This window comes from Carcharodon carcharias, chromosome 2, assembly GCF_017639515.1.
Source record: "Carcharodon carcharias isolate sCarCar2 chromosome 2, sCarCar2.pri, whole genome shotgun sequence".
In the NCBI taxonomy this organism is placed as follows: Eukaryota; Metazoa; Chordata; class Chondrichthyes; order Lamniformes; family Lamnidae; genus Carcharodon; species Carcharodon carcharias.
In genome coordinates this window covers 183,018,139-183,162,317 of record NC_054468.1, presented here as the reverse complement: position 1 = coordinate 183,162,317, position 144,179 = coordinate 183,018,139, and the positions used below count along the sequence as shown (strand labels likewise).

The window sequence follows — 144,179 nt, the reverse complement described above, 5'->3', positions numbered from 1 at the left end:
TTCCATGGCATTACCATTGCTGAATACCCCACCATCAACTTCCTAGGGGCTACCATTGACCAGAGACATAATTGGATCAGCTGAATAAATACTGTGGCTACAAGAGCAGGTTTAAGGCTGGGAATTCTGCAGTAAGTAATTCACCTTCTGATTCCCTAAAAGCCTGTCCACCGTTTACGAGGCATAAGTCAGGAGTGTGATGGAATAATTCTCCACTTGCCTGAAAGGTGCAGCTTCAATAGCAATCAAGAAGCTCGACACCATCCACCCTGCTTAAATGGCACTGCATTCACCATTTAAACATTCACTTCCTCCACCACTGGCACACAGTACCAGCAGTGTGGACTATCTACAAGATGCACTACAGCAACCTGCCAAAGCTCCTTTGACAGCACTTTCCAAACCTGCAACATCACTTAGAAGGGCAAGAACAACAGAGGCATTGGAAGACCATCACCTGCAAGTTCTGCTCCAAGCAACATACCATTCTGATGGACTGTAGCAGTTCAAGAAGGTAGCTCACCACCATCTTCTCAATTACAATTAAGGATGGGCAACAAATTCTGGCATTGCCAGTGATGCTCACATCCCAGGAATTAATAAAAAAAATCACAGTCTAGTAGGCTAGAATACAAGCGTGTTGAATTTATACTGCAGCTATACAAAGCCCTGTTTAGACTACATGTGGAGTACATTGTGCAGTCCCAGGCACCATATCTTGGGAAGAATGTATTAGCCCTGGAGGCCAGTGTAGATTTACCAGAATGATATCTGGAGTGAAAGTGCTAAATTGAGAAGAGATTACACAAATTAGGGTTGTATTCTCTGGAATTTAGAAGGGTAAGGGATGATTTGATTGAAATGCTCCCCTTAATATTGTGAAAAGATAGGATTGTAACTATTTCTGCTGGTTCAGAAGTCTAGCATGAGGGAGCATAGCCTAAAAGTTAAAGCCAGATCTCTTAGGAGTGAAATTAGGAAACACTTCTAGGATAAAAGCAAAGGGTTGTCGAAGTTTGGAACTTTCTACTGTAAAAGGCAATTTAGATGCTAGATCAATTGTTAATTTTAAATCTGGAATCAGGTCACAGATCAGCCATGATTTCATTGAAGGGTGGAATAGACTTGAACAGCTAAACAGCCCACTCCTATTCCTATGCTCATGCACACACATTTATTCTTGGCAGGTGAGTAAAAACTAATTATCTGATTTTGCATTGTTGGATGTTATGGGAACAAATTATCTTAATTTCAATCTTTTGTTAATTGAAATAGGTAAAGGTATATTTTAATTTCATTTATTAAATCTTGAATAATTGTTAGTATCATGGAATAAATGCAAACATTACTCAAAACTCAATGCAATAAACAATATTTTTACAATAAATACCAACTTATAAGCAGAACCAAGCTGCTGGAAAGGTAATTGGGAAGAATTAAAACAATTTGAAAAACAGTGTTGGAACATTATAGACAAGAATATCTGATACTCACTAACTTGAACACAAGCTTCAGTCAAACAGCTTTATTTGTCTTGAAATAAACAGAATATAAGATTTAAAGAAATAATTATCAGCCAGACACCATTAGAATTTACATCCTAATTTTATCCAGACCTTGAAAATCTACCATAACTTATAAAATCCTTTCGCACCTGCCTGTCCTACCCATATTATCAAAAAGATATTCACTATTAAAGAAGTCTACCATATTCCTTCATAAGACAAAAACCTTCACTTGCCTTCCTTTTATCCCAATTCCCAAAAGCTGAAAGCATCCACATAAATGAGCTTAGCAATCTATGTACTCAACTGATTTTTACTTCACACAAGATATTTTTCAAAAATCTCAATCATCTATTGACAACAACTTTTTAACACAATAACTTCTGGGCCACGGTGGCGTCATAATTGGGGGAGTATCCCAAAGATGCATTGGGGAAGCCCCCCCCCGTCCCCCTCTGGAAGTCCCCTGGTAAGGATTGCATGGCAATTTCCTGGGAAGTTCAATCTTCCATTGGGTAATTGCCCTGCAATTGGAACCATCCAAAAATACAATTTAAATCACAAGCTTTGGATGGTTCCAATTGTTTTACTAGAATAGGTAGGAAATGTTGGAAGAATTAAAACCACTTTTAACTCCTAGGTGACTATAGGACTGACCTGAAACCCCATGGGATTGCCCCACCCCAACCACCTGACCCCCAACCCTGACTGACCACCCAACCCCCACCCCCTGACCACCCAACTCACCCCACTGACCACCTGACCCCACCCGAATGCCCGACTCCCCTGACCATCCAACCCCCCCTGACTGACCCACCCCGACTAACCCGACCCCGTTGACCAGCCAACCGACCCCCACTATGACCACTTGACTCCCCCAACCAACCTTTCCAACTGACCTCCTCCTGACTGACCACCCAACTCCCACTCCTTCCTCACCACCTGACCTGCACACTCTCTGACCAACTGACCTCCCGTGACCACTCCCCCTGAACACCCGACATTTCCACAAACCCCCAATGCTACTCATGTAGCTTACAAACCTACTTTTTCCCAGTCTTCAGAAAGTGGCTGGAACTTTAATCTAACTTGCTTTACAGCAGTTAGAGTCAGAAGGTCGGGCGAGAAAGGAGCGCTGATTTCCAGGTAAGAAACTAAGAGCAGAGTGGCAATCTGACTCTGCCACTCCACGGAAGTTCAGGCCCCATATCTACCCTTTGTGCTAGCTACTTGTTTGTGGCTCAGATCTGCTACCTCTATAAAGTGCTGTCTCAGTGTTGAGAGATAGGTGACTAGGATGTTCCCACTAGATGTATCAGCTTTTGACAGCCCTTCTTTTGCATTAGTATGAGATTCTGGGCACATGTCTGAATCTCCCTAATGTGGAGACATTGGAAGGGGCCCAAGGGAAGGATATTCAGGGCCACTTACTAGAGAAACATTGATATTTGCATGCACACCCCACTGGCACAGGGCACAGGTTTAGTGATGCGACTGGTCAGTGTCAGTACCGGCCAGATCATCTCCATCAGGGCTTGGAGCCAACAACAACTTACATTTACATAGCACTTTTAACATAGTAAGAAAGAACAAGGTGCTAAACATGAGTGTTATTAAATATTTTTGACACCAAGCCATAGATAGAGATATCAGAACAGATGGCCAAAGTCTTGGAGGTAGGTTTTGGAAGCATTATAAAGGAGGAGACAGAGGTAGAAAGGTTTAGGGATGGAATTCTAGAATCACAGAATCACAGTGCAGAAGAGGCCCTTCAGCCCATCGAGTCTGCATCAACATGTGAGAAACACTTGACCTACCAACCTAATCCCATTTACCAGCACTTGGCCCATAGCCTTGAATGTTATGACATGCCAAGTGCTCATCCAGGTACTTTTTAAAGGATGTGAGGCAACCCGCCTCCACCACCCTCCCAGGCAGTGCATTCCAGACCATCACCCCACCCTCTGGGTAAAAAGATTTTCCTCATATCCCCCCTAAACCTCCTGCTCCTCACCTTGAACTTATGTCCCCTTGTGACTGACCCTTCAACTAAGGGGAAGAGCTGTTCCCTGTCCATGCCCCTCATTACCTTGTACACCTTGATCAGGTCACCCCTCAGTCTTCTCTGCTCCAACGAAAACAACCCAAGTCTATCCAACTGTTTTCATAACTTAAATGTTTCATCCCTGGCAACATCCTGGTGAATCTCCTCTGCATCCTCTCCAGTGCAACCGCATCCTTCCTTTGGTGTAGAGTTTAGGAGCAAGGCAGCTAACCCTTAACCCACCTAGTTAAGCAGTGGTATCTGTAACACCTGAACCTGCAATACCTGAAGTCACCTATGTCCTTAGCAGCTGTCCTTTGATGCTGCAGAAATTTCCAGGCTGTCATGGGTGCCGAAACTTTTCACTTGATGGGGGAAGGGCACAGTTCCATTTTTTTCTCACTCAATGGGCCAATGAGCAACGTTAAGAACATAATAACATAAGAACTAGGAGCAGGAGTAGGCAATTCAGCCTCTTGAGCCTGTCCCGCTATTCAATACGATCATGGCTGATCTCATTGCGGCCTCAACTCCAATTTTCTGCCCTCTCTTCATAACCTTTCAACCCGTTACTAATGAAAAATCTGTCTATCTCCTCCTTAAATTTATTCAGCGTCCTGGCATCCACTGCACTCTGAGGTAGTGAATTCCACAGATTCACGACCCTTTGAGAAAAGTAATTCCTCCTCATCTCTGATTTAAATCTACCACCCCTTAGCCTAAAACTATGACCTCTCATTCTAGGATGCCCCACAAGGGGAAACATCTGCTCCATGTCTACTTTGTCTATTTCCTTTAGCATCTTATATACCTCAATTAGATCTCCTCTCATTCTTCTAAACTCTAGTGAGTATAGGCCTAAACTGCTCAATCTCTCCTCATAAGACAAGCCCTGCATCCCTGGAATCAATCTAGTGAACCTCCTCTGAACAGCCTCCAATGCAACTACATCCTTCCTCAAGTAAGGGGACCAAAACTGTGCACAGTACTCCAGGTGTGGTCTTACCAATGCCTTGAACAGTTGCAACAACACTTCCCTATTTTTGTACTCTATTCCTTTAGTAATAAATGCCAAAATTCCATTTGCCTTCCTTATTACCTGCTGTACCTGCATACTAGCTTTCAGCGATTCATGTACGAGGACTCCCAGATCCCTCTGCACTGAAGCATTCTGAAGTTTCTCTCTATTTAAATAATAAATCGCCTTTTTATTCTTCCAACCAAAATGGATAACCTCACACATATCCACGTTAAACTCCATCTGCCAACTTTTGACCCATTCACCTAACCTGTCCATATCCATTTGTAAGTTTCTTATTTCTTCATTGTAACTTACTTTCCCACCTATTTTGGTGTCATCTGAAAATTTAGCTATAGTACTTTCTATCCCTGAATCCAAGTCATTAATATAGATTGTAAATAGTTGGGGCCCAAGGACCGAACCCTGTGGCACCCCAATAGTTACAGCTTGCCATCCAGAAAAAGACCCATTTATCCTGACTCTCTGCTTTCTGTTGGTTAGCCAATCCTTTATCCAAGCTAATATATTACCCCTAACTCCATGTGATCTTATCTTGTGTATTAATCCTTTGTGCGGCACCTTATCAAAGGCTTTCTGGAAGTCCAGATATACTACGTCTACAGGATCCCCATTATCCACTTGCTTGTCACATCTTCAAAGAACTCTAGCAAATTAGTCAAACATGATTTACTCTTCATAAAACCATGCTGACTCTAATGGATTGCATTTTGACTTTCCAAATGCCCCTTGCTACTTCCTTAATAATGGATTCCAACAATTTCCCAACTACAGACGTTAAACTAACTGGTCTATAGTTTCCTACTTTCTGCCTCCCCCCCTTTTTGAACAAGGGCATTATATTAGCATTTTTCCAATCCACTGGAACCTTTCCAGAATCCAGGGAATTTTGGAATATTATAGCCAATGCATCCACTACCTCCGCTGTCACTTCCTTTAAGACCCTGGGATGTAGGCCATCAGGTCCTGGGGACTTGTCACCCTTTAATTCCAATGGTTTGCTCAGTACTTTTTTACTAGTGATGATGATTGTTCTAAGTTCCTCCTTCTCTATACCCTCTGCACTACCTGTTACTATTGGGATGGTACTAGTGTCCTTCACCATGAAAATTGAGGCAAAATATTGATTAAACATCTCTGCCATTTCTGTGTTCCCCACTATTAACTCCCCAGCCTCATCCTCCTAGGGACCAACATTCACTTTAGCTACTCCCTTTCCTTTTATATACTTGTAGAAGCTTTTGCTATCAGCTTTTACATTTTGCACCAGTTTTCTTTCATAATTTACCTTTGCTCTTTTTATTTTTTTTAGTAACCCTTTGTTGATCTTTAAAAGTTTCCTAATCTTCCAGCCTGCCACTGACCTCTGCAATTTGTAATGCCTTAGTTTTTGCCTTTATGTTATCTTCAACTTCCTTGCTTAGCCATGGATGCTTTTTCCCCCTCTTATCATCTTTCTTCCTCTTTGAAATATATTTTACTTGGAAAGAATTGAATATCTCCTATATATCTGCCACTGTTCATCAACTGTCCTACATTGTAGTATTCCTGCCCAGCCCACTAGGGACAAATCTGCCCTCATGCCTATGTAGTTACCTTTGTTTAACTCCAGAACACTAGTGTGGGACTCAAGTTTCTCACTCTCAAGCTGAACTTGAAATTCTAGCATGCTATGATCACTCTTCCCTAGAGGATCCTTTACTTTGAGATTGTTAATTAATCCCATCTCACAACACAAAACCAAATCCAGAATAGCCTGCTCCCTGGTTGGTTCCACAACATATTGCTCCAAGAAACAATCTCTAATACATTCTATGACCTCCCCCTTGAGGCTACCCTTGCCAATTTGATTAGTCCAGTCTATATGCATATTAAAATCACCCATGATTATTGAAGTGCCTTTCTTACATGCTCCCAGTATTTCCTGGTTTATACTGTGCCCTACTGCTGAACTACTCTTTGGGGACCTATAGATTACTCCCACCAGGGACTTCTTTCCCTTACTATTTTTACCCAGACTGACTCTACGTCTTGCTCTTCAGTGCCTATATCGTTCCTCACTAAAGCACTGATCTCTTCCTTTACTAACAAAGCTACATCACCTCCTTTTCCTTCCTGCCTATCCTTTCGAAACACTGAGTACCCTTGGATATTCAACTCCCAAACCTGTTCTCCCTGTAACCACCTCTCAGTAATCGCCAGCGAATCATGCCTATTTATTTTTATTTACGCTGTGAACTCATTAGTTTTATTCTGAATGCTACGCACATTCAGATACAAAGCCTTTAAGTTTGCCCTATTGTCAATTTTCCCTACTCTTATATGATTCTTTGGTGCAATATGGTGTTCACTTTGTCCCTTCCTTTCACTTTTTGGTAACAATCAGCCTCATCACTAACCTGCACTCTTACGTTAAGCATAATTTTCAAAATAAAGTTGAGGTACAAAGAAAAGAAACAACGTGCTGAGCAAAAATAAAGCAATGCCAAACCACAAATTGATAATTTTAAAAAAATGATGTTTTAGGGTGGCTGAGTTGTACCATTAATGATAGAGCTAATCTGCAGCCACTTCTTGGGTGGAAATTTAACTTTATTTACAATATATTCAGCAGCAAGTATACATGTGCTTTCAACTCTAACTCTAACTCTACACTTACTGCTGATGTAGCCCACGCTACTCTCCTATTGGTTCATACAGAACATGTGATCTCCCTTAAAGATACATTGCACACTAAATAAAACCATAATTACTACATTCCTTCCTCCCTCAACTCGGCTATACATATTATATTTACAAGTACATATTTTTCAGGACAACATAATATTTACACTGGTTAAGGAATTTACAAGTTCAGTCTTTCAGGTGATTTCCTGGTACGTGTGGAATGTCGCAGCTCCACAACTTCAGATTCTTTGTCAGGAACCTCCTTTTCCGGAGTTGCTTGAACATCAGGTGCTTTGGTGGGCGCTTGCAGTACTATATCCTCAACTCTTACAGGAACATCAAACATGTCAGTCCTGAGTTGAGTTTCCTCAACAGGGAATGCAGACCCGGTCATGGTCACTGGTGGAACCAAATCTTGTTGATTTGTCTCTCTCTTCCTTAAATGGCCGACATGCTTACGGATGATTTGGCCTTTCACCTCCAGGTGGTAAGATAGCGGTCCAGTCATTGCACTCATTTCACCCAGTAACCACTTTGACCCTTTCCCGAAGTTCTTTACGTATACCGGCTCTCCCATGGTAAATTTCCTCTTGCGACTATGTCAGTCATGTCTAGTTTTCTGGCTTCCTTGATGCTTTTCCACCTCCCCCTCTAAATTCAGCATTATTAAGCTCAATGTCATCCTGAGACAGCGTTTCAACAATAGCTCCACAGGTGTTGTCAGAGGGGTAGTGCTATAATGAATAAGCGTGCTAGCTTGGTCACCAAGGAATCACCAGTTAGCTTTTTCATGCCTGCCTTAAATGTTTGAACTATCCTTTTGGAGAGTCTGTTTGAGGAAGGGTGGTACGGTACAGTTTTCATATGAGTGGTACCATTGAGGTTGATAAACAGTTAAAACTCAGCACTCCTAAATGTCATGCCGTTATCAGGAATGATTACTTCTGGTATTCCGTGAATGGCAAAACTCTGATGTAGTTTCTCAATTGTAGCAGCCGGCATTGGTGACTTCACCTCATATACGTCCAACCATTTTGAATGGATATCGGCAATGAGCAGAAACATTGTGCCCAGGAAAGGTCCAACATAGTCAATCTGTAACTGCACCCAAGATCTACCTGCCCAGGCCCATTGGTGTAATGGAGCTGTCACTGGCAACTTTTGCAGTTGCTGACATTGCACACAGTGCTTCACTAAACTCTCTATTTTGCCATCCATCCAGGCCACCATAGATAGCTGTGTGCTATGGTCTTCATTTGGGAAATTCCTGGGTGGGCACTGTGAAGTTCGATTAAAAGTGGCTCCCTTCCCTTTGGAGAAAGTATCACTCGTGCTCCCTACAATAAAATGCCACCCTGGCTGGGTATTTCATGTCTTCTGTTGAAGTACAGTTTCACTTAGTCAGATATGGGCTCCTGTGACCAACCATGTAGCATTTGCTCTTCTACTTGAAATAGGACTGGATCCCGACTTGTCCTGTTTCTGATCTGTCGAGCACATACTGGCGAGGAATCTGAGAAATTTAACAGTAAAACAAGTTCTTGTGGAACTGGGACATGCTCATCATTTTCTAGTAAAGGCAAATGACTAAGGGCATCAGTGTTTGCAATTTGATTGCCAGGCCTGTGTACAAAATTGTATTTGTATGCTGCCAGAATTAAGGCCCATCATTGTATTCTTGCTGAGGCTATGGGTGGTATAGCCTTGTCCTCATTAAATAATCCTAGCAATGGTTTGTGGTCTGAGGTGATTGTAAAATGGCAGCCATGAACATACTGGTGAAATTTCTTGCCATGAAAGATGGTGGACAGACCTTTTTCTATCTGCGTGTATCCCTTCCCACTGTGGTGAGCGTTCTCGATACATAACGTTTTGGCCGTCCAGTGCCGTCGTCCATCCGATGAGAGAGCACTGCTCCCACTCTGTAGGGAGATACGTCACATGTCAGCACCATTTCTTTTGTCTGGTCATAATGCACTAATAGATTGGATGAATGCAACAATTGTTTCACCTTTATGAAAGCTTCTTTCTGGGGCACCTCCTAAGACCAACATTGGTTCTTTTTGAGTAGAGAATGCAGGGGGGCCAGCACTGTAGACAACTTGAGTAAGAACTGCCCATAATAGTTGATCATTCCTAGGAACGATTTGAGTTCTGCGTTCTTTGGCACAGGAGCCTCTCTTATTGCTCTCACTTTCTCCTTAATTGGATGGAGGCCTTGTGAATCTACTCGGTGACCCAAATAGATTGCTTCCCTTGTTGGAATGTGCACTTTTCTTTTTTCTAGCGCAGACTTTAATCTCAATCTTCTTTTTGACTTCACTGTTGACCAGACTTCTCTCAAGTCTGTTCAGTTCAATGTCAACTTTTTCTCACAGGGCACATGGCACTGGCCTTGCCTTCATGAAGCAAGGGGTTGCTTCCGGATCCACGTGAAGGCCTTGGATTTTCCCTAGTTTGTCTTTGAAGATGGTGGTGTAATTTCTAAGTCGCACTGGTAGCCCACTTACTCTCAACTGGAAAATTTCAGCCCATTCTGACTTAATCTCCTTTAACCAATTTTGCCCCAGGAGGCTTGGCCCTTCACCTGCTACCACTATCAAGGGTAGCTTTGCTGTTTGGCTTCCATAATGGACAGTTACTCTGCTTATGCCTTTTACTTGAACATCTTCAACCGTATATGTTTTTAGTTTGTTGTCTGTTTCTTCTAAACTTAATGATGTTCACCATTATTCAAATATCTGAAGGTATGTTCCCCAATTACTGTAGTGGAAGCTCCTGTGTCCACTTCATTCTAACAGGTTTGCCATTTACTTTCACTGTGATAAATATTGGTTCTGTCTTTCCAGCTTTCAGTTTAAACAATGAGTAAATGTCTGAATTTGTTGTTTCAGTTTCTTCTACATTGTAGATTTCATTGGGCTTCTTCTTCTGTTTACAAGCCTGATTGAATCTTTCCTTGCACTGCCTCATTATATGTCCATTTCTATGACAAAAGCAGTGTTCGATTTTTTTAAACTGCCAATCGCTAAAAGATTGATTGATTCCATCTCTATTAAAATTATTCTTCGATTTCACTGCTAAGTTCTTTTTCTTTATTCTTCGGCTAGTGGGGGCTGTTCCCTGCTTCTCGGCAGAGTCTCACTTTTTCGTGTTACTTTCGTCTGAGGTTTCCCGCCCGATGTGGAGGACTGTGCCACTTTGTGCACCCTGCATTGCTTTTGAATGGCTTACTGTGCTTTCTTTGACCAGCGCTATCTCTAGCGCCTTCTTGAAATCTAGATTCATTTCGGACAATCATCTTTTCTGAATAGAGTCCTCTTTCACAATAAACAATCTCTGAGCAAGTCATTGAGAATCATACCGTACTCATAATATTCCATTAGCTGCTTCAAATTTGCCACGTAGCATGCAATTGTCTAACCCAGTGCTCTATTTCATGAATTAAACCTGAACTTCTGCATCATGACTGAAGGCTTTGATTGAACATGACTCTTCACGAGGTCCACCAATTCATCGAAATTTTTCGAATCTGGGGCACTGAGAAACTTTGAATCAAACCATAGATTTTGCTCACACAAGTACTCAAGAGGATCGCTCACCTCTTCTCTTCCCCATAATTTCGTTCACTTGAAAAAAGAATGTGAGGTGTTCTATGTATTGAGACCAATCATCTGTCGTGGTTCAAAAGAATGAGTTCTCCCAAATTGTGGCATTTTAAGATGGGTTAACTTGTTTGATTCTAACAGAGCTTACTACTTACCATCACTGGGTGAGGTACAGTGCTGATTTCTTTTTAACTTGATTTCTTCTGTTCAATCCTGTTCTATCCTCATCACCAGTTTGTTGTAGGGTGGCAGAGTTATACTATTAGTGATAGAGTTGATCTGCACACATTTCTTGGGTGGTAACTTTAATTTATTTACAATATACTCAGCAGCAACTATACGTGTGCTTTCAACTCCAACTCTATATCAACTCTGACTGCTGGGGTAGTGCGCACTACTCTTCCATTGGTTACTACAGATCATGTGATCTTCCTTAACAAGTACTATTCTTAAAGGTACATTGCACACTAAATAAAACCATAATTACCACCATTTGAATGTGTGGGGACAGAAACTGTTTGTCTGGCTCACTCCCAATCTCTTGATGCTCATTTGCCCTCACCGATGGTGTGAGTGGGTGTGATTGTGTGTTGGTGTGTAGGGGTGAGGGTGAGTCGGAACCCTGGGACTCTGAGTGAGCCAGACACACTAATCCTCCCATGCTCATTCACTCTTTCTCTCTCCTGACACACTCAATCTCTCCCACATTCATGCATTCTCTCTCTCTCTCTCTCACTTACTCTCTGTCCCACACTCACTCACTCTCACTCTCCACGCTTGCTCCTCCTTTCTCTCTCCCTCATTCACTCACTCTCTCTCCCCCACACTGATGCACTCCCTCTCTTACCCATGCCATTGGGCAGCAAATCTCTTCACCCTCACCGTTCCTGCTTGAATTACTGCATCCAACCTCTTCTAGCCCAGCAGCTAGTTCCTCCTCCACCCAGCCAAGCCTGGCCCAGCCGAGGCAGGGGGTGATGGCAAAGTGGAATTGTCACTGGACTAGTAATCCAGAGATCCAGGGTAATGCTCTGGGGACCTAGGTTTGAATCCCACCTTGGCAGATGATGGAATTTGAATTCAATAAAATTCTGGAATGGAAAGTCTAATGATGACCATGAAACCATTGTCAATTGTTGTAAAACCCTATCTGGTTCACTAATGCCCATTAGGGAAGGAAATCTGCTGTCCTTACCTGGTCTGACCAACATGTGAGTCCAGACCCACAGCATTGTGGTTGACTCTTAAATATCCTCTCTAAACTTGGGCAAATAGGGATGGGTAATAAATGCTGGCCTGGCTAGTGACACCCACATCCCATGAATGAATAAAAACAAAAAGCCCAGCAGTATCTTTGCTCCCCCTGGAACCCAGCCAGGCCTAGGCCCAGCCCAGTCCAGCAGAGTCTTCCTCCCCAGTCTGACCCAGCAGCATCTTCCTCCCCAGTCTGGCCCAGCAGTTTCTTCCTTTTCCACCCGGCCTGGCCCAGCCAGGCCTGGCAGCATCTTCCTCCCCCACCTAGCCCTGCAGCCTCTCTCTTTCTCTCTCCCGCCAATACCTCTTTTCCGGAGCATACTCACTGTCATCATTGTTGCTGCTCCTCCAATCACAGACTGCTTCTCTCTCACATTAGCTGCTTTTTAAAATTCATTCATGGGATGTGGATGCTGCTGGATGGTCAGCATTTATTGCCCATCTCTAACTGCCCTTGAGAAGGTGGTGGTGAGCTGTCTTCTTGAACCGCTCCAGTCCATGTAGTGTAAGTACACTCACAGTGCTTATAGTGAGGGAGTTCCAGGATTTTGACCCAGCGACAGTGAATGAATCAAGTCAGGATGGTGAGTGGCTTGGAGGGGAACTTCCAGGCAGTGGTGTTCCCATCTGTATGCTGCCCTTGTTCTTCCAGATAGTAGCGGTCATGGGTTTGGAAGGTGCTGTCTAAGGAGCCTTGGTGAGTTCCTGCAATGCATCTTGTAGATGGTACACACTGTTGCCACTTGTAAGTGTATCAGCAGCAAACACAGGAGAGGAATGGCCTGTCATTGGAGGAGCAGTTTCTTTCAGAACATTCCACTTACTGGCATTTTGAAAACTGACTCCAGGGGCCACACTGGGGATCTTCACTGGCCACATTCGGATTGCAGGTGGTGCGGTGGACAAGGCTGTTCCAGGGTGTTGTTTTGGTTGTGGGATGTTTTCGGCAATGTGTTGCAGATATGAGTTGTGGGCGCTCTCCATTTGTTCATTTCTTCAACAATATGTCTACACCATCTCCACATGTGATCAATGTTTCCTAACAATCCAATATTCAATTTTTCAATTCAGTTCAATACACTTTATTGTCTTTATGGACATTTACTGTGGGTAAAATGCATAACCAGCAGAAAAGGAAGAAAGTTATATAGCAATATAACAACCTTATAACACTAAAGTGCAGCACTAACATCACGGCCAAAGAGAATGTAAAAGATTAAGATAGAAGAAAGAGTCTTAGGTCTTCATGCTCCCTCCCAGCGCAGGTATATTCGATAACTATGCCTAAATTAGTGACAACAAATGTATAATAACCCAGCTTTTGGGAATCTGAAATAAAAACTGAAAATGTTCTTTCAAAGGCTCGGTCCGCTGGCTCCTCAGACAAGGTTGATCATTTCTCCACCTTCTGTGCAGGACTGATACTCTGTCTTTCTTCCACATCCTAGTCTTTGTTCTCACTAGTGCTCCGTTCACTGATAGCACTTCTAATTCAGGAGCTACTTTTCCCCAAGTGGCTGCCTTTGTACTGGTGCATGAACAATTGGGTGGCTAGATGCAGTTGGTGAGGAAGTGGTAATTATGCTTCAGGCAGCTAATTGTTCAGAGGAACAGTTGGGCTGGTCAGGAGCCTGGCTATTGTCATCCACTCCTCAATCACGAGTCAAGAATATGTTTGTGTGGATACTTGCTGACAGGCGCTGGTATTCGCTGTCGAGATTTACATGTGAAGAGTAGACATTTGGAAGAGGTATTTGGGACAATCCCGTTACATGAGTCTCTGCCTTCAAGAAAAGGAAAGGTGAAAAGTAGAAGAGCAAAAATGAAATTAATTTCAAAACTTAATCTCCATTCAAATTGTGATGTTATTTAGGTAAGGATAAACTCTTCACCCAATGTGTATGTCTTTATCATATCATTATACATACATTATTTATAAATGTGAAATTGACAATCATACCATTGGCCAAACCAAATAATACAGAGGTAAATAACCAACTAGTTTGCTTCTCTTCAAGTTTTCATGAATTTCTCATGAGATGCCTTTGAAATACAACAAATCCATTAACCAGATTCTATTAATATCAATCAATGAAATTTTCTGAAATGAATAAAAATTTGAGTCTACAGTGTGATTTAAATAATATCAGAATAACTGTTTATTCTGTGCATTATTTGTATTTTCACTCAATTAAGTTTTACTCTTCTACATTCATATGCATATCTAAAATCAGAGTACCATATTTACACTTCAAACACCAAAGGAAAGATTCCTGATCTTATTAATAGCTAATATCAGTAAAACTCATGTAGCTGGCAGGATTGTCAAGCTCTTCAAGCAGTCTTTTAAAATTAGTTTTGCTTGAATTATAGAAAAATAGAATTGTAGAACAATATAGAAACAATGGATTCCTTCTAGTCCATTATGCCTGTGCCAGGTGTTTGAAAAAACTAACAAGCTGGTCTCACCTCCCTGTTGTTCCCCCATTGCCTTGCATTGTTTTCCTTTCCAATATCATTTCATTCCCTTTTTAAAGTTATTAATAAACCTGCTTTCAGACAGTATATCCCAGATCATCATAACTCATTGCATAATTTCTTTGTCTTTGTGTTGCCTCTGATTTCTTTTCTAATTAACTTAAAATGGTATCCTCCGGTTACCAACCTTTCTGTGACTGGAAACAGTTTCTCCTTACTTACTCCTTTATTTCATGATTGTGAACACCTCTGTTAAACCTCCTCTTAACCCTTTCTACTTTAGGAAACAAACCCATTTCTCCCAGTAATGGGAGTCTTTCATTCCTGGTACCATTCAAGTTGGTCTCCCCTGTACCCTCTCCAAGTCTTTGACATCCTTTTAAAAGCATGGTGCCCAGATTTGGCCACAATACCCCAGTTTGTGCCTAACTATTATTTTATAAAGGTTTAGCAGAATTTCCTTGCTTTTGTACCCTATGCCTTTAATTATAAAGTCAAGAATCCCATATGTTCTTAACAGTCTTAACAAATTGTATTGCTACTTTCAAAGACTTATGTACTTACATTTCCGTGTCCCTTTTTTCTGCACTCCCTTTTAAAACTGTACTATTTAGTTTACAGGGCTTCTGCTCATTCTTCTTATCAAAATTAATCACTTCACTTTTCTCTGTGTCAAATTTCAATTACCATGTGTTTGGCCATTAATTTCACCAGTCTGTCAATATTGTCATGAAGTCTGTTATTATCTTCCTTGCTATTTACGATATATTTTCCAGTTTTGTGTCATCTGCAAACTTTGAAAATATGCCCTAAATACCCAAATCCAGGTTATTAATATTTGTTAAAAGAGCAATGGCTTGAACATCAAATCATGGAGAACAAAGGAGTATTGATTCATCAGCTGGCAGAGGGTAGAATGTGATAATCAGTAGGATATTTCCTTCCCCAGGTTTGACCTGATGCCATGAGACTCCATTGGGTCCAGGGTCACTGTTGAGGACTCCCAGGAAACTCCCTTCCAACTGTGCACCACTGTGCTGCTGCCACCTCTAGTTGTGTGGCGATGAAGGAGTCTGGGACATTGGTTGTAGGTAGAATTCTGTTATTATGGCAAGGTCAGGCTGTTGCCTAGTCTGTTGGACAGTTGTCCCAATTTTGGCACAAGTCCCCAGATGTTAGTGAAAAGGTCTTTGCAGGGTCAACTGGGCAGGGTGTGGCTTTGTTCTTTCTAGTGCCTAAGTTGATGCTGGGTGGTCTGACTGTTTTCACTCTTATTCGACTTTTGTGTAGTGGTTTGATGCAACTAAGTGGCTTGCTAAGCCATTTCAGAGGGCAGTTAGGAGTCAACCACATCATTGTGGCTCTGGTGTCACACGTAGGCCAGATTGGGTTTAGACAGCAGACTTTTTCAACAATCTGGTATCTTCATGATCATCACTCTGTGTTTATCTTTTATTCCAGATTTATTAATTAATTGAATTTAAATTCCCCCAACTGCCATGGTGAGATTTGAACTTGCATCTCTGCAGCATTAGTCCAGGTTTCTGGATTACTAGTACATTAACCTTACCACTATGCTATCTTCCTATGTATTCTCATAAAAGAGTACTTCATCCAGTTCTAAACAAGCAGTTCAAATTGCATTAAGAACAGTTACTGAACGTTTATTTATCACAGTTGTCTTCAATGGTTGAGCTCGAAAAGGTAAAGAATTCTAATGTATCTTTAAGAGAGAATTGTTTAGATCACTAAGTTTTCTTTAATGTACTTTCAGAAAACAACATATCAGTGAACAATGTCCATCGCTTCCTGGTTTAAATGGAGCGAGCCTTATCAAAGTTACTCCCAAAGGAACCCCACAGATGTGATCATTGAAACCCTCATGATGGAACTTAGCTGGCAGTTGAAACAAGCTGAGAAAATGCAGAGAGCGCGAGAAGACGAGTACAGGAAGATGAAAACAGGTGTAGACTACAACTGGCTCATCAGTCATCCCAAACATAGTTATGAAGTGTCCCCAGGGGAGAGGCTAGAACTTGAGGAAGCATGTTCCAAAATCCACCCTTCTTACTGTGGACCTGTGGTACTCAGGTAATGTGATGCAATCTTATATTTGGCTGGTGTCTGGATGACATGGATATTTCTAACTATCAACAAATTTGCACAAACTAAACTAATTAAGGGATCTTAAAAGAAGAACTAACATTTGGATAATTGGGCTCCATGGAAAGACGATATTGTCAATCACTCAATATTTCTTGTATATGAAGCTTCAATTGATACTATTGGCTCATAGGATGCATGGTGCACTGTAATGTTTTGTAGCTTGGAGCTCCAACAACATCTTTCTGTTCAATACTGAGCTGCCATTATCTTTATTGTTATGCCTTATGGATTCCCTCTCCTAAGTTTCAAGGGCCTTTTTGACAATGAACTTTGCTAATTTCCAGCTTTACACTTACAAGCTGTGAGTATAGTGTCCAGCACTCATAATGAACCGTAACAGCTCAGGTGAGAAGCTGCTGTCTCTAGTCGCTTTTAGCAATATGCAGCATTGCTGTTAAGAGGCAGCATCTTGGAGTATGTGCAAATGCAACCTGATGGACTAAAACATCCACAGCTGCAAGGATGCCCACCATAGCTGTCAGGATCCTTCTTTACATATGCATATCGTGACATCAGCAGAATCAGACTGAGCAGGGAAGCTGCTGAAGCTTTCCCGCTAGTTTAAAGATATCCAGAACTTATCAGAATGAGGGGGTTGAGAAATATAAGGTTTCTGTGGCTAGAAAGAGCAGGAGTGCTCATTCAGGCTCTGCAAGGAAAGCTGAGGCCTCCACTGTCCTGTGTTCTTCCCCCATCCCCACTTCAGAAATGTGAGATCACTGTGAAATGCCCTTTGAATTCAGTCCCATCAGCTACCTTACATCTGTAGATGACCTTGGGCTGCATAATTTTATATTGCTTCCCACTGATCTTCCACCTGTTCTGGGCAAGAAGTCAGCTAGCAGAATTTAAACATAGCCTGAGTATTATTATAATCCCATTTCTGGAAAATTAATTGAGTTTTCACATCTTTTTGCTACTCATTTACTCAAACCCTGCCCAGGATTAAGATTGTGACAAATTCAGTCATGTACCGGTACTTCATTATTTCACCCACCACCTGTGCCCCCCACCCCTCCTTGCCTCACCCTCTTACAACTATGGGTTGCTTGTGCTAACAACCACAGGCCCTCAAGCTTACTTTCCCATGTTTCCCTCCATGCTTGGACCTTGGACTCTGGCTATCCATTTATCTTTGACAATAATTTTTCCACCCTTGAGCTACTATCCCTGTATCCAACTGTCAATTCCATCTTCATGCCCAATTGATTGCTATCCCTAACCCTCTATTTGTAGCCTCCAGTCTTCATGTTACTTCTTCAGTGATGGCAATACATAGGAACTGGCAATTTGCTTCTTAATACCCTTTTAACGCTATGGTCTGTTTATTGTGCTTATGGGTTTCCTAGTTATGAAGGGAAACAACTGATACCGGTTTGATGGAGTTGGAAAGAGGCAGAAGGAATGTATTAGGATAATTCCTTTATCCTTTTTTTAATAACAGTTTTGAAAAGATGAGTCAGTAAAATGCCTGACAATTAACTTAATTTATTATTGTTTCAAAACATTTATCTTAAGATTACACAAAGTTCTAGACCTAGGATAGCATGTAGTACTCTGGATGTAAAGAATTTCCTGGAAATTGTGGATGATGTTTATCCAAAGCTGTTCATTGTACTTTATCTTGAAGGGGGCCAGAATTCCAACTGAGCTTTGTATCTCTTATGCCATTTAAAGAAAATAAACATTTATTGTCTAATTCTTGCTAAGATTATCTTTGTTTGGAGTTTTATCACCCTTTGATCATTGGACATACTATCATATGGTAACAATTGCTCCTTACGGACAAATTTTTGCATGGTGTAAACATAAAATCATCTTACTCAAAATGAACAGGTCGCATTCTCAGAAATGCAGCATATGGTATTTTGCAAAATATAGCATTATGATAGAATCGTGAAGCACAGTTTTCCATACTGCTGCAAAACACAATACTTATCTTGAGTATCATCACCATCCCTGAAGGCTCAAAGCATTTGAATGACTAACATGAGAAGTAACAAGTAAAAAAGCTTTAATTTAGTACGTAATTGGTGCAAATGGCTTATCTGATGGCTCTACATAATCAGAGCTATTGAATCACACCTACAAAGGATTATAATGGCTTGAAAGTTTAGGAACAATTCTGTTGCATCTTTATTATGCATTCATCCATACTTCATTGTGTATTTGACAGGGTGAAACAGAATGTTTGTTGCCATAGGAGCTACAGCAATGACAATGGATTAATTGTTCTAGCTACAAATATAGGCATTTCTCTTCAACAGCTGTATCTATGAAACCACAAGCAATTTGTTTTCCAAAAGCATTTATGATTAAGTGTAACTTTTTAAAAATACAGGCAGACCTTTCATGGTGTTACCCACAGAGGATAGTGATGTGTCATGTGTTAAACTCACCCAATAACTCATAGCACAACCAGGCAGAAAGAGTTGTTCAGCGGTGCTATTTCAAGGGCTCATCCACTACAGACAGGTTGGTTTGACAATGACATCTGCTATCAAACTTCTGGGTATTTCTTGGACTGTTTTCTGATGGTGGAAACTTAATTCTGACTGCTGACAAGAAGGTTTTGTGTGCCTTTAAAGCAATTTTACTGGAGTCATGGGTAGTCTGGCATAACTGACTTTGGGGCTGGAGGGAGAAGGGAAGCAGTGATTGAGAGAGAATGAACAGTTGGGAAAAGGGGGGAGGATGAGTGCATTGTGTTGGAAGCCATATCCACAGCATGTATTCAGGAAGCACTTCTCCTATCTCAACTTCTCATGCAAGCCATGCTTGAGACCTCTATGCTTCATGAAGGAGACTGTCACTGAGCTATGCCACCTACTGCAGCCACAACTTTAGCCTCAAATCAGGACATGGACACAATTAACTGGCTGTCAAGATTACTGTAGCACTTAGTCTTTACGCAACAGGCTCCTTCACGCCTGCAGCAATTGATATCAGCAATATCTCACAGGTTATAGCCTACCCTTGTAACAGAGAAAATGTTGAGGCTCTCTGATCAAGGAGAAGGTAAATGCTTATAAACTCCATTCTGGATCATGTGGGGTATCAAGGGCCAGAGTGCAATCATGACATTTAAATGGAAGCAGCAAGTGCCTGCTTCAATATGGATGCACCTTGATCAGAGCATAAGTTGTAGAGTAGGTTTGGAGTGTGTCTGTGGTGCCACTCCTGGAAGACAGGTGGATTAGCCCTCCTCATAGGAAGGCCAATCTGAGAAGTCCTTTAAAGTACTTCTGGTGTTAAGCAGGCAAATAAATCTTTTTTTATTCATTCGCGGGATGTGGGCTTTGCTGGCTGGGCCAGTATTTATTGCCCATTCCTAGTTGTCCTCGAGAAGGTGGTGGTGAGCTGCCATCTTGAACTGCTGTAGTCCATGTGATGTAGGTACACCCAAAGTGCTGTTGGGAAGGGAGTTCCAGCATTTTCACCCAGTGACAGTGAAGGAATGGCAATATATTTCCAAGTCAGGATGGTGAGTGACTTGGAGGGGAACTTTCAGGTGGTAGTGTTCCCATCTATCTGCTGCCCTTGTCCTTCTAGATGGTAGTGGCCATGGGTTTGGAAGGTGCTGTCTAAGGAGCCTTAGTGATTTCCTGCAGTGCATCTTGTAGATGGTACACATTGCTGCTACTGTGTGTCAGTGGTGGAGGGAGTGAATGTTTGTGGATGTGGTGCCAATCAAGTCGGCTGCTTTGTTCCGGATGGTGTCAAGCTTTGTGAGTGTTGTGGGAGCTGCACTCATCCAGGCAAGTGGAGAGTATTCCATCACACTCCTTGCTTGTGCCTTGCAGATGGTGGGTAGGCTTTGGTGAGTCAGGAGATGAGTTACTCATCGCAGGATTCCTAGCCTCTGACTTGCTTTTGTAACCACAGTATTTATATGGAGCATGGTTCCTACTGAATGTGTGGGATCACTTAATTATACATTTTAATTAAGATTTCCATTTGATATCCAGGTTTCGCCAGATGATCGCTGAATATGAGCCAGAGGTGCAGGAAGTGTCACAATTATTCCGATCTGTTCTACAGGATGCTTCGGAGCAAATGAAGGAAGATCAAGATACAAAAAAGCTGACCAGGCAATGGAACAAGAAACGGACATTGAGTCTCTCCATGATGATATTTAAATCACGAGTAAGGATCTATCCTTTCAGCAGTAATATTAAGACCGTCTCAGAGAACGTGGAACAAGGCTTCGTGTCAGCCAGACGAGTATGGAGTATGCCAGAGTTTAAAACTGCTAAAGAGTTCTGATGGAATGCACAATTTATAATTTTCTAATAGAAATGATTGTATAGAGGTGATTAGATATCTTTAATTATTGAATTTTAGATTGATATTTACCTTTCAGCAATGTGACTGTTGTGAATGTGCATGGCCTGCCTACGAATGTCATTAACATTTGCAATTGTGAACGCTCAGATGAGAATTTGAGTGGCCTATTCTTGACACAGTGCGGATGAAATTAGTTTCGCGCTAAAGTGTGAAACGGACGATTGTGAGTTAGCTGTCTGTTTTACACTGCGACAAATTTTCTTCACTATCGAATGCCAGCTGCACTCCCATTGAACCCAACTGTAGATAATTGTGATTTATTAGAATATGGTATTGGTATACCATGGGAGATTTGTTTTTGAGGATTAGAAAAATCCATTAGCACTGTAAGTGTTCTCGCAGCAATCCTTTTCACAGCTGAATCTCTATACTGCACAATCAAGTGAAAAATCCAGAATCAAATACTGTTCATTTTCAAATGTATTTTGCATTGCATCACACACTGTAGCTCATTAACTAATTTGAACAGTTAGGAATCCGTTTTATTTTCACTGCTGTCAGATATCATGAAGTAATAATATTCCAGTGTCAGCAATTATGTGACTCCTACACAGAAGGTACCTCTGCCTTTCCTCATTCATCATAAGGCATTGTAAGAGAAGCAGTAAAGCCAGCACTTCTCCTAGTGTTAACATGTTTATTAGTATCGCTAACCACTTAATGAATAGAACTTTTAAAAAGTAATCTAAATTATCTCTTCATTCACAAAACATGTTCTTGAAATGTAATCACCAGAAAAGTCTTCAAATAGGCGAGAAGGTAGGATAGGGAAGATAAGCCAATTCAATATGTAACAGGCTCAATGGTCATGGCTTGAATGATGGATTTGACATATGCAAGAGATTTTATCATAAAGATATTTTTGGATGTGGGCTCATAGCTTTAATTTTCCCAATCTTGGCTGCACTGAAGAGAAGTCAGGTGCCAAGTGTGTGTCAGACATCCCTCCACCTCCCAGAAGGAGAAAAAGCATCCAGGAAAGCTACCCTCGACCGCACTCATGCATCTTGTGGCCTGTTGAATGGTGTTGATGATGAAGTGGTACAACACATCACAAAGAATCAGATACAGCAAGAAAATAAAGAATCTAAGTGGGATTGCCAGTGCAGGGCTAAACAAACATGACACATGTTGCCGATCATGTTGTTTTGTGAGCTCAATATATAATTTGGAACTATAACCAGCAGATCTTGGGACATTGCTCACAGTGAATTGGGACATATGCTGTTTTATAACAGTAGGAGAGTTATCAATCAAGTGTGATGGGAAGGTCATCGGAAAGAATGAGTATGATACAGGAAGTATGCTATATGTTATATATAAGTGTAAAGTTTCTAAAAAGCTCAACAAAATTCATAACCTTCCCTTCAATCTCCTAAATAAGACCTAATGGCTGGAAAGCCTAAATTCCTAATGTTTGTTATATTTTTAAAATTTCCTAGCTTTTATTTTTAATGAACAACTTTACTTTTATTGGGTTTTATTGGTAAAGACAAATTAGGAGCGAGGAGATTTTAATTAAGTGTTGCATTCCTTTTCAGGAGATCAAAAACTAATGGAACTGTTTGTACTCTATAGAAGCGTACTTCCTGAATCAGTGATCTTTACATGTAATCTAAGAACATAACCCATCTTTCTCTCCTGATCTGATAAGGCAGTTGAGACTGAAAATGGGGGAAAGATGGGAGTTAAATTCACCTAAATTTTTTTTCAGTGTCAAGTATTTTCTCATCTTTTATTATGGCATTTTTCTTTGCCATGCATCACTTCCCCTCAATAGGTTAGCCATGCAATCAGCTCTCATGCCCCTGTTGATGATGTTCTACAAATGGGAAACTAGTCGTAGGAGAGTAGCCCAATGTAGCTGTCCATCAAAATGTTTTCCCCTCCTTTTGGTAAAAATCTGGTATCTGCTCAGTGCAGCCAAGGAAGTGTAGACATGAACCCGGTAAGACATGATATTGGGGATGTTGACGTGCTTTCTCACTGTGCAACACATGTATTTTGTTAATAAAGTACCTTGTGCCTATTGTGTACATCAAGTTTGTTGATATGTCTCTATAATCAAGCTGTCAGCTTTCTTTTAGTCTTGGTGTCTTTCTCTATGTAATCGATTATTTTCCATTTTCATTATGGACATCATATCATTCAAATCCTTTTTCTCCAATCATATTCTGCCAAAAAATGTCACACAAATCACATTCCAAGAGATACAGCTCTTGTGATAGCTACTCTCCCGCCCTGTATTCCTATAAACATAAAATATCACAGAAAAATGGAAACTTACTCACATACTTGGATTCGATAAACATTTGTGTGTCTGCTTAGAAGAAGTTTGAGAAACCATTTTAGCCACCAAACCCCACTCCAAGTATGTGCATGGCCTGACCTGTTGGAGTTTTTTTTTTGTATGCTTATTGCCCTGAAGCCCAGTTCAATAAAATTCCAAGGAATATTCCCCAGAAACAACAACAGGTTGCTCCCAATCATTATGTGCTTTTCCGATCGTCAGCTGCCCCCTGCAAAAGTTGCTGGAAATAGCAAGGAAAATATGTTGTAGAAATAAATGGGAAGTAAAACAGAGAGAATAAGGGGAAGTTAAAGTGAATGAGGTAAGAGGTGAGTGGGCAGAGAAGGACAAGCCAGCCAAAAAAACTGACCTGTACATGCCCAAGGAGCCAATCTTCAGTGAACTAAGTCCAGAATTTATTTTTTCAGCAGCTAAGGAATGGAGAGAAAAAAACAAAGGTGTTGTTCAGGTAGGGAGAGTGAGATCAGTCTTGAAGCTGGAAGAAGGGAAATGCACAGAGACACCTTGGCCAGAATCTTGTGCTCTCACTGATGGTGAACTTAGAGGTGGGAAGGACATTTACTTAGGTGGGCCAGTGGTGTACCAGAACCCTGCTGTCTCCGCCCTGTCAGCCAGAATTAAGTTCTGGCAGGAAGGCCCATGAATGACCTTCCTAACCCACCACCAATTGAGGCCCTTCAGTAGCCAATTAATGACCACTTAAGGACCTCATCCACCACTGCTGGTATTAAGCCACCTGCAGTTGGGCTTGTCGCTATGCTCTGCTATGGAGGTTACCATTGACCAGAAACTGAACTGGACTAGCCATATAAATACTATTGTTACAAGAGCAGGTCAGAGGCTAGAGGAACCCTACGACGGGTAACTTACCTGCAGGCTCCCCAAAGCCTACCCACCAATTATAAGGCACAAGTCAGGAGCGTGATGGAATACTCCCCACTTGCCTGGATGAATGCAGCTCCTACAACACTCAAGAAGCTTGACCTCATTCTGGACAAAGCAGCCCGCTTGATTGGCATCACATCCACAAACATTCACTCCCTCCACCACCGACGCACTGTAGCAGCAGCGTATACCATCTACAAGATACACTGCAGGAATTCATCAAGGCTCCTTAGACAACACCTTCCAAACCCACAGCCACTACCATCCAGAAGGACCACATGGGAACACTGCCACATGGAAGTTCCCCTCCAAGCCACACACCATCCTGAATTAGAAATATATTGCCATTCCTTCACTGTCGCTGGGTCAAAATCCTGGAACTCCCTTCCAAACAGCACTGTGGGTGTACCTACACCATATGGATTGCAGCGGTTCAAGAAGGCAGCTCACCACCGCCTTCTCAAGGGCAACTAGGGATGGGGAATAAATGCTGGTCCAGTCAGCAAAGCCCACGTCCTGTGAATGAACAAAAAAAAATGCATGACAGGTAATATTGTGAGGCCAGCTTATCACCTGTGGGTTGGGGGGCACTCAGTGCTTGGACATCAGGAAATGGGGAGCCCGCTGAGAGCCACCCCCTACTGTCCTTGCTGCTGAATCTTGCAGCCTTCTCCCTGCTACCCTCAGCCCACGAAACCCTCCATTCCACATTGCTTACCTGTGGCCTGGGTGTCTCTGCAATCCTGGGACTCTGGTGCCTATCCTTCCAGCAGCAGCCACAGCCTCCCCAGTGGCGCTGCTGAGCACAAGAGCTACCGGCTTCTGATTTGCTGGCAGCTCTCGATAAATTGGACTTCTTACCCCTGGGGTCTTGATTCCAGGGGAAGGCCCACTGCTGACATCGCCAGTGCCTGATTGGTGTGTGGTTTGGTGGGCCTTCCCAAAAAGAGGCAGCATGCGCCTCTTGCTGGTTCTCTAGCCAGCAGGCGAGACTCCCAATATCTCAACAAGATCCTTTCCCAAATTTGGGATCAAGAATTGTACAAAAGGTCAGATTTTGAGGTTCATGGGGATTTTTGTTTACTGGAATATTTCATGACTCCCTATTTCATGAATGGGATTTGGAAAAGTGGGATAAATATCCTTTCTGGGACCTGGAGTCTCATACTTTAAGTGAATGTGGAAATCTCCAGGGCTTTTCAAAGTAGAAGGCACAGACACCATTTGGTCCACATTATACAATATTGTATCCTCCAAATGTGCAACACTAAACACAACTCTAACATAAAACAGAATTCTGGCAACCTACAAAATTAACTCAGGCTGGTAAACTGTATTTAATAAAATAACTTTGAAGTTGGCTGACAAATAGAAATGTAATTTCTTCAAGCATACAATTTGAGACAACAGGATATAACACAAAAACTGATTTTGTATCGTGCCTAGGTTGAATGAAATTTTTGGAATTTGATTCCATTGTAAAACAGCAAACTTTGCAATTTCCTTGTATTGAAGACAATGGATTATTTCCGTAATTTGTGTTACCTCAGCCAATAGAAACTTCCTTTACGTTCTCAGGAAGTTCCTGTTTTTGAAAAGTAAACAGGATCAGTTTATATTTTACTTTGAAAAGTGAACATTACAGCTAAAGCCTGAAATGGGTAATTACGAACTATTCTAGTTCAGAAACATCCACGTGAATCTAAGCAAACGCTAACCTCTTGTACTAAACAAGATGTACCATTAGTTGAAATTTTAGAAGTGAATGTAATATAGCCTGAAAAGGCTGCCAGAAGATATCATATAGAACACTAAGGTCACTCTGCACATTCCATAAAGTTTTATTTGTAAATATACAGTTCAATGTCTTATACAGCAATCCAACATCATCCATGAATAAGTAATTCTTCCACAACTACACATAATGATTCATCCACTTCACAAACACAATTTATTTTTATAAATGGGACTGTTATCATGTTTGAGGAGGAGGTGGGGAAAAATAACAGTATGTACACTACTTGTAGTATAACATGTAATCCAATATTCAAGCACAACAAAGTAAACAAAATAAGATTCTTCTAAACAGCTTGAAACTAATAAAGTAGCTCAAGAGCACAGGTGGAAAACATGAGAAACACCCTTCATAACTACCCCATTAATCCTCTCTTTTGAGGATTTAGGCAATACAAAGCAAAGAAAGAACTTGCATTAACAAGGCACCTAACATGCCTTGAGGTTTTCTAAAGCACGTCATAGTTGATGAAATGCTTTTGAAGTCTTGTAGCTGTTTTTAATGTATGCAAATGCAGCAGCCAATTTGTGCACAGCAAGATCTCATGAACAGCAACAATATAGATGACCAATAATCTGCTTTAGCTACGGTGGTTGAAAGCTAAATATTAACCAGGGCACTGGGATAACTCACCTGCACTTGCATGAAATGTGCAGATGGGACTTGGTATAATGCTTCATATAAAAGACAACACCTCCAACAGTACAGCACTCCCTTAGTACTGCACTGAAGTGTCAGTGTAGATTATAAATGCTGAAGTCTCTGCATTGGAATGTGAAACCATAGCTTTTGAACTCAGAGGTCAGAGTGCTTATTGAGTATAAGCTGACAACCATAATGTATTTGATATTATACAAACTTGCTTAAACCATCTGTACAAGGACATTATGTTTTTAAAACCATGTTTTCAAGTTAAAACATGTTTTCAAGTTCACTGGGCAATGAGCCAAGTAAGTTGACTTGTTTGTCCATCCTTTTCTATGCAGCTTTGGATATTATCAGTTAGATCTCTGTGAAAATAAGCTTACAAAAAACACCCTGTCCAGAGAAACTAAGTTTACTTCAAACACTTCCTGTAGCTTATTATGCCATCCAAGTTGTCCATATTACACCATAAGTCTATTATTGTCCTACTGATTAGTGACCTGTCAGTACACATTATATTTTCAGAGGATATATAGATTATTTCATTCATTATTTACTTGAAAATGCTGTATACATAATCCAATTAACATTGCAAGGGCCATATTCCAGTCTGAGATGCTTTTATTACTTTGATTCAATACAAACTACTAGGTCGAGTGGAAAAGGCTGAAAATGTACTTACATGATACTCATTATATTGAAAATCTAAAATAAAGTGAAAAGAGCAAACAATAATGTTAATCAGAAAATAATGATCAAGTGCCTCAAGCTTGGATTTCAAAAGACTATCTATTCCAAGAAGATGAAAAGACTGAGGGAGGTAATGAGTTTCAATTTTAAAGTACTGGGAAAGAATTATAGTCAGAGACTGTGCTGTGAGCATTCTTTGTAGCAGAGGGAATGTAGGGAGTAAGAATTGTGTGCAGGGTGGTGCAAGGGTTTCTGCCACCCGAGGCGAACCTTCAGCCTGGTTACTCCCCACCAACCCCCCCAACAAAAATACTTCAAAATGGTTCCACTCACAACTGCTAAAAATTAAAATGCTTGAATTCACGTGTAGTTCTGCAGCCTGCCCTGCCCTCAGCCCAGTCTCAGCAGCCTCCAGTCTGACTGCTCAGTACTCAGACTGCTTCCCTCAGATTTGTGCGCTCTGAAGCCTGTTCCCGCATTTCTTGTGAGGTCGCCTCACCCATCACGAGATCACCCACCCAGGAACTTGCCTAGTCTCTGAAGATAACTTTCACTTCACAATTCGCAGAACTCTCAGGTTAGGTTGCTAACAATGTTTTTTTTAACTGCGGCACCATTCCTGGCACATGATGCCAGATGATTGGGGATGAAATTAATTGTGTCTCTTTGTATTATTGTGCATGTAAAAATTCTCCAGTAAGACCCATGCCCATTTGCAACTGTCAGAAAACAATTGTCAAACAACTAACTCATGGCGGCTAGTTGAGTTATCCATGGGCCAGCATTTTTGGCAACAGCCCTCATAGTAATCCAAAAGTGTAGCACCGTCCACCATGATGTTCCCTTGGCTTGGCACTCCTTAGATTTGTGTGCTTTGCTCCCGCACCTCTTGCGAGACCTGAACCAGCAACATGAGATCATGATACACAGCCAGGAGGTTGGAGCTGGGTGTCATCCATTCCCTAGGCATCACCCTTCCCTATACATGCTGGGTAGAAATTAACTGTATTAATTGTTTCAATCTGCATTAGAGTATGGATGAGTATGAAGAATAAATATTCACATTCTGGTCTCAATTGTTCTACACAACTTTTACGTTTCAGTCAGGGTATTACAACAATGCACATACGTTAATGTATAATCTTATATGGATGGTTCACATGACATGACACAGTTTTCCTGGCAAGTTGGTCAAGATTTAGAAATTAACTTTCTGTGTTTTCAATTTAGCAAATGTAGAAACAAATTCCTTCAGGTCACTGCTTTGTGCAATTTCATGTCCTATTGACAGGATAGCCCAACCAGTCTTGCATCATTGAGGAACGAATGTATGTATTGATCAACTTAAGCTTTGAGAAGTTTTTCTCACCACTGACCACAGAAACAGGGAGGGACAAGAGGATGTGGAGAGCAATAAATGTGTTGCGGACACTATATCTCAGCTTATTTTTTGCATACAAAGTTCATTGCACACTTTGGAACTCATCTTGCACTGGCTCACACTTCATTGCATAATTCTGAAGCGTCAATATCTTTGGTATCTTCATGTTTTAAAGCTTGCTCTAGCTTCAAACAATATTCCATAATCTGCTTTGATGTGCTATTCTGCAAATTGTGAACATCAGAGAAGAAGTCAAACACACTAATCTCATGCGTCTGTGTGAATGTTTCTTCAACTGATTGTATTGCTGTGTCAAGGACTGCAAAATAAAAGTTCACTTTGAATTTTTACTTGGGGTTCTGAATAGGCTCATCATCTGCTACTTATGTGAACTGCTTTCTCTTTCTTCTATTGCTGACTGGATCTGGTTCAAAATGTGCCAGTGACTCCAAATCCTTAGCAAATTCATATGCATCCATCACTGTTTTCCCAAACCCGTCATCATTCTTTCAGTCTACAAGAAACCTATTTGTTCTCTGTTTCTTAAAGGCATCATGTATGTCAAATTCCTTCACCTGAAATTGTTTGCTAGTCATATTGATCTCAAAGAGGATGTCATACCACACAAGAGAAACCACAAACTTGAAAGTAGAAATGCCTTTTGCAAGGGCTTGTGTATCTACTTGCCAGATGATCCTGTTTCAATTAATGCATCATAGGTATCACCTAGCTGATAGTGAAGTAGTTTCAAGGCATTAACTCGACTTTCCCATCTTGTTTCACTCAATAGCTTCACTGTAAGATTAGGTACATGGTGCATTAGAACTTCCCAACAACGTGCTGAAATTGAGAAATACACATAAACACATTTTATTAAGTCAAAAAAAGCCATTGCCTTCAGGTGACACTTAGCATCATCATTAACAACCAAATTCAAAGAATGTGTTCTGTAAGGAACAAACAAGACTCATGGATTAACATCCAGAATTCGTTGTTGCACAACATTTTCCTTCCCCTACATATTGCTTCCATTATCATAGCCTTGCCCATGTAAGTTTTATAATCGGTAAAGGATAGTGTCTGTACTAGCACTAGTTGTATCCTTTAGGGGCACAAATCCCAAGAAATGTTCCTTTATGCATACAGGCTCACAATTATCAGTGTCTGAAGCTATGTCCACAAAGTGATTGATCATGGTCATTTGTTCAAAGTGGCCTACATCTGGTGTACAATCTAGAATGATTGAAAAGTACTTGACAGCATGAGCAGATGTTACAATTTTTTCTTTGATGGCATTGGATAAGAGCTGAATCATTTAATTCTGTATATCTTTCCCAGGGTAGTACATGTGTTTCATTGTCTTTTATCTTACAAAGATGCTGATCCATAAGTGGGTTGAACAAAGCTAGTCATTCCTCAAATTTTGATAAGTTTCCATTACCAGAAGTGTGCAGTTTTTCATTCGATCCCTGAAAGGCCAGATTTTGCATACCAAGAAGTCTCACTAAACCAATTAGTCATTCTAAGATTTGCTGCTAATACTTTTTTTCTTGTATAATGAGGCACAGGATGTCATCAATAGTTTTCTTATTTTTCAATCGCGGTTCAAGTTCTTTCCACTTTTGAAAATTCTCCAAATGTTCACTGCTTCTGTTGTGTGCTGCTAGAATTGCAGACATGTTTTTCAAATCTTTCAGACTTTTATCAGAAAAAAGATGACACGCCACAGGTAAACTGCTTGCAACAGAAGCAAAACACAAAGTCCTTTGAGATGGTATGGTGTAGCTACCGATGCCAAGTGTCCTTTTGTATTTATTGAGAATTTTCTTTAATTTTGATCTCTAGGGAAATTGAACTGATCTTGTTCTGGCCCATGTTCCACCAAGATCTGGCATACACGATCATCACATTTAGGCCAAGTAACCGTATCACCATATTTAAAACTGGTCACACTGGTGGCAGCCTAAATCCTTTCAAATCTTGATCCTCCTCTTTGTACACTTCTTCATTTGGTTCATCTTCCTCTACATTCAGATGTTCCTCAAACTCTACTTCAACTTGTGAGACTGTAGGCAAAGCTGGCGTCCCAGCTTCAGTCCCAGGTTGATCCTTTAAGCTACAACTGCCTTCATCTTCTCAATGTTGTGGACAAAGATACTTCAGAAAGGAACCTTCTTGCTTCACTTGTTCTTTATCCTTTTCAGCCTTTCATTTACGATATTGTGCCGCAGACGACTTTTTTCTATCTTTATCTGACATGATGCCAAATCACACATGACCTTCAGTTTTCCCTGGATTTAGTTTGACTACTAGAGGAAGCTGAAGATCTCTAATTTAAAGGTTGTTGTTACCGGTTGTGTTGATTTTGATTTGAGTCCAATTGAGCTGCCTGCAGGGCAGAGGATTGTGAGGTCCTCCTGCTACAACCTGCAATCACTTGAGTTTTTTTTTTCATTCATGAGGTGTGGGCATCATTGGCTAAGCCAGGATTTATTGTCCATCCCTAATTGCCCTTGAGAAGCTGGTGGTGAGCTGCCTTCTTTAACCACTGCAGTCCATGTGGTGTAGGAACACCCACAGTGCTGTTAGGGAGGGAATTCCAGAATTTTGGCCCAGTGACAGTGAAGGAACAGCAATATATTTCCATGTCAGGACGATGAGTGACTTGGCAGGGAACTTCCAGTTGTTGGTGCTTCCATGTGTCTGCTGCCCTTGTCCCTTTAGATGGTAGTAGTTGTGGGTTTGGAGATGCTCTCGAAGGAGCCTTAATGAGTTCCTGCAGTCCATCTTGTAGATGGTACACACTGCTGTTAGTGTGCGTTAGTGCTGGAGGGAGTGAATGTTTGTGGATGGGGTACCAATCAAGTAGGCTGCTTTGTCCTGGATAGTGTCAAGCTTCTTGAGTATTGTTGGAGCTGCACTCATCCAGGCAAATGGAGAGTATTCCATCACACTCCTGACTTGTGCCTTGCAGATGGTGGACAGGCTTTGGGGAGTCAGGAGCTGCGTTACCCACTGCAGGATTTCCAGCTTCTGACCTGTTCGTGTAGCCACAATATTTATATGGCTAGTCCAGTTCAGTTTCTGGTCAATAGTAATCCCTAGGATATTGATGGTGGAGGATTCAGTGATGGTAATGCCATTGAGTGTCAAGGGGCGATGGTTAGATTCTCTCTTGTTGGAGATAATCATCGCCTGGTACTAATTTGTGGCATAAATGTTACTTGCCACTTGTCAGCCCAAGCCCGGATATTGAACAGGTCTTGCTGCATTTGGACATGGACAGCTTCAGTATCTGAGGAGCCATGAATGGTGCTGACCATTGTGCAATCATCAGTGAACTTCCCCACTTCTGACATTATGATGGAAGGAAGGTCATTGATGAAACAGCTGAAAATGGTTGGGCCTAGGATACTAGGAGACCCTGAGGAACTCCTGCAGTGATGTCCTGGAATTGAGATGATTGACCTCTAACAACCACAACCATCTACCTTTTGCTAGGTATGACACCAACCAGCGGAATATTTTCCCCCTGATTCCCATTGACTCCAGTTTTGCTTGGTGCCACAATGGGCCAAATGCTGCCTTGATGTCAAGGGCAGTCACTCTCACCTCAGCTCGGGAGTTCAGCTCTTTTCTCCATGTTTGAACTAAGGCTGTATTGAAGTCAGGAGCTGAGTTTCCCAAACTGGGTGTCAGTGAGCAGATTATTGCTAAGCAAGTGCTGCTTGATAGCACTGTTGATGACCCCTTCCATCACTTTACTGATGATCGAGAGTAGACTGATGGGGTGGTAATTGGCTGGGTTGGATTTGTCCCACTTTCTGTGTACAGGACATACCTAGGCAACTTTACACATGCCTGTGTTGTAACTGTACTGGAACAGCTAGGCTAGGGGTGCGGCAAGTTCTGGAGCACAAGTCTTCAATACTATTGCCTGAATATTGTCAGGGCCCATAGCCTTTGCAGTATCCAGTGTCTTCAGCCTTTTGTTGATAACATGTGGAGTGAATCAAATTGGCTGATGGTCGGCATCTGTAATGCTGGGGACCTCCGGAGGAGGCTGAGATCGATCATCCACGCAACACTTCTGGCTGAAGATTTTTGCAAATGCTTCAACCTTATCTTTTGCACTGATGTGCTGGGCTCTCTCAGCATTGAGGATGGGGATGTTCGTGGAGCCTCGTCCTCCGGTGAGTTGTTTAATTGTCCACCACCATTCATGACTGGATGTGGCAGGTTTGCAGATCTTAGGTCTGATCCGTTGGTTGTGGAATCACTTAGCTCTGCCTATTGCTTGCTGCTTATGCTGTTTGGCATGCAAGTAGTCCTGTGTTATAGCTTCACCAGGTTGACACCTCATTTTTAGGTGTGCCTGATGCTGCTCCTGGCATGCCCTCTTGCACTCTTCATTGAACCAGGTTTGATTCCCTGGCTTGATGGTAATGGTATAGTGGGGGATATGCCAGGCTATGAGGTTGCAGAATGTGTCCGTGTACAATTCTGCTGCTGCTGATGGCCCACAGCACCTCATGGATGCCCAGTCTTGAGTTGCTAGGTCTGTTCAAAATCTATTCCATTTAGCATGGTAGTACTACACATGATGGAGGGTATCCTCAATGTGAAGACAGGACTTCCTCTCCGCAAAGTCTGTGTGATGGTCTCTCCTACCAATATGATCATGGACAGACACATCTGTGGCAGGCAGGTTAGCAAGGGTGAAATCAAGCACGTTTTTCCCTCTTTTTGGTTCCCACAGACCAAGTCTAGCAGCTATGTCCTTCAGGACTCTGCCAGCTCAATCAGTAGTGGTGCTACCAAGCCGCTCTTGGTGATGGACATTGAAGTCCCCACCCAGAGTCTGTGCCTTTGCCACCCTCAGTGCTTCCTCCAAGTGGTGTTCAACGTGGAAGAGTACTGATTCACCAGTCTGGGGGCAGGGGGAGGGGGGCACATGGTAATCAGCAAGAGGGTTCCTTGCCCCCGTTTGACCTGATGCCATGAGTCATCATGGGGTCCAGAGTTGATGTTGAAAACTCCCAGGGAAACTCCCTCTGACTGTATACCACTGTGCTGCCACCTCTGCTAGATATGTCCAGCCTGCGGTGCAGGGCATACCCAGGGATGGTGATGTTAGTAAGGAGGACTTTGCAGGGCCAACAGAGCGGAGTTTGCCATTGCTGATTCCGGTGCCTAGGTCAATATTGGGTGGTCCGTCCAGCTTCCATCTTTTCTGACCTTCTAGCAGTATGATACAGCTGAGTGGCTGGTTAGACCATTTCATAAGAACATAAAATATAAGAAATAGGAGCAGGAGTAGGCCTTTCTGCCCCTCAAGCCTGCCCCGCCATTCAATAAGATCATGGTTGATCTGCCCCAGGCCTCAACTCCTCTTTTCTGCCAGCTCCTCATAGCCATCAAATCCCCAATATTTCAAAAATCTATCTACCTCCTCTTTAAATACTTTCAATGATCTAGTCTCCACAACTGTCTGGAGTAGAGAATTCCAGACATTCACTATCTCAGAGAGAAGAAATTACTTTGCATTTCAGTTTTAAATGAGTGTCCCTTATTCTGTAACTATGCCCTGTAGTTCGAGATTCCCCCAAAAATGGAAACATCATTTCAGAGAGCATTTAAGAGTCAATCACATTGTGGTGGGTCTGGAGTCACAGGTAGAGATGGCAGATTTCCTTCCCTAAAGGTCATTAGTGAACCACATGGGTTATTTTTTTAATGACAATGATTTCATGGTCATCATTAGACTTTTAATTCCAGATTTTCATTGGATTCAAATTTCACCATCTGCTGTGGTGGGATTTGAAGCCGACTTCCCAAAGCATTACTCTCCGTCTCTGTATTACTAGCCCAGTGACAATGCCACTGCACTGCCTCCTCATGAGGGCGGCTTATTAGGCTATCTAGGATGGGGTGGCCAAGAGGCACAAGCAGTTGAGAGTTTAGACTCACAGTCAGACTCAGTCAACTGACACATGATGGCTTTTTAAAGCATCATGCTCGGCGCAGAGGGCAGACTAGTCAGCTCACGGGAGGAATGCACACTGCAGCACTCAACAGGTGAAGGTGGCGGCTGAAGAGTAGTGAGCAGCTGAGTCAAAGTCAGATGTCAAAACAAACAAGTCGCAGGATTGGATTATGGAAGGGAGGAAACAATTGGATAGGACAACCAAGTACACATGTCATGATGTGAGGGAAATGGGCGGGGAGGCTGCGAGCATGCACAGGGGAGGTGGGTGGGCAGTGCCAGGAGCGAATTGTGCCTGCTCTCTGCTGCTGTTCACTGTTGCCTGTTTATGGCCAGCAGGAGGTACTGTCAGCAGAGAGGAGGGAGGATCAGACTTGGAGGGAGGAGGAAACTGCATAATGCCTGGCCTCCTGGCATTTGGTTACGGGCCAGCTGAGCTGCTCATAAAGTCTCAGGTTTAAATTCAATTTTTTTGCCAGCTGCACCAGTGTTCAGCAGCTGCCCCTGCTGCCAATCCCCTACCCAATTCCTGCCACCTTCGGCGACCGTCTAGTTTGCCGAATGGACACGCTAGCCCTAAATGCATGAAACTGTTTTACTAGAGCTTGGATGAGAGGGAAAGGTTCAGCAGAACACTGCTCATGTTAGCATTAACAAAATAGAGACGGAGAAGAAAGGCTGAAGGCTAGAAACAGCTTTGCCAATCATATGACAAACCTTTTCTTGTATCCTGTGCAGCACTGCAAGAGTAATGTAACAGCCATTCACAAAGCTAAAGTGTTGTATATACTAGCCTCAGAAGGAGGCCATTCAGCCAGTTGAGTCCATGCTGGTTCTCTGCAGGAGCAATTTAGCTCGCTCTCCTCCTCCACTCTTTCCTCTCAGCTCTGTATTTTCTCTTCTGGTGGTTATCCAATTCTCTTTTGAAAGCCATGATTTAATTGCCCCCCACCACGCTCTGAAGCGGTGCAGTCCAGATCCTAATCACTCACTGGGTAAAAAAGATTTTCTTTTGGTTCTTTACCTTAAATTTGTTGACACTTTTGCCAATGGGACCAATGTCTCTATCTATTCTATCTGGACCCTCACGATTTAAACACCTCCATCAAATCTCCTCTAAACTGTCTTTTCTGTTAAGAACAACCTCAACTTCTCCAAGCTATCAAAGTAACTGAAGTCCCTCATCCCTGGAACCATTCTGATAAAGCTTTCCTGCCTCTCTAAGCCTTCACATCTTTCCTGAAGTGCGGTGCTCAGAATTGGACATAATACTGCAGTTGACCAATGTTTCATAAATGTTCATCATAACCTTACTTTTGAGGCTCATGCTTCTACTTAAAAAAATCCAGGATCCCACATGCCTTTTTAATCACTTTCTCAACCTGCCCTGCCACCTTCAACAGTTTTGCAAATCTAGTCCCAGGTTTTTATATTCCTGCATCCCTTTTAAAATTTTACTCTTTATTTTATACTGGGCTGTAACTTCTGAGCTCCAGGGCGTTTTATTTGGGGTACCCCAAAGATGCACTGGGGAATTTCCAGGGGTTGCCCTGCACTGGGAACCATCCAAAAATGCGATTTAAATCACAAACTTTGGAGGTTCGAACTGTGTTACATCAATAGTTATCCAGAAACAGTTAGAAGAATTAAAACTAGTTCTAGCTTCTGGGTAACTATTGTACAGACCCGCAGCTCCCATCGCTCAGCCCCTGACTGCCTCCCCCATGGGATTCCCCCACTCCCGACAATTCCCCCCGCCATAGGGCTCCCATACCCCTGACTAGCCCCACCAACAGGACTCCCACCCCCCCAATGGCTTCCCCCACCCCCCTGACAAGAACTCTCCAACCCACGAGATTCCCCTCACCCCCACAGGGCTCTCCCTAGTCAGGCCCAGTTCCACCACCTTCCTGCTGTTGCCTGTAGGCCCAACTCTGACCTCCATACCCAAGGCCAGATCCGACACAACCCGTCCACCCACCCCCAGGCCCAAGCCATCCCGTTTTCCCACCCATGGCCCAACCAGATCCTGCATCTTCCCTCCAATGGCTCGACCAGGCATCCCCCTCCTCAATGCCCAACCCAACCACCTCTCCTGTCCCAACCTGACACCCCACTGCTCTAAGGCCTGACCCAACCCAACCCGACACCACCCATCCCCTCCACCATAGACCCAACCTGACCCTACACCACACACACCCTCCCCCAACCTACCCACTTACTTTATATACTTACCTTCTCTCTAGCTTATCAAGGACCTTTAACCTTACTGGACTTTTAAACTTACCTGGTTTACGGCAACTGGTGCCATAAAAAAGGGCTTCCTTACCTGCAACTCTAAAGCCCTTGACACTTCGTCCCAGGGATGCAATGCACTATTCAGATCTCGCATGGCCTGAGTTGGAAGGTTGGGAGAGACAGGATCGCCTGGATTTCAAGGTAAGAACTTTTGAGCAGAGTAGCAATCCGAATCAACTGCCTCTGCATTGGAAACTATGGTCCATTGTTTCTCCTTGTTCTTCCTAATAAGGAGTGAGGAGGTTTGAGTTGACTCCCTTTCTATTCAGCCCCTTTGCTTGGTCACAAGAAAGATTTTAAGATTCTTTTTCCCCATAAATGCCTTTTCCAATCCAAATGTATTTTTATGTTAATAAGGAGCCAATTAAACCAGGTTTTTTGCGTTAAAGAGTAAGCTTATTAGCTACTAAGCCTGAGAAAAAAATTAAGAGGAATTGACGACAGACACACACACACACATATCAGAAGAAAGTTACAATCCAACAAAAAGTTTAAAAAATATACAATTAAGCCCTTTGCTTGTCTTTGAGGCATAGATTATTGAACATTGTGTTGACTTTGTTCAGGTCTGCACTCTTTTGAAGACATCCTTTTAGCTCAGAGAGAGAGAGAACAAGAGAGAGAGAGAGGGTGAGAGAGAGCACGCGAGAGAGATTTTTCCTGCTCTTTTCCAGGAGTGCTTTTAGATGACTGTCATGTTTCTTTCTCCTCCAACTTGTTCTTAGCTTCTGTCTGTATATTCCCAGAAGGGGAGTTGATTACCACGTCTCACATTCATTGTTGTAGACCACATAATCCCATTTTTAATCTTTGCATCTCCTAAATTTTTGACACATTTCACGATATATATCAACAGATATGGGGGCATTTCGTCCTCCACAGGGGTTTTGAATGCCTGATGAGTATCTGATCAAAGTCTGGCACTTTGCATCTTTAATGCCTTCTTTTCAAGAGTGTCTCTGTTTGAAGTGAGCCTTGATATCCTCAGGTGTGAAATTCCATGTAACAGATCTGCAGTGTCATTCATATAGAAACTTTCCAGAAAAGTGATCAACTTTACAGTATAAGCTATCAGGTGACTTGTGGCAGCTATTTTTGATCTTTTCTTTTTTTAAAAACAAGTCTTCTTTAAACAGTTCAATGTGTCTGTGGTTAGCTGCTAAAGTTATAAGTAGCTCTCATCAGTCAAGTGACGAAACGTATCACTTTACACTTCTCTGCATTAAATTTCGTGTGCATTATGTCTGCTCATTCTACCAGCCTGTTTATATTCTTTTGAAATCTATCACTATCCTCACAGTTTAGAATACCAGGTTTTGTGCCACTTGTAAATTTTGAAGTTGTACCTGGGCACCCAAGTCTACGTCATTAATATATATCAAGAAAAGCAGTGGTCCTAACTTCACTGCATATCTTCCTCCAGTCTGAAAAACAACTGTTCACCACTACCCTGTCTCCTGACACTCAGCCAACTTCTTAACATTGCTGTCAATGTCCCATTCATTCCTTGGGCTTCAACTTAACAGGCAAGCCAATTATGTGGCACTTTATCAAATGCTTTTTCAAAATCCACACAGACCACATCAACTGTATCACCTGCATCAACTTCTATGTCACTTCGTTAAAAAACTCAATCAAGTTGATTAAACAAGATTTGCATTTAACAAATCCATGTTGGCTTTCCATAATTAATCTACACTTTTCCAAATGCCACAACCCCAGAAAAAATAAGAATCTTCAGGTAGGCTTCACATTTTCTGCTTTACAACTGACAAAATAACTACACTCTAAATTGGTTTCCTTTGCTGAATTTGTACAATTCAGTTCTCCAAAAGCCCAGCTTCATATTCATTTTGGGAATCAGGGCAGGACCAAGTCTTTCTGCACAAAAGTAGCTTTCTCACAAATGTTATAATTTGCAAGGAATGAAGCATCTCTGAGGTCAACATTTGGCCTTTTACAAGGCCAAAATAGCACCTCAAGGTATATTTTGTGCATTTGTTTTATATATCTTTAAAATAGTTAATCCCATCAAGCAGAAATAAATGCATTGATGTAGTTGCTGCGAAACTGAACAAAGAAATAAAAGGCCGCATATTCAGAATAATTCAAGTGTTTGCTCATACATTTATTACAAGGGAAAACTGGCATTATGTCAGACAACACTGAGATCTTCAGTGCAAGAACAAATGCACTCTAGCACAAAAGTGAAGCATCATAATTGCGATAGAAAACTGGGACTTAAAAGCTGGGATTTATTCTCCAGTCACCCTTCAAAACTCACTTAAGATCTTTGTAATTATTTTGTGTCAATTTGAGAGAACCTACTATCATCATGAACTTTCCCTTGCTCCCAGACAGTACAACACATAACTGCTTTCCTACCCAGGATGGATTTCACCAACAGGAAAAAGTGCTGTGGAAAACTGCAATTCTCAGTAGTAGAGATTCCATTTACAAAATGCTCAAATCTCAATCTAGTAAAAGAGAAATAATTTGGACTGTGCGCAACTGTGCCATAATAAAAACTAGACACTAACAAGTTAAAAAAATACTTCTGGGTGGAAGCATTTAACAATGATACCACTTGTCCATTCCCTCATCATGGCACAGTATAATGGACTAATATAACACTGTGTGCTGGGTGCAGCCTGATGATGATCAAACAACTGAAATGTAGAGGTGTGCTTTTGCTTAAAAGGAGAATAATTTCTTCTGGCCTAAATATACATTGATGTCTCATCAATTTTAGTGCTAATTTTCATTTCTTTCCTGATGGGGTATGGTTACTTAGGCACTAGGTGCCCTTTGGCATTTCACCAAAATGGCTATTCTTGATTTGTGAACCTGGACAGTAAATGTTGGCAGGCAACTTGCCCTTCAATGGCACAACAATTAAACTCAATTCTGATTTCACTCAACATCCACACATACATGCCAGTAAAGGTCACTAGATGGTAGCCAGGAGTGGAAATGCTGGCCAATTTATCCACTGCACCAACAGTTTTACAATCATGATTGTGAGATTGAAAGCTGTCATACAACTTGTCTAGATGCCTCCTTTATTTCAAAATTATCCTGACTGGAATGGCTAATTACTGGAGATAATGAAGGAGCAGGTTATCAAGGATATCGGATGAGCTGCAGTATCATTCTCACCTTCGTGCTATTGTTGGCTGAGGGAAAGTTGCTAAGTTTTGCTTGTTGTACCATTTCTGTTGTTAGATTAAAATAAGCCTGTGTCCCTTTGTGCAATATCAGCCAAGGCATCATTTACCATATTATAATAGCATGACATCTCTAATAGCTGTATGTTTCTTTCCTATTTCTGCTGCTTAATAGCTTTAATGTTTCTGAGGCACTTTCTCCATTTATTTTTCTTGTCACAGGTATAGCCAGAGATCAAGACAGTGCTTACGGCTAAAAAAGGAAGGTGTCTGCAGCCAAAGGAGTTGGCCCTTTTAGATTTTTCAAGGGCTGCCGATGGCAGAGCCTGTGCTTGCTATGAAAATACCTGTAGATAGAGAGAAAGTAGACTAGGGAAGAAAGTGGAAAGACACAGATGGAGAGGAGAAGGAACTAGGAACAGAACTTGAGGTGGTGAAGGGAGAATGGAGAAAGTGGGAGTGGCACTTTAGGGTGAGAATGGAAGGATAATATCAGTCCTAACCAAGGAATTGAGGAAGAACTGTGAGGTAAAACATATGAGCTTGAGCTCTTGGGATTGGGGGAGGGGGAGTAAAACAGCAGCCTGAACAGAAGAGAGTGGAAGAGTGGTAGCAAATTAACTAGGCTGGGGGTTGGGGGGGGGGGGGGGGGGGGGGTGAAGATTATAGGTTGGAGAGGCAAAAGTGTACAAATCTGAAGGGGGAGAGTTGGAGAAGAGAGTGTCTCATTGATAGGGTGGAGAGTGGATGAGATACAAGAATTGGGCCTGGAATGGTTAAGACTGCCTTTGTGAACTAAGGTGGTTGTGGCAAATGTAGGAAGAGTGCCATATAAAATTTATTTGGTGTTATCGAACGATGATTTGTTTATTACATTATGTTTTCCCCTCTTAATTTAAAGCACACAGGTCTTTTTATATTTGGGCACCATAAAAATCACTGTTTTACTTCTTGGCTTTTGCACAAGAACAAAGGAAATAGGAGCTGGAGTAGACCATATAGCCTTTTCAGCCTGCTCCGCCATTCAATACGATTATGGCTGATCTTGGGCTTCAACTCTATTTTCCTGCCTGCTCCCTGCATCCCTTAATTCCCCGAGCCAAAAAATCTGTCTACCCCAGCCTTAAATGTATTCCATGATGGAGCATACCCTGGGGTAGAGAATTGCAAAGACTCATAACCCTTTAAGTCAAGTAATTTCTCATCTCAGTCCTAAATGATTGACCCCTTATCTTAAGACTGTGTCCCCCTGTTTTTGACTCTCCAGCCGGTAGAAGCAATCTCTCAGCATCTATCCCATCCTCCTCAGCTGGTTGCTTTCAAATATTACCTGTTTCATAAATTTTTGGAAAATCTAAATACAGCCAGACAATATATATTAAGCTTGTATGTCACACATTCCTTATTTGGGTATAAATGTAAAATACTGCGGCTGCTGGAAATCTGAAACAAAAACAGAAAATGCTGGAAAAACTCAGGTCTGACAGCATCTGTGGAGAGGGAAACAGAGTTAGCGTTTCGAGTCTGTATGACCCCTCTTCAGAGCTACAGAGAAGTAGAAATGTGATTAAATTTATACTGTTTAACAGGGGGCTGGAGCAGGTGAAGCTGGATAGGAGGCCAGTGATAGGTGGGGGCAAAAAAGAGCTTGACAAAGATGTCATGAACAAAAGGAGTGTTAATGGTAGTGGTAAGGGCTAAAAAAAAATGCATTAAGTGGCATTAAGGTAAGAAAGCAGAATGTGCTAATAGCAGGACAAGGATGAGCACTCTGAAAAGAACAACATGAACAAGTAACAGATGGACCTTGTGGGGGTGCGGGGAGGTTGGGGTGGTGGGGGAAAAAAGGGATCGAAAATGCGATAAGAAGGGGAGATAAAACAATGAATAAATGAATGAAAATAAAAATTAATAAAAATAAGTGAATCAGAAATAAAAATGAATTTTGAAAAACAGGATTAAAAGGGGCATAGAAAGAGGAGGGTGTTCATGGTCTGAAGTTGTTGAACTCAACATTTCACTGCTCCTCTCACCCACTTTAACCTGTCTCAGTACTTAGCAGAGGACTCAGTTTAATACCCTTACGCCCTCACCTCAAATGAATTTTGGGCTCAGCACAATGCTGAACTCTTCTTCCGCCGCCTTTGTCTCCGTGATCACTTTGATCAGGAGTCCTCCTCCTCCCCCCCACCCTCCCCCCATCCCATGGATCCTTGCACCCAGCTCCAGTAATCTCCGTCTCTCTGACCTCTTACCTGCTCTTGATCTTTTCATTGAGAACGGTCGGCATGACATCGGCTGTCTCAATTTCTCTGCTCCTTTCACCCACTCTAACCTGTCTCATAATATTAAGTTCAACAACTTGGGACCGTGAACTCTCTCCTCTATCTACACCCCATTTTTATCCTTTTTTTCAAAATTCATTTTTATTTTTGATCCACTTATTTTCATACATTCATTTATTCATTATTTTATCCCCCTTTTTATCCCCTTATCCCATTTTCGATCCTTTTCCCCCTACCACCGCCCCTCCCCCCACTCACCCCCACAAGGGCCATCTGTTACTTGTACATGTTATTTTCAGATTGCTCACCCTTGTTCTGCTATTATCACATTCTGTTTTCTTACCTTTTTTATTTTTAGCTCTGACCACTACCCTCCCTTTGTCCTTTTGTTCATGACATCTATATCAATTTCTCTTTTGCTCCCACCTATCGCTGGCCTTCTATCCAGCTTCACCTGCTCCACCCCTCTTAAACAGTATAAATTTCATCACATTTCTACTTCTCCGTAGCTCTGATGGAGGGTCATACAGACTCGAAATGTCAACTCTGTTTCTCTCTCCACAGATGCTTTCAGGCCTGCTGAGTTTTTCCAGCATTTTCTGTTTTTGTTCTTTCCTCACTATGACACAGTGACTCCCATGACTGCACACTTCTACCATTAGATAGAGCTCCATAAGCAAAATTCCATACTTAAAACCTCAGAATCGGGAATGATCCGCTTTAACTCTGGTTCGAGATGGCTGGTAAGGCTAATGCAGGATCTGCAGACTCTGCCACATATGGGTCAGGCGGTGATCGATGGGTCAGGCAGATGAGTTGTTGGGAGGTTTGTGCACTCTCTCCAATGTCTCGACTTCATCTCTGTATGTTTGAGGAAATCCCTCGATGTGTTCGGTGCCTTCCTGAATGAACCTTCTCTATTTTGGTCTATCACATGCCAGGGATTCTCCACGAGTCAACTGTAATGCTTGAACTCTTCAGGGATTCTGTGAAGACATTCATAAAGAATTTGCATTGATCTCCTAGGACTTTCTGGGCATGACAAAGTTCCACAGAGAATAGTTGCCTCGGGAATCTGGTATCAGGCATACAAATGACATGTGCTGCCTAGCGTTGATGAGTGATTAGCATCTCGATGCTGGGCATATTGGCTTAGGAGAGGACACTGCTGTTGGACCACCTTTCTTGCCACTGGATTTAGAGAATCTTGCAAAGGTATTGCTGATGGTAATTTTCCAGAGCTTGGAGGTACCTACTGTAGTTGTCCAAGTCTCCAAAAAGCACATATGAGCGCAGGGATCACTGCTGCCCGGTAAACCATGACCTTGGTCTTGGGTTGAGATCCTGGTCCTCAAATACTCTTTTCTTCAGTAGGCCGATGGCTGAGCTGATACACTGGAGGCGAAGATGAATTCTGTCATCCATGTCTATCTTCTCCAAGATATGGTAAATGGTTTATATTTTCCAGGGTCTCGCCATTGATCTAAATTGATGGGGGGAATGTTGTGCTGTGGGGGTTGGTTAGAAGAGACTTTAGTGTCCTGGGTAAAACCTACAGCAGCGCTAATGCACTGAAGAAAATTTGCTTTCTCTTGACTTTGTGGGCAATGCCACAGGAGATCCGCTAGTTTGCTTTATCTCATTAAGCAACAGCACCCACAAACATGCTGCCACAACATCTATGTTATACTCTTACGGTTCACTTGACAATCAAAAGTCAACAATGAGTCAACTATTTTTATTTTTACATATCTTGTATTCATAGAATCATAGAATTGTTACAGCACAGAAGGATCTCATTCAGCTCATCATATCTGTACTGGACTTCTGAGGGACCAATTCACCTGGTGTCACTCTCTCACCTCATCAGAGCAAATTAATTTTGGCTTCAAATGCTTAAATTCAGCGAACTTCAGAATGTTGGAAGTCGTCGTGAGGATCCTTCCATCTGAGTAAGATGATAGACAGACAGCAAATCCATTGGGATGGGGTAGCTTCATATGGTACACTTTCATTGATGGGTGAAGCAACCTGGGGGAGGCAGGTTCTGCCATAAGTGCCACATATGAAGTGGCTATCAGGTGGCACTGTGGGTCTTGTTTTCACTGTTGGCACCTATTACCAAGCTGCTGCAGCCACTGATTATCATAGTGGCGCATGCCAGCTCACAGGTAATGTCACCATTTTCCTCTGTCATCAGCTAGTGTCTCCCAGGTGCAAAAATCAACGTTTAGGGCCTTCATGTCATGCTTGCAGGCATCCTTGGGCATCTTACTGGTCTTCTGGCTCCCTCGCCATAAGAAAACCTTAGATATACGACAATCTTCCATCCTGTGAATGTGCCTGAGCCAGTGAAATCTCCTTTGCCTCATGAGTGCCGACATACTTTGGAGATTTGCCTTTGAGGACATGCCAGGGACCCAAGTCAGCATTCATGATCTTGTCCTCTCATCAGATCCACAGAATGCGCTGCAAACAATGAAGATGAAAGTTGATGAGCTTCCTTTCTTGCAGGCTGCGAGTTGTCCAAGTTTCATTGTCATACAAGACGCTGAGAACACAGGCCTCACAAACAAGCATCTTGGTCCTAAGAGTCAGTTTGATTTTCTTTCACGCACACTTCTTGACTCAGCTGAAGGTGGTAGCTGCTTCATCTGTGTGTGTATCGAGTTCTGCATCAAGTGACAGATTGTCTGTCACTGTGGAGTCAAGGTAGCAGATTTTGCTAACCACTTCCAACAGGGTGTTATTTAGTGGAAGTGTGGAAGGTTGTAGGTGTGACACCCTGTCCCATAACCACAGTTTTCTTGATGCTATCTTAAGGCAAAACAAGTTACAGACATGGGGCTGTCTTTGTAGCTGAGTTTCTGTACGAGTGCATTATCAGCTTAAAGGAGTTCTCCAATCATTTTCAGTTGTACTAATGAGTTCTCAGCTTTTTTTGAAGCTTGCTTTGTTAAGCCTTTCAAGATTTGTAGGGTGGCATGTACGGATTTGTGTCACTCAGATCCTGTTTTCATCAACCTTTCATAGCATAAAATGCACATAAAGTGAAATAACCGAGCTTGATCCACTTAATGGATGAAGAAAGTAAAAGTACAGATTCAAAGTATAATTAAACATAATTCTGATGAGCATGTACATAAAAACACAGGGCATGAGAGCTGCACGTCTGAAGGATGGATTTAGTGCATTGCTTGCACTGGCTTATATAGTGTTATTTTCTTATATGTGACTGCCATATTAATTAGTACATATAGGGAAAAACTTTTAGCTTAGCAGGCGGGTGCGTGCCCGACCTGACCAAACGTAAAATGACACGCGATATTTTGGCTGGCGGGCGCGCACCGGAGTCGGCTGCATGCCTGACTAAACTTAAAAGGCCTATGAAGGCCATTAAAAAGTTAATTAAAATAAATTTTTTGCTACCTGGCCAACCTGACAATTGGTGGGTAGACGAAAAGGTCAAGTGGCCTTTGCACTTTTTTGTGGAAACCTCATCCATGGGCAGGTTGAGGTTTCCAAAAGCAAAATAAAATAAAAATTTTAAAATTTAACTAATAACACATCCCTGCTCATGTGAGTCACATGAGGGACATGTTTTATAACACTTATAAAATCTTTATTTTTCCTCTAAATTTGTTCATCTGCCCAAGGCAGCTGTGTCTCAGGGAGATTTGCAAGCGTATACTCGTTCACCCTCCTCCCCACGCCCACACAGGCAGCACTGAGGGCTGAAGCTTGCATTTCATGTCGGGCGGGCCTTAATTAACCCGCCAGCGTGAAATCGCCTTCCGGCCCTGTTTGCGCAAGGTTGTTGGCTTCCTGACCTCCCCCGCCCGATGGGTGAAATTCTGCCCATAATTTCCCTCCACCATTCTTCCTTCAGTATACAGTATTCAAATGATCAAAAACCAAAGGCATTCATTTCAGTTAGGCACTGGCTCCATATTTTTCCAGAAGATTTTAATATACAGATTGAATGCAGTAGGTTTATGTACTGTTGTAAAATAGTTTTGTTTGTAAACAGGAAGAGGTTAATACATTTACTTTCTTAATCTTTGCAATTTTTGTGCTGGCAATTCTTAACTTATAACGCTAATCACTAGTTATGGAGGGTTTCTCAGAGACACTTCATTGCAGCATTTTAAACTCTACAGCCAGATGGCATATTTGCAAATGAAGCAAAATCCTATGCCTCTATTACAGTGAAACCACGAAGAGTCAAACTCTGATGACTTGAAATTCTGCGTGTATCAAAGTTGCCAACCATTCCTGCTGACAGGATAGCAAAAGCAATAGAACAATGCCTGTGCTTACCCAAAATTCCACAACGGTTGATCCTTGTTAGCAGATCTTTGGCAAGAGAAATAGCACTGAAATTAGGGGTCTTGTGACTGCGTCGACCAGAGCAGAGTAGTTAGACCTAAGTGCACTCAAATTTCTCTGTGGAGCAACTTGCAAAGAATGGGAGTATGGTGAAACCTGTGAGAAAGTTAAAAGTGTTGTCAATTGGAGAGAAGGTGAAGTTAATGGAGCAAGTGGGAAAGCATGGCATGAAGCGGAAATCACAAAAGAGTGGGAGATTCCACCATCAAGCTTGTTCACTCTTCTGAAAGCCAAAGAGAACACCTTGGAACAGTTTAACAAACAGGCATTCTCTCCAGCAAGGAAGAGGATGAGAACAGCCACCTAACCCTATGTCGAAGAAGCTTGATTCAAAGCACCCCCAAGCAGAGAATGTGTCCATTTGCAGCCCAAACCTGCAGGAAAGGGAAGTCACCATGAAGAAGATGGGATACATGGAGTTCACCTGCAGCGATGGATGGCTGGACCAATTCAAGACAAGGCATGTCATCGTCTTTCGGTTGGTAAGTGATGAGGATTGTGCCGGTTATGACAGCAATGACAGATGATTAGATCCAAAATAGTGTCATCCAAGTTTTGAACAAGTATGCACAGAGACATTTTTAACGCGGATAAAACCAGACTGTTTTACCATCTGTTGCCAGGTGCTCTTTGATGTTTAAGTATGTTGTGTAATGGGGGATGTATAATGTTGGAAAGCAGAGCATAGAATGCGTCACTGCTTTGGTCTTTGCCAGCATGGATGGCATGAAAAAGTTGCTGCTTCTCATGATAGAAGTTTAAGAAGCCACGGTGCTTTGCCAAAGTCAAGGCACTACCTATACAGTACAAGACAAATAAAACTGCCTACTCCTGCTCCTAATTCGTGTGTTCGTCCATATGTATCAACAAAAGAAAAAGACTGCCATCATCATAGACAATAGCCCCACACACCCCAACATCGCTGGTCTGAAGAATGTCTAGCTAGCTTTCTTGCCTCAACTCCACAGCCAAACTCCATCCAATGGATAGGGAATGATTAGGAACTTGAAAACTCACTACCGATAGCAGCTAATCTCTCAGCTTATCAAGGCCATTGATAAGCAGGACTACAGGCCCACTGTACTAGAGGCCATGTTGATTATGAAAAAGGCTTGGAAAATGGTGAAGGAAGCCACGATTGCAAACTGATTCAGCCATGCTGAGTTCAAACAGGTTACAGCTGCACAAGACAATGAGAATGAAGATGAGGTGGGTGATGCCAACCAACCCAATGACAAGTTACTTTTTGCTCATCTGCGGGAGGCCGGTATGGAAATTCTGGCAGAGGCAACAATGGAAACTTATGCAGAGGTGGACGATGCAGCACGATGCATGACAGAATTAAAAGATGCTGCCTTTGTAGATGCACTACATTCTGCAGCTGAGGAGGTCAAGGAGGCCGATGACCCTGAAGATTCTGATGAATGCTCACCCACTAGCCTGCCTGTTTCCCTGGCCGATGGCATGAAGACCTTAAGAGATGTTCTTGGATTTTGCACTGCAGCATGAAAACAGGTTTGACTACATTGAGGGCATGGCGGATTGTATCGTGCACGTCCGGAAACAGTACATTAAGCAGAGAAAGATTACGGAGTTTTTCCAGTGCTAAATCTCAGTCTTTCTCAAGGCCAATACAATGTAAACTATGAACAAATTGAATAAAGATTTTTTTAACTCCTTAACTGTGGGTTCTTTATTTGGCATTTGAATCTGAAAAACGGTAAGTAATAAGTGTTAGAAGCATTTGTAGGCATATCGGGTTACATAGAGGTGCATTCAAGTAGCAAAGTGGGCCTCCTCAGCTAATAGAAAGATCTGTTTTACCCGAGTTTGAAGGTGCTCCTCTGGGATGACTCATCAAGTGTTAAACTGTATTACCATTATAATTATTGTTAAAATTACATGTTCTCAGAACCTTGAAATATATACATTTTTGTAAATATTGCCTGAACTAGAAATTCTACCTAACATGACAGTTTTCTGAGTGATGAAACAATCTGAGCTATTATGAACACATTTTCCAAAGGCTGCTTTGGTAAAACATTGAGAAATATCCTGAAGGATGCCAGTCTTGTTTCTGTTATTTAATGCAAACTCATACAGTCATATTTCAACACAACTTTTACATCTGTAACAGGAAAGTCTCTGGCATTCACTTTTGCAGAGGTGTTCCCTGAGCTATAAACCGAACACATTAGTCTTCAGTGACAAAGCTCATGCTGTTAACAGACTCCTGTATTTCATGGTTTAGAAATCCCATTGACACGCCTCTTCCTTACATTGCGGCATTCAGGAACTGAAGGAGTTCAGCTCGATTTCGGTCTCTCTGTGGGATTGAAGAAGAGTTTATGGGTTCAATAGAGTGAATGCATGTCATAACAGAAAAAAGGTATAGTCTACATTGTTCATTTAACTGATTGGAGAACCTTGTGCATTGGGTGCCTGAGTTTCTGATGCACTTTCCCAGTCAAAAGGTGAAGTTTCATTCCTACACTATATGTAAAAATGCAACAGACATAATTAAAATAAACCTCAAATGCTAAAAATCCAGAAAGAAATGACTAAAGGTTGGTAGAATTGAACAGCAGATTGAGAAAGAATATTTGAAGATGACATCTGAAATGTTAACCTAACTTTCTCTTTCAGAGGCAGACCAACCTGCTGTGTATTTTCAATTTTTGGTTGCCATTTTCTCAGAGATGCAATGCGCTTTTGGTATATTCTACATTTTTCAATGATTCAAAAAATTCAGTTTTCCTTCAGTCTATTCCCAATTTTTAAGTCAAAAAATTAACAGAGTTTGAACAGCCTTGGACATAATATAAACATAAAGAATATTACACAAAACTTCAGTAACTAAAGCTGTCTGCTTAACAATCCAAGTCTTTTGCTGACAATATAGAATATGATGGCATCACCAACCATTAATAATTGAACAGTAGACCAGTAACTTCAAGGTTTATTTTTTTAACAATCTTTTCGATTGTACTGTACCATTCCTTGTCACAACTTAGGTGGTAGGGAAAGACGAGAAAAGCTGTGTACTCTATTAGGCATATTACAAATTGTCAAATTTAACTGCAGCATGGGCAAGGGCAGGGGGTAAAAGTCAATCAAAGCTCCTTCTCTCGATCACTGCTGAAAATGTGGACGTGAAGCCATCAGATGAGAACAAGGTTGAACTCAGCTATGATTGCCCTCCTGATAGAATTGTCTTCAGATAAAGCATAGGTTTACACATAAAGGATGCTACTTATTGTGGCCCCAGAGGGCTACAGGCATCTTTGAACCTAATCCTAGCAAAAACCTCACCTTTAGAAGAAGTGCTGAAAAACTTTACATTAAAAACTAGTGAAATGGAAGGAACAGCAATCTGGTAGAAAGCCAACAGTTTAAAACTTTGCAACAACCATTACAGGAGACAGAAACTATTTCAAGTTAGGGGATAGTAAAAATTTCAAAAATGGGTCCAATTGTGCAATTTCTAAAGCTATGGCAGATGAAAGTGGAGTATGATTTGGCACCTAAAATGCTAGACTTCCTCAGGACTGAGGTGTAAAGCATGATTTCTCAGTTGGTACTTCTTTACTTTTAAATTTTATACATATCAGCAAACATGAAAATACACTTACATTACTGTTCTCCTTTCAGTTAATCGGCGCTTAAGAGGAAAACAAGTTTACGTACCTCTTTATCATCTTTGGTCTTTTTAACTTTCATTTTTATTTTCTTTCCTGAAACCACGCTGTATTTATCATTTTTGTCCCTTTCTTTCAGAAACTGTAATGAGAACCACTATTTTGTAAACACAAATCAATAGACAGTAAAAATCAATACATTGATCACCACCTTGTGCTCAAAGGTGGAATTGCTACATGTAGAATTCTTTCTTTTGAATGAGACACCGAATAACTTTGAGATTTACTAGCTGGAAGGAAAAGGAATCCCTGAACTTCTGAAATAACTTCAAAAGGACATGCAGTGATGAGAAAAATCTAAATTTTTGTGACAATAGCGAAATATTTATCACCGCCCACAATGTCACATGACTTGGTCCTGAAGTTGTGGACGAGCAAAAACTATTTAGCATTCTATGCACTGAACTATTGTTGGAACATTTGTTTCATGGTACGTAGGTGTTGCCGGGCTTTCATGGCAACACCCAACATCTTCAGGAAGATTTTAATTTGCCAGAACATACATTTTAAGAGAAAAGCTTAACAGGAATGTGTATGGTTTTTTTTTGAAATACTACACTAAATCCTACAAGTTTTGAAAAACAGGAAGCATTAATTAGTTAAACCATGCAGGAATGTCATTAATTGTTACTGTACAACTTGAATTTTATTAAAGTAATGAAAAACTTACGTACTAACAAGTCCAAATTAGCTGATAGCCGAGCTCTTGATGCTTCTCGCTAATTCCAATTTGAGCTACGAACCTCAATCATTTAGATATAGTGTAAAACTAATACTCTGCCTTCTGCTAGTTTACCCTTCTAGATAACAAAGTATCTGAGCAAATGACTTGCCTGTAAAAACGGTGATTCCCTGATAGCTCTGCTTCCTGTGCCCTTATAGATCAAGAAAACCCCATGAAGCCAATCCTTAGTGCACCATCCTCTTTTCTGTTACAATAAAGGTATTTCCTGACATACTCTCAGCAGATCAGGAACACTTCTACAAAAGACAAGAGCAAAGTGGCCTCACCTCTGGTGGATCAAATATTGATGCTCAACATGCTTATAGACTAGACAAGAATATAATTGCCTGCTCTACGCGGCTTATGTTAGTCTTAAGAACGTAAGAAATAAGAGAAGTAGGCCATATGGCCCTTCGAGCCTGCATGTCATTCAATCAGATCATGTCTAATCTTGTATATCAACCTCCACCCACCTCCCCATCTATCCCTCAATTTCCTTAGCATCCAAAAACCTAGCAATCTCAGCCTTGAATATACTCAACAGCTGAGCATCCAAAGGCCTCTGGAATAGAGAATTCCAAAGATTCATAAACCCTTTGACTGATGAAATTAATCCTCATCTCAGTAATACATATCTAATTCCTTGTCTGGAAGTGCTAGGGGTCTTTTCACGGGGATGGGAGAGCTTGGGGTGCTGAGGGGAAGTACTTGTCTTTCTCCTGGTCACCAGCAGTACGGCAATGACTTTTCACCTCGAAGTTGCTCACCTCCCTTCAGCTGGGAAGCACTGTTAAAATGCAACACAGGCTGATTAAGAGGCTTCCTGCCTCATTGAGATATCTAAATTGTCAACACCCTTCCTGGGAGCGGGTAGCCTTGTTCCCCTCTGTTAAACCTGGAAGTGGGTGGTTTGGGATTGGGAACTCACCAAGGCTCCTTAGACAGCACCTTCCAAACCCATGACTGCTACCATCGAGAAGGACAAGGGTAGTAGGCACATGAGAACAACACCACCTGGAAGCTCCTCTCCAAGCCAATCACCATCCTGACTTGGAAATCATTGTTTCTTCATTGTCACTGGGTCAAATTCCTTGCGCTCCCTCCCTAACAGCACTGTGGGTGTACCTAAACCACATGGACTGCAGCAGTTCAAGAAGGCAGCTCACCACCACCTTCTCAATGACAATTAGGGATGGGCAATAAATGTTGGCCTAGCCAGTGAGCCCACACCCCATGAATGAATTGTAAAAAATTCAGATTTTTAACATTTCAACGTCTCACCTGGTCCTAACCCACCTGTTTGTGGGTGTTAAAATTTAGCTTAAAGGGACTACAAGTTTTTTGTACTACCATTAGTTATAAGATATAAGACATAGGAGCAGAAATTAGGCTATTCGGCCCATCGAGTCTGCTCCGCCATTCAATCATGGCTGATAAGTTTCTCAACCCCATTCTCCCGCCTTCTCCTTGTAACCTTTGATCCCCTTACCAATCAAGAACCTATCAATCTCGGTCTTAAATACATTCAATGACCTGGCCTCCACAGCCTTCTGTGGCAATAAATTCCATAGATTCACCACTCTCTGGCTAAAGAAGTTTCTCCTCATCTCTCTTCTAAAAGGTCTTCCCTTTACTCTGAGGCTGTGCCCTCGGGTCCTAGTCTCTAATGAGGAGAGTCTGACTCTTACCACTATCACTATTAATTATCACTACAATTTCAGTGATTTATTAGTTACTGGAGAAATCAAACTTCCTCCACTTCTGATTTTCTTGCCTTAAAATCCCTCCATTCTTCCTGGTGCTCAGTTTCCCCTTTTCACTTGTTTATAGTTGGCCTCATGGTTCGCCTAATTTCTAGAACAGTTTCTGAAGTGAAATCATGAGCAAAGACACTCAATTAATAGGGAGCAGACATTTATAAAGTAAATGCATTAATATTTGTAGACATCACATGGTCAAACCTCCAGGGATGTAAAGTTAACATTGGGTAAGAAGAAGGCTAAAGTTTTTGCTGTGTTGTGCGACAGGCAGGTTAGTGGAGCATGCTTATTAATGCAGTAGCAGTCTATGCCAGCCATTAGGCAGCAAGGTTAAAGCGAATTGTGTTAATGTTAGTCCGAGTGGCATTTACAATGAATGGCAATGGCTTTTGAAATATCCTCGAGGGCCGAAGTTCACACTTAAGACACAAAAAGGGAAGGCAAGTTCCCTTTTTCTATGGGTTTCTAAGAGTCCAGAAAATAAGCTAGCCTCAGTTCAAGTTCCCATTGTAATCACACCACAATGCTTCTTTCAACTTTGGCACAACTAACATCAGTTTAGCAATTCCACTTCGATGATCCATAAATGTAAACATTGAAGGGACCGTCTAGGATCAAGATAGAGAAGCATGATCACTAAACATCACATAACAGGCCAAAATTTCAGTGTGGCCTTTGCTCAATCAGCTCTTCACATGAGGAAATATGTCTGACATTCTTATACTAATTATTATTATATAACAGTTGATTTAACCATATATCCCAAAAAGACAATTTTTAATATTAATTGCAAAATTTAGCAGAGAAAGATGCAGGCCTATTGAGAGAATTGGAAAGTGAGATTCGTTTTGGATTGTGCTAGCATGGACATGATGTGCCTCCTTCTAAAGTGTGAACTTCTACGGTTCAAAATTACTGAATGTGGACTCATAAGCAGACAATAAATCCCAGGCCTTGAAAATGTTCACGAGAGAATTAAGTTTGTTATTTTGAAGGGCGTTTACTCTCCCTGTAGATAATTGCACTCTCCAGTCTGGTAATGAGGCAGAGGGTCAGAAAGATCCCAAGTTCAGTTTCTCATCTGTACTGAGATAGCCAATCTCAGCTGACGTAGCACCCAAATTGAGGCAATAACCCAGTGTCGCTGGGCTTGAAAAGAGGCGAAAAAAATACTTCCAACCAGTTGGTAATTTTAAGAATAATAAATGGGGAGCTCACATTGGGGATCCAGGCTCCGGGTGCTACCTGACCCCCAATGGAAATATGACACTTTTCCCTATACTTTTTAAAACCTGTGTGTTATGTCAAAAATAGAGGAAAGGAGCTTTTTGGAAAGGAAGAGGATGGTAACCTAAGGGAGGAGATTGGTGAGAACACTAGAATAAAAGTATTGTATCTTATAGAAGCGAAAGAAGATAATCTTATACACAATAGATGGAGATGGAGGGAGTAACGAAGCACAATCCAAGAGAAGGGAAAAGATAGTAATCTAGTAAATTCACAAATCCTAGCCTGAATGAAAAGTGAGACATGATCTGTCATTAGTATTGTTACGTACGTAACTTAACACCATGCTTTTTGTTTTTAAATTAAAATTTAAAAATGAGTGAACAACTTAGCCCTGATTTTACCTAACCCATCCAGTTACACGAAGTGCGAAATCAGACAGGGTGAATAATGGGCGTCTAACATCAACTTGTCGTATTGCCTCTGTGAAGAGTTAGGTTAAAATAACAGCTTATAATCAAACAATGCAAAGCATGGCACAACCTCCTATCTGAAAATGCTCAAAAATGCATACTGTTAAAAACTGAAATTTACCAAGTGGGAGAAACAGCACAGACCATAGCCCTACAGGACCCCTTCTTACCCTGCCCTCAGAAAATTTCTGTGATTTTTACCCCCGCTAGCCCCTCTAGAAATTTATAAATCTGCCCCTGCTGCAAAACAAAATTGTGCAAAATATGAGCATTACTACTTGCTTCAACACGCCACATACTGATATTTAGGGTTATTTTTGAGTTGTCAGCTTCTCTGGGGCTGTGCCAGTTTGAAGTGGTTCATCTGCTTTTTCTAGTTTACTGAGTTGGCACGACTACATTTGTCTTGCACCTACCTCTCTGGAAATGTTACCTCAAGGCCATTAAAGTAAATCACCCGCCTTAAATCTCATGTAAATGGCTTGAAATGAGACCTCTAACCATTCATATTAAAATTATATATTCAATGGTTTGACATCCTGAACATATAGGCCAGGATTTTACATTGGTTGGGCAGGTTCGGCGGGAGTGGTCATGGAACTGACCGCCGCTCGTGAGCGGCTCGGCATGGCAATTTCACACAGATGGGCCAATTAAGGCCCGCCCAGTGTGGATCGCGAGCAGTAGTGCTGAGCGCTGAGCAGCTGACTCCGGTGCGTGCCCACCAAACAAAATATCGTGTTACAGTGCAATGGCATCAGGAGCCACGTCCAACATTATCACGCGTCACTTTATGTTCTAGCGTGTCGGGCCTGCCTCCACATGCCGAATGTAAAATTCTGCCCATCATCTTCAATTTTATTGACAAAGGCACAGGGTTCACCCCAGCTCTTACTTGTCTGTTTTATTGACTGACACCGAAACTGTACGAACCGAGTTCCTCTTCTATTAAACTTAAGCAAGAAATTGTTAGCACCCATTTTTTTTAGGTGAATGCCCCAAGAGCTCAAAATTGTTATGTGCAACCCACGCACAAACTTGTTGGATAAACTGTACTTGGCATCATATTGGGGGGTGAGTTTGCATGTGTGCAGTGAACAGTCATGAAAAGTAGATCACAACATCTATCAGAGTGCAAAGTCCACAGTGCCATTTTGGAATGCAATGCTCCAGCTAATGTTTTTGTTTTGCATTTTATTGCAAATGCTTCATTTAAAGCATTACATGGCCAATGTGCCATAATAATTCTCATAAAGTGCAGAATTACAGTTTTTACCTGAATCTAACCAAACCCTCAAATGTCACCCTTCCTGTTACAACAGTAATGTGGATATTCTTTCAGGTATCAATTACTTTGATGCAATAGCTGGTAATTCTGAACACCTTGTAGATGGCAGGCTGTTCTTCAAAGAAAACAAATCTTTCCAGTTTTCTATACAAAGCTATTAAAAGAGGATTTGAAATCTCCATTTTATGATGCATTAACTCAGGTGGATCAAAGTAACTTATTTTTCTCCTCACTCCATAACACAGTAAAAAGGAGTAAAATGCAGCAGCCTCAAGGGTATAGCTCTATTTATATGAAAAAAGCCCATGGGTACTTCCATTAGTAAAATGGTCAGAATACTGTATGCAGTTTGAGAAATGCAAAGCTTTTTAAATAACTTGAGCACTCTGCAAAAAGCATGAGAAAGATGCCCAATGCTCTAATCATTTTCCAGTATCTGCATAGTGATGTGTCAACATAGTACAGTCTTTTCTTCAAGCAACTGCACTGGAGACTTAAAAGCACTTAAGGTATGATGTTAAAGCCAGCTTTGACAGTGTGCAAATCAAAGAAATAGAATATCAGAAAGTTTATTTCCCCCACCCGCCAGTGCGAATATTACATCAATACTAACCAGGGAAAAGGGAAATTTTAAAAAGTCAGCTTAAATCTATTATTCCATTGCTTGTAAATATTTAGGACAAAATGAAGTTTGGCAGAGGTGTTACTAGGAATCCAAACTATTGTAAACAATCCTGAGTTTAACCAAAAGCAAAGCAGCATAGAGCAAGCTTTCATAAAAATACTGATAAACAGGTATAATATAGTATATACACATGCATTACCATTGTGCATGAATTGGGATGCAAGGTGACAAAGAGGGCAAAACAAAACATGCAATCGTCAAAATTCACTAACAGCTGCTGAATCCATTCAACATCTCTTAGCGCACAGATGAAAACTAGAGCACATGGCCAATCTCTTCCCATATTTATAGACATTCTAGAAACGAACACAAAAAACCCTCCAGTTTTTCTGGGATCTGTCCTGTATAAACTAATTGGTGGAAATAAAAATAGGAAGCTAGTCCAGATGAATGCATGGCTGGAGAGATGGTGCAGGAGAGAGGGCTTTAGATTTCTGGGACATTGAGACCGTTTTGGGGGACAGTGGGACCTGTACAAGGCGGATGGGTTGCACCTGAACTGGAAAGGGACCAACATTCTTGCAGGGAGGTTTGCTAGTGCTGCTGGGAAGGTTTAAGCTAAGTTGGCAGGGGGATGGGATCCTGAGAGGGTCAGCAGGGGGAGATGCACAGCCAAAATTAGAAGAGAGAGCAAGTGAGTCTGGAAGGCATAGAAATTATAGGCCAGTTAAGGCACAGGGAGTTTGTCAAGGTTGGATGGTATTTATTTTAATGCAAGGAGTCTGGCGAATAAGGCTGATGAGTTGAGGGCACAAATTAACACATGGAAGTATGATGTTGTTGCTGTCACAGAGACATGGCTGAGAGGGGGGCAGGATTGGCAGCTCAATATTCCAGGATATAGGGTCTTCAGGTGAGACAGGGAAGGAGGTAAAAGAGGAGGGGGTATCACAATATTGATCAAGGAATCAAATACAACAGTAAGGAGGGATGACATCTTAGAAGGCTCCTTAAATGAAGCCATATGGGTAGAACTGAACTGAAAAACAAAAAAGGAGAAATCACATTGCTGGGATTATACCATAAGTTGCCAAACACTCAGAGAGAAATAGAAGAGCAGATATGTAGGCAAATTTCAGAGTAGTGTAAAAATAATAGGGTAGTAATAGTGGGGGAATTTCAACTTCCCCAAATTTACTGGGTTAGTCATAGTGTGATAGGTTTAGAGGGAGTGGAATTCTTAAAATGCATCTAAGAGAGCTTTTTAAGCCAGTACGTAGAAGGTCCTACAAGAGAGAAGGTCCTGGATTTAATTTTAGGAAAAGAAGCCAGGCAGGTGGTATAGGTATCAGTGTGGGAGCATTTTGCAGATAGTGATCATTAGATTCAAATGTTATGGAAAAGGACAAGGATGGGCCAGAAATCAGAGTTCTAAATTGGGGGAAGGCCGATTTTAATAAGATCAGATATAATTTGGCCAGAGTGGATTGGGAGCAGCTACTTTTCAGTAAATCTGCGTCAGAGCAATTGGACTCATTCAAGAAGGAAATAGGGAGAGTACAGGGCCAACATATTCCAGTAAAGACAAAGGGTGGGACCAACAAATCCAAGGAACCCTGGATGTCGAGGGATATACAGGATTGGATAAAGAGAAAAAGGGGGGCTTATGACAGTGGCTTATGGGGGCTAGAGGAGTATAGAATGTGTAGGGGGGAACTTAAAAAGAGAATAAGGAGAACATAAAGAGGGCATGAAAAAACATTGGCAAGTAAAATAAAGGAAAGTCCAAAGTTATTTTACAAGTACATTAAGAGTAAGAGGATAACTAGGGAAAGAGTAGGGCTCATTAAGGACCATTGTGGTAATTTGTGTGTGGGGCCAGATAACATAGGTAAGGTTCTAAATGAATACTTTGTGTCAGTGTTCACAAGTGAGGGAGACAATGTGGTTTTGGAAATCAGGCAGAATGACTGATATAATTTTAAAAATTAGCATAGAAAGGGAGGGGGTTCTAAGTGGTCTGGCAGGCTTAAAAGTAGATAAATCTCCAGGCCCGGATGAAATGTATCCCAGGCTGTTGAGTGAGGCAAGGGAGGAGATAGCAGGGGCTCTGGCAATAATTTTCAATACCTGTCTGGCCACAGGACAGGTGCCAGAGGACTGGAGAATCGCCGATGTGGCACCGTTCAAGAAGGGAGGAAGGGATAAACAGCGGAGCTACAGGCCAGTCAGTCTAATCACAGTGGTGGGGAAACTATTGGAAGCAATTCTGAGAGACAGAATTAATCTACACTTGGAGAGGTAAGGATTAATCAAGGACAGTCAGCATGGTTTTGTTAAAGGGAGGTCATGTCTGACCAATTTGATTGAATTTTCCGAAGAGGTGACCAGGTGTGTAGATGAGGGCAATGCATTTGACGTAGTCTACTTGGGCTTCAGCAAGGCTTTTGATAAGGTCCTGCATGGGAGACTGATAATGAAGGTAAGAGCCCATGATATCCAAGGCAATTTGGCAAATTGGATCCAGAATTGGCTCAGTGGCAGGAAGCAGAGGGTGATGGTCGAGGGGTGTTTTTGTGACTGGATGCCTGTGTCCAGTGGGGTTCCACAGGGATTGGTGTTGGATCCCTTGCTGTTTGTGGTATATATAAACAATTTAGACTTGAATGTAGGAGGGTTGATTAGTAAGTTCGCGGATGATACGAAAATTGATGGGGTGGTAAATAGTGAGGAGGATAGCCTTAGATTACAGGAGGATATAGACGGGTCAATCAGATGGGCTGATCAGTAGCAAATAGAATTTAATCTGGTTAAGTGTGAGGTAATGCACTTGGGCAGGACAAATAAGGCACGGGAGTACACGATGAAAGGTAGGACCTTGGGAAATACCGAGGATCAGAGGGACCTTGGTGTGCATGTCCACTAGTCCCTTGAGGTAGCAGGACAGGTAGATAAGGTGATTGAGAAGGCATATGGGATACTTGCCTTGATTAGCCGAGGTATAGAATATAAGAGCAGAGAGGTTATGCTGGAACTGTAGAAAACACTGGTTAGGCCACAGCTAGAGTATTGCGCACAGTTCTGGAATCCACATTATAGGAAGGATGTGATGCACTAGAGAGAGTGCAGAAGAGATTTAACAGGATGCTGCCTGGGCTGGAGAGTTTTAGTTATGAGGAGAGATTGGAAAGACTGGGGTTATTTTCTCTGGAGCAGAGGAGATTGAGGGGGGACATGATTGAGGCGTATAAAATTATGAGGGGCATCGATAGGGTAGAAAGGAAGGAACTTTTCCCCTTGGTGGAGGGATCAATAACCGGGGGCATAGGTTTAAGGTAAGGGACAGGAGGTTTAAAGGGGATGTGAGGAAGAAGTTTTCACCCAGAGTGTGGTGGGAATCTGGAACTCACTGCCTGAAAGGGTGGTAGAGGCAGAAACCCTCATAACATTTAAGAAGTATTTAGATATGCACTTGCGATGCCACGGCATACAAGGCTATGGGCCTAATGTTGGAAAATGGGATTAGAATAGTTAGGTACTTGTTTGACCGGCGCAGACTCAACTAACCGGCGCCCTTTTTCTGTGCTGTAGACCTCTATGACTCTAATGTGTTCTCTTAATATTTGGACAACTGAGCATGCTCAATAGCAGGAAGGATCCTTCATTAGCACCATTTAAAGGGATCATCAACTATTTACAAGTTAATTACATTTTTCTGACAATTGCTTCAATTCTACAGTGTTTGATGCCTTCTACAATGGTTTAAAGTCTAGAAGGGGTGGTATGGCACATGTTGATGGACTTTTTGCTGTCTTCACAAGCCAGTTGTTACCAGACAGGGGTGAACTAATAGCCATTCCTCTTGGAATACACATGCCTTGGAGAATGAACAGAGGCCATGCAGATCAGGACAAAATGGGAGAAGGGCTTTCAAAAGGAAGCCATATCCATCTAGGGTGTTCAAAAAACAATTCTCCTACCTGAATCTCAGTAAGGAACAATGTGCGAGATGTCTATGCTTCGCTAAGAATACATGCTTCCCCATGATGCACGGTGTCATTATTTGCACACGGGTTACTTTGCAAGTGTCACATGCTGCAACTGAAAAGAATTGCACTCTCTTAACGTCTAACTAGTGTGTGAACATAGGGAGCAAATCATACAGGTCAAGATGTGGGTATCCTCTCAGCAGCCTGGATGCCTTCATTCTTTGGCAGTCCATTGTGCCAAATGCATTGAGCCATTACAGCAAACCAGAGGGTGGCTACTGGATGACAAGGACAATGCACGACGTGGGTATCAATGGCGGTAATGGCTGCTGACTGCAGCGCACAACCCATGCACACTGTACAGCAGGCATATAATGAAAGCCAAGCTGCCATGTGAAATGCGATGGACCAGACTATTGACATGCTGAAACAACGCTTCTGTTACCTGGACCACGGTGGAGATGCCCTGTAGTACTCAGCAGAATATTTGTCCATGTTTATGAAGGTTTGTTGCATGCTCCACAACTTCACCTTTGTGTAGGCAAAGCCCTTGTAACCAGATGTACAATGAGCAGCAGCAGGAGCATGAGATACAGGAGCATAAGGAGGAGAAAAAAAAGGAGGAAACCTAGACAGAACCTTTGTCTGTGATATCCGTGAAGAACTTTCCTGTGAGCGATATCAGTAACTGCAACCCCAAATCTCCATTCAATAACAGTCTCACAGATTACTTTTCTTGTCACTAACCATTACAGCATCTGCTTGATCACAATGCAAAGATAAAAGCCATCTCAAAATAACAATTTCCAACCAAATTTATAAATGAATTCATGCCATATTGCATACAAAAGTCAACTAATCAACATTATGCATTCCTTTAGTGTCTGTCTTGTGTACCTTGGCTTGTCCTACTGCTCCTACTCAGTGCTATCCCAGTGAAGGCAGCATGGCTGGTAGAAAGCTGTTTACTTTCAGAAGGCACCACAGGTTGGTACAGAGGATGACCTCGAACAGTTCTGGGCTTAGAAAGCTTGCCTGCAGACAGCTCCATATCAGCATGGATGGCATCAGTCTGAGCTGGCTAGCAGGCAACAGCAAGGGCTCTGGTGGAGTGGCAGGGATAGGAGCGTGAAAGCTGTCTTCCCAAGAGATGACATTAAGTTTGTGCTCCATGAAGTCACTGCAACTACCCCTGGGGTGGCACTTCAGCAATCCTAGTAATCTGTTAGGGAAAGATTGCTAGGCACCATGACGCTCTGCAGCCCTTTTTGCATAATGCAATTAATAGCCATGATGGCAGCAGTCTATGCTTGAATCTACAAATCTGCGAAAGGAGTAAGCCACCATTCCACATTAGAAAGGATGGGCTCCAAAGTTCTGTACAAAGCCCTGTACCAAGTTGGTGATGATCTCCTCCATGCTCCTTAGCACTGACCACAGGCTTTCCGGCAGGCTTAAAGCAAGAAACATTTCATTGTGCATATCCATTAGCACTCTTCAGTACAATGTCCCACTGAAATCCACATCAGAGTCCTCTGCAGCAGAACCATTGTGTAACCTTGCCCTCTGGGAAGCTGCGCCCGTACTATCCTTGCCTCCCTTACCCCTCCTATGGATCACCTGTCCAGTGACATACCATATGGAGATCCTACCTTTATGCTATTCTCTAAATTAAGCACAGTATCAGTATCTGAGCTGATGGTGGCGAGTGTGACATTGAGTGGCAGTATGTTTTCATTTTCACTCCTGTTCCATTTTCTTTCTGTTCCTCCAGTGCCTAGTCAGATTGCACTTCACATGTATGTGAAAGGAGAAAGGCACAAGGGTTAGGCTTTGATGGGGTGGTGCTGTTGGAAGTAAGTAGTGCATGCTTACACCACCTGCAGCTTGTAAGTAATCAGAGGAGATTGAGGGATGAAGGGGAAGTGAGATTTGAGGAGGAAGATTAGGTATGAGTATATTATTGCTTTAAATGGTTTCAGTTCTGTCGCTGATTACAGCCTCTGCAATTGGTATGCCAATAATGGCCAGCACCATCTCTTCCATGGTCACAGGAAGGTGGCAGCTTGAGACTCAGTGCTTAAATCCAGGAATTTGGTAAGTGAAGAAATTTGGTGGTACTGTTCTGGCATTTTACAAAAAGAGATGGAGACATCGAGACCTGAGAGCTGAAGACTGAAGTTGTTAATTAGGTGTGCAGGTAGGTAACTGGTCAGTTTTAAGATTTTTTTCTCCTCTAAACTGGGGCAGTAGCTTAAACCAGTATTGGGCAGATAGATATATTATATTAAGTTTATAGTGAAATTAGTTAAACTCCATAATATAACTATGGATAATCATGGAGTGATATTCTAAACATGAAACCCAATTAGTTAAATAAATATAAAGATGGCACAGCACGGTTGTGTTCCAACTGTAGCATGTGGGCGCTGGTGGATCCCAGTGTGATTTACGGCAACCACCTCTGCTGTTAAGTGTCTGCAGCTTGAGGAACTTTGGGTCAGAGCTGATTAAGTGAAGTTCAAGCTTTGGACATTGTGATGGATCAGGGAGGGGGAAGCTACCTGGACACTTTGTTCCAGGAAGCAGTCACACCCCTTAGGCTAGATACTTCAGATTTGGTCCATGATCAGGGACAGGAGGGTGTGGCTGTAAGAGAGGCAGGTATGGGGATCAAGGAGGTAGCAATGGAGGAGTCTTAGCCCTTGCAATTGTCCAACAGGTTTGAGGTTCTTGCAGCTTGTGTGGATAAGAGCAGAGACTACAAGGGAGATGAGAAAGCTGACCAGGACAATGCGTTGCAGCAGGCCATTCAAGCAGGGGGAACAAACAGGGATGGGGTTTTAGTAGGGAACGGTATAGTACCGGGAATAGATATGGTTCTCTACAGCTGAGAATGTGAATCCCAAAGGCTGTGTTGTCTGCTGATATCAGGGTTAAGGGCATCTCCTCGGGGTTGAAAAGGAACTTGGAGTGGGAAAGGGAAGGATCCAGTTGTCGTGGCACACATGAGTACCAACAACCTAAGTAGGGGTAAGAAAGAGGTTGTGCTGAGTGAGTATAAGCATCCAGGTACTAAATTACAAAGCAGAACCACAAAGGTAATAATCTCTGGATTAACACCTGAGCCACGAGCAAATTGGCATAGAGTAAATAAGATCAGAGTGTTGAATGTGTGGCTGAAAGATTGGTGTGAAATGGGTTTCGATTCATAGGGCATTGGCACCAGTACCGGGGAAAGAAGCAGTTGTACTGTTGGCATTATCTTCATCTGAACTGCTCTGGGACCACTGTACTGGTAAATCGTATAACTAGGACCGTAGAGAGGGCTTTAAACTAAATAGTGTGGAGGAGGGTTCACTTGACGGGAGATTTAGAAAGTTAAAGAGAAAGGACAAGGCAATAGTGCATGGTAGAAATGTGAGTAACAATAACCAGAGTATTACAGGAAACAACAGAGCACATAAACATAAGAGTGCACTACGAATAAGGTCAGAGCAGGGAAAAATGGTAAAAAGACAGAATTAAAGGTTATTTATCTGTCTGAATGCAGCATTTGTGACAAGATGGAACAAATATAAATAAACGTATGATAGATATTACAGTGACCACAGCTTAGACACAAATATTCAAGGTTATTTGACATTTCTTAAGGACAGGAAAAAAGAAAAAGAAGATGGGATAGCTTTGTTAATCAAGAATGACATCATTACTATAGTGAGAAATGATCTTGGTTAGGAGGATCAAAATATAGAATCAATTTGGGTGGAGATAAGAAATAGCAAAGGAAATAAGTCACTGACGGGGCTGGTTTATAGGCTCCCTGACAGTAGCTACACTGTAGGACAGAGTATCAATCAAGACATAATGGAGGTTAGTAAAAAAGATACTGTAATAATCATGGGAGGTTCAAATCTTCATAGAGATTGGATGAATCATTTGGCAAAGGTAGCCTGGAGGACAGGTTCATAAAGTGTACTTGAGGCAGTTTCTTAGAACAATGTGTTTTGGAACCAAACACGGAACAGGCTATTTTAGACCTCGTAATGTGTAATTTTTTTTTATTCATTCATGGGATGTGGCCATTTATTGCCCAACCCTAACTGTCCTTGTTCAGAGGGCAGTTAAGAGCCAACCACATTGCCATGGGTTTGGAGTCACATGCGGGCCAGACCAGGTAAGGATGGCAGTTTTCCTTCCCTAAAGGACATTAGTGAGCCGGTTTCATGGTCATCATCAGACTTTTAATTCCAGATTTTTATTGAATTCAAATTTCACCATCTGTTGTGGTGGGATTCGAACCTGGGTCCCCAGAGCATTACCCTGGGTCTCTGGAATACCAGTCCGGTGACAATACTACTATACCACCGCCTCCCCTCGACTGGAGACAGGATTAATAAATGATCTCATAATAAAGGATCCTCTACGTAAAAATGTTCATAATATGATAGAATTCCACATTCAGTTTGAGGGCAAGAAATCTAGGTCTGAAACTAGTGTTGTAAGCTTAAACAAAGGCAATTACAAGTATATAAAAAGGAAGAGAAGTAGCGACAATGAGCACTAGTCTCTCAGAGGGTGGGATTGGGAAATTAGTAATAGGAAAGAAATTGCAGAGACTTTGAACAAGGATTTTGTATCTATTTTTACAGTAGAAGATATAAACGCATCCCAAGAATAGTAGAAAAGCAGGGGTCAAAAGGGAGAGAGGAGCTTAAAACAAACACAATCACTAAAGAAAAATACTAGGAAAACTAAAGGCTGACAAGTCCCCTGGACCTGACGGTCTACATCCTGGAGTCTTAAAGGAAGTGGCTGGAGAGATAGTGAATGCACTGGTTGCAGTTTTCCAAAATTCCCTAGGTTCTGGAAAGATTCCAGCAGATTGGAAAATATAACACCACTTTTAAAGAGAGGGAGACAGTAAACAGGAAACTAAAGGCCAGTTAGTCTAATATCTGTAATTGCCAAAATGCTAGAATCCATTATTAAGGAGATAGTAGCAGGACATTTAGAAAATCGTAATACAATCAGGCATAGTCAACATGCCATGGTTTTGTGAAAGGAAAATCATGTTTGATAAGTTTATTAGAGTTCTTTGAGAACGTAGCAAGCTGGGTGGATAAAGGGGAACCAGTAGATGTAGTGTATTTGGATTTCCAAAAGGCATTTGATAAGGTGCCTCATAAAAGGCTGCTGCACAAAGCAGAGTTCATGGTGTTGTGGGCAATATATCAGTATGGATAGAGGATTGACTAACTAGCAGGAAACAGAGAGTCAAGATAAACGGGTCATTTTCAGGTTGGCAAACTATAACTAGTGGAGTGCCACAGGGATCAGTGCTGGGGCCTCAACTATTTATGATCTTTGATGAAGGGACTGACTGTATTGAAGCCAAACTTGTTGATAATAGAAAGATAGGTAGGAAAGCAAGTTGTGAGGAGGATAAAAGAGACTGCAAAATTATATGGATAGCTTGGATTAGTGGGAAAAAAAAACTGCAATGCTGAAAATGTAAGTTTGTCCACTTTGATAGGAAGAATAGAAGAACAGCATATTATTTAAATGGAGTGAGATTGCAGAATGGTGCTGTAGAGAGAGATCTGGGTGCTTCTGTACATGAATCACAAAACGTTAGCACGCAGATACAGCAATTAATTAGGAAGACAAATGGAATGTTGAGCTTTATTACAAGGGGTATGGAGTATAGAAGTAGGGAAGTCAAATGTACAGGGCATTGGTGAGATCTCACAGAGTACTGCATACAGTTTTGGCTTCCTTACCGAAGGACGGATACTTGCACAGAAGGTTCACTAAGCTGATCCCTGGGATGAAGGGGTTGTCTTATGAGGAAAGGTTGAGCAGGTTGGGCCGATATTCATTGGAGTTTAGAAGAATGACCTTATGAAACATAAAATTCTGAGGACGCTTTACAGGGTTGATACTGAGAGGGTATATCCTCTCATGGGAGAATCTAGAATTGGGGGCACAGTTTAAAAATAAGGGGTATCCCATTTAAGACAGAGATGAGGAGGAATTTCTTCTCTCAGAAGGTCATTAGTCTTTGGAATTCTCTTCCACAGAGAGCAGTGGAGGTTGGGTCATTGAATACATTCAAAGTTGAGTTAGACAGATTTTTGATTGACAGGGCTCTTAAGGGCTATGAGGCACAGGCAGGAAAGTGGAGTTAGGGCCATAATCAGATCAGCCATGATCTTATTGAATGGGGGAGCATGTTTGAGGGCTAAATGGCTTACTCCTGCTCATATTTCTGATGATCTTGGGTTAGAACATGCAGGCTTGCTTGTCCCCCTCTGGTTAGTTTCTGTTGCCTCTGGTTATGTGCCACATGGCCTGTAAGAGAGAGGGAAGCATGTCAGTGAGCACGTGCAATCTGTTTAGGGGATATGGCTATTGGAGTTTATTAGTTGGCAGTGTGTGCAAACTGGTGATCTGTGGGTGTGTGCTTTGCAGTAGTGCTAGGTGTATGAGAATAAGAATGTCAAATAGGAATCCTGATTGACAAGAGATTGTTGACACGAGATGAGTGAAGGCAGTGCAAATTGAACAATGTCTGAGGCTAGTGGTGTAGTTGGAAAGATATGGCATTTGGAGATGCATTCACTGATTTTGACACTTGGGTGAGGTCATCAAATTACTTCCTGCACTGCATTCAGATCTTCAGGGCCAGACTGCTGGCATTGAACAGCATGGCTATCTGCTCCAGCTTTCTTAGTCTGGAGGGCCTCTTGTGGAAATAGGACATCTCTCTTCCTTTCCATCTCCTCTACAAAGTGTTCAGTGCAGCATCCGAAAAGCTTAGAACCCGCTCTCTTCCATACTGTGCAATTTTTAATTGTTTCCCAGGTCAGATTCACTTTCTGCATGACTTGCTCCAGTCACACTTGAGCAAATTTGCTGATGATACAAAGCTAAGTGAACAGGTAAGCTGTGAGGAGGACTTATAGACACTGCAAAGGGATATAGACAGATTAAGTGAGTGGGAAAGAAGGTTATAGATGATATATAGTGTGAGCAAATGTAAAATTATCCACTTTGGTTATTAAAATAGAAAACGAAAATATTCTTTAAAAGATGTGATATGAGTAAATATTGGTATTCAGAAGTCAGGCTAGCTTTAAGTGGTGCTAGTCACTCATGATATTGACCAGCTTCTAATCATGCTGTTCGCTAGCTAGAAGCTGAACTCATTGAAATGAGAAAGCAGCCCAAAGTTGGTTACCAACTCGGGTTAATCACGCATCACAATCCCTGTTTTTGGGGGCTATCAAGTTTAGCCCCTGCTTACTCTTATACTCCAATCTGGAAATAATAGCTAAAATTTGCCTTCCTGTATGTTCACATTATGAGATGTGCACAAGGACACACAATTCCTCTGAATAGCAACATTTGCTAGGTTCTCATCTTTTCAAAAATGTTTAGATTTTCTTTATATTCTTTATACCAAAGTGGATCGTTTCACATTCTCACATTATACTTCATCTGCTACCTTCTTTCCCACTCAAGTTGTCTATATTGCTTTGCAACAGTTTTGTGTCCTCCTCATAGCTTACTTTCCTATTTGGCTTTGCATCAGCAGCACACTTGTTTATGTTACACTCGGATCCCTCATCCAAGTCACTGATATGGATTGCAACTGGCTAAGGCTCTAGCACTGATCCTTGTGGCACTTATTGCAGCCTGCCAACCTGAAAATGACCCATTTACCCCTCTTCTGTTTTCCATCCATGAATTAATTTTCAATCCACGCTAATACATTACGTCCAATTCTATGAGCCCTAATCTTGTGTAACAACCTCTTGTACGACACCTTATCGAATGCCTTTTGAAAATCTCCCTTGCTAGTTACACTCTCAAAGACTAATAAATTTGTCAAAAATGATTTGTTAAAATTATAATGATTTTGTTGCCCCATTAATACGCCCATAGTGATAAATTCTAGCATTTTTCATACGAGTGTTGTCAGGATAACTGGCCTGTAGTTCCATGTTTTTTTCTCCCTCCTTTCTGGAACAGAGGTGTTACATTTGCTACCTCCATTCACTGAGACCATTCTAGAATCTAGGGTATTCTGGGAGATCAAAACTAATGCACCTACCAGCTCTGCAACCACCTCTTCTAAAACTCTAGATGTAGATCTCCAAGCAAAGGGAATTTGTTGGCTTTTAGTCCCAATAATTTTTTTATTACCGTTCCTTCACTAATATTACTTTCATCACTCTGACCAGCCTTTGTATCCCCACTAGCTTTGTGTCTTCTATTGTGAAAACAGATACAAAATATCTGTTTATTCTCTGCCATTTCCTTATTTCATCTGTCCCTGCCTCTAAGGGACCCACATTACCTTTTGCTAATTACCTTCTCTTTACATACTGTTTTTTTTAATTCATGGATGTGGGGGTCACTGGCTAGGTCAGCATTTATTGACCACCCCTAATTGCCCTCATTCAGAGGGCACTTAAGAGTCAGCCACATTGCTATGGGTCTGGAGTCACATGTAGGCCAGACCAAGTAAGGGTGGCAGATTTCCTTTCCTAAAGGACATTAGTAAACCAAATGGGTTTTTACAACAACCGACAATGGTTTCATGGTCATCATTAGACTTTTAATTCCAGATTTTTACTGAATTCAAATTCCACCATCTGCTGTGGGGGGATTTGAACCTGGGTCCCCAGAGCTTTATCCTGGGTCTCTGGATTAGCAGTCCAGTGACAACTTGTTTTTATATTTCTTGCTAGTTTACTCTCACATTCCATTTTCTCCCTCTTCATCAATGTCTTGGTCACCCTTTGCTGATTTTTAAAACCCCCAAAATCCCCAGCTCGCTACTCTTTCTGGTAACATTCTAAGCCTTTCTAAATCTAGTACTAGGCTTAACTTCTCTAGTTCACAAAGGTTGGGCCACTTTTCTTCTGGAAATGTTATTCCTCAAGGAAATACATGCTTGCTCAGAATTATGATTATTCCTTCATATGGTCACTATTGTCTATATACCATTGCTTATCTCTGGATCTAATTTTCTAACATGCCTTAGTTAACTTGTCCTCATAACTAAGTGATTGCTTTTGTTTAAATTCAAGAACACAGTTTTTTTCTTAACCATATCACTCTCAAATTCAATATAAAATTTTATCATATTGTGATCTATCTTCCCCAGAGGATCCTTTATTATAAAACTACTATTTAACTCTGAATAATTACACAATACTAGATTTTTAAAAAAATAGCCTATTTCCTAGTAGGTTCCTTGACATATTGCTTTAGAAAACGGTCTCAAATTCATTCTGTGAAACTGTCCTCCAAACTACTTTTGCCAATATGGTTTAACCAGTCTATACGAAGGTTAAAATTCCCCTTGATTATTGCCTTACCCTTGCAACATGTGCTTCTAATTTCCTGATTTATACTCTGTCCAACACAATTGTTAAGAGGCTTATAAACTCCCACCAATGGTTTCCATCTGTTTTTTTTTTTGTCCATTCATACTGACTCTACATCCTGATTTTCTGGACAAAATCTTTTACGCTACTGTCTTTACCTTTATTATCAGGCCTAGTTTTTCTAAAAATTGTGTGTCCTAGAATCTTTATTTCCCAACCTTGGCACTCTGCCATCACGTCTCAGTAATGACTACTAAATCAAAATCATTTTTCTCTATTCATACCATTAATGCATCTATTATTATAAATAGTTTGTGCATTCATATATAGCTTTAACTTTTTACTATTTTTTCCTGATGTGATTTTAGTCACTAATGCCCTATTTGTTAAATTCTTTGTCTCTCCTTGACACACAATGCTTGATTGATTTTAGCTTAATTGCTACTCAGCTCTATAGCCTTAACTTTTCTCTTCAGGCTTATAAATTTATTAAAGTCAGCATTTGATTCTATGTACAGACCTGCTCTTCGGCAAATATTCCCTTGGTGGACATACCTAATTTTGTTGGAGCAAAGTAATTCATAAGGATGACCTTATGGACACTTTCACAATATGACAATTTGATCTGTAGCTGTAAATTGCCAAAACCAATCCCAACTCGTGTGTGGCATACATTTTATATAAATTAAGATATATATATTTCTATGCTTCTGATTCCCCTCTATAAAACTGCATGTATTTTTCTATCTCCCCATCCTATACGCATCTGTGTTTGCTTTTATTTCCCTCTATCATTCTGTTTCTGTGGTTTTATGTATGTCATTCTGGCTGAAAATCCTTCTACATCGATTACATACTTTGCCCTGTACACCTCTGCTTCTCTCTCGTCCCATGTTTCCTGTCTGAACAATTCCTTCTCCCTCTCTGTCTAAATTCTGAGTCTGGAAACACCTTCCATCTCTTTGAGTGAACTTCTATCTCACCGTTGTAGTGAAAGGCTGGAGGTATTAGAATAAGATCTGGTGCAAGCTAATACTGAGAGAAGGTTTATTGGAGGTTTCTAAAAATTATGAAAGATTTTGATAGGGTGAATTGAGAAAAACTATTTTCTGTGGATGGGAATTCAGCAATGAGGGGTTCTGCCTGATCTTGGTGTCTCATCTTCACTCACTCCTGTAACTTCCTGCCTCCTGTTTGTAAATTTATTTTGAATTCAATGTTTATTTTTAACTTCCATAAATAAGATAAAAGACCACCTGCTGTCTGTCAAATTTAGTGTAACTTTGTAATTTCCATCTCTCACTGGATCCTGATGCATCCACTGGCCATTAAGTCTAGCCATCTCCACAATGGATGGTGTGCATCCACATTGATTCTGCTAACTGCCACCATACTGGCAGGGATGTGTAATTAATTAGTGTGACAAGTTTTATTATAGACACAGCTTCCAATATAAATTTATACTTTGGAATTTGCAATAGAAGTATAAAAATAAGGACAGAATGTATGATTTTAAAAGAAGGACTGCACGTCCTGGTCCAACTAATGCCTAGTCTCTTAAGATTAAACTTATTTTTGACTGTGCAATGCCTCAGGAGACAAGATTATAATATTAAAAATAAAATTCATTCGTTTACAGTTTGGACAGAATAAGGGTTGGGGCATGAAAATTGATCCCCAAAGCACCAGCAAAAAGCTAAGAATAGCATTTAATGCAAATTGAATTTAACTTATGCAGTCACTGTAAATCAGTAGCACAGATGTCCTGCATAGCACAAACATTCCTATGGCTACAAAGCAATGTGTCCTCTGACCATCATTAGTAACACCATGGGACAAACAGTGGTATATTTTAAAAATGTATTTGTATGGTTTTTAATCATGTTAATGCTAGATGCAATGTGGTTAGTTAGTGAAAGTTAATTAAGATTACCAGCATTCCTCTTTTTTAAAAAAGCGAACTGGTTATGTGTTTTGGCTTCAACATTTTTAAACTCATCAATTGAATGTTAAATTACCTTAGAAATCTGAACAGGCCCAGAGCACCCGGTCTTTTTCTTCTTTTGCTTTTTCTTTTTCTCTTTTTTCCCTCTCTAAAAGGATGCAAATTTTATAAAGATGTTCAGTAACAATAGAGGAAACGTTTTCACTGGACTGAATAGCAAACTGTCAGTAGCTTTGTTTCAAAATGTTTTATTTTGTATACACAATATTTTTACAATATAGTACAATGAGAAGAAATTTCAAATATCCCAAGTACACAGAAGAAATCTCACCTTTTTGTGTTGTTTTTCTTTCTTCCTTTTCTTTATTTTTGACCGTTTCTGGGAGTCTGCCAAAATAACTACAGGATCAGCTTCGCTCATGAAACCCCCTGTAGGATTCTCTTAATTTTCTAACGTGCCAAACTCAAGAAAAATTGAATCAAATAACAACAGCTCCCTATTTATTGCTAAAGAATAATTGTCAACTTTTAATTGTTTTCCCATATTTCTTTAATTTTCTCTCCCAATACAGAAACCATGAGAAAAACTGATCGATAACACACCCTCAATGTTTCTTAAGAAAAAGTTTATTGATATAAAAATTGACAGATAATAAAATTCTGCACAGAACACACTCATTTCTAATCTAAAGCATAATAGACAATTTATGCTTACATGCTGTTGGGACCTAGATGGAAAGCAAATAGTTAGTTAAAGTGTAGATAGATGGTGTGGCGCTTTGCTAAATCATACTTGGGGATTCATGGTTAAATGCTGCAAAACGCTCTCTCGGGATATGTGAGTAGAGCTCTAGATATAATAGTGTGACTGTTCCATGAAAGAAGCAGGTTTTATGGGTGCTCCTTTTCTATGCTATTTTTCTGAGAGATAATCTACTCCTATGGTTCTCAAAACTTTTCTTCAGACTCAGTTTCATATTTCAAGTTTTTTTTGTGATAACCTCCAAAGTAAGTTCAGTCAAAAAAAAGACGTTACTTTATCTAAAGTGACAGTGTTACAGGTGTGCACAAGAAGTCTCCACTTCTTCAGTTTTGTTTATCTTCCCTTGCATTTTTCTCTCTTGCTCTCTGTGCTCCTTTACTTCCATCTCTCTATTTCATTTCCTTTTTCTCCTCCATTTACATCTCTTCTGTTGGATCTACAACAACTGTCCATATGGTCTGTATCATGTACTGTCTTATTGATAGGCAGAGACGAAGTATGAGGGGTGAGCTATTGGGCTACAGGACTGAGGTGATACAGAGTGGGGCCATTTGTCAGGAATCATTGCAGTTGTTACTAGTATAATTCAGGTATGTTAAAGATAATAAATATCAATTAGACCATTTCTAAGCCTCTCTCTGTAATCCACTGGCACTGTGTTTGTGTCCCATTGTTTGGGATTTACTGGTCAATGAACAGTACTTGGAACCACAAAACAGTGGTAGTAATTAAGCACTTCAACAAATATATTTTATCACATAGGAAAAGGATTCCTACAATGCTCTGATGGAGGAAGGAGTACACATACTAGCCCAAAATAAAATAACAGGTCATATGCACCATCATAATTCAATTCTGATCAGGTCTCTGTTTTTAACATTAGTGTATGGAGCCCACATGTTTGAATGAATAAAAAAATTAAGTGCAAGGTGCAGCAGCTTCAGAAGTACCATGCAAGTGCAACAGAGGTTGCAAATTGTAGTTTACAATCTGAACTTCTAAGTGCAAAAAATGGGGCAACTTTATTCTTTACCATCTTCCTTTCCATGAAAAGGACAGAATACTTTTGCTGAACAATGAAGACCTTTAACTCCAATATTTGTTAAATAGTACTACATCTCCCCCCTTTTCAAGGATAAAACTTATGTAACTCAACGAACAAGTAACTTAGTCAATTTGATAAGTTTAAGAACTTCATCCTCCTAATTCAGAGCAAGTTTCAACTACACACGGCACTTTGTGCACTTACCTCTACTACTTGATCTGCTACTACTTCTTGAGGATGACGACAAACTCGAAGATAATGAACTTGATGATGATGATGATGATGTCATGGAAGAGGACCTACTTCTGCTTCGTTTCCTTTCTCTTTTTGTTTGTCCTTTAGAAAATAATATTTGCATATTTGGAACAATGGATAACAGGTTATCTACAAAGTTAATCAATTTTCTTCTACGTACCATCATACTGCTGAAAGTTAGAAACTGAACGACTTATGTTCTCTTTTAGTGCTGCCACAAATTTTATTTTAAAACTTTCACAAATTCTTAACTAGATAGTGGCACCAACTACATAACCATCTAACCAACAACTGACTACCTGAGACTACTCAAGATGTGCTGGCATATATGGCTCAATATCCCACCACACAAAATACAGCTGCTCATTAGGCCACTGGATGACTAGCCCAAGTTGACTGAAGTAAATATTTTGCAGTGTTTTGTGCAGTTATTTTGCTGAAATAATACTTGCACTTATATAGTCCTTCTAAAGTAATAAAGCTTCTCAAGGTGCTCCACAGGAAAGTTATCAAACACGTGAACCACCTCAAGAGATATTAGGGCAGATGACCAAACGCTTGGTCAAAAAGATAATTTTTGAAAGAGCACTTTAAAGGGAGGGGAGAGAGAGATAGAGAGTAGCGAGGATCTTCCAGAGCTTTAGGCCGGAGGCAGTGGAAGGCACAACTGCCAACAGCTGAATGTTAAAAATCAGGGATGCACAACAGACCAGGATTGGAGAAGCACGGAGACTTGAGAGGTTTGTAGGGCAGGAGAAGGACACAGACCATAAGATGTAGGAGCAGAAGTAGGCCATTCAGCCAATAGAGTCTGCTCCGCAGTTCAATGAGATCATGGCTGATCTGATAATCCTCAACTCCACTCTCCTGCCTTGTCCCCATAGCCCTTGATTCTCTTACTGATTAAAAATCTGTATATCTCAGCCTTGAATATACTTAATGACCCAGCCTCTACAGCCCTCCGTGGTAAAGAATTCCACAGATTGACTACCCTCTGAGAGAACAAATTCCACCTCATCTCTGTCTTATATGGGTGCCCCCTTACTCTGGTATGCCCTCTGGTCCTAGACTCTCCCACAATGGGAAACAACCTTCAGCATCTACCCTGTTAAGACCTCTAAGAATCTTACATGTTTCAATAAGGTTGCCTCTCATTCTTCTAAACTCCAATGAGTACAGGCCCAACCTACTCAACCTCTCCTCATAATAAAATCCCTCCATACCCGGGATCAACCTAGTGAACCTTCTCTGGACTGCCTCCAATGCCAGTATATCTTTCCTTAGATAAGGGGACCAAAATTGTTCACAGTATTCCAGGTGTGGTCAAACACTGCCTTGTATAGTTTTAGCAAGACTTGCCTATTTTTATACTCCATTCCCTTTGAAATAAAGGCCAACATTCCATTTGCCTTCCCTATTACCTGCTGAACTTGTATGTTAGCATTTTGGGATTCATGCACAAGGACTCCCAAATCTCTCTGTGCTGCAGCCTTCTGCAGTCTTTATCCATTTAAATAATATTCAGCTCCTCGATTCTTCCTGCCAAAGTGCATAACCTAATATTTTCCCACATTATGTTCCATCAGCCAAGCTTTTGCCGACTCACTTAACCTGTCTATATCTCTCAGTAGACTCCTTGTGTCATCCTCACCACTTGGCTTCCCATCTATTTTTATGTCATCTGCAAACTTGGTGATAGTACGTTAATTTCCCTCATCTAAGTTATTAATATATATTGTAAATAATTGAGGCCCCAGCACTTATCCTTGTGGCACTACACTAGTTACAGGTTGCCATCCTGAAAATGCCCCCCTTATCCCAACTCTCTGTCTTCTATTAGTTAGCCAATTCTCTATGCATACTAATATACTACCCTCAACACCATGGGCTCTTATCTTATTAAGTAGCCTTATGTATGGTATCTTATCGAACGCCTTTTGGAAATCCAAATACATTACATCCACTGGTTCCCCTTTATCTATCCTGCCTGTTACCACCTCAAAGAATTTAAATAAATTTGTTCGGCATGATTTCCCCTTCATAAAACCTTGCTGACTCTGCTTGATTAGATTATGCATTTCTAAATGCTCTATTACATCCTTTTTAATAGACTCCAACATTTTCCCAATGACAGAGGTTAAGCTAACTGGCCTATAGTTACCTGTTTTTGTCTCCCTCCCTTTTTGAATAAGGGGGCTACATTGGCCATTCTCCAGTCCTCTGGAACTTATCCAGAATTTAAGGATTCTTGGAGGATTACTACCGATGCATCCACTATCTCTGCAGTTACTTTCTTTAATATCCTAGGATGCAACCCATCAGGTCCAGGGGACTTATTGGCCTTTAGCCCCATTGGTTTCCCTAATATTTTTTCTCTAGTGATGGTTATTATATTTCCTCCCCTCCTTTCGGCCCTTGATTATTTAGTATTTTTGGAATGCTATTAGTATCTTCTACCGTGAAGACTGAAGCAAAGTATTTATTCAACTCCTATGCCATTTCCTGGTTCCCCATTATTATTTCCCCAGCCGCATTTTCAAAGAGGCCTATGTTCATTTTGGCCTCTCTCTTTCTTTTTATATATTTAAAGAAGCTTTTACTGTCCATTTTTATATTCGTTGCTAGTCTACCCTCAATGTTTATTTTCTCCCTCTATTATGTTTTTGGTCGTCTTTTGTTGGTTTTTAAAACTTTCCCAATCCTCTGGCTTACCACTAATCTTTGCCACACTGTATGTTTTTTCTTTCAATTTGATACTCTCCTTAAATTCCTTGGTTAACCATGGTTGGTTTATCCCCTTCCTTGAATCCTTCTTTCTCATAGGGATTTTTCCTGGTTTTCAGCCATGAACTATTTTCTTTAAGGTCTGCCATTATTCATCAACCATCTTTTCTGCTAAACTCCTTTCCCAGTCCACTCCAGCCAACACTGTCCTCATTCTATTGTAATTACCTTTATTTAAGTTTGGTACAGTTGTTTCCGACCCAAGTTTCTCACTCTCAAACTGAATGCTAGATTCTACCATATTAGGGTCACTGTTTCTGAAGGGATCCTTTACTCTGAGATCATTTATTAAACCTGCCTCATTACACATTACCAGATACAAAATAGCCTGATCCCTGGTTGGATTCACAACATATTGTTCTAGGAAACTGTCCCAAATACACTCTATGAATTCTTGCTCATGTCTACCTCTGCCAATTTGATTTTCCCAATCTACAAGAAGACTAAAGTCACCCATGATTAATGTACTGCCTTTTTTACATGCCCTCATTATCTTCTGATTTATTCTCTGTCTTACAGTATAGCTACTGTCAGGGGGCCTATAGACTCCTCCCACCAGTGTCTTCTTCCCCTTGTTATTTCTTACCTCCACACATATGGATTCTACATTTTCCAATCCAAAGTCCTTTCTTGCTATCGTACTTATTCCATCTCATACGAACAAAGCTACCCCACCACCCTTTCCTTCCTGCCTGTCCTTTTGAAAAGTCACATACCCCTGAATATTTAGTTCCCAGCTTTGATCTCCTTCTAAACATGTCTCCGTAATGGCTGTAAGATCATACCCATTAACCTCTATTTCTGCCGTTAATTCATTTATTTTGTTCCGAATACTACATGCATTTAAGGGCCATTAATATTGCCTTTTTAGCATTCCACCCCCCCACCTCCCCCCCCCCCCCCCCCCCCCCCCCCCCACCCCCCCACCCCGACCCTATTTGCTGCTGTTTTTTTATGTTTGTACACTCTGTCCCTTCCTGTCATACTCTGGGTATCATTACCTATTTAGTTACCTGCAAGGCTGCCATATCCTTTTGCTTTGTAAGGCTACGTATCTCCTTTCCAGAACCACCTCTGCCCCAATTTAGTTTAAAGCCCTCTCTACAGCCTTAGTTATTCGGTTTGCCAGGATACTGGTCCCAGAAGGGTTCAAGTGAAGACTGTCCCACCGGAACAACTTCCTTCTACCCCAGTACTGGTGCCAGTGCCCCATAAACTGAAACCCATTCCTCCCACAACAATCTCTGAGCCACACATTTAACTCCTTGACTTTATTTACCCTATGCCAGTTTGCCTGTGGCTCAGGTAGCAATCCTGGGATTATTAGCTTGGAGGTTCTGCTTTTTAATTTAGCTCCTAACTGTTCAAATTCTTTCAGCAGAACCTCCTTTCTATACCTATCAATGTCGTTAGTACCAACATGGACGACAAGTGGATCCCTCCCCTCCCGCTCCAAGTTCCTCTCTAGCCCTGAGGACATGTTCTTAACTCTGGCACTGGGCAGGCAACATAGCCTTCGGGACTCATGCTCACGGCTGCAGAAAACAGTATCTACCCCACTAATTATACTGTCCCCTACCACTACTATGCTCCCATTTCCTCCCCCCACTTGAATGGCTCCTTGTACCACGGTGCCGTGGTCAGTTCGTTCATCCTTCCTGCAGTCCCCGCTCTCATCTACACAGCTTGCAAGAACCTTGTAACTGTTGGACAGTTGCAGGGGCCGAGGCTCCTCGAATGCTACCCTCTGGGCACCCATACCTGCTGGGTTAGGATGGGAAGAGGCCTTGGTGGGATTTGAAACAAGGCTGTGAATTTTAAAGTAAAATCATTGCTTGACCGGAGGTAAGAGGCTGGTCAAGAGAGCATTGGAATAGTCAAGACTATCCTCACAGTGTAAAACTTTACTGGTTTATGCAATGTTTTGTGGTAGGAATTGCAGGGCTGTATGCAGTTCTCTTTTAAAACAGTTTTATTAAGTAATTTTAATTACTTTTCTCTTCTTACAGTTTCACACTTTGGTATTCTATTCTAACATCTATATCCAGCCAGGTGTCAGCCTCCAATAATTAAAAAAGATGATTAGAATGTTGGCCTTTCTCTCAAGGGGGCTGAAATGAAAAGGGGAAGAAATTATGTTACAACTGTAGAGTTCTGGTTAGAGCCCATCTGGCCTCCTGCATTCAGTTCTGGGCAGCGTGCCTCAAAAAAGGATAAACCTACCTTGGAAAGGGTACAGCGCAGGTTCACCAGACTGATAGGATGGCAAGCTGCATAGACTCAGCTTGAATTTCCTTGATTACAGAAGTTTCAGGGGTGTTCTAATTGAGGTGCTTAAGATGATTAAAGGATTTGATAAGGCAGAGAAAGAAACTATTTCATTTGATGAGAGCATTCAGAACAAAGGCGGGGTAGGGGGTGGAATAAGTTTAAAATTAGAGTTAGGCTATTCTGGGCTGATTTTGTAAAACACTCCTTCACACAAAGCATTTTGAAAATCTATCTATCCCACCCTCAAAAAGCGAGTTAGGCTAGGTCAACCGAAAAGTTCAAAATGGAGATTGGCAGAGGCTTGTTAGCCAAGGGTATTAGGGGGTTACAGAATAAATGATGATATAAATCAGCCATTATCTAAATGAATGACAGAACAGTAGGGGCTGAATAAGGCCCATTCTTATTCCTACATTCCTAATGCACAGGTTTAATCTTGGGTCCTGCATTAGTGTGTGCAACCCCTGCTATAGGGTCTCCTTTCAATGATTCTTCGCTGCACTGTTATTTGGTCAGTCTATTCCCCCTTCATCACTGTACAACCTGGTCCCGAATAGACACACACCCTACCATGCTGTTTTGCCATGCTTGGAGATGAAGTTGTTCCCACCCCAGATTAAAATGCAAATATCAAATATTAATTTTGTAACACACTATACGCTCTTCTTGTAAGCACAGAGGATGCTCCTCCACTATCATTGTCATTTCTCAGCCATTATCTAATTATTACTCATCTGATCATGCTACTTTCCCTAAATATTCTGCTTGATCTTGACTCCTAGTGCGTAACCCCGCAAAAGATTGACTAGTTTATTGCACTCCCCAATTATTGCATTACATTTGTATGATTTTTTAAAAAATCACACCAGACCGCCACACCATAAGGTAATGCCTAAACGTGTTTTTAAACTAACAACTGGTTTTAAATTGTAATTGTATAGGCTTCCATACTTGTTTTTAACCACACCTCCTAATGTTTGGAGGCACTGCTGCTCTTCCAAGTTTCACCTCCCAGCAATATTTCTCCAGGTTGTGTTGCAAATATATTTTCCAGCAAGTAAGTAAGTTTATTTACTGATTACTGGCCCATAATTTGCAATTCGTGATGAAGCCTGCTGCTTCCCTCAAAGAAAGTTGCCCACAAAGATCTAACAATCTCTGTGATGTGGGTTTCTTTTTATGCGATATTGGTTTGAATCTGGCGCCAAGTCATGGGAGTTTCCAGGTGTCAAGAAACATCAAACTGGGTAAGCACTCAATCACATTTAATTAACTTTAAGTGATAGGGACATTTACAGTGGATTAATGTAGAAGTTGAAATATTAAACAAAATTTAATTTTTTTTAAATGTGAAACTTCTTTATAAACAGAAATGTGATATTCCACAAATATAAAAGTAGTTTTTCAGGGCCAGAGAGGCTTTTCAGCAGTAATTATGAACTTAGTATGCCGTTAAAACCAAGTTAAAGCTTATTCAACAAGAAGCAACTTTTTCTAGGTGTTATAAAGCCATGCTTTATATCAAAAGTGACTATGTATTCACTGGCTGAAAATCACAGATTGAGTTAAAAAAACTGAAACAGCATTCCAGTGACTTGAAACTGCAGTTTCTAAGATGGCTGAACATTTGCATCACTGTAGCTTACAAATTCCAAAGCTATTAAAATGGGAGTTAACCTGTCTGCAAGAAGCCATCAAAGATAATCACCCTAGAAGAATGTGAATGAGCCACCTCTCCTGACCCAAGCACAGAACATCCGGGCAGCACCTGGGTGGGGAACAAGCCTTTAGGTGTAATTATTTCAGACAATGAAATCTAGCTGACAGAATCCATAATCTAATCCAGTTGAAATCATGCACTCGCCATGACCACATTTGGGCAAGAAGGCAGTTAACAAGAGGAGGTATTTGACCAAATCTTCCTTGGAGTAGCAGTCATGATCAGAGAAGGTAAGTATGTAATGTAAGTGGGTGAGGGGGAAGACGGATCAGAGGGTGGTGTTAGTAAGGTTTGGGGCTGAACAGTCGGAGAGGGGTCATGGGGGTGTTTAGTTGGGGGATGTGGTCGGGGATGGGGGGATGCGGTCAGGGATGGGGGTGATGAGGGGTGGTGGCGGTTGAGGAGGAAGCACCAAGGGTGGCAAGGGCGCAAATGTGCTCCGGGTGGGGGACTTCAATGTCCATCGCCAAGAGAGGCTCGGCAGCACCACTACTGATGGAGCTGGTCAAATTCTAAAGAACATAGCCTCTAGACTGAGTTTGCAACAGCTGGTGTGGCAATCAACAAGAGGGAAAAAAAACAACTTGACCTAATCCTCACCAATCTACCTAATGCAGATACATTTGTCCATGATGGTATTGGTAGGGGTGACCACCGCACAGTCCCTGTGGAGACAAAGTCCAGTCTTCAGATTAAAGATACCCTCTATTGTGTTGTGTGGCACTACCACAGTGCTAAATGGTATAGATTTCGAACAGATCTAACATCTCACAACTGGGCATCCATGAGGCATTGTGGGCCATCAGCAGCAGCGGAATTGTAGAATTGTATGCAACCACAATCTGTAACTTCATGGCCTGGCACATCCCCCACTTGACCATTCCCACCAAGCAGAAGCATTAACCGTGGTTCAATGGAGATTGCAGGAGAGCATGCCAGGAGCCGCACCAGGCATATCTAAAAATGAGGTGTCAACCTGGTGAAGCTACAACACAGGACCACGTGCATGCCAATCAGCGGAAGCAGCAAGCTATAGACAGAGCTAAGACATCACATAATCAATCAATCAGATAAGCTCTGCAGTCCTGCCACATCCAGTTGTGAATAGTGGTGGACAATTAAACAACTAACTGAAGCAGGCGGCTCCACAAATATCCCCATCCTCAGTGCATCAGTGCAAAAGACAAGGCTGAAGCATGTGCAGCCATCTTCAGTCAGGAGTATCAAGTGGATGATTCTTCTTGGCCTCCTCCAGAAGTCCCCAGTACCACAGATGCCAATTCGATTCGCTCCATATTATCAAAAAATGGCTGAAAGCATTGGATGCTGCAAAGCCTATGGACCCTGACAACATTTTGACAACAGTACTGAAGACTCATGCTCCAAAATTAGCCAAGCTGTTACAGTACAGATTCAACACCGGCATCTATTCAGCAATGTGGAAAATTGCCCATGTACGTCCTGTCCACGAAAAGGACAAATCCAACCTGGCCAATTACTGCCCCGCCAGTCTACTCTTGATCATCAGTAAAGTAATGGAAGGGGTCGTCAACGGTACTACCAAGTGGCACTTGCTTAGCAATAACCTGCTCACTGATGCTCAGTTTGGGTTCCATCAAAGCTGCTCAGCTCCTGACCTCAATACAGCCTTGGTCCAAACATGGATAAAAAAGCTGGACTCAAGTTGTGAGGTGAGAGTGACTGCCCTTGATATCAAGGCAGCATTTCACTGAGTGTGGCATCAAGGAGCCCCAGCAAAACTGAAGTCAATGGGAATCAGGGCAAAAACTCTCCACTGGGTTTGGAGTCAATACCTAGCACAAAGGAAAATAGTTGTGGTTGTTGGAAGTCAACTATCTCAGTCCTGGGACATCATTGCAGGAGTTCCTTAGGGTTGTGTCCTAGGCCCAACCATCTTCAGCTGTTTCATCAATGACCTTCCCTCCGTCATAAGATCAGGAGTGGGGATCTTTGTGAATGATTGCACCATGTTCAACACCATTCACCGTCACTGGGTGAAATACTGGAACTCCCATCCTAACAGCACTGTGGGTGTACCTATGCCACATGGACTGCAGCGGTTCAAGGCAGCATACCACCACCTTCTCAAGGGCAATTAGGGATGGGCAATAAATGCTGGTCTAGCCAGCGATGTCTACATTCCACGAACAAATGAAAGAAAATTGAAGCTTCCCGATTCCCAGAGTCCTTGATTGGGACTTCCGAGGGGTCCCCCAGCGCATCTTCCAAGGTACCTCCGGGGTATAACCACCTGGAGACCATAAGATCTGGGTCCTTGTAATGAGCCCACCAAACCGCTTATGTTTTAAGAAGCTGCTTTTCTTCAGGTCACAGGACAGAAGCAGAAGAGATGGCGACGGAACAGGACCCAAGTGGGCCACTCTCTCTTCATCCAGTCTGTAAGTTTGAACCATGTCTGATCGACCATTTTTAAGAACCAACCTAGCAGCTGCTAACTCGATAAGAGAAATCGCCCCTCAACATGTTTAAATTGTCTCAATGCTGAATCCAGAAGGACCCTCAAGCTCAGCCTGAAACCATTCAAGTCGTTCATCAACAAGACTTGTATACCTTTAACTTTTATTAGATTCAAAAACGGCTGCTTAATCTACCCTCTCATTCTGTAGTGTGTGTGTGTGTGTGTGTGTGCCTGTGTGCGTGCGTGCGTGTGCACGTGTCCGAGCCTTAACTGCATGTTTGCATGAAAGTTGGAGCGTTTTGGTTATTTTTATTAGACCGTGTTAAGTAAAAATATTAATCTTTTTGCTTTTTAAAGCTTAAGAAAATCTGTCTGTGTGTGCCTTTTACAGTCACAGCACATAAACAGTTAACCATTCACTGACTTGACAAGCATATCCCTTTAAAAAACCTGTTGCGGTCAAACGAAGAGCTTCTCACCTGATTGTAAGAAAGGGGTTTTTTTTACAGCAAGGCTAATGGTGTAAAAGGGCATGTTCTGGTCAGTTCAATGATTATTAATTGATGGCAATCTGGCGGTTGGGGGAAGTCTTCAAAGGTGAACCCTATGAAGAAACAGAATCACACAGCAACTTCTGGATTTTTGTATTTAACTGTGCATGTGTAAACACTAAACATTGCTGTCAGTTTCAGAGGAGTAAGGACAGCAAACACTGACAGTTTCACCATCATTAAAACTGCAAAATCCAGGCCCTTTCTTTTAACACACATAGGGAAATGGCAAAAGTGGATAACTATTTTAGAGCTAGCACAGGCACCTGGCTGAACAGCCTCCTGTAAAATTCTACTATTCTAAATTTATTTTAACTTTGCTTCCTGTGATTTATTCTGTGCCAGCTGCCTTCACAGGCTTGTTTCTTCTTGGTGCTGCAAAGCCTTATGACTCTGGGAACTAGCCTCCCTCTTGTCCCATTGTCCGACTAGATGTCAATATCGACGATCACACTCATTCTCAACAGCACCAGACCTGCCTCAAGCTGTTTTGTCAGGTCCTCTCTGTCCATCCTAACATACCTGACTTCCATCCATATTGTGTCCTAAAGAGCAATTTCCATCTCTGGCCATTTCTATTCTGGCTTTGCAGCCTGCCCTCACATGCCTAGACTGGAAAAAAATCAACAATTTGATTTTTAAAGCACTTATAGTGCTATATACTGCCACCATAAAATGTAACCTATAGCCCTCAGTGGCTCCCTTCCTAACAACCAAAAGAGAAAATCAGCGGAGAGAGAAATAAGAAAGAAGTGACATTCAGAGATGAAAAAAGTGAAAGAGTCACAGAAGCAGACGAGAAGTCTGAGAGAAAACAAACAGAAACCTGAACAAATGAAAACAAAGATTTGCATTCTTATTGCACCTTTCACAACTGGAGGTATTTTACTGCCGATTAAGTGCTTCTGAAGTGGTTACTGATGCAATGTAAAAGATGTGGCAGCTCCTCAGTGTCAGCCTAGCTATGCTCAAGTCTGTGGATTGGGATCTAAATCCACGACCTTCAGAAGTTGGAGGGAAGAGTGCTACCATTGAGTCACAGCTGACATATAGGCAAGAGAAACAGACAGTACCCTCATAAAGGGATACCACAGGAGATCCACTGTCATGTAATCATCTGATTTGCACTTTTTGAGTGCTGAAGCTGGCCAAGATCACTGAGGATCCCACTCCTTTCTGGCCTTTAGACCTTCCACTTGATGCACCATCTCTTTAGCAATAAGCTGATAAAACAGCTTGAAGTTTACTATACAAACTTGAACAAAACAAAAACAAGCAATATTGACTAAACTGAGCAAATAAGATAATGATTCTAAACAATATGAGCTTCTACCTTAACCTCAATCCAACAGATTTAACCCAGCTTAATCTTGTTACTGTCACATTCACTCTGATAGGCTTTTAAACATACTCGTGCTCCGGAGGGCAGTTCCTTTTTTTCCACTGAGTCTAGTTGCACAGGTCACACCTCAGCTCTATGGTATCTTCTTACCAATACAACCTCCTGGTCCAAGTATAAACGTTACTGACAGTCACATACCACAACCCACCATACACATGTAGACACACCCTTGGCGTGTATTCCGTAGCTGGACATCTCCTTTCTTTACAGAGCTACTTGGTCCTACCCAATTCTCTGGAACTCCCTCTTTTCCTTCCTAAATATACAAAACTGAGTTCTATGGTTAAGCATAACAGACTGAATAACTGCAGCCTCCAGGTAAGCTTCTCTTACACTTACTCTTTTTTCTAAAAATCAAACCCCATCAGTTTTCCTTTTAGAGCATAGCTCCACCCTCAGCAATTTTCTCCATACAAACTCAGAACTTTCTTGCTTCTAAAAGCCTCTCAACTGGGTCAAAAATTCAAGCACTGTTTGTAAACACACACAGGCACACCAAAGTAAACAATCCCAATTCACCTTAAATTGAAACTGAAACTCTACATTCTTAATTCTTAATATAACCCACAATATAGAGTTATAATAATACCTTCCGCTAATCTGAAAAACAACCATTCACCACTAATCTGTTTCCTATCACTCAGCCAACTTCCTATCTATGTTGCCACTGGTTCTTTTATTTCATGGGCTTCAATTTTGCTGACAAGCCTGTTATGTACCTTTACCTTTTGGAAGTACATATAAACCCCATCAACTGCATTACCCTCATCAATCCTTGCTGTTACGTAATTGAAAACTCAAGTTAGTTGAGCACTATTTGCTCTTAACAGATCAGTGCCAGCTTTCCTTAATTAGTCCTCATTTGTCTAAAAGCTTTCCCATAATTGAGGTTAAACTGACTGGCCTATAGCAGGCTTATCTTTATACATTTTCTTGAACAAGGGTGTAGTATTTGCACTTTTCCAGTCCTCTGGCAACACTGCTGTGTCTCAGGAGGATTGGAAGATTATGGTCAGTGCCTCCGCAATTTTCACCCTAACTTCTTCAATGTCCTGGGATGCATCTGATCCGGTGCTAGTGACTTATCAAATTTTATATAACGAACCTTTCTAATACCTCTTCCTCATCAAGCTTTAGCCCATTCAATGTCTCAACTACCTTCTCCTTCATTATGACTAAAAAGGGATTTAGCTTTTTTTAAATAAAATTAATTTTTACATCAGTGTGGACTGCAACAAAGCCTATCATAAAGGGACCATTTGCTCAAAATGTTCTTCCGCTATACACATATATAGTAGCGACTTTTAAGTGTCTTAACAACTTAAACAGTCTGATTTTTACTGGACTGTTCTTAAGCAAGCTTTTAGTTTTCATGTCACCATCGATAGTGCAACATCATGTGTCTAAGTGCAGTTGTGGGGGAGTGAATGAGAGACCAAGCAAATGTGATTGTGGGACAGGGATAAGCAATTGGCTTGACTCACTGAACAATGCAAATACAAGTCTATCTTGGGCTTGGCCTAAATAGCCAAGTGGTTATGGTACTGGGTTTGTAACCCCAAGATCAAGAGTTCAAATCTCACAATGGCAAACTATGAAACAATGTAACCTCATCTGAATGGGAACAGATGGAAACGTGTTTGTACTCGAAAGAGCTACAAGTCTATCTTGCTTGGCCTAAACAGCCAAGTTGTTATGGTACTGGGTTTGTAACCCCAAGATCAAAAGTTCAAATCTCACAATGGCAAACTATGAAACAATGTAACTTCATCTGTATAAACAGATGGAAATGGGTTTGTACTGGAAAGAGTTACTGCCTGTGCCAATTTCTGCTTGGCCTAAATGGCCAAGTGGTTATGGTACTGGGTTTGTAACCCCAAGATCAAGAGTTCAAATCTCACAATGGCAAACTATGAAACAATATAACTTCATCTGAAACAGATGGAAACGGGTTTGTACTCGAAAGAGTTACAAGTCTATCTTGCTTGGCCTAAACAGCCAAGTTGTTATGGTACTGGGTTTGTAACCCCAAGATCAAGAGTTCAAGTCTCACAATGGCAAACTATGAAACAATATAACTTCATCTGAAACAGATGGAAATGGTTTTGTACTCGAAAGAGTTACAAGTCTATCTTGCTTGGCCTAAACAGCCAAGTGGTTATGGTACTGGGTTTGTAACCCCAAGATCAAGAGTTCAAATCTCACAATGGCAAACTATGGAACAATATAACTTCATCTGAAACAGATGGAAACGGGTTTGTACTCGAAAGAGTTACAAGTCTATCTTCCTTGTTGTTATACATGGGGAATCGAGACCATGCTTAATCATCAGCTGAAGAAGAGTTACAGGATGCTAAATAATTGAACAAAGATATATATTCAATTCAGTTCCCATTCTAACATCATGCATTATCTATCTATAATAATTTTTATTGCTTTTGTTTTAGTGTTATAAAGCCACGCTTTATATCAAAAATGACTTTATTTATTAGGTTGAAACCACTGGTTGAGTTTTAAATAACTGAACAACAGCATTTCAGTGACTTAAAACAGCAGCCTCTAAGATCGCCAAACATTTGCATGATTGTACCCTACCAATTCCGAAGCCATTAAAACAGTCAAGCTGTCTAGAAGAACCCATCAGAGAAAATCAGAATGTGAATGGCCCATCTCCTGACTCATGCATAAACATCCAGACAGCACCTGTGTATTCACCAAGTGAAATGACTGTCAACCAAGCCATTAGATGCAATCACTTAGAATCCCGAAGCCTAGATGAGAAGGGAACTCTTCCAGTCATAATCTAAACATATCTGAACCATGGACCTAGAATCAACTTGCTATGACCATGTTTGGATAACTGGTCATTTGGTGATAGGGGATTATGTGAAGAGTCACCTTGTATTTAAGAAACTGTTTTTCTCCGGGACAGTCAGAACAGAAGAGAAGGAGATGCAGGACCATGAATGGGCACTCTCTCTCGCCTGCCAACCATTCATCCTACAAGTTTGTCCCCTGCCTATTGTTTGACCATCCACATGCTGCCGCAGAGTTTTAGGAATCAACGCAACAGCTGGTGACTCCAAAAGAAAATATATAAGATTGTCAACATCTTTAAATTGTCTCGACACAGAATCTAAAGGCCATAGAGCCCAGGCTGAAACCATCCAAGTCATCAATCTACAGGATCTGTATACAATTGACTTTTATTGGACATTTAAACTACTTAACATTTTGTTATGATATGTTATGCTTTGCCAGGCTGACCAAATCCACAAGGGAAACTTGGCCATGCAATCACAATGATTTTGCAATTTATATTTATTATGAGAAAGCTTGTGCACTCTAGTCAGAAGTAAAGGTTCCACTACCACCATTAGAGATTTTAAAGATTAAATTAAAACATTTAGTAACAAAAGAAGAAAAAACTTAAACACACACACAATATTACAGTCACAGTTATAACAGTTCCCAAAATTTCTACTTAATCAAACTCCCAATTACATATCCCCTTTAAGGCAACAGTTCAAACAGATTCCAAATTTATAAAGTCATCCAGCAAAATTACCACAAGCACCCACTAGACAATGGATTTCCAAAGGCTTTCAACACAACTTTGGTTACTGGAACAGCAAACTTCTTCAGGGTGGCTAGAGGCTCTTTCCCCAAGTCTGTCTCACACAGTCAGCTTTCAAGATTCCACATGGCCATGCCTCACACAGCCCTCCATCATTCTTTAAATATATTTCTTCGTTTTTTGATCTGTAAATCCCATTGCTTCCACTTGTCTTTAGAAGTTACTTTTCCCAGAATCTAAGAATCTTTCATGCTCTCATTATGGCCAATACTTCTGGGGAAAATCGACTTCGCCTTATTTATCTTGCTGTTTTAAACACTTCTCCATTTATCCAAAAATGCAAATTTTATTCACACCGTATCTGCTGACCTTGCCCTAGCTTTACTCATCTCCATTTCAAACGTCTGTTTTACACCTCACTTCTTTGATAACTTAAATCTCGCAGTCCATTGTCTTTAGTTTAATTAAATTAGCCCCACACACAGAACCATATGCACACACACATAAGTCTGCTTTAAAATATCCCACAATATTAGGAAAAATATGATAGTTTCCTGCCACTGTCCTCCTTTTTAAATGATGTGTGTGCGATGAAACCTTGAATGCATGAGAGAATCGGAGCATTTTTTTTATTTTTATTTAGATCGGGTGTTAACTACAATAAACAGTACTTTCTTTTTCTTTATAAAACTCAAGTTTACATGAAAACCTGTCTGTATTTTTTTACAATCACAGCACTTAACAGTTAAACACTCGCTGAACTGGTAAGCAAAAACGACTGTTGCGCTCAACCAAAGACTGGAAAAAGAGGGGAGCCATTCCAGCACTTCCCAACTGACTGTAACAATAGTTAAATAAGATGTAAAACTGGTGTGCTACAGCAAAGGTGGAAAAGTGCAGCTTACGATGTAACATGATTATATGTAAACAACACATCTGTATGTATTAGTGAAGCTCAGTCCCAATAAGTCAGAAAAAATATATTTTTGATGTTGGTATGAGTTTTCATTTGTGGACTCCTGTGATCTGCACAGGAGTTTTGTCATCAACCTTTTATGAATTTGGTACCTAAAGTAGTAGTAAAAGTACTAAAATCTTGTTGCTATATTGTCAATATGAGGGAGGAAAGTAACATGGAGGGGAGATCTGATTGCCAGAATTTGTGTGTTTTTGGTCCATTTTGATGCAGGGGTTATAAGTAGAACTTAACTTATGCCAGAACTTTGAAAATTTGTAGTGTTTTTTAAAAAGTAAGATAAGTAGCTTACTGCTTTGTGCCCAGTTACTAGAACACATGCCTAATCTAGCAATAATTAGCAGAGCTCAACCACTATTTAGTTCTGAAAATGGCAATTTAGAAACATTTAGATAATATTAGGCTACCTTTTGTTCTTCAAGTTGTTAAGATTCATGAAGATGGGCTGCAGGAGTTTTACAGGAGGAATTGACGAGATATTAGTTGCAGCACAATATTGAACATTGAAGGGTCATCAGCTTAAAAGTTAATTCTGCTACTCTCCACAGATGCCTGTTCTGCTGAGTATTTCCAGGATTTTATTATTTCAAATTTCCAGCATTTGCAGTATTTTTGCTTTTGAAACTGTTACAGCTTTTTCAAAAAAAGCTATTAGTTTCCTGGTGTTGCAAGTTAAGTTCCAGGATATAGTCAATTGTTGATGTCTTTGTGTTGCCCATTTCCTCAGAATTTCTTCTCTTCATAATTCTTTTTCTTCAGTTTGAGAACTAGTGGATGCTTTGGCTTGGTGTGTAGAAAATTGAGCTGACTATATTTGGATGTGGCCCTCAGCCACTCCCTTCCCAGCCATACTTCGACTCTCGTCACATCATCTACCTCTTCACTTTCACACTACCCACTGTCCTTTCTACCATCATTATTCCTATCTCCTTTCCACCCCTCTCTGTATCCTTCCTTTTATCCTTGGTCCACTCTCCCACAATAGGTGGCAATATCCTCAGTTTCTCACCTCATGCCTTTGTTACACATCTTTGTTTGCTTTTTAAATCCAAATAATTCTTAAAGAAACTCAGATTATCAAAAAGCAAGAAACATCGGTCTGCCTTGCCAATCAATTTGTTTTCCTATCTCTCTCACCACCCATCACCCCCATTTTATACACAGGCACCCACAATTAGATTAACTTGCAGAATTACTTAGCAGGAAGGGCAACTGGAGACATACCTAGTCTGAAGGCGGAACCAGAGCAGCAAGACCAGACCTGGAAGCTCAAGACAAGCAAGAGAAGTTCCTCCTACCAAAATGAAGGCAACCCTTCAAAGTGAAGATGGCCAACTTCAGAATGATAGAGGGCCACTGACTTGCTAATGGTAGTTTATGATATAATTTTTTGAATGGTTTTAGCAATTCCCATGCTCTTTATGCAATCATTATTTGAGACCAATGGCAGACAACAGGTTTATTAAAACAACCATTACCTCTCTCTCTCATTTTCTGTTCCTCTGAAGATGTGCTGGGGTTCTTACTTTTCTTTCTGGCACTGTCCATCCGACCCTCCATGGTAGACTAAAGAGAATCGTATACTTTACTAAAAAAAAATCCTTGAGGTCAAAATAATTGCAATTTGAGTACATAAATCAGTAATCAATTCTGCAATGGTTCATTAAGCAGTACCCTGAGCTCAATTTAATGATTAAACAGCAGCCTGCATCGTTCACTTCTACAGGGTTAAGAATCTTTGAAGGGCTTTAACTAGTATTTTTAAAAGCATGATGAGGATTACTTCTTCCGGTTCTCACGACAAAGACTTGCTTTTATTATATGATGGTTTTGAAGGGCAGTTTATGTTGTTGTGTTAGGAAACAAGGCTGAAGAACTGGGAGAACCCGTTGCTCTTGATTCAGGGTTTCCAGTCAAGTGGGCACCATTCAAAGGGACAGGATGCGGCTCTGGAATGTAGGCCGGGGCCCGGGCCCGGGCCCACAGCCAGAGCCAGGGCCCAGCACCCCTCTCAACAAGGGCCAGGGCGCCGCCAGCTGCCGGTCACCCCGGGGGACGGGCCCCCTAACAGCAGCAGCAGCAGGAGGAGGAGAGCCGGGCCGGGTATTCGCATGAGGCCCTTCAGACGGGGGCAGGCCGGGGTACCCGAGCTCGCTAACAGCCCGGGCTCGGTGCAGCCGCCATCCCCGTGATCACCGGGTTGTATTTCCCTACCGGGGGCTGCGGCTGCGGCTCCTGTTGTCCGGGAGGAGGCCGGTCAGGGAGAACGGGCTGCGAGCCGAATAAACCTCAGCAATGTGGGTGAAACAGAAAGGCATTAACATTGCTGTCGTACTCCACCTTGAGTGGAATGAGCCCGATGCAGCTGCCCTTTGCCCTCAGAACCGTCTGCTGTGTTTGCAGCGGATGACAGGATTTTATCTCCGATGCTGTTAAATTACGAGTTCGGGAATTTTTTTTTTTTATTATTGAATGCGAGGGAGATTGCAAGGCATTTATAGATGTATTTATATTCCGAGTGAAAATGTGCAAAAGAGGTAAAGACTTCCAAGCGCCTTTCATAATCACAGGAGTACAAAAGACTTTACAGCGGATGGAGTGCTTTTGAAATGTAGGAAACAGCCAATTTGTACATTGTAAACTCCCACAAACAACAATGGGATATATCAGATTTTCTGTGCTGTTAATTGAGAGGTAAATATGGCAGGGATGATGACTTCTCTGCTCTTTTTTGAAATAGTGCCATATAGGATGATTTGCATCCATCTAAGGGGGCAAGGGCCTCTGTTTAATATCTCATCCAAAAAAAAGCACTCCAATTGTGCATCACTCCCTCAGTACTGCACTGGACTAGTGCTTTAATTTTTGTATTCAATGGGCCAAATGGCCGCCTTCTCTGCTATAAATGACTCTATAAGTTCTGAAGGAACTTGAACCCACAACATTGTGCTTCAAATGTGAGAGTGCTACTAACTGAGCCAAGGACATGGCTGACAAACAATATTTTATGGTGAATGCAACTGTCTCACTTAAAGAGTTGACACAAGAAGATCAAAGTTAAACTTTGGCATTTTGAGTAAGTTTGCAGTAAAAATGAAAGCAAGGAGGGAAGTGGAGAAGCATAAGAAGTGATCCCTATGATGTGGTAAAGTGATGTACGCTGTCCCTTTAAGAGACTGCAAGTGTACTGATCATGTGACAGCACTGACAAATCACTGTGCACGTGGGCAACTAGAAATTGTAAGTCTAGTTCTGGAAGTTTCTCAGTGAGCATGTATGACCTGGTGCTCTGTCTTATGTCTCACTAAACCATCACTGTTCATTCTTAGATCAGTCTCTCCCATTTTTGACTGCAAGCAGCAATTGATGAGAACATAGGAAGGTGTGCAGTTAGAGTTCGGTGGCCAATTAACTCATTTACCCAAGGCGATGAGGATAAAGAACAAAAAATAAATTTCAAGGTGGGTGAGCAAAGCATTGGAAAGACCATCTATAGTCATCTTGTAAAATAGGTGACAGCCGGCAATCGGAGCAGAAAGCAGTGCTGCAGTTTGAAATAAAAAAACCCTGCAGAATCGCGGTGGATCCCGCAAAACTCAAAAAGAGCGCGAAACCTAGCAGAGAAAAGCTGACAGCTGCAGAGACAGAGTTATAAAAGCAATTTGACTGCTCTTAAAGTTCCAATACATTTAAAAGGGTAAATACATGAAAAATGGCTATGGTCAGAAAATTATAAGAGACACCAGAGAGAGTGCGACTTCGCGGTAAGCCAAACACCTAAATTCATCATTACCTAGAAAGCCTATTGGAAGTGCTGTCCCCTTGCAGTCATTCATGATGTCACAGTTGGGTGTGTCAATCCATTCGACCCCATTTCAGAAGACTGGTCTCAGTTTATCAAACACCTAGCATTCTTTTTTACCGCTAATGACATTGAAGGGGAGGAGAAGAAGAAGGTGATTCTTTTGTCCTCATGCAGGACCAAAATGTACAGGCTGATGCACAGCCTTACATCACCAAGCGCCTCAGATTTGAAGACTTTCAATGAGTTCATAAAAACTGTACAGAGCCACCTCAGACCAAAGCTCTCAGTTACTATGCAACACTTCAAGTTCAATTTTGAGGAACCGACTTGTAGAGAAGAAAATAGCTGACTATGTGGCTGTTTTAAAGGCATTAACTGAGCATTGTGAATTCAGAATGTGCAGTAGTGATATGTTGAGAAACCGGCTGATATGTGGGATTGGAGATGATACTATGCAAAGGCGTTTGCTAGCCGAACCTAGTCTAGACTTCAGTAAGGCATTAGAATTAGCTACCGCGATGGAGAGTGCTGTTAGAAATTCTGAAGTTATAAAAGATACCCAAAGTGACGCCCTCCATCTGGTTGAGCTGGAAAATCCGACAATGAAAGGCGCAAAAACTTCGAACTCCACGGAAAGGCAGGAAATGCTCTCTAGCTCCAGCCCATTGAAAAACAATGGTACTGCAGTGAAAACCCACAAAACGAATGAGAAAAATACATCCAGGCCTCCAGTGAGCAAACGACAACTCAAACAAGTCGTGTGCTTTTTCTGCCACCACGATGGCCACATAAGGCAGCATTGCAGAGAAAGACTAAAACAACACTACAAAGGCAGAAGAAAAAATCATGAGATATGCCTCATGGAAGAGCCAGAAGAAATGAAATCAGACATCCATTTGTTATATCACCTCAAAGTGGGTAGAACCGAGCCAATCCAAGTAGTCATTATATTTAACGGACAACCCATCAAGCTATAAGTTGATACAGGACCATCAATGTCCGTCATTGGAGAGCATACATTTAGATATCTGAGTAAAGGAACCCATCCTTTAAAGTTAGAAGTTTCAGACACAAAGCTGAGGACATACACGGGTGAAGAAATAAATGTGAAAAGGGTATGTCAAGTCAGGGTGCAGTATGAGGAACATTCTGCAAAATTACCCCTATTTGTAATGTCAAGCAGGGGACCAAGTCTCCTTGGAAGAATCTGGCTGGGAGAGAATAAACCTTGAGGGCCTGCTAAGTTCCCAATTCGAAACCAGAAGTGTTGCTGCAAGAAAAAACGGGAGAAGCCTGTAGAAGTGTTACACTGGGACAGAGTTCAAGCTGAAGTCAGCATCCTTCAAAAGGAAATGGAAAATCTGTTAAAGGACTTTCATGCACTACAAAATTCATCAGCTCCCAATTTGTGCCATGAAAAAGATATGAGCAAGAAAAGGAAGAGTCAAGTCTGGCTTGGGCCGAGTTAAGGAACAAATTAACTGAGAAGGAGCAATGATATGCGATTCTCCAGGAAATTATTAATAAGAATAGGAAAGAATTGGAAGAGCTGAAGCAACAGCTGCATAAAAGCCTGCAGTTTTAAAGCTAGAAGGCCCTGAATTCTCAGAAGAGCTGTTGGGAAAACCCAACTACTGAGCTCATTCACATTCAGCTCGCACCTGAGTCTAGTCCAGCCAACAGCAAAATTAAAGAGAAGACAGAGATACGAGTCAGTGCTACCAAGAAAAGGACACTCAGGAAGAGAAAGATAAATTATTGACAATCCTCGGAAAGAAAAACAAAGATTTTTTTTTCTTTTTTCTCTTTCTCCTCACACATCATGTAGCTCATCGCTGTATTGTTTTGTACTTGTTGCACTTTATCTGTTTCAGCTTGGAGGGGAGGGGCAGCAGCAGTGAAGATGACTGCTCCCGGAAGATGGTAAAATCATTCATTGAGGGACATAGTGGGCAACTGCCCCTGAAAAGGAGTTCTCTGAAACATCAGCCGAGGTTGTTGGGCTACGATGCTCAACTCGTCAAAGATGGCTTCCTGAGAGACTCAACCTGTAAATAGGTATTGTGTAAATAGTTAATGTGTTTTAAGCTTGTTAACTGTACTTTTAAGTAAAGGAGGAAGGATATGGTAAAGTGAGGTACCCTGTCCCTTTAAGAGAATGCAAGTGTACTGATCATGTGACAGCACTGACGAATCACTGTACAGCGCGGGCCACTGGGCACTGTAAGTCTAGTTCTGGAGGTTTCTGAGTGAGCATGAATGATCTGATTGTCCTATGTCTCAATAAACCATCGCTGTTAATTCTTACATCAGTTTCTCCCCATTATTGATTGCAAGCAGCAATTGATGAGAACATAGGAAGACGTGCAGTCAGATTTTGGTTGGCCAATGAACTCATTTACCCAAGACATATAAGTCTCCCTTTTAAAATGGTGTTGATTTAATGACTGGTTACCAACTATCATCTTTGGGTGGTAATATGGTATCACATGGGTGTACCATTTAATAAATGGAAATTGTTTGAGGTATAGATTGATGGTCTACTGTGAAATTGCCCATAACAATACCCACAGCCTTATCTTTTCATCCATTTTAGGGAAAGCTGAATGATTAAAGAGATGGCATTGAAAGATGGCAAGGTGACTAGCAGTGATCCAACAGTGTTGGGCTAACCAGACAATAACAACTTGTATTTATATTGTGCCTTTAAAGTAATAAAATGTTCTGAGGCACTTCACAGAGACATTATAAAATAAAATATGACACCAAACCACATAAGGAGATATTAGGGCAGATGACCAAAAGCCTGGAATATGGGCAGTGAAAGGGGATGGGAAATGGCTGAGCACAACGGTATTGGGAGGAGGTTTGGATTTGGGTTTTTATTGTCAGGGCTCTACGTTTCAGCTGGTGTTGTCTTCTGTCAGATGGTTCGCTAAGCAGACTGTCAAAGTCATTGGCAGAGTACCTCATTACCAGAACATCCAAACAAGCACCAAGACGTAGCTTGGCTGGTGGTGAGAAGAGCACTCCCCAACAGATCTTTCATGCACACCCTGAATTTCAGTGCCCCTGAGGTGACTGTAGTGCAGGGGAAGAAACTGCCACACACCTCCTTTCAGAATATGCCTTTGTAAAGAAGTTTGGAATAGAGGCAGTAGTTTTTGTCAAAGTTCATCCTGAGCAGCTCTATAACCTAGGACTCTGTGCTCCATGGGTTGTTCCCAGGGCATACACTGAAGCAAACATTAAATGCTGTTGAAGGATCATCAACTTGGTTAAAGATGCTTTTCAGTCTGCCCAAAAGTTGTTGGTCTTCCAGTGTGAAGAGATGTTCACAACCAAGTTTACAGACTGGCATAAGTACGAGAACTATGTGCTGAGGGACGCACTAAAGCTTGGGGCAGTCGCCACAGATTCAATGCAGAAAGTTCACCTGCCAAAAGTACACTAAGTGGTTGGAAACTGTGTAAACCCCTCAGGTTGTATATGCCAGAAAATGTTTGACAGGAAATGTTAATTGTATAATACAAATATAACCCAAATTTGTAAGTATAATGAGGCACTTCAGACTGTAAGTATAATGAAGCACTTCAGGCACTGTATTGCACTTTATATAATGGTTCAAATTTGATATTGCATAATTTACTTTTACAAATGTTACGAATAAAGTATGTATTTTTATACTAAAGGGACTAACATTCAGCTGCATGATGCAGAAATCATCCTGCTCAACCAAATATAGTGATGCAAAATTAATTGGTTTAATCTCTGAGCAGTTTGCTTGAGGGAGAAAGCAAGGCACTCAATTAAAATACAAATGTGCTTTGTAGTATTTTTGAGATTTTTGAATATAACAGGCACTTATTTCATCAGTCCTAATGAAAGGTCATCAACCTGAAATGTTAACCCTTATTCTCTCTCCACAGATGCTACCAACCAGCTGAGCATTTGCAACGTATTCTGTGATTATGTAAATAACTGCTTGGCTTAGGTACTGTTTTTCAGAATTATATATTATCTTGCCTTTTTCAAATAAATTAATTTTATCTGCAGTTTTCAAAGTGAGTTTGTCTGACTGGAATATCTGAAGAGAATAAGATAAGCCAGGCAACATCATAGTTGGTGAAGAAAGGATTTTAAACCACCTGTATTTAAAAAAGTAAGTGTAATCATAATATGAATTGTGAACTATTTATTATCTTTTATTAGTTGACCAAGTTCGAAAACTGCTATAAAGATATGCCATATTTCTGCTGTTACTTGCTAGGAATGGGCAACAAATGCTGGCCTTGCCAGTGACACTCACATCCATGAAAGAATTTTTAAAAAATGTTGACTTAGTGTTCAATGATGCTGCCATAAAGTTGGGTTATATATCAATGATACAAAAACTCGGGTTACGAAATTTAATGTTTACTCAGATGAGGAAATCCACTTGGAAAGTGACAACTGCAAACTGTACATTCTTTTATTTACGCAGTGTTAAATACAGGAAAATGTTTGTCGGCTGTCAAAGCTTGAATCACAGAAGCAAGTGCAACTTTCTAAACATTTCTCTCAAACTGGAGATCAAATATTATTGAAGGAAACACAGCCCGAATTTTTAAGGGCGCAATGAAGGTTGTGATTCTGTGTGGATTAGAAATGTGACATTCCAACAAACTCACCGAAAGAGGTTCAAAACAGCTTCCAATGTAAATGCCTGCAATACCTGATCATCAAAAGCTTCAACAGTGACATATGGAAGAGTACATCAGGGAGCATGGATGCCACCATTGACTATAACTGTCTGGGAGAACAACTGGATCTCTATTGGTCACATGTTGAGAATGCCTGACACAAGGATCTCCAAGCAAGTGTGAAATTGAAGCCACATGGGAAAAGAACGAGGGGTCAACCAAGAGGAAGTCTATGCAATAAAACTGTAACAGCTGCAGTGCAACAATGGGACCTGGCAGCAAAAGCCTAAGACATTATTGGCTGGCATCAATTGTCTTATGTGCCTCAACAGCACAGGAAGTATGATGGTGATGATGATATTAAAAGACTAAAAATAAAGCTTTCTATGCATGCACTATTGTTCCACTTTCAAAATCAAAGAAGATCTTGTAAATGTATAGTATAGGATCAGCAACTGAAGTAATCTAAAAAAGGTCTCTGCATTTGCGGGTATGCTATAATATTTCACCTCCACCTGATATCAGGGCGATAAAGAACACTTTCAGGGACGTAGGGCAAGGTTTTTGAAATTAGTCCGATATATAAAAGTCAAAAATATCTAGCACATAAACAGAATAAATAGAAACCAAATATGCAAAGCATATGGGGAGGGGCTTGGATTTTGGGCATATTGAGCATGGAATGTTTATGGCCTGAATTTCACGCTTGTTGGGTGCATGTGATCAGCGCGCCTGGAAGAAGCAGCAGTGTCCGCTTCAGTCCGCAAATGCTGGAATGATGAAATTTCACGCTGGCTGGCCAATTATGGGCCAGCCAGTGTGAAACCTGATTGAACATCAGTGCAGCGCTGCCAGCAGGGGTGGTAGCGTGGCAGTCGCCGAGCCAAATGGTGACCCGGAGAGGGGTATAAAACCAGCTCAGGCAACTCCCTGAAGGTTGTCAAGAGTTGGGGAGGAGTCCAGTGTAGCTGTCGACTAGAGGCTAAAACATTTGGCATAAGTAAAGGCCTTAGTACCATGAGGGCATGGCAGCTGGGATGCCAATGCTGGTGGGCACTCTGCCCCACGATTCTCAGGCAACTGCCTTTGTGCTCTAGTGGAGGCAGTGAGTGCCCAGTGTGAAATACTCATACTGTGGAATGGCAAGGGAAGGCCATCCTACCAGATGAAGAAGACCTGGATGGAAGTGGTTGCCCAGGTGAATGGGCATGATGTGGTGCGCTGCACATCGACCCAGTGCTGGAAATGGTTAAGTGATCTGTGCTCCACAAGAGTACCAACTTGGCATGGAAGTGAGTATAGATGTCTTGGAGGGTGGCCATAATTCACAGCGCTCAGGGGTGTGAGATGCATTGTGCCAAATGGCACATATCCCTGTGCCTGCCAAGGGTGGGAGATCTTGTTGCTCACCTTGTCTGTATAGAAGGGTGAGGAGTGCCCATCTGACGGGCACATCAAGCTGGCTGTCCGGGGGACTGGGTCGCCAGGCTGGAAAGGTATTGCAGGTAGAGGAGGGACTAATGAATGCACTTGTTTACGTTCAAGAGAAGAGAAGTCATAATGTGCTGCAACGCACATGAATGGGTGGTAGGGTGCCCAACATCCTGTTCTTGTCCAGGTTTAAGGTGGATGCCTTGGACATGGAATGCAAGCAAGCAGGTCTTGGAAAGGCAGAGGCCTTGGAGGGCAGTAAGAGTGCAGTAGGAAGATAAGATACTGGGTGAGTGTGCAAGAAGGGCAGGGCCATGGCATCTCCAATGAGAAGTTCAAATCCAGAGTACCCATTGCTTGGCTGTTCACAGTGCCTCAGTCAGGCACATGTCCATTTGGCAAGCAGCTGTCATGCTTGCACAGACACTTAGTGATGATGTTCTTAAGTGACATATTCTGGTTCTTTCTCAGCAGCAGCATCCTCACGACATGCAGCTGACCCCAAGGACCCCCTCAACACCCAAGGAGGAACCCCTGAGCGATGCACTCACGTCACATCGTCCTCTGCACCAAGCACCAGCACCAGCACAGATACAGGCACGTCGATGGGCTATATTGCATTGGCTCTGTTTGGAGTGCACTGTGGTGAGGGCACATCACAGTCACATGAGGAGCTGGCGGAGGCAGAGAGTGCCCAGGATGGCAGCAGTCAGAGACTGTTGGAGACCAGGACCACGCTGAGTCCGAAACAGATGATGAGCCTCTGGAGTCATACATCAGGCGGCAGATGCTGGCTGTGCAGCGGGATGCGCGGGAAGATCTGGCAGAGATTCCTGAGGGTCTGTGTGTCATGGCACTTGTCATGGAGGAGTCAATGCAGAGCTTATGCACTGTGTTGACCCTGAGCACAGCCTTCTCCATTGAGAGAGTGGCCACTCATGGAGAGGCAGCCCCAGGAACAGAATCAGGGATTCCTGTGGTTGCATTTGGACCTGCAAACCCACACACCGGCTGTGACCTCAGGAGCTTACTGCCGGTGTGAGAGATGAAGGAGGCACCTAGTCTCTCTTCTAGGTGCCCATCCATCAATGCTGAGCAAGGAGCTCCAGAAATACTTCACGCCTATCATCTCTGTGGTCTCCTCTCACTGCACTCTGAATGAGTGTGGCAGCTCCTCTGCCTCTCTGCCAGTGACTGGCATCTTTTGAGAGAGGCTGCAATGACTGAGGAGTGTCCAGCCATGCTGCTGGTTGCACCCTCCCAGGTGGTGCCTGCTCGAGCCCCACCGGCCAGAAGATGACCACCATCATCAGGGTGGACATGACAGCAACCTGCTTCCAATGCCACTGCCAGTGAGGCAGGGGGTGCGGGGGTGAGGTGGGGGGGGGGTGTTGGGGATGGGGGGACACCAAGATTTAGCACTTGCAAGCGTAAGTTTGAAGCACGTGAGCACAGGATGGGGTTTTCATGGATGATATGTGTTCATTTCATCAGTGCCATTTATTGTTTTTCTGTGACTTTCACAACCATATTATGTTTTGTTCCTTGTTTGCAACTCTGGTAAAGATATAAAGCAAGATTTTGTTTCAGTGCCCTGAGTGTCTCTCGCGTTTTCCATTGGTGCAGGCCTCATAGTGCTTTTTGACAGACAGCAAGGGCAGTAAACTTTATTACTGAGGTTATGAGGCGACGTTGGTGCCATGGCATTGCCTCCTCTGAACTGTGTGTGACTGAAGTGTCGCCCTTGCATTGAGATAGAAGCCAAGCCTTGGCAGCCTAGCTGAAGGAGCGTTGAATCAGGGCCTCCCTGGTATCCCTTCCTCCCTGAAGGCTCATCATGTCTGCCTCCTCATCCTCAACCTGTGCCTGCACGGGCTCCTCATCAGATTCATCTGCAGAGTCTTCCTCTGAGGCATGTGGAGCTGCCCCGGTATCCTCATCCTTGAGTGGATCCCCCTTGCCAGTGCCAGATTGTGCAGAGTGCAGCAGACCACAACAATAAGCGACACGCACTCTGGAGGATAATGCAGCTACCCCCGGAATGGTCAAAGTAACAGAACCATATCTTCAGTAGCCCTGTTGCCCTCTCAACCACTGCCCTTGTGAAGGCATGACTCTTCAGCATCTGTCCTAGGGTGCTGGAGTGGTGTCATGAACCACCTTTACAACGGATACCCTTTGTCACCCAGAAACCAACCATCCAGTTGAGCTGGAGCCATGAACAGCCTTGGCACCCAGGAGTGTTGCAGTATGTATGCATCATGGGAGCTGCCAGGGTACCTTGCGTAGACTTGCAGAATCTGGGTCTTGTGGTCGCATACTATCTGCACATTCATGGAATCGTAACCCTTTCTATTCATAAAGGCACCCGGTTGGCCTGCTGGCAACTTGAGGGTCACTTATGCGCAGTCTATGGCATCCTGGAGGCTGGGGAACCCAGCAATAGCTGTGAAGCCTCTGGCTTGCTCAGCAAATGAATGAATATGAGAACCCATCTGAACTGAGTAGCAGTTATGAGCTTGACGCAGCTATGGACAGCATGTTGGAGCACTCCACACAGGTCCCCCACTGAACCCTGGAAAGGTCTAAATGCATAAAAATTGAGGGCTACCGTGACCGCTGGCATTGGGTGACCACCACACTGTTGGAGGCGATCTCCGGCCCAATCAAATGGCACAATGATGTCATGGTGTACCTAGAGAGGCAGATCCTCCTGCGGCACTGGACATCGGACATGTTGAGGTAGCTGGACCGCTGCCTGTACACTCTGGCAGCAGGATAGAGCATCTTCTGCAATCCTGTCCGCTTTGATGTCCCTGCTGGCCCTGGACCCCATGTGGCAACACCTCTCTTCCCACAATTCTCTCCCTGCGACACTGCATGTGGACACCTGGACTCCTCTCCCTTCTGCCCCTTTCTTCCTCCTCCGGTGCGTTTCCCCAGTGGAGTAAATAATCCCCATCTGCTGAGACGCAGATGGTACTGCCCCGTGCACTGAAGGCTGCACCGGGTAGAAATGCTGGTGCAGACATGATGGGCCATTAAGATTCTGTGCTCCAACAGAGTTGACAAAACAAAGGAGTTTTGTCCCCACCTCCTTAAACATTATAAATTGCATCACATTTCCACTTCTCTTCAGCTCTGAAGAAGGGTCATATGGACCCGAAACATTAACTTTGTTTTTCTCTCTCCATAGCTGCTGTCAGGCCTGCTGAGTTTTTCCAGCATTTTCTGCTTTTTGTATAATAAAGGAATTGCCAGCACAAGGTTAACAAAGCAAATACTTCAGAAGAAACCAGAAGAAAGGGTCTGAAATCTCAACAATAAAGCAAATTCTCACTTGAAAACCTAACAACTCACACAGCCAATGCTCCTGCCCCCTTTTATCCTGCCCTTGGATGAGGAAAGTGAAAAAAGCAGGATGGCATCTGCCCATGTGCCGACTAAAAAATCGCTCGGGCAACGTAAAATTCCAACCAATTGCCCTTTTAATTGCCTGAAGTGACTGATTAGTTGCTGGTGGGCGTGCTGCCGACCCTTGCACACACCCACCGACCGTAATATCACGTGAGTGTGCGACGGTGTTGGGAAGTGTGCCCAACATCATCATGCGTGATTTAACATTCTTTTGGGTCGGTCATGTGCCCAATGCTAACACTTAAAATTCTAGCCTATGTATGAGTGACAGATTTATCACGGTTGGAGGGTTTGGACTTTGGTGAACATTTATTTTCAATATTGGGAGCCCTGGGATTTTACATGCGTTGGTTCAACAAACATTAGAAATAAGTGATAATGTTGGTAATGCTGTTTAATCGTAATTTTATTTGACTGTCAAAGTATTTTAATCCTATGTTGCCTGTTCAATGATTGCACCCTCTGCTCCTTGCCCTACTATGTTGAGTGCTGATATTAGATATGTTCCTGTGAGGAAACACTGAATGGGAAATGGGTGCCTTCCCGAAATGGGAACAAACAAAAACCTGACAGTATGTATTCCCAACTGCTCTTATGCACCTTCTAGTGATTGACAGCAATGGCAGAGACTTGAGAGCAGATCAACCACTAACAGTTAATCAGTCGTTCAATGCATAGTGTGGTAATTCAGGGACAAGTGAGGGGAAGGAAAGAAACCTGCACCTGCAAAAGAAATGCATCAGTGTATTTGGGACCTGGATTGCTGCCAGTGATTCATTGTCTGATGATTTTCTGGTCTGATGTTCGTAGCTGGGAAAAGGAAAGATAGAAAGAAATAAAATCAAAGGCGTGTCACCTGCAGCACTTCTGGAGGAACAATGTTGGGGCGTGGGTCCATATGGTTGTCATCAGTCCCAGGATGATACATAGCACAAGAGAAAGTGAAAAAAATGTAACAAAGAGTAAATCTCACCTTCACAAAATAATTATTTGCAAACAAGTGCAAAGAATAATCAAGTCAAAAAACAAGTCTTGTTTATTTAAAGCATCACCAGTTTTTGAAGTTTTGACATGACAGAATCTAGATGAAGTTATAATGCTCAGGCACAAAGCCCCATACACACATTTCCCCAGTGTTTTGTACTTATGGACATTCCAATGAATCAAAGGTATCTTGTTCCCATAGTGCAGAACTTTGGGCAGATTTATTTTCCAAAACACCTTGTGCATAAAACTCCTTATGACAAGGGATACATGCGAGGGAAACTGAATAGGAAGCTGGATCCTGCCCACCACAAACCCCCACCTTGCCCCTCCTTGTCACCCAAACCACTGGGCACTCTACCCTCCCCACCAGCATTTACACGTGACAGAAAAGGAGCAGCCTGCAGCAGCTCAGGCCAGGGCATGGGAATTGAATCCAAATCAGGACAGGGAGGTTGATAGGCCATAAACTGATAGTTTACGTTACTCAATTTCTGCAGCTATACTGCCCAATTCACAGAAACGCAGTGAAGGATAATCCAACACCAAAGATCTTGTGACTGAGTTAAAGGAAAGCTCTACCAAGCCAAAACAAAATAAAAAATAATTTTATCGCAGTTGCATGAATCTGAGTATGTGAACTGCTGTAGTGCAGAGAAGTGGCTGTAGATTATACTATTTTTGTGGTGAGAATGAGGAAGAATCAAGACTAATGCTCCCTCCAATTTTTTTTGTGGAGTGCACGGGCAATTTATTTAAGTGTGTGACCTCTTTAATTTGTTTGTGTGGCCGTGCACATGCAGCATCTTAAAGGGCCAACTACTGCGTGACCAGCGCAGGGACTTTCAGGTTGCTGTGAGCGAACGCTGGTGAGAATAGTTCACGGAGTGGGCAGTAGTAGTAAAGGGGTCTTCCATATCGATTGGCATGATTGCCTCTAGTAGCTATCCTTGGGCTCTCCTTCACATTCTCTTTAGGCAGCTGTGCTCCTCTGGCTGATGCCTGCTGCCCTGGAGTACTTTTCTGATCCAGGAGACTGATTCATTTCAAAGCCCAGCTCATTTTAACGTGTGGTATTGGCACCGCTTGGAAATAATGGTGTGAAACAAGATGAATCAAAAAATGTGCATGGGTAATAGTAATGAATAGGGAAGATAGTGGGTTTAGTGGATATTGCTGACACAAAAAAAAGGTAAAATATTTCAAGGATCAATGATTTTGATACTTTTGCTTTGTTAAATTAATTGTAACGAAAATGTTAATTGTGATAGTTTTAGTGGAAGAACTGAAAATATGTGTGAAATGCAAACATCTGTTCTGTACTTGAGAATTCAATAATTGGGACTTTACATACATGTCCATCTATAAAACGCTGAAAAAGTTGACAATGCACATTCTGGCCTCATGAATTGCCAGGCCATGATCTTTGCTTTGGTCCATGGGGCCCTGTGATTGAACTCACTCTGGGAACTGAGAGTCCACTTAGGAACAAGAGCGATGCGAGAGAAGACTTGAAGCTTTTGCCGCCATCTAATGATGCAAATACTGCTGCGACTGAGATGTGGACATCCCCTGCATGTCTTTTCTTCTGGCATTACCACTGAGGAGACACAAATGCTGCTAGAATATCATTACTGATGAGCTGCCTACACTCAATGGTGTTCCTCTAGGAAGAAGGGTTAGAAACGCTTACATCACACAGTTCCAAAAAAGATTTAAACACATCTCCCTGACATCACACAAGGGTGTAGAGACTAGTTCAACTGAGGTTGACATCACAGGAATGTAAATCTCACAGTGGGACACTATCACTGAGTGGGAGGAAGGCTAAACCTCAAGGTAAGAGGATTCCAAAGTACACAATCACAACGCCTTCAGTTGCCAAGAACTTTAACATAACCATCAAATGTATTCACAAAAGTGCAATTTCTTTATTTGTCTAGCACACCCGTGACCCAGAAGTGACATAAATTTTTCTTGACTTTCCTAACTCTACCACTATGCCTGGGTGCAGCCCTGACATCCGCAGCAGAGGTGAAGGCAGCCTGCTGACTGCTACATCCTGATGTCTGTGATGATGTTTGTGGATGTCTTCTGGTGGCCCGAGGTCTGGAGGGTCCCGGCCTGATAAGATTCACCTGCTCAGGGACACAAGTGCCCTCAGCGGCCTGAGAAGCTAGAGTGGGTGGGGACACAGGCAGAGGAGGCTGTGAGTGGCTGCACACCCTTGGAGTGTCCTGAGAGGAGGCCCCCGGGGTGTCCAGCTCAACCTCCCAAGGGCCCTTCCCTGAATCTTGCAGGAGTGGTACACCTGGAGGGTGGTCATGGTGACTCGTCCTCATGTTGCCTACATCTTGATGGTACCCACCAGGTTGAGTAGCTATAGAGTGCAGCGCTGAGCACAAATCCGGCAAGACCTGCTGGATCGAGGTCTCCACGGTGGTCGCCAGCCTTCCCATGATTACCTCAAGGAGCTCACATGTCGGAGTCATGACATCAGACAGAACACAGACGGACTCCTCCATTGTTAACTCTAGTCTGCTGAGTGACTGTCGAATCTCTGCCTGATGTTCCGCTGCCTGTTGTTGTATCTCCAGCATTGATTTGGTGGTCACTTCCAGAGGCACATCATTTGATTGGGACTGAGCAGGTGGCTGGACTCCAAACTGGTCTGTCCCTGCCTCCGACTGTTGCAGGGACGTCTCAGTGAGGTGTTCCCTGGAAAGTGAGCCTGAGTCTAATCTATATCTGTGTCCCACTGACATGTGTGTCTTTGAGCTGGTGGAGGGTGCGTGTGAGCACCAGGATGGTTCTTCTGAAGCTTCCTCCTCAGATGAAGTCTGGGGTCTTACACTGGTGCTGGACTTGCTGTGGGCCTTGATCTGCTGATACCTAGAAAATAGAAAATAGGGTTTCAGCTAATGAGCATGAGCTAGATAAGACTGCATGTGAGTCACTGTGAATGTTGGAATTTGATGCAGTGATGGAGCTGCGATCCAGACTGCGTTGCTGGCAGAGGCTGATCTCCCCTTCCCCATAGGAGTGATCCCTGTCCTCCCCAGATAGCTCAGCTCTAGCCTTGTCAAACTCACTGAGGGCAATGATGTCGGTCATCCCTCCTCCGGTCTGCGATCTCTCACACTTGTTGTGTGCCAACATGGCCTGTATGAAGAAGAAAGAAAGGCATGTGATAAGAAGGGATGGAGCAGAGATTGGGTGAGATGCATGTCCCCAGTGTGAGGTGAGCCCTCACCAGACGAGCCAGAGGATGGAGTGTGAATAATATGACAGATGGGATGGTGATGATGTGAAAGTCTCGGTGTGGGAATGAGTGTTGATATGTAATTCCCACTAATGGTTGCATGAGAGCCCTGAAGACAGTAGCTGTTTGGGTCATGATGCCGTGATGAGAGTTTGTTATTGGAGGGAGTTGAAAGATGACTTACCCTGGAGGAGAGGATGAGATCATTCATCCTCTTCCTGCACTGGATGGCATTTCGGGTGCAGTTACCAGCAGGTGCTGACCTGCTCATCGATGGCCTCCCAGGCTGGGCAGGTTAGGCTGCTGCTCTCCCTGAAGCTATCCCCGGGATAGAACACTTGCCTGTGTGCCTGAGCCCCTCTGATCAAGGCCTGCAGGCCCTCCTGGGTGAAGCGGAGTGCGGCCTTCTTCTTGAGGCTCTCGACCTTCTTCTTTTGCCCGCAATTCATCTGTGGTGGGCTGGAGAGAGTGAGATTATGTGTTGAACTGGCCTTTAAATATGGCGCCTGGACCTTCGGACCTGCCAGCTGATGGCGGGTGGACGAATTAGCTCCCGACCTGTCAGGTGATTTGGGCCAATACACGCCTTTGCATAATTAATGACTCTCCAAGTGCGGAATCCGGCGCGACCTCCTGCCATTCCGGCCAGCGGGGTGGGCACTGCCAAGACCACCTGCCACTTCACTAAGTCTCATTAATGGAAAATTCCGCCCTTAGGTCTTGGAGGGCTTTGGTACTCTGAGGAATCCCACCCCAGTGTTAGTCACTTTTTCTGAAAAGAGAGCAGAAATTTGAAACAGCTATATTAGCAAAATGCTGTGCTCGAGTGAAGATTAAGTCACGTTTTCTTCAAAAGTCCCTATCAATCCTGAGCTCTGTCACTGCAATAAATTGTTATAGATTTTGGGTAAATGTAATCTTTTAAAGTGATATTAAGCAATGTAAGAACAGCATAGTATGCATTGCATGACATGCAGTTGTAATCCAGTGTTGCTTTTGACCTTTTACCCTTGTACTACAATCTACAAAAGTTAGACTGTTTACCATGAAGAAAATGTATTCAAAATACTTCTGAAATTAGCTGATCTGGTCTCTGACAAAACTGAACAATGACACTGAGCTCCAACTCTAACCTATTTTAAAACTTTGAACAAACTGATCTTCAGATTACCTCATTGTTTGTTTTTTTTGCTTGTGTTTATGGTACCATTATCAGTACACTAAAGGTTCCATTTTAAGCTTACAAGCCTGTTGGCACTGATTATATTTATTTGGTTAAACTGTAACTTGGAAAATCTTCTTTAGTCTTGAAACGTATTTGTATGCTCTCACCCGGTTGAAAACCAGATGAAAAAGATAAAACAGCACATTCCACACTGAATTTAAGATTTGGTGCAGCTTCTAACTTTCAACGAATATTGTCAACTGAGTATTCCCACTCTATGAAGATGAAGAGTCATACAGACTCGAAAAGTTAACTGTGTTCCTCTCCGCAAATGCTGTCAGACCTGCTGAGTTTTTCCAGCTATTTTTATTTTTGTTTCACATTTCCACCATCTATAGTATTTTGCTTTTATTCTCACTCTATGATCAGTATAGCAGCATGATTTACTTTAGAACATCAGAATTTTTCAGAACATGAAAAGGCCCATACCATTTTGATAAAAAAGCTGCATTTATTTGCCATAACCCTTAATGCAGGGACAATCTCACAAACTCAAGATTCACCCAAGATTGAGGGACCTACATGACCATTGTCCCATCGTCAAGGCAGGTTTGCCTGCTCCGGATGTCTACCAACCCCTCCCAGCCTCCCCTCTACACGAGCTATCTCTAAACCTGCACCCTCTACCACCTAGAATAACAAGGAGAGTGGACGTCTGTCTTCTTTAGTCTTGAAACATATTTGTATGCTCTCACCTGGTTGAAAGCCAGATTAAAAAGGTAAAATAGCACATTCCACACTGAATTTAAGATTTGGTGCAGCTTCTAACTTTGAACGAGATATTGTCAACTGAGTATTCCCACTCTATGAAGATGAAGAGTCATACAGACTCAAAATGTTAACTGTATTCACCATTAATGGTGGAATTTGGACTTGCTACTGAAGACTGTTAGCCAGGACAACTGATGCACCAGTGGGCATACGTCAAGCAGTGCATCATGACCGAGATCTCAGAAGCTGCTCCATCCAGGTAAATTTTACGGTGTGTTTGACAGTGGGGTTCACGTAAAATAACATATGTGGGCACGCCACCACCTTTCCACCCACTCTCCAATTAGTGCCCCATATTATGGGGGTGTGGGTGGGTAAGGCATCAGGCAGCCCACCCACCCTTAGGCTTATTAAGGCCCTAAGGGCCTCAATCTGCCTCTGCCACAATTTTTTGGTCTGCTGGGGGGGAATGGCGAGTGGCCCAGCAGTTTTCACTGCATGGGCTGCTGATGGGTAGGAAGGGGCTACCTCCTTTGGTGGGGGGGGTCCCCTATGCCCATTGGGGCCATCCCCTGCCAAGAACCTACCCCCACTTTATCCCTCCCTCCCTGCCCTCTAAATCCTAAACCCACACCCCCCTCCCCACCTCGCTGGGCTTTGCCAAGCAGGCCTGCCCATACTCCCCTGATGCATGATACTTTGTCTTTATGGACTGTTTGCTGTCCCAACAATGGCCACAACTTGATTCTAGCATTGCTGGGTCTACAGATTTGCCAGCCAATCTAGGGCCGGACTCCCAGACCCTGAGTGGTGGAAGTCCCACTTTAAATCAGTTATTGCTGCCCCAACATATTATCGCAGCGGGGCAGTTGGATTTCTGGTCGTGCAGTGCCAACGGACTTTTTGGCCCTGGGTGTGGGTAATCCATCCGCCCTGTATAATTCACCCCTTCATTACAGATCCTTGACTTTGTATAAGGCAGTTCATTGATCCTTTTGGAACATAATCTCAGGCAATCTCCTTGACACTGCAGATAAGGGAGAGTCTGCAAAACCCGCATGTTCCCCTATGTCCCACAGACTGGCGAACATCAAAATGGGCATGCACCTGTACATTAAATAAAGACTGATCGCGAATACACACCATAGTCTCCTATATAATAAAGGAGATGTCTAACATTCCCCTGCAGCCATCAATGAGTGCCAGCCATGAGGCATGCCAGCCTAGTTAGGTCTCTGACTAATGAAGTCTGTAAAAAGTATAATGATGTACACAATAATAAAGTGAAAACAATATTTAGATGTGACAAAGTGAATTTTGTAAAAACACCCATGCCATCTTTGTGCTCTCACAAATCCTTAAGTTTTCTTTTCCTACCACTATGTCTTGGTGAGACACCAACAACAGCAGCTGAGTTGGAGGCAGACTCCTGAGTGTGATGCCCCACTGCCTGTGATGACTTTGATGTGCATCTTCTGGAGGTTTGGAGTCTTGAGGACTCTGGTCTACTAGGGGTATCCTGCATGGGTGCAAGGTCAACCTCCTTGATCATGCCTAATGAAGGTAATGGGGTCAATGGGGTCAGAGGGGATGAGGAGAGGCCGCTCACCCTAAAAGTACCCTGAGACACCCCGGGTCAGCTGGCCCGTGCTCCTTCTCCATCTGGGTGTGCAGTAGCAGCTCCGTGTCTTCCTGAGGAGAAAAGGCATCTGAAGGGAGGTCCAGGTGCCTCCTGCCCCCTCTCAAATAGCCACTGCTATGTGGAGCCCAGGTTTAGAGCACTGGAGTGCAGGTGAGAGTGGATACAGGTCACTTTCTCAATCTGGCTTTCCATGGTGGTTGCCAACTTCTCCATGCAGGAAGCCATGTGCTCATATGCGTCAGACATGGCAGAATTCATGGTATGTATGGTCTCCTCCGTAAGCCTTGAAAAGCTGCGCGTAACCCCTGGCATCTCTGCAATATGTTTCCCTAACCACTGCTTCATTTCTAGCAGACTTGTTGTGGCCATGACCAGAGATCTGTCACCAGCATGGGGCTCAGTGAGGGCCTGATCCCCAACAAGTCCTCTGGTGTCTGGGACCTCGGCTGTCACAGCCTCCCTTAGCTGCTAGAATATGAGTGTGCTGTGCCCACAAGAATGTGGAACCAATTCAAAACTTCACCCCTCCATGACCTGGGTGGGTGTACCTGCACTGGTGGAGGGTCCAAGAATGGCAGGTGATGCTGCATGTTCTGGGGCATTGGTGTCATTGTCCCCAGAGATGGAGTCTTTGGTCTTCTGGAGTTGCTGAGGTGCAGGGTCTGGATTGTGGGGAGAACAGAAAGAAACATATTAAGATTCCACAGAGTCTATGAGCGCAGCACAATTCCTCGCATGGTCCTGAGTGCCCATATAGCAGCACCAGCTTGGATTCATTCTCACTCTGATGCCTTGCCACTCCAGCCTCGCCATATCAGCTACACTTTGTCTGCCCTGCTCCCTACTTTTGGGAGGGCCTCTTCCTCAGCAGGGATGAGGACCCCTCTGCCTGTCTTCACCTTTTCCTTTAAGTTATGGGTCTGCTTGTCCTGCAGGAAACAGTGGAGATATAGTGAATTGACAAATGCCAACTGAACCCCTTGTATGCACACATCTCCATCACACATATTGGCCCATCAATGTGTTAGGTTATATTCAATTGCTTACTCAAGCTAAACTGTCACATGCTTGTGGCGGGTTGCGGGGGGTGGTTTAATGGGACTGGGGGGTGGTGTTGGAGGGGTGCTGGAAACAAATGGCTCAAATTCTGACAAAAAGGAAGTGAAAATGGGGCCATGATGCGGATCTTCCCTGCTCGCCCAGGCAGCTCTTTTATAGCCCACCGGGACCTACTGAATTGTCATCTGTCGGCAGGATCCTTCAATGAAAACTTGCCGCTGCCACACAAATTACATTTGATAATAAACTAATCACACCATTGTGACCTGAAGGAAGCCACTTCTCCAGCTGCTTATCTTCCACAATCTGGAATACCTGCCCCAAACTCCTGCGCTATTTTAAATCCTCCTTAAAACCTATCTCTCTGAGTCAGCTTTTGGTTATGTCTCCCCCTTTGGCTGTTTGTCCTTTATCCTCAAGCCTGCATGAAATGCCTTGGGTGTTTTTTTTTTATTTTTAAAGATAAATTTAACTGAATTTTTTGTACTGGTTAGCAGCAATGTTATCTAATCATGTAACCATGTCTTCCCTGCCCTCGGAGAGTGTCAAAAAAGTCTGCACAAGAATGTATAAAATACAACTTCGATCGATTGGTTCAGTCTGCTCCATGAAATGAGATAAAACTGGCCAAGGTTGAGCTTCCAGCAGCATCAAAGTGCAGGTTACATTGTTTATCTGGACGCGATAGTGCAAACGTTCTGCTTTTTATACAGTGGCAACAATGCAAGCGGAAAGCATAAAGTCTCGGGTTAAAAGGCAGTTACCATTCACTGGTTTTACTAACTTTCAAGGCAAAAGGGAAAAATGTCATGCAACTGCGACTGACCAAGAAAACTTGATTCCAATTGACCAGCAACTTACTTTGGAAAATATAAAGCATTTCAAAACTAAGTTGAAACAAGTCGAGGTTCTGCCGACTGTTAAGGAGATCCAGGAAACAGCAGGTGGACACCAATGTGAAAGCGTCCAAGAACCAGGACAGATCAAAAAGATTTCAAATTCTAAAAAGGTTCACATTGCTTTCCTTGCAGACAAATACGAGCCTTTGATCGAATCTTTGGGAGAAAGTCTAAATGAGGAGAGCAAAGCGGACAAAAAATACAAAAGGAAACAAAAGCTTAAAAAATGCAGGAAGGTAAGAAAAAAATACGAAGAATCTTAAACATTTAAAAAATCCGAATTGTTGAGTAAACCAGTGTATTAATTGCTTTACTGGTCGGGACAGTGTCTGCTGAAGTGTTACTGACTGATTCTGGGCACATAACCTCTCAGCTGATTTTTTTTTTGCCGACCCATCAGCGAAGATCCGCCAAATGAACACTCCTTATAAATCGGGTGTAACCTTTTTAGAGATATTTTGCATTCCTCAGCGAGATCACTCCTCAAACTTATAAGCTCAAAGGAATATGATCTACGTTTATGAAGCTTTAGCCCAGTATCATTTTTGGCAAATCTGCATTATACTGCGCACTCCCTTCCCTCATCTCAGACCAGGATATCCTTCCTGAGGTCTGGTGCCCAAAACTAAAACACAATTACCCAGATCAATAGTGCTATAATCCCACTGATTTCCCCAGCTACCTTGACTATAGTTCCTCACACCCTGCTTCTTGTAAACAGTCCATTTCAATCATGGAACCTTCCATACTGGTGGGTTCAAATTTGTCTTTCCTTCTGCTCAACAGAGGATAACACCATCTTCCCCCCACCCCTTGACAGGGCACTCTACTGTGGCTGTTCCATTTCTTCTCCTATGCTCATTCCCTTTCCTCTCCGCCCCAGAACCATGATAGGAATTTGCTCGTCATCACTCCACCAGCCCCAGTCTCTGTATTCAATGCGTCATTCTCTGCCATTTCTGCCACCTCAGCATTATGCCACTAACAACAACATGCTCCCCTCCTCAATCAACCTTTTGAAGGGATGGTCACTCCTCAGTCATCCTCGACAGGCCCTCTCTTTCCCTGGCACCTTTCCATGCAAGTGCAGCAGATGCAAGACCTACCTCTTATCTCCTCCCTTCTCACCACCTAAACACTCCTTCCAGGTAAAACAGTGATTTACTTGTACTTCTTTCAATTTAGTATACTGTATTAGCTGCTCCTCTACATGGGAACAATCAATGCAGATCAACTGCTTATCAGAACACCTCTGTTTAGTCTGCATTGATGACCCTGAGCTTCCCATTGCCTGTCATCTTAATTCTCCACCTTGCTCCCAACTATGTTGTCCCTGCCTCCTGCAGTTTCCAGGTAAGCTCAATGAGAACTCAAGGAACAGCACCTCATTTTTCAGCTGGGCACTTTACAACCCATCTGGATTCAACATTATGTTCAATAATTTTCGATCATAATTTCTGTCCCCATTTTGTTTTCTCTTTTCTTTGCTGGTTTGGTTTTTATTCTCTCTCGCTTCTCTCTTTTCTGATTTATTTTTGTTTTCAGTTTGCAGCTATTCATGATCCTGCCATTCACACCACCTCTAGATATATGTTTTGCTTCTTTACTTGTCCCATTATAACTTATTTTGGCCTTGCGCCATCAGCCCTTTTGTCATTTAATCTTTCTTGTCCTCCGCCCTATCTCAGACCTTCCTTTTATTATTTCTTCCCTCCTCACCCCCTTCACTTGTTCAAAACATATAAATTTCTAACTTTTCCTAGTTCTGATGGAAAGTCATTGACCTGAAACTTTAACTCTGTTTCTCTCTCCACAGATGCTGCTGGACCATCTGGGTATTTCCAGCATTTTCTGTTTTTATTTCAGATTTCCAGCATCCGCAGTATTTTGCTTTTATTTTCGAATACCTCACACTTATTTGAATTCTACTTGCCACAGTTTTGCCTACACACTCAATCTGCCTATATCCCTCTTTAACCTTTTCTACCGTACATAGTTTATTCTTCCTCTTAATCAGTCATTGGAAAACGGGAATTCCTTCAACCAAGTCATTGATAAATATAGTTAAAAATAACGAGGCCTCAATACAGATTCCTAGGGAAAATACTTAACATTCTGCCATTCAGAGTACATTCCTTTTATACATACTCTCTGTCCCCTACCTTTCAGCCAATTAGCAACATGTGATCTAAGGTTATCTCTTTAATCTCTTTCCATTTGTACTCTGTGCCCTGGTTTGTGAAACCAAAATGCTATTGGCTGTTTTTTATGACTTTCTCAACTTGTACTTGTACTTTTATTGAATTATGTATTTGAACACATGACTGTGACACACCCCCTTCAGCGAATGTCCATTCATCATTTGCCCTCATCATCGCAAAATGTATTATCTCACACATGTTCACATTATGCATCTACCGCCTGTCAGCCAATTTTGTTAACCTGTTTATGTTTTTCGCAATCCTTCTTCTGGAACGAATTCTTTCTACAAGTTATCTCTAACACTTTTAGGATACCTACATTCTTACTTCCAAGAATGTAAAGACTGATGCAAAGTATTTAATATCTCTGTGCCTCATGTTCGTATTTCTCAAATTAGACTTCTTCCTTTAAACTTGAACTACCCTGCATCTCTTTAACTCTGACTTTATATATGGCTAGATTGAAGCGTATACTATTTTTTGTTATGGCGCAGCACATGGTAAATGCTGAGCTGTTCAAATCCCAGAGGGAAACTTGAAACAACTGCCACATCTATTTTGCAATTTGTATTTATTTCGATATGCATGCCTTGAATTCAGTAGTAATAAGACCAATGAGTCTTATAGGTTTCTTTTAAAACTAAATTAAACCTCTATTAATAAATGGGGCAATCCATGATAGACTTAACTTTCACATCTCTCGGAGCCACTTTAACCATGTCCAATGGTATGGCCTTGATTCGTAACTTGCACTTTCGCACATTCACTTTTATGTAAGTTCATCACCAAATTAGTTTCTTGTAATCAGCAAAACAATTCTTCCAGATGCTGTAAATGCACCTCCCACATCTGACTGAAAACTATCAAGTTGTCAATGTAAACAGCACAATTGCTCAGACCTGCAATTATTTTGTTTGTCAGTCTTTGAAATGTTGCAGGTACATTTTTAATATCAAATGGCATGATTTTAAACTGATATAGTCTATCTGGCATCACAAAAGCTGATATCACCTTTGCTCTCTTTGATAATGGTACATGCCAATATCCTCTTAGTAAGTCCATCTTTGTGATAAATTTTGATTGTCCCACTTTTTCAATGCAATATTCCAACCATGGCATAGGATATTAATCTGCTTTTGTCACTGCATCCACCTTTCAAAAGTCCGCGTACAGTCTTTGTATTCCATTTGGTTTCGATACCAGTACAATAGGCAAACTTCAGTTACTGCAACTAGACTCAATAATATCATTTTGAAATATGAATTCAATTTCTTTCTGTACTTGTGTTAACTTTGCCAGACTTAATCTATAAGGATGTTGCCTTATCAAAGACGAAACACCTTCACATACATTGTGTATAGCTTAATTGTCCTCCCCAGCTTATTCCCATAAATAGTTCTGTGTGACTGCAATAGCTTCTCCAAGTCACTTTGACACTTGTCTGGAAGGTAAGTCAAAATTACATTTAAATTTTCAAGTACCCCCTCATTATCCAATTTGATTAGAGGAATATCAGTGTCAGAATCCTGCATTTCTACCTCTTCCTTATTATCTACCACCACCAATATCTCCTTTTGGTCATCTTCCCTGCCTAAGTACTTTTTAAGCATATTTACATGACACAACTTTTGCTTCTTTCCTCCATCTGGTGTATTTATTAAATAATTTACTTCACTCAGTTTCTTTTCAATCCTATAACATCCACTAAACCTTGCCTTTAATGAGACACCCAGTACTGGTAACAGAACTAGCATTTTCTTCCCAGCAGCAAAACTACAACTTGTAGCTTTCCTGTCTGCCCTCACTTTCATCACTTACTGTGGTATCTTTAAATGTTCCCTAGCCAACTCAAATGGTCTGCCCAATCTTTCTCTGAAGTTTGATACATAATTCAGGGGAGTAGTTTCTGAATTTTGACTCACCAATTTCACATGAACCAATTTCAGTGGTCCCCTTACCTCATGACTATAAACTAGTGCAAAAGGACTAAAACCAGTCAATACATTAGGAGCATCCCTAATAGCAAACAGCAAGCATGGAATTTCCCTATTCCAATCCTGTGGTTAATCCTGACTATACGCCCTCACCATAGTTTTTAGAGTTTGATGCCATCTTTCCAAAGCCCCTTATGATTCGGGATGGTAAGCTATTGACTTAAATTGTTTTATCCCCAAACTGTTCATTATTTTGTGAAACAACTGTGACATAAACATTGAACCCTGATTGGATTGTATTTCTATAGGTAGAACATGGGCAGAATTTTACGAGTCAGCAAGCAGGGGGTGGGGCCCGCTCGCCGATGCATAAAATGATGCACAGTCCTCCCGACGTCACCATGCCTGATTTAAATTTTCAGAAAGGCGGGAGTGCAGCAAAATCAGCTGCGTGCCCGCTGACCTGTCAATGGTCAATTGAGGCCATTGACAGGGTCAATTAAGCAATTAAAGGACCTGCCTGTCCAACCTTAAGGTTGGCGGGCAGGCCAGGAGCCCTGGTGGGAACTCGAAAAAATATGAAACCTTATCCACAGGCGGGATGAGGTTTCATGTAGGCTTTAAACATTTTTAATAAAGATTGTGTAAAAATTATGGACATGTCCCACCTTGTGTGACATTGTCACATGAGAGGACATATAAGAGAAATTTTATTTTTCTATTTTTGTCTTTTTTACATTTACAGATGATCTCTCTGAGGCTGAACTTAGCCTCAGGGAGATGACTGCGCTCATTTGTGCGCATGCGCGAAAGAGCGCACTCTCGATTTTGGGAATCCCGTCCCCCACCCGCACAGGGAGCACATAGCACTTCTGTGCGGACATCACGCTGGGCAGGCCTTAATTGGCCCACCCATGTAAAATGGCGCCGCACCTCTGATCGGGGGCGCTGATAGAGAGCGCATCCGTACGCACCCGCCCATTAACTTCCCCCCGATGGGGGGAAGATTCAGCCCCATATCTTGTAAAAAATTTAGTTAACTCTTCCACAATTTTCTTTGTTGTAATATTTCTCAAAGGTATTGCTTTAGGAAACCTTGTAGATACATCCATTATTGTCAGTAAGTACTGATTTCCACTTTTTGTCTTAGGGAAGGGTCCTACACAATTAATCATGACCCTAGCAAAAGGTTCTTCAAATGTTGGAATTGGAATTAACAGTGCCGGCTTAACCACTGCTCGTGGTTTCCCTATCACCTGACATGTGTGACATGTTCTACAGAATTTGACAACATCCCTATGCAATCCAGGCCAATAAAAATGTTTTTGTATCTTTTCCTGTGTCTTTCTAATTCCTAAATGTCCCCCCATTGAAATTTCATGAGCTACCCTCAAAATCTCATTTTTGTATCCAAATGTTATTACAATCTGATGCACCTCCCCCCAGCTTTCATTTGCTGCAGCATGATATGGCTGCCATTTTCACATTAAGACATTACCCCTAAGGTAATGACATTCTGGAATACATTTTGCCTCTGTTTTATAACTGTTTTATTTGCGAATTCTTTTTCTGTAGCTCCATTAACTCCCTTGAGTTAAACACCTCAGCTGCATTGTCCTCTGTTCCTTCTTCCTGAACAATGTTATCAAACACAGTGCCTGCTAATTGGACTTCCACACCTTCTCCCTGCCTTTGAACGTGTTGTTCTTGTTTCAACCTATGATCCTGTGATCTTGTTTTCGCACAATCTGGAAATAACCCAGGATGCTCTATCTGCAACACTTCTGTTGGAAACACTTCTACAGGCTGCTCAACTACCATAGGCATCACCCACATCTGTGACCCAGCTATATTATTACCCAGAATAAACGGAACCTCTGCAATGGGCATTTTTTTCACTACTGCAACAATCACTTTGCCTGTTTTCCACTTACCCCTTAAATTTACCTTCCACAATGAAATAGGTTTAGCATCTCCATGAACACCACTTATTATTACCTGCTCCTGCAATACCAGCTCCGAACAACAAATATCACTATCCTAAAACATTGACTAATAACCCTTGTATCTCTTAAAATTTTAATATCTTTACCTACTCCACCCTGTACAAATGGAAAGACTTCCCTTTCACATACAAAGTCTATAAACATTTCTGCAACCTGCTTCTCAGAATTCTCTTGGGTAAATTGTGAATACATTCCCATTTCTTTACCTATCACTGATTGTCCCTGTTTTACCTCAGCACAAACCACTGATTTTTCCTGTGCCTGAACCTCCAAAGCCACAGTACTTTTATTTCCAAAACTTTTTTGCACCTCAATAATCTCAACAGATTTTCCATGCAATTTAAAACACACTGACGTCGTGTGTCCAACTTTGTTGCAATGGCCTGAATTTTCCTCTTGGCGATTTGGGGGCGGGGCCCGCTCGCCAATGGGAAAATGATGCGGGATGACGTCAGGAGGAACCCCCAACATCATCCCGGTCCATTTAAATCTTTAGGAAGGCGGACGGACAGCGAAATCAGCTGTCCGCCCACCGACCAGTCAATGGCCAATTGAGGCCATTGACAGGGTAATTAAAATAATTAAAGGCCCTCCCCGTCCAACTTTAAGGCTGGCGGGCAGGCCAGGAGCCCCAGCAGGCTTCTGATAATACATGAAACCTCATCCACTGGCGGGATGAGATTTCATGTCTGTTTTTAAAAACTTTGCTAAATTTTATGTGTTATTTATTAACATGTCCCATCGTGCGTGACATTGTCACATGAGAGGGACATGTTAATAATTTTTTTATTTTTCTATTTTTTAACTTTAACACTTTCACTGATCTCCCTGAGACAGCACTTAGTCTCAGGGAGCAGTGCACTATTTCGCATGTATGTGCGAAAGAGCACACTTTGACAGATGGGGAATCCCTCCCCCCCCCCCCCCCCCCCGGCACAGGAAGCGCATAGTGCTTCCCGCCGGGCAGGCCGCTGGGCGGGCCTTAATTGGCCCGCCCACTTAAAATGGTGGCGGGGCCCATTTCAGTGGCAGAGTTCAGCTGCCCGCCCACCACCGAGCCGGTGGGGCCCACCTGCCACCGAGGGCAAAATGCTGCCCAATGGAAACGCTCCAATTTTCAAATGTCACTCCTATCCTCAGCACCTTCCTTTTTTTCTGGAACAAAAACTTCCTGTGAATTTCCACCTAATCCTTCCCTTCCCTGACTACCCACCTCCCTTTCACCTTCCCACTTTCCACCCTTTTCTGATTTAAAAGGGTGAGGAGAAAAAAGTTTAGCTCTATGAACTAACTGATATTCTTCAGCTATCTCTCCTGCTTGTCTTACCGTTTCAACCCTCTGTTCCTTCACATGAGTTCTCACTAGTGAAGGAATTGACTCTTTAAATTCTTCCAAAAGAATGACCACTCTAAGAGCTGAGTATGTCATTTTTATCTTTAATACCTGTATTCACCAGTCAAAATTACTTTGTTTTACTCTTTCAAACTCAATATAAGTTTGCCCAGGCTGTTTTCTCATATTCCTAAATTTCTGCCTGTATGCCTAAGGAACCATCTCATATGCACTCCAAATAGCTTTTTTTTACCATATCATAGTTCACCGACATTTCCTCTGACAATGAAGCATAAACTCTGCCCACCAACATAGATTGTAACATCAGTGTCCAGTTTCCCTGTGGCCATTTCATCTTTTTAGCTATCTTCTCAAATGAAATAAAGAATGCTTCAAAATCTCTTTCCTCAAACTTTGGAAGAGATTGCACAAATTTAAACATCTCCCCACTGGTTCTGATCTGGAGATAAGTCCTTCCTCACCTTCTGGTGTCTCTTTTTTAACTGCCAAAATTTTAAGCTGGAATGCTCTGTCTCTCTCTTTTTCTCTCCCTGCCTTTCTGCCTGTTCCCTTTGAAATGCCCTTTCTCTTTCCTTTTCTTTTTCTGCTGCCTCTAGCTCAAGCTTTTTCATTTGCAACTGAATTCGAGCCCATTCCAATGAACCAGCTGCTGGGAGTACTTGGTCTCTCAGGTATTCCTTCCAATTTCAAATGCTGTGCTATATCTTCAATTATGTCTGATTTGCTTACCCCTGCTGGTAACCCTAATTGTAACTTATCTGCCAATTTCATTGACTTAGCTTTATTTGTATTTTGTAAATGAACCAAAGTTATAACTTCAACTCCCAGACAAGTCTGAGCAACAGTCAAAGCCATATTGCAACTCCTGAATTCAAAATGCTTCTCGTACTCGTAACGTTAAGATTCACCAACTCCAAACCAATCCAGGAATTTCAAAGAGCCCCCAATGTTGTTATGGCATAGTGGATGGTAAGTGCTGAGGTGTTCAAATCCCAGAGAGAAACTTGAAACAACTACCACAACTATTTTACAATTTGTATTTATTTCGAGATGCATGCCTTGAATTCAGTAGTAATAAGACTGCTGAGTCTTATAGGTTTCTTACAAAATTAAATGAAACCTTTATTAATAAATAAAACATTTAAGCACATACATATGTTTACAAATTACTACTATTATAACTCCTAGCTCCCCTAGTTAACCTAACTCCCAGTAACCTCCATTAAGGCAACAGTAAAACACATAGATTTTAAAAGACCCAGGCAAAGCAACACGATACCCTGAACAGTCAAATTCAAAGTGAGTTTTCTTCACTTCAGTTCGTGCAGTCAGCAACTTGAGGCTTAGGGGCTGGAGGCTTTTCACACTTGTTAGATCATAGAATGCCTTCCTCTTACACATAACCTCATCTCCTTTGCACAGGCTTCTCCCTTCTAAATGTAAATCCCATTGTCTCAATATGTCTTTTCAACTCTACTTTTCTAATAATAAAAATCTTTCATAGTGCCAATTTTATCAGTAAGCTTTGGGAAAAATAAACATGTTGTTTGGCTTCTTCTGGCTAAGTGTAACATTTCACCACCTCTTCTGAAATTCAAATTACTCTAGTTTATCGAAAAATGTAAATTTTCCCTTCACACCTCATATTCTACAACTTCAGCCGTGTTTACTTATTTAACATTTCAAAATTAGCTTCTCTTCTGATACATCAAAGCCATCAGACCAGCTATCTTTAATTCAATTAAGTCCCACACACACAGACACACACTATTCCTGCCTTACAATAAGTTCCAATAATATTATGAAAATTATTATATTTTCCTGACATTTTTTATATTTGGCAACCTTTTTTTCCTTTTAATCTCCCTTTTCACCTGGCACAGCACCTTCCATGTTTCTCATTATCTTGGAATTGTTAGCTCTAATTTTTTTTATCATATGCTTTCCTTTAAAGTTTCAATTTAGTTTCAATCTGTTCATCTGCAGACCTATGTTCTGGGCACCCCTTATGTCTGTTATCCATATATTTGTTTTCTGCTTTCCTCTCACGTTTCATCTCGTATTTAAAAGATTCCTCCACCACCCACACAAATACTACTTTAATTTTCTCATTGAGATACCTTCACTGCTTTCTCAGCCTCTGCATCAAGTGACTTCTCATTTTTGGTGATTTCAACCTTCATCTCAACTCATCATGCTGTCTCTCCTCTGGATTTGCTGTGCTCCTTCCATTTGTATTGTTGTTCCTTCACTGTCTCTGTGTCAAGATCCTGGAACTCCCTTCCTAACAGCACTGTGGGCGTACCTACACCAAATGGACTGCAGTGGTTCAAGAAGGCTGCTAACCACCACTATCTTCTCAAGGGCAAATAGGGATGGGAAATAAATCCTGGCCTTGCCAGCAACACCCACATCCCATGAAAGAACAAATAGGAAATAAAGTTAAACTCGGAGCTGGTAGAAATATATTTGATTACCAGAACTTGAATACCAAGAGATTAATTATTTGCAATAAACCTCATCTCCTTTGTACAGGCTTCTCCCTTCTAAATGTAAATCCCATTGTCTTAATATGTCTTATCCATGTAATATCCATGGGATCCTAGGTGTGTTCATGATGGAAATGCTACAATATGTTGGGATAGGGAAGGAAAAAATTAGCAACCCTTACTGCTATTTCCCACTGGAAAATCTGTACATATAAATGATGTATGAGGACAGCACTAGGCAAATAACCAGCCAACGCTGACTGCTATCACTTGTCCATAGAGAATACTCAAATGAGCAAAGTATTGGTGGGTGGTTAACATTGGTAGAGGTGTACATTAGTTTCAGTGAATGTCACTGGCAATGCAGGCAGGAATGAAAAACTACCCTGCCACTTTCTTTTGGTTGTTGGAATGTGGGTGAACTGATGGAACTGCATTTATTAGCCATCAGTTGTTCAGAAGGTGGTAGTAGATGTCTTTGAACTGCTGCAGATGTGTTTTTTTTATTTTTTTCATGAGATGCATCACAAGCAAAGTCATTATTTTTTGGTTATTCCTAATTGTCCTTGAGAAGATGGTGGCCTTCTTGAACCTTTACAATCCATGTGGTGTAGGTACACCTCCATATCTGTAAAGAAAGGAGTTCCAGGATTTTGACCCAGCAACAGTGAAGGAACAGTGATGTATTTCCAAGTCAGGTTGGTATGTTTTGGAGGAGAACTTGCAGGTGCTGGTGTTCCCATGCATCTGCTGCCCTGGTCTTTCTGGGTGTAGGTTGCCGGTTTGGAAGGTGCTTTTGAAGGAGCCTTAGTGAGTTGCTGCAGTATTTCTTGAATATGATACATACTGCTGCCATTGTGCATCAGTGGTGGAGGGATTGAATGTTTAAGGTGGTGGATGGGTGCCAATCAAGTGGACTGCTTTGTTCTGGATTGTGTCGAGCTTCTTGAGTGTTGTTGAAGCTGCACTTATCCAGGCAAGTGGAGAGTATTCTATCACATTCTTGACTTGTGCCTTGTAGATGGTGGACAGACTTTGGGGAGTCAGGACATGAGTTACTTGCCACAGAATTTACAGCCTCTGACCTGCTTTTGTAGCCATCGTATTTATATGGCTAGTCCAGTTCAGTTTCTCATCGAATGGTAACCCCCAGGATGTTGATGGTGAGGGTTCAGCCATGGTAATGCTATTGAATTTCAAGGGCAGATGGCTAGATTCTCTCTTGTTGAAGATGGTCATTGCCTGCCACTTGTTGTGGATGTTACTTGAGTATTGATGGCATTCTCATGATGTTGTTAGCTGGAAAATTGCAGCATTGTGACTCATTGATAATGCAGAAATGGGAGTATATGTCCAGGTGAGGATGATATGTCCCTTGGAAGGGAATTTGGAGGTGATGGTATTTACATGACTTCTCAGTGGTAGAGTGTTAGACTGGAGGATGCTGTCAATTTAAGCTTGTCCTGAACAGTGTTGAGCTTCTTGAGTGTTGTAGCAGCATTTGTTCAGCTGTGTAGGCCTTCTGGAAAGACTTTTGAAGGATCAGGAGGTGAGTCAGAATACTAACCTTTTGCCTTGCTTTGGTGGCTAGAATTAAGAGGAGTGCAGATATCTCGAAGAATTGTGGGATTGAGGATTGTTTAAGTTGTATATCCATCAGAAATAAAACTTCATTATAAGTTGGAAAATGCACCCTGCCTAGAAAAAATAAATTCCCTTTTCTGATGCACTCCTAAAATAGTCAATGTACTATGGCGCACAAGAAAGTTGCCTCGTTGATTTACTTTGCATATGGATCAGTCCAAGTTCCAAATGCAGCAAATCTGTTTTTAAACCTAAGAACAACTAACTGTTTCTACCCATTCCTCAGGAACCAATGGGCTGGATTTAATGAGGTGCTGTAGTCCCCAACCCTGGCTAAAAGGTCGTGGCGGAGTTTGCCCATGATCCTGACTTTCAACAATTTACCACTGGGAGAAATGCTGAGTGGTTGTAGGCAGGACTTCCTCCCCTCCCTCAGGAGCAAGTAACGCCTTAGAGAGCTCCTGGCCTATCAGATGGCTGGGCGTGGTGCCCACTGATGGGACCACAGGCAGCCCTACTGAGTTGAGAAGCCCGGACTGAAAAGTAAGTCCAAAGTCTCACTGGGGCCAGGTGAGCAGATGAGGGCTGGGTGAAGGGCCGAATTCGAGAGGCTGGGGGGAGGTGCATGCTTAAGGTGGGCCCAGAGGGTCTGCAAAAGAAGACCTTCACCTTGCCTGACACCATTCATGCAGCTAATGAGGTTCTTAAGTGGCTATTGATTGGCCACTTAAGGTTCTTGATAGACCCAAGAGCGGGCGGAGTACCCGATGGCCTCCCCCATTCCCTATTTAATTGCGGTGGGGGCAGGGGCAGGCAAGCCACATGGGGTGGGGGGGCATGGTGTCCACTGGATTTTACTGATCCCGCCTTCAAACCACCTAGCGTGGGAGGATATAATACAGGGTCTTGAGTTGGACACTGGATCTCTATTTGGATCGATGATTTCTTTGGCAGCAAAACTTCTCCGTGAAATAATTTTGGGCAGCTTCTGCCCAGTTCATAAATGAACAATTCATAATTGTCCATAATTTGGCATTAAATTATTTGGAAAAAAGCCATAAGGATTGCTGATATGTAAAGCCACCAGTCTAGGAATGTAAAAGATAAAAACAAAAAACTGCGGATGCTGGAAATCCAAAACAAAAAATATCTGGAAAAACTCAGCAGGTCTGACAGCATCTGTGGAGAGGAACACTGTTAATGTTTTGAGTCTGCATGAATCTTCAGCAGAACTAAGGAAAAATAGAAAAGAGGTGAAATATAAGCTAATGGGACAAGTAGATCTGGATAGAGGGCCAGTGATAGGTGGAGATAACCAAAAGATGTCATAGACAAAAGGATAAAGAGGTGTTGAAGCTGGTGATATTATCTAAGGAATGTGATAATAAAGGTACAGATAGCCCTAGTGGGGGTGGGGCGGGGAGAAGGGATCGAAATAGGCTAAAAGGCAAAGATAAAACAATGGATGGAAATACATTTAAAAAATGGAAATAGGTGGGAAAATAAAAATCTATATAAATTATTGGAAAAAAGGGGATTCGGAAAGGGGGTGGGGATGGAGGAGAGAGTTCATGATCTAAAATTTTGAACTCAGTATTCAGTCCGGAAAGCTGTAAAGTGCCTAGTCGGAAAATGAGGTGCTGTTCTTCCAGTTTGCATTGAGCTTCACTGGAACAATGCAGCAGGCCAAGGATGGACATGTGGGCATGAGAGCAGGGTGGAGTGTTGAAATGGCAAGCGACAGGGAGGCCTGCATTGTTCCAGTGAAGCTCAATGCAAACTGGAGGAACAGCACCTCATCTTCTGACTAGGTACTTTACAGCCTTCCATCATCACCTTCATGATCCTAAAATATGAAAAACCTGCATTGAAATTGATTTATTAGGAAGTATGCTTCGCTTTTCAAGTTATGATATTGCTTACATTCAGTCAGATTTTTTGACTTTAAGATGAAGGAAAATACAAAAGAGGAATATTTAATGCAGCCACCTCTCCAGTGGGAGAGTGTATTGTATACTTGTCTGACCACCTATAATTTCTTTTTGCCCTGAAGGCAGTATTATAATCAGTATCTTAGGCACCAGATATTTAGCTGCTAGTTGGAACATTCACTTTTGCACTAATCCAGACCTACCCACCACCATTCTTCAAAAAACAGTAAAAGATATTACAGGCAAAATCAGGGTTTGATCCATACATTTTATAATTCACTTTAAGAGCAATAGTGAAAATTACTACAAGCTTTGAGCTTCATTTGTTGACTACCTTCTTGCCTTTTGTGGCCTTCAGCAGACTCTGCAACATGGCTTTTATTGATGACTTGCATGCTGATTCGACATTGTTAGAGCTAAGATGCCGTGGTGTTCTCTCTCATTTTCATGCTTTCCAGTAAATAGAAAGGAAGAAAATATGATTAGAAAACCTAAGCTGCTCCAGTATCCAAGGAGCAAGTGAAAAGACTTCAAAATAGAACTTTTGGCATTATGGGGAAATGCCTAGCCTCCACTTGCCAATGAGTTAATGTGATATAATTGGAATTGCGAAATCAGAAATGGAAATCACACCAATCAATCAGTGGTGCAATATTCTGGAGCACAATTGAGAATTACCCTCAAGTATGACATTATTAACTAAAGATTAGAAGACCAGTGACATAATTTGTACTTTGCCTGCTTTTAGTAATTCAAATATTCAACTAATAATGCTAATTTTACTCCTCTTTAGAACTTTTTAAAAGTCCTTCGCACTGGATGGAAATACTTTGTACTTGGCATTCAAGAATTTTCAAACAATTACACAATGCCGTACGCGACTTCTTTTACTGTGATTACTGAGATGCGCTGAAGGACTGGCAACATTGTGGGATTTCACATATTGCATTGTGTTTCCATTTTAATGATACAAAATATTGAATTTGTTGTTTGTAATTTCAAATCTTCAATTTTCAATTTGCAACTGTACTGTTTTAAAGTATTAAATGATGGTTCTCTCACAAGGTAAAGTGAAAGGCTATGATAAATCTGGCATTATGAATCTCGAATACATGCACTACCTTTTTGAAAAAGAGAATTGATAAACCTAAGGCAAATATATGGCTTTTGTTCATGATTGCTACTGCCGATATATTATGTTGTCATGAACTGTATTCATTTAAATAGAACCCTTTTCTCATTCTAATTGCTATTAAATTATAGATTTTATAGATTAATACTTTCCTTATATGTTGTAATTTATCTAGAATTTTTATCTTCTTTCCATTGTAATCTGGATCAATCGATAACAGGTGTTAAAAACCTATACCTGTTCCTTTTTATTGTGCTTTTCTTGCAATGATTGACCAAACTTGACTTTCCAGCTCTGAGCTATTATTAAGCCGTTTAACTCAGTTTGTTAGGAATGGTAGAAAACTGACTGTATGTAGCGACAGCATATTCTACAGATATTAATCCTGTTCTGAGTTCTCCACAACAAATTTTAATGCAAATTGTAACAAAAAAATTGAAAAGAGCTAAGGAAACATTCACTTGTAAAGGCTTATTAACACTTTGTTCGTGATTTCATCAGAACATGATTTTTTTTTCTGCTGAATGCAATAACCAGATAGGAAATACCTCATTTAAAAAAGCAGAAAAATCTTGAAAAACATACACAAATTTTCAATCATCATCTGTGGAGAGGACTGCTGACATTTTGATTATGTTCCCTTAAGGTACTAATGTGATCAGAAAATTGAAGGTAAATATATATTTCAATAAAAATAGGCAAACAAAGAGGAGGTATCAGTGGAATAATAACAGATTATCTCAATTAGTAGATAAAAGTATTACAACTCTAAAGGAGCACCTTGTGGAATCAGCACGCTGAGTTAAAACAAATAGTTGTTTGGTAGTACAGAACTGGAGTATTGCTGAAAAAAGAGATTATTTTTTGTCGAAGCTTTTTGTCTTCACTCACCAGAACAATTCACAAGAAAATATCGATGTCAGGGAAAACAACATATTTATACTGTATTAGAAGAAATTGCTGATTTGCAGGCAAGTGGACTCTGATTGGTAGAGGCATTGCCATGGAAAATACACCAGTGGATGATAGCTGACAGTTAACTGCCAAGAATTGTTTGAAATTTAAGGCAGGCAGCTTGACTCTGATTGGTCAAGACATTGCCCTGGGGAATGAATCAATGATGGCTGCATTTACTTTGTTTAGCTGAAACAGGCCCAATGTTCTTTCTTTCTGTCTGCAAAGATCAGGGCTCCATGTATTAATATATGTAGCTTCTACTACGTGCAAATGTGCCACACTGCAAACCCGACTGACAACCTGAAATTGATTGTCAGTCTAATTCTTAGCATACTGAGGATTATTTAGAAAAGGTTGTCCAATTGCAGAATCACATCTAATATTGGACACTGTGCTTTGAGTTTTGCAAGCACAGTCTGATTGGGTAAGGTCCCTACCTTGCCCATTGCGAACAATGGAAGAGGGACATGCTATCCTTGGGACATATAAACAAAAAATGTCTCTTTTTTCAGTAATACTCGAGTTAAAATAGCTTTTTGGTGAACATTGGATGCATTGTATAAGTGGGTCTAAGAGTTTCTTCCTAAAACTAGCTGCTGGAATGTGTGAATGTCACTTCTCCAAGCCTTTAATGGTCTGGGAGATGTTGGGCCGGCTCATCACTAGTATTTATAGCAATAAAATGAATTGTCATATAACCATGGTAACAGAATGAGGCTAGTGTATCTTGGTGCCTCCACTTTGTTATTCCTTTCCTGTAATTTTGTACTTTGATAGTATGCATGGGATGTAGAAATCAAAGGTAGAATTAGTGTAAGAGTTGTGTCCACTTATGCTGGATTGCGCAGTGTCTGATGTATCTAAGTACTTATGCTGAATTGTGTAATATGAGTTTATTAAAGACTCATATAATTCATACTGGAATCATGAAGTGTGATATCCCAGAAGACCTGATTCTGCATTGTTACAGCTGATATCTCTTTACTCCAGTAACAAAACGAATTCGAGAAAGAAGCAGTCCAACACTTCATCACCAGTGCACAATAGTCGCACTGTATTATCTACAGGATGAACTGAAATTAAATTTCAAGTTTCCCTCCAAGTTGCACACTATCCTGACTTGAATATTTATCACTGCTCCTTCATAGCAGTTAGGTCAAAGTTCTAGAACTCCCCAACTAATAGCAGGACTATCCAACTAAATGGATTGCACTTATTGATGAAGGTGGCTCACTAGCACCATCTCAAGGGCAACTAGAGAAGAACAACAAATGGTGATTTTTGCTTGCAATTTTCCCCATATCCCAAAAACAAGTTTAAAAAATAGCAAGGAAGTTATCCTAGACTTTTATAAACTACTGGCAAGCCCTCAACTAAGAATACTGCTTGAAATTTTTCGTTCTGCAGACTAAGTGCGGTGGTGAGCAGGTTTCAAGGCTTGTTTGCCGCTGGGCAACAGGGTGGGAAATTGTGCCCAATTTCACTCTGGGAAATCATTAATTATGCATCGGCGAGTAGCTCTCCAAATTACCTGGCTAGGTGGGCACTGATTTGTCCACCCACGCTGTTACCTCATGGGGTCAAAGGTCTGGGCACCATATTTTAATGCCACCCAAACACACAAATTATTCTCCGCAGGCCCACTGTATGCCGGAAATTTCTTGACATGGCTCCACCAAAGAAAAAAGCTGATCCCAGGTTCAGCAATCATTTCTTTGAGGACCTCATCCGTGGAGCCTGCCATCATTGGGATGCCCTCGACTTGAGGGATGGCTCCAGGAGGCCCACCAGCCTCATCACGCTGGCCTGGGAGGTAGTTGCACGGAGGTCAGTTCGTTGGACACCCGCCCGAAAAATGCCATCCAGAGCAGCAAGAGGATGAATGATCTCATTCACTCCCCCAGGGTAAGTCAAACTTCAGCTCACTCCAATCTCACACTCATAATGGCATCATGCACTCAAAGGGCAGAATTTTCTGCTTGTCGGGTGGGTGTGCGCCTGATCCGAACGAGCGTAAAATGACGCATGATGACGTTGGTTGAGCGTCCTGACGTCATCATGCACTCGTGTGATATTTTGGTTGGCAGGCAAGAGTCGGAGCCACGCCTGCCATTAATTAAGAGGCCAGTTAAGGCCCTTGACAACCCAATTGATGGTGATCTAACGTTGCCCGTGCGATTTTTCACCCGTCGCACAGGCAGGCGGGCAGCCCACAATTTGCAAAATCTCATCCATGGATGGGATAAAAAGGGTCAGCAGCATTGCCAGGGTGAGTAGTGAGGAGTTTTTCAGGATAGTTTGATGCTGGTTTTTTCTCAGTACTTGGTAACTTCATCTCTGTTCGGGGCTTCATTCTTGAGGCCTGAGGATTCGGACGGTGTGGACCCTTCCAGGTATCTGACAGCTTTCTGTTACCCTGGTAATGGGGATTGTGGTCTCCGCTGGAGGCACCTCCTCTGAGGTGGAAGAGAGGGACAGAAGGGAGAGGAGGCCATGGGTCCTAATGCAACTTCCAGGGGAGGGACCTGTGGGAAGAGAGGCACAGGCACAAGGGGTGCAGGGCCAACAGGTAGTCTAAGGCACAAGGGGCCGCAGAAGACGCCACTATTCTGCCAGGGTTTACAGGCGGTGAAGCAGCTACCTCAATATGTCCGACGTGCAATGCCAAAGGGGGCTTCATTTTTCCAGAGAAACCGTGACCTCCAGTTGTCAGATGATTGGGCCTGAGATCAGCTCTGACTGTGTGAATGGACACCCCTTGCCAGTGGCCCTGAAGGTCACAGCAGCCCTCAACTTCTATGCCCCCAGCCCTTTCCAGGGGTCTGTGGGGCATCTGTGTGGAGTCTCCCAATCAGCCGTCCACAGTTGTGTCAAGCTGGTAGTAGAAGCTCTGTTCAGGCAGATATTGACTTTCCTTCATTTCCATACAGAGGAGGCTGAGTGAGCCCGAGGCTTTGCAGTGATTCCTTGAGTGTGCAGATAGTGTGTGACCACAGGATGCAGATTCTCCCAGTCTATGCAAGGTACGTGTACGTCCTGAGACACTCCCAGGTGCTGAGGCTCTTCAGTGCTCCAGCCTAATTGGATGGATGGCTGCTGGGAGACAAGGGCCGTCCATTTGCTCATGACACCTCTCTGTCACCCAAGAACAGAGGCAGAGCAACATTATAATAGGAGCCATGCCTCCTTAAGGGCAGTGATAGAGAGGACCATTGGTCTTCTGAAGATGTGCTTCCCATGCCTGGACCGTTCGGGGGGAGCACTGCAATACCCCCCAGAGTGGGTGTCACTGATAGTGGCTGCATGTTGCACTCTCCACAATCTGGCACTGGCAAGGGGGGACCCACCGGAGGAAGAGGATCTTGACACAGCTCCACAGACCACAGGTGATGAATCCAGTAGTGAGTCAGAAGAGGAGCACAGTGACTAGAATGCTGAGGGCGTGAAGGCAGACCTCTGTAACCTCCAGGGAGGCAGGCACACCAGGGATGCCTTGATCCAACACTGCTTCAACTGGGCTGCCAAATAAGTGCTACTACCCTCATGCCAGGGCTGCAGCCACCATCTCTGTTCAATAAAATTTCGAGTCACCCATGTCCAACATTACATACTGGCCTACCCTGCAGCTACAAAACAAATGAAGCATACTCAGGCCAATAACACAAAAGCAAATGTAGTATAATGTTGGCACTCACAGATTATGAACAGAATAATATCAGGCGTTGATGGTCACACCATTAAAAAAAAGTTTTAAAAAATGGGAGAACAAAAGATCACCCGTGACCGGTTCCTCTTGTGCTTGAAGGTGCTTTAAATTTACATTTGCGGGTGCTACGTCTATGTGCTCCCCCCTCGTTGGCACCAGCATTGGAGACAGCCTGCTGACTCTGCTGTCTTGTTGGTCTTGATGACCTTAGTGGTTGTCCTCTGGCCAGTGGAGTCTGTGATGGCCTCGCCTGGGAGGGAATGGCCAGTGCCACTGCTGGCATCTCCCCAGTTGTCGCAGCCTCATCAGATGCCATGATCACTGGCAGAGGGGTGGAGAAGCTGCTACATCATCAAGAGCGCCCTGAGAAGAGTCCGCAGAGACGACAAGCAGCTTGTGCACCAAATTGAGGTCACTGTGGACCTCCCTGCTCACCATTGATGGATGGGTATCTAGCTGGGATACTGGGTGCCTCACCTATCTCACACAGGGACACTGACCACCTGAGGTCAGTGCCTATGTGAGAGCTTGCAGGTCCGAGTGCAATCCCAGGAACCCCTGATTCTTCCCCTGGAGCAGCCTCTCCATGAGAGTTGCCATTCTCTCCATGGAGGAGGCATTGTGCTTGGCCATGAGAGTTAACGCAGTGCTGATGCTCCATAGGGACTCCTCCACAACAGAAACCATGGCACGCATATCCTCATAGATCTCCACCAGATCCTCTCGCACATCCCACTGGACATCTAGCATCTGCTGCATAATGGACGGCTCCAGAGGCTTATCATCTGCCTTCGACTGAGCATCGCCCTGGTCTCCAGCAGTCCTCCGACTGTCGGCACCCTGGGCACTCTCTGCCTCCACCTGCACCTCAAGCGAGTGTGAAGTGCCCTCACCGATGTGCACCGAGATACTAACCGCCAGATTAATGCCCACCGAGGTGCTGATGTCTGCACGGGTGCCTAGTTCAGAGATGGGTGTGATGCAGGTTCTCCTGGAGTATGGTGGCCCTCTGGTGTTAGGGGTAGCTCTTGGAGGTCCTATGGTTGGCTGCTTGGTGGCAGGTCTAAGGGAGAAGAAGGACATGTCATTTGTTTAAGTCATGAGACTGTCACTGTGTATGCCAGGGACCCTGGTGAGACAACAGAAATCTGCATCATGATGCCATTGTCTTTCAATGATCAATGAGGAATCCAGTCTGGAGGCTCCAATCAATAATGAGACTGCACAAGATTGTTTGCAGCATCCAAATCTCTCATCTCAGTGCACTGCACTCTTACCTTCATCTGACACCCCAGCCTCTCTGCGGCCGGATGACCAAGCTGCATGGCACCTCTCAAACTCCAAGGCCTCCTGCTCGTATCTGGAGAGGATGAGGAGATATGGGGGTCCTCCACCAGTCTGCGACATCTCAATGTGGTTATGGCTTATCTTCTGAAAGGACAGAGGAGCATTGATTACTCCACTCTCTACCTGCAGCACCATTGCAGCCTGGCCAACCCCAGCTGCAGGGCACATCCATGTCGTGGCCCTCGAGATGCAAGGCACTCAGTCCAAGCAACTAGGGCTCACTCCCTTGGCCAGCTCCGGTGTCATTGACAGTTGGCACTCAGACTCTAACATCCCTGAGCTCCATGGAGGGATGACCAGACCAAAACACTTCAACATACTGACCCATGGCAACACAGTACACATCATTCCTAAGTGTAGCAGGTCATTAAATCTCTCCTGGCACTGCACCCAGATGTGCCGCACCACGTCGTGGCTGCTACCTCCTCCTCTGCTCTCTTTGTGAGGTGTGGTGCCCTCCTCCTCCCATCTCTGGGGACAAGGGTGTCCCTTCTGGCAGCTGCCCCTTCCAGGAAGGCAACGAGGCACTCATCAGAAAAACGGGGTGCCAAGTGTCCAGCTAACCTCACCACTCATCTCAATATCTTCGTTTGCAGCCATGTCATTGCAGCAACTTCGACGTGGGCAGCCTCCCTCGGGCTGCCTGCGCCATTTTTTAACTGACCGCCAGGCCGACCTTGGACCCGGCGGCAGGCAGGCCTCCGCCCACCCCTCATCGTACGTTCTGCAGCCGGCACTCACAGCCCGATTGCGGGCGGCTTCCCGACCATTCCCGCTCACCCCTGCCAAGCTCTCCCGACAAGGGCAAAATTCTGCCCAAAGAGTTCACTGCTCAGGGATCCTACACAATGTTAGCGGGGGAGACATCAACATTGATTTTCTTACAGGCAGTTGAACATCACCAGCATCTCATCTATCATGCTGCACAAACTCCATCCTCAACCCTTACTGGGGAGGGCTCAGCACACACAGCGGGCATGCATGCTTCCCAAACTCCCCTCCTTCTCTTTTCATCAGCTTCCATTCCATTTATTTTCATGTAGGCCAAGCTCACCCACAACCGGAGGGTGACATCCCAAGTCAGAGCAGGGATGACAGACTTCCAGGAGCTGTCCCAGTTTGAGGAGGATGCCTCCGGGCTGGCAGGCGAAGACAAAGATCACTCTTTTGGGGAAGGAGAGATCGGCCTCTACCAGCAAGCCAATGCGGATGATCCCTCCATGAGTTGATTACATCCTGATAATCATAGTGAGTGACAGGCAATGTTGTATTCTGCCTGCTTATGAACTAAATCTATCTTCTCTCTCCTATAGGCACCAGCAGTCCCAGACAGAGTTCCAGACCAAACGTAAGCCCCAGCCCCCAGGTCACCTCAGAGGAGGATGCTGAGGATGCATCAGATGAAGACCCGTCGCTGCGTTCACCTGCACCCTCCACCAGTGCACAGACACACGCCCCAGCAGATATTAGATCTAGATTAGGCTCAGGGTCACATACTGGGGAACACCTCACTGACATGTCTGCAGCAGTTGGAAGCAGTGACAGGCCAGGTCTCCGGCACACAGAGGAGTGCTGGAGAACAGGTACCTGCTGAGTCTGAGGCAGATGATGAGCTTCTGCAAGCGACCATCTCTAACATGCTGGAGATACAACAATAAGCGGCGGAAAATCAGATAGAGTTGTGAAAGGCATTCAACAGACTAGAGCAATGGATGGAGGAGCCTGAGTTCTGTCTAATGTCGTGGCTCCGACATGCGAGCACCTCCAGGTCACCATGGGGAAGGGTGGTGGCTGCCTTGGAGACCTAGGTCCAGCAGATCCTGCTGGATTTGCACTCGCACCTGCACTCCATCAGTATAGGCATTGGTGGGATCCATCAGTGGCTCGGCAAGGCAGGGTGAGGGGGGGTGGGGGGGGTCGGTGCAGGGCAACTTGACCTCCCTTCAGGAGCCCTTTCTCCTCAGGGAGTCAGCGAGGGGCCTTGGGCACTCATGGGGAGGAAGACCAGCAGCTGGAGACCCCGGCCATTCACCCAGGTGAAGGAGCAGTCAGCAAGCTGTCTCCGCCTCTGCTGTGGATGTTGGGGATGCACCAGGACGTAAGGTGAGAAAAATGATGAAACTTTGACATCATTTCTGGGTCATGGGTGTAGTCACTATATATATCATGTACCTTTGTAAATACATTTGCTGCTCATGAGAGTGCTCTTGTCATTTGAAAGCATCATGCATATGCCTCTATGTGTCCTCTTATTGCAAGAGTGATCCATGCTCCTCCTACTCAGGGTTCACCTCCCTTTGTGAGCCGACGTTCACTTCCCAGAGCTCACAGATACAGGGTCTGCAGCTGACCTTTCCAAAGATTAGGACCTGGTGAACCACAAGGGTTCAAGGTGCAAATCCAAATGCTGAACTTGTTCTCAGTGTCATTGGTTGTGAAGGCCTTTCAGGGCATTGGTATGGCGCTAAGGGACAGACGGAATGTGGCCATGTCCCATTGCACCTTACACCTCCTGGAATCTTGTGACTATCAGTGTGGTACAGGCATGACTTCCATGTCATGCAACTTCGATGACCTCCTCACATGGAAGCTGATCCTCTTCAGGTTCCTGTCCTTTTTGCTCTTCATTATCCAAGGAGATCTCAGCCTCCTCATATATCTCCCTCTGGCAAGGGATTCCCCCTTTTTGAAGTGCCAGGTTATGAAGGCCGCAGCAGGCCATGATTATGCAGGGCACCTCTGTGGAGAGTTCTGCAGAGCCCCATTTCAGCGGTCCAAACATCCAAAGCACATGGTGAGAATGCCTATAGTCTGCTTGATGATGGATCCTGTCAAGGTATGCACCGCATTGTATCTCTCCTCCAAGGCTGACACACAGGTGTCATGAGCCATCGTTTTGAGTGGGTACCCCTTATCCCCAAGTAGCCAGCCCTATATTTGCTGAGGCCCTTTGAATATGTGAGGCACCTTGGAGTGACTCAGGATGTAGGAGTCATGGGAATTCTCAGGGTACCTGGCACAAATGCGCAAGATGTGCTTCTGATGATCGCACACCAGTTGAACATTCAGGGAGTGGAACCCTTTTCTGTTAATGAACGTCAGGGGCTGCGGCCATGGAGCCCTCAATGCCATCCATGGGTGTGCAATCGATTGCACCTTGTACCCTACCCGAGGGTAGCCTGAGATAGCTGCAAACCCCAGAAATCTAGCAGCCTGGCTAGCTTTTCAAGTGTGAACTTCACATAATGATGAACCTTACTGGAGAAGGCATCTGTCACCTCCTTGATACATTTATGTGTTGAAGACTGTGAGATGCCGCATGGGTCCCCTGTGGATCCCTGGAATGATCCACAGGCAAAATAATTGAGCGCAATGGTGAACTTCAGGGGCACTGGCAGGGCAGGGGATGTCCTCCCAGTTCATGGGACATTAGATCATTCTGCAGATTGTGGCAGATATAATCCACCACATCTCTTGATAAGCACAAATGTGTCTTTCCCTCATCTCCAGAAAGGAAAGTCTTCTTTGGTAGACCCTTGGTTGTGTGAGTCACCTTCAACGGATGGGTCATACCTCCTCATCCTCTGGGTCTTTCTGGGTCTCCCCAGACCATGGACCTCAGGCTGGGCCTCCTTTTGGAGCTGTGCTAGGAGGCATTGGGCCCTTCCCCTCCTCAAGCAGATCATTTCCATCAAGAAGGCAGCATTGAGTGCAGGCTCCATTATTCAATCCTCCTCCCTGGGACTGATAGATGCAACAGATTAATGAATACTGGGCAAATATAATAGACATCCTACTCACAAACAGAAAGCCAATGTCATGCCCTAGAGCTGCATCTTCACTATTAGGTTTTCACTGATACAGCCTTGCAGTTGAGGCTCACACTCATAGGTCTAGGTGACCATGATGCCACCCCTGATACTTGACATCTCAATCCCACAGAGATTGGGAGAGGTTTGGATGCATTAATGAAATGTGCCACTTTACTAAAAACACTTCTGCAATCTCTGATCTGGTATACTGATCAAGCTTAACTTGCACTTCATCACTGACTGGATGCCCTTTGGCCTGTTTTCTATGCCAATTGGAGAAAGCACATTAGAGGCTTTCAATGATGATCTGGCAGATATACAGCAGCTGGGCTTCCTTAACAGTTGCCTGCATTCTCCATTCTCCTATGTCTTTCTGTTAATGCTCAAATGGAGTGACTGTATTGTGAAGCCAATGACTCCTGCAGTCTCTCATTAAAGTGCACCAAAGGCAGTGGCTCCAACTGCACCTTCCCAAGGGAATCTTCCTCTTTTCTCTCAGCTCTGACTATTTCAATGTTGATATTCCAAGCAGTTTGAGGGTGTCCCCTGAAACGGCCCCTTAGTCCAGTTGTGGGCTCCTCCCACAATGCTCAGTCACCCCCGTGCAGATTCTTCTCCAGTTTTGATTTTAAAGTGCACAATAACTCCAGGGTTTCAAGGTGGTGGTGCTGATTTCTACTTTGAGACCAGTTTCGAACCTCCCCTGTCAGTGTTCGGGTCCCTCCAATCATCCTGGAACTTCATGATGTGCAGGCAGAGCTCCCTCCAGTTATTCTCCAGCCTCCCCAGTAACTCTGGACCCCATTGTCATTATGGTGCATATTCCAGCCCTCCCGCTGAACCCATCACTGTTGATGCCCCCATGCTCCATGTGGACCTTACCCACCCCCATCTCAAGGCTGTGTGCATGGTCACATACAGAGAAGAACCACCCTGCCCACCCAGCAGAGCTTTGAATACCCCCACCCCCATTATTATCTATTCCTCATTTACATGCTGCAGATGCCTCCCTAACCATAACCATCCATCTGCAGCCTAGTAACGAGCCAGACAACCCCCTCGCCATCAACTGCAAGACAACTGCATGCCCTGCACACCAAGCTGTGCTTTATCTCAATTGAGCACACCAGCCTTGCCCATCCCTGGAATGGGACTACAATGTGTGCCATGCAGAGCCCTGTAGCATGGCCCACAAAACCCCAGGACGGCCTTTAATCTCTCACCTTAGTTCTGAGGGCCACAAAGCCCCAGGACCCACTTTATTCTCTCACTCTGACCTCTTGGCCAGAGACCAGGGACTATGGCTGTCTTTCATTGAGTTCTGCCATTCCTTTGTGACTGATCGCAACACAGTCTTCCTTCCCCCACCACTCCATGAGTCTTCCCCTCCTATTGAAGAGTCTGCATGCATCCCCTCCCATTCAGTTCAATTTCCACCTCCTGTGTCTGCATTCTAGTCTTCCGTGTCAGGCTCCAGCTTCCCCACCCTTGGTCTCCCCTCTGCCTGCCTGCCTGCTGCTGCAACCCCACCATACCCCATTGAACCCCATGTCTCTGTCACAGCAGGCAGCCCTGCCTGAGACTCGCAGCACACACTGAGTGGTGTACTCCTGGAGTAGAGAGACAACCAGCATGAGCAGACCAACCCTACACCCCACCAATGAGGCATAACACCGGCATTGCTAAATTCCAGAGCAGTGCTTTTCCAGGTAGGCTTTGAAAGTTGTATTCACCTCAAAGTCACGACAGTCTTATTTCCTGCTGCTCTGGCACTTAATTGGGAGGGGGAATGAGATTCTGGCAAGTAGTGTTTTTAATGAGTATTCATGACATGGTAATACATGCAAATGTAATTTCCAACATGGATCAGCGAGAAATCTGACCTGCCATCAGCTTGCCATGAAAGTGGTGAGGGAAAAATTCTTAGTTGATTTCCCATTGGTGGGATTCAGACTTTTGGCCTCTCTCCGAATTTCCTGCTCCCGCCCACCATCAAACCTGCTGCTGGCGGGACAGGAAAATTCCACCCACTGTGTCCAATTCTGGGCAAAATAATTTAAGAGGTATGTCAAAGGCTTGGACAGGGTGCAAAGAAGATTTACCAGAATGACACCAAGCCTGAGTAACTTAACTATTGGAGAGACTCAAGAAAGTGGGATTGTTCTCCTTAGAGCAGAGAAAGTTAAGCGGAAATTTAATTGAGGTGCTCAGAGTAATGAGAGTTTTGATAGAGTAAATAAGGAGAAACTGTTTCTGTGGTGGTTGTATTACTAACCAGTGTCCACAGATTTATGATAATTAGCAAAATAACCAGAGGGGAGAGGAGGAGGATTCTTTTCACACAATAAGTTCATATTCTCTGGAATGCATTACTGAAAGGGTTGCAGAAGCAGATTCAATAGAAACTTTTAAAAGGGAATTGGCTATATTCTTGGAAATGGAAAACATTTGCAGGATTATGGGAAAAAGCAGGGGGTGGGACACATTGGCTGGAAAATTTTGGGGTCTTTGCGGACAGGCTCAGGTGTGGGAGGGGTGGCAAAATGGTGTGGCATGGTAACAAGAAAGGTGGCAGATGGCTTGTTCACCTGGAGCCCAATTGAATCACTACAGTAGCCAATTAAGGGCTTCTTTGCACCCCTCACCCTCCACTGGCATTTTATGAGCAGCAGGGCGGCAGCCGCCATGTGGGGTGATCATCAGGTAAACCCTGGCGGTCTCCCAGCAGGCTCCAGGTGAGGGGGTGGGTGCTTTACTTTGGGCACTCTTTGGCACAAAAGAGCCCATGCCCTCAGTGAATGCACCCCACGCCTTGCTGGTGCCTGCCTGACTGGCCCTGGTGTCCCTAGACCCCACTTATCCTTATTTTGAGGACACACATCCATTGCTGCACCTGCTTCTTCCAGGTGCAGCCTCAGCAGTGGCCACCGCTAGCTGTGGCGCAGTTGAGGCTACTGACCTGCCAGCTCTTTGATTGGGTGGGCCACCATCCTTAATAGGCTTAATCCACTTAATTGACTGCTGCTGCTAAAATGCAGCCCTGGGTCCTGCTTCCCGCTGAAGCGGGGTCGGCTCCTTGCTTTTGGCCCCAATGGCAGGACCTCTGCTGTGTCTGAAAATTCTTGATCATTGGATAGATCCTTCAAAGAGCCAGCATACTCATGACAGGCCCAAAGGCTGTCTCCTGTGCTGTTTGAGCCTAGGGCGAATCATCGTAAAAAGACGGTTAGAGCCATTTTAAGGGTACAGCAAAGTGCACCATTGCTATTGGATGATGGTGGCTAAACAGTGCCCAATTTAATGAAGATTGATCGACAGAACACAGAGTACTTCCAGAGAATGGGCCAACTGGGAAAAATGCACGGACAACTGTGCTCTCTTTGGTTATGAAGATCATCAGTGCCTTCAACTTCTCAACATTAGGAAGTTTCCTGGCACTCATAAAACAACACATGAATCAGACATATCACATCCACTCATTGATGCATATTAATACAGAGAAATTGAACTATAATTAGCAATCTGAATGTAATTGCCCAAAGTCAAGATTGTCCACATGTCGGGTCACTTTTTTTTATCTCTACTATAGCTACATAATTACACTATTACATCCAAATTGCAATATTACAGAAAGTATGAGTCTGAAAGCATGTGCAACATTCTGGAGGATCTTTGTGAAGCATTTACATTGAAATTGTAGTAGTTAACTGCATGACTGAACCTTGAACCTTATAATTACTTAATATTGATTGACTCCAATTTAAAATTAGCTGACTAGATGGAACTTGGAGTCTTCACACATCAGCACAATATTATTAATATCAGGCAAGGATCATAGACTATAATAATAATTGATTTTAAAATGTTCCCAACATTTTTCTATAATGGTCTATTGGAGATTTGCACCCATGCGCCAATTCCCTTAAACACATTAATGATACTAGTGTTTGCTTCACTATTGATTTATTTTGTAATAGAATAGAACATTGCTCACATGTGTTTGTTATCTGAAGGTATTGTTAATATAATCCAGTGACCTTTGTACATGTTGACCCTATCATAGGGTCTAAAGTGAGGTTGCCATGCCAGCCTTAGAATAGGGTCATAATTCAAATCTTTCAGATGCTGAAGAACTTGTGTGTTTCTAATTAGGCTGAGCCTGCCCAGAATTAGGTTGGAGCCTAATTTGCATCAGCCTGAGCACAGATCTTGTCATAATTTCCAGGGTCAGCATCATTATAATATTTTGAGTAAGTTCCAGGCCTCAGAAATACCTCTGGTTGGGAGTATGTCTTTTTGAGAAGGTGGGGGTAAATAATGTGTTGCTACAAGATTCATCAGACTTGTTTTTACTCCAGCAAAAAAAATTGAATAATCGCTTGGTGGGATAGAACTTGAGTATTGCTAAAAAAAGAGACTTGCTGTTGAAGCTTTACATCTTCCACTCATCAGGACAGATGCAAGAATGCCAAATTTCAAAGGGAGCTAAATTTATACAGCATTAGAAAAGAGGTGCTGATTGATCGGCACTCATTGGTCAAGATGTTGCCATGGCAAATGCACCAGCGAACTATTGTCCCCTCCCCATGTTTTTGTTTATTCAAGAAAGGTGCAATGTTTGAATATATTCCTTTTGCTTGCAGAGGACAGGCCCTTGCATATGAATATATGTAGCTTCTAGCAAGCTTAAGTGAGCTATATTGTGAGCCTGACTGATAATCTTAAATTTGTTGTTTGTATAATTCTTAGCACACTCCGGATTGTTCAGTAAGTGCTACCCAACCGCAGAATCACATCTAACATTAGACATTATGTTCTGAGTATTGCAAGCATGGACTGGTTGAGTACAGTCAGTACTCTGTCCGTTGCGAACATCCATGAACAGAATGCTGCCATCAAGTCAAAAAGACATTTATCCTACTGCACAAATGAATAATGTGGGTTATGAATTTCAATGCCAATAAGATGCCACGTACGTAGGTTGTACATCCCAATCCCAATGACTGGCAGATTGTATCAAACACCATGTTCTTTTTCACAATAGGCATAGTATTGACTGTACTCAACCAGCCCATGCTTACAAAAATCAGAAAATAATGCTGGACGAGTCTCTCTGTATTGGCGAATATCATTGAGACAGTTGAAACTTCTAAGTCCCGGCCCTAAAGCTGGCATTTCCCATCTTTGCAGGGCCAGGACTAGAGTCAAGCCAGGGTTCACGCGTATGTGATTCGCAAATGCAGCTGACCATTTAAATCACTAGTTGCCTCCTCTGAAGTAGGATTTTGGAAGAACAGCGGTGTGGAATCCAGAGTGTGCAGATTAGAGCAGGTAAGAGAAGATCTGAACTTGGTAGATTCTTTCGGATAGCCAGGGTACCCCTTTGAGATTGTTAAAATGAACATAATTATGCACAAACCCATTAGAATTGTTGTGCTGTCCAGCTGTTAAGGAACTGTCAAGCTGTCACAGAACTGTCCAGCTGCCAAGGAGCTGTAAAAGAGCTGTCCAGCTGTGAAACCTATCCAGCAAGTGTCAAAGTTTTCAAAGTTGATGAGGAAGTGTCAAAGCTGTCAAGGAACTGTCCAAAGATACTTGGTGAGTTGGCATAAAGGGGGTAAGGGCAAAGGGTGGTGGGTGGGGGACATGGGTTGGCATGAGTTGGCACCAAGTTGCTATGGAGGGTATGGGGGTGGGTAGAGGGGCCTGGGTTGGCATAGGGGGTATTTGGGCAATGGGGTGAGTAGGGGTAGAAGGACACGGGTTGGTTTAGGTTGGAATGGATGGGGCATTGGGAATGTGTGGGGAATGACAGTGAGGTCTGTAAGGATGTTTCTTCCTGCACCCGGCAGCCTGTGCATTTGTTCCAGTGTTGCCCGCCTGCCCTGACTCATTTTTCCGCCCCTATCCCCAAACCGAAAATCCAACCTGTGGGTGAACATTTTTAAAGGTTGGGTTCACTGAGCTGGTAACTCTCCCAAGTCAGCAAATATGACCCAGGGACAAAAATCTAGGCTAATGTCTGACATTAGATGTGATTCCACAATTGGACAGCACCTGCTGAATGATCCCAAGTGTGCTAAGAATTACACTAACAACCAATTTAAGATTATCAGTCAGGCTCACAATGTAGCTTACTTACACTCGCTAGAAGCTACATATATTCATATTCAGGGACCTGTCCTCTGCAGGCAAAAGTAATATGTCCACACATTGTATCTTTTTTGAATAAATAAAAGCATGGGGGACAAATAGCTTGCTGGTGTATTTGCAATGACATCATCTCGACCAATCAGAGCTGATTTGCCAACCAATCAGCACCCCTTTTCAAATACAGTATAAATTGTTGTTCCCTTTAAAATTGGGCATTTTTACGGCTGTCTTGATAAGTGCAAGACGAAAAGATTTGACAGCAGGTGTCTTTTTTCAACAATAAAAAATGTCCAAGGCAAGAAAAAGTTTTGAGAAGTCTGTAGGAGGGAAGAGTACCTCTAGATCCACAAATGGAACACAGTTGTGCAAAGTGAGGCAGGAGAGGGTTACCGGCTTTGCCTGGTGGAATCACAAGGGGAGCTGCTTGGGGTAACAGAAGAAGGTCACTAGCATAACATGGCATTACTTGATCAGCCTTTACATAGCTAGGGAGTGCAAAATGACACTTAATTACCTAAAGAGATCAGGCAAGGTAAGGGAGCTGGTACACCTTCCATTATGGGCGATGCTAAGTTTGCCACTTACAATGACCTCTCCCTCAC

General features: G+C 42.6%; 3 protein-coding genes and 1 long non-coding RNA gene across 7 annotated transcripts in view; 3 read left to right on the top strand and 1 right to left on the bottom strand.

Moving 5' to 3' along the window:
* Positions 1-21,027, top strand: part of rd3 (retinal degeneration 3, GUCY2D regulator) — a 24,159-nt gene extending 3,132 nt beyond the window's left edge. The window contains exons 2-3 of the mRNA XM_041182895.1: positions 16,370-16,686; positions 20,730-21,027. Of these exons, the coding sequence (XP_041038829.1) occupies positions 16,391-16,686; positions 20,730-21,027 (594 nt within the window). The 5' untranslated portion in view covers positions 16,370-16,390. The remainder of the gene's footprint in view (positions 1-16,369; positions 16,687-20,729) is intronic.
* A 25,475-nt stretch (positions 21,028-46,502) lies between these two features.
* si:ch211-22i13.2 (uncharacterized protein LOC553945 homolog) lies at positions 46,503-92,326 on the bottom strand. 2 transcript variants are annotated; one of them, XM_041174828.1, is made up of 7 exons: positions 92,195-92,326; positions 91,333-91,420; positions 74,083-74,214; positions 72,402-72,457; positions 72,144-72,218; positions 50,628-50,720; positions 46,503-49,266 (listed from the first exon to the last, which is right to left on the bottom strand). In XM_041174828.1, the coding sequence occupies exons 2-7, from the start codon at positions 91,412-91,414 to the stop codon at positions 49,216-49,218; spliced, it is 489 nt and encodes a 162-aa protein (XP_041030762.1). In that variant the 5' UTR covers positions 91,415-91,420; positions 92,195-92,326; the 3' UTR covers positions 46,503-49,215. The 2 variants fall into 2 exon arrangements, with proteins under 2 accessions (XP_041030762.1, XP_041030772.1); XM_041174838.1 differs by having other exon boundaries at positions 92,069-92,207.
* Positions 92,327-92,366: 40 nt separating this feature from the next.
* Positions 92,367-98,714, top strand: LOC121269835. 3 transcript variants are annotated; one of them, XR_005941431.1, is made up of 5 exons: positions 92,367-92,548; positions 93,184-93,315; positions 95,534-95,717; positions 97,716-97,821; positions 98,143-98,714. It is a non-coding gene; the product is annotated as an uncharacterized LOC121269835 (long non-coding RNA). The 3 variants fall into 3 exon arrangements; XR_005941430.1 differs by lacking the exon at positions 92,367-92,548 and adding an exon at positions 92,555-93,094; XR_005941429.1 differs by lacking the exon at positions 92,367-92,548 and having other exon boundaries at positions 92,555-93,315.
* A 13,834-nt stretch (positions 98,715-112,548) lies between these two features.
* Positions 112,549-129,514, top strand: LOC121289619 (uncharacterized protein C1orf115 homolog). The gene is made up of 2 exons (XM_041209252.1): positions 112,549-113,207; positions 127,264-129,514. Exons 1-2 carry the CDS (start codon positions 112,794-112,796, stop codon positions 127,381-127,383), a joined length of 534 nt encoding a protein of 177 aa, XP_041065186.1. The 5' UTR covers positions 112,549-112,793; the 3' UTR covers positions 127,384-129,514.
* Positions 129,515-144,179: the final 14,665 nt, after the last annotated feature.

Bases quoted from the DNA above. Each gene is read 5' to 3' on its own strand.
- si:ch211-22i13.2 (XM_041174828.1), bottom strand. From the start codon at position 91,414: ATGGAGGGTCGGATGGACAGTGCCAGAAAGAAAAGTAAGAACCCCAGC. The intron at 72,219-72,401 runs GTGAGATTTCTT...GCATCCTTTTAG, and splicing joins AAGAAAAACAACACAAAAAG to AGAGGGAAAAAAGAGAAAAA. The intron at 49,267-50,627 runs GTACGTAAACTT...TCAATCCCACAG, and splicing joins AGACCAAAGATGATAAAGAG to AGAGACCGAAATCGAGCTGA.
- LOC121289619 (XM_041209252.1), top strand. From the start codon at position 112,794: ATGCAAGCGGAAAGCATAAAGTCTCGGGTTAAAAGGCAGTTACCATTC. The intron at 113,208-127,263 runs GTAAGAAAAAAA...ACTCCTCTTTAG, and splicing joins AGCTTAAAAAATGCAGGAAG to AACTTTTTAAAAGTCCTTCG.